Genomic DNA, 144,179 nt, shown 5'->3' on the forward strand with positions numbered 1-144,179 from the left:
TACCTCATTAAGCTGGTTGAGAGAATGCCAAGAGTGAGCTGTCATCAAGGCAAAGGGTGGCTAATTTGAAGAATCTCAAATATAAATGTATGTGTTTTTAACACTTTTTGGGTTACTACATGATTCCATGTGTTATTTCATAGTTTTGATGTATTTACTATTATTTTACAATGTATAAAATATTACAAATAAAGAAAAACACTAGAAATAGTAGGTGTTTCCAAACTATTGACTGGTACTGTATATATACAGTTGAAGTCGGAAGTATACATACACTTAGGTTGGAGTAATTAAAACTCGTTTTTCAACCACTGCACAAATTTATTGTTAACAAACTATAGTTTTGACAAGTCGGCTAGGACATCTACATTGTGCATGACACAAGTAATTTTTCCAACAATTTGCACTTTTTGCACCAAAGTACGTTCATCTCTAGGAGACAGAATGCGTCTCCTTCCTGAGCGGTATGACGGCTGTGTGGTCCCATGGTGTTTATACTCGCGTACTATTGTTTGTACAGATGAATTTTTTTTCTGAGGTCTTGGCTGATTTCTTTTTATTTTCCCATGATGTCAATCAAATAGGCATTGAGTTTGAAGGTAGGCCTTGAAATACATCCACAGGTACACCTCCAATTGACTCAAATGATGTCAATTGACCAATCAGAAGCTTCTAATGCCATGACATCATTTTCTGGAATTTTCAAAGCTGTTTAAAGGCACAGTCAACTTAGTGTATGTAAACTTCTGAGCCACTGGAATTGTGATACAGTGAATTATAAGTGAAATAATCTGTCTGTAAACAATTGTTGGAAAAATTACTTGTGTTATGCACAAAGTAGATGCCCTAACCGACTTGCCAAAACTATAGTTTGTTAACAAGAAATTTGTGGAGTGGTTGAAAAATGAGTTTTAATGACTCCAACCTAAGTGTATGTAAACTACCAACTTCAACTGTATAATAATATATAAATAATAATATATTGGCTAACTGAATAAGCCAACCTTTATTTATATCCTTTATAAATGCTGTCAGTTCTTGTGGTTGTGGCTGAGGGTCAAGTAATAGTGGATATTATTTAATGAAGGCCAAATACAAATTGTAGTAAACATAAATAGGAACATGTAGGCTTATTAAATCATTATGGAGCTCATTATGGAGCTCAATGTCACGATTTCCGCCGAAGTCGGTTCCTCTCCTTGTTCGGGCAGCATTCGGCGGTCGACGTCACCGGTCTTCTAGCCATCGCCGATCCACCTTTCATTTTCCATTTGTTTTGTCTTGTTTTCCCACACACCTGGTTTACATTCTCTCATTACTTGTCGTGTATATAATCCTCTGTTCCCCCCATGTCTGCGTGTGAAATTGTTTGTTGTAAAGTGTTTGTGCACTCTGACTGGTTCGCAACGGGTTATTTTGTACCCATATTTTGTTGTTCTGGGTGCCGTTGGTTTTGCTTACTAAACTGCTCTGGTTTTTACCCAGTTCTGCTCTCCTGCGCCTGACTCCCTGCAGCCAGTCACGCACCTTTTACACTCAAACCGTTACTTTGAACTTGATGCACAGTGCAAGACTTGGCACTTGCCATCACACAGTTCTATGATCAGTGTTGGCAATTGGGGTATATTTATTAGTATATACTAATGTACACTATTCTCTATATTATAATTATAGGCCTATTGTAGGCTACACTAGGCCTACTTCCAATGTCACCATTGATGAATTGAATGTGGCAACTTTCAGAATTAACCAAACCACCTTTTTTTGTGCATAAAGGCTCTATTTTTCCATGAAGATTCATAAGATTCATGATGATTCCCTAAACATAAACAATGTGTGAAACCAGAGTGTTTTTAAATGGAGACAAATATCCATCTGTTTTCATGGCTATCTTCATGGGTAATATCTCCCTGCGAAGAAGAAGGGCGGAGGTGTATGTTTCATGATTAACTACTCATGGTGTGATTGTGATAACATAGAAGAACTCAAGTCCATTTGTTCACCAACCTAGAATACTTCACAATCAAATGCCGACCGTATTACCTCCCAAGAGAATTCTCTTTGGTTATAGTCACAGCCGTGTATATCCCCCCTCAAGCCGATACCATGACGGCCCTCAAAGAACTTCACTGTACTTTATGCAAGCTGGAAACCACATATCCTGAGGCCGCATTTATTGTATCTGGGGATTTTAACAAAGAAAATTTGAGGAAAACACTACCGAAGTTCTATCAACACATTGACTGTAGTACTTGCACTGCTAAAACAATCAACCACTGCTACTACAACTTCAGGGATGCCTACAAGGCCCTCCTCTGCCTTCCCTTCGGCAAATCTGATCACAACTCCATTTTGATCCTCCCTTCCTATAGGCAGAAACTCAAACAGGAAGTATCTGTGCTGAGGACTATTCAATGCTGGTCTGACCAATAAGAATCCACACTTCAATATTGTTTTGATCACAATCTTGAACATATCATGGGATATGTTCCGGGTAGCCTCTATGAATAACATTGGCTGGAGTGTTTAAGGACATATTCAATCTCTCCCTATCCCAGTCTGCTGTCCCCACATGCTTCAAGATGACCACCATTGTTCCTGTACCCAAGAAAGCAAAGGTAACTGTACTAAATGACTATCGCCCCATAGCACTCACTTCTGTCAACATTAATTGCTTTGAGAGACTAGTCAAGGTTCATATCATCTCTACCTTACCTGACACACTAGACCCACTTCAATTTGCTTACCACCCCCAATAGATCGCCAGACGATTCAAACGCCATCGTACTGCACACTTCCCTATCCCTTCTGGACAAGAGGAATACCTATGTAAGAATGCTGTTCATTGACTATAGCTCATTATTCAACAGCATTGTATCCTCCAAGCTCATCATTAAGCTCGGGGCCCTGGGTCTGAACCCCGCACTGTGCAACTGGGTCCTGGACTCCCTGACTGTAGTATGCCTGATTACCAACAATTACGAGACAGAGACAGCCTAGAGGGAGGAAGTGAAGGCCCTGGGAGTGTGGTGCCAGGAAAATAACCTCTCACTCAATGTCAACAAAGCAAAGGAGCTGATCGTGGACTTCAGAAAACAGCAGAGGGAGCACCCCCTATCCATATCGACGGGACCACAGTGGAGAAGGTGGAAAGCTTCAAGTTCCTCAGCGTACAAATCACTGAAACTGACATGGTCCACAGACAGTGCGGTGAAGAAGGCGCAACAGCGCCTCTACAACCTCAGGAGGCTGAAGAAATTTGGCTTGGCACCTAAAACCCTCACAAACTTTTACAGATGCACACTTGAGAGCATCCTGTCGGGCTGTATCACCGCCTGGTACAGCAACTGCACCGCCCACAAATGCAGGGCTCTCCAGAGGGTGCATCACCAGGTGCAAACTACCTGCCCTCCAGGACACCTACAGCACCCAATGTCACAGGAAGGCCAAAAAGATCCTCAAGGACAACAACCACCCGAGCCACTGCCTGTTCACCCCGCTATCATCCAGAAGGTGAGGTCAGTTCAGGTTCATCAAAGCTGGGACCGAGAGACTGAAAAACAGCTTCTATCTCAAGGCCATCAGACTGTTAAATAGCCATCAGTAGCACCTTAGAGGCTGCTGCCCTACATACATAGACTTAAAATCACTGGCCACTTTAATAATGGAACACTAGTCACTTTAATAATGTTTACATATTTTGCTTTACTCATCTCATATGTATATATTGTATTCTATTCTACTGTATCTTAGTCTATGCTGCTCAGACATTGCTCGTCCAAATATTTATGGATTCTTAATTCCATTCCTTTACTTTAGATTTGTGTGTATTGTTGTGAAATTGTTGGATATTACTGCATTGTTGGAGCTAGAAATACAAGCATTTTGCTACACCCGCAATAACATCTGCTAAACACGTGTATGTGACAAATAAAATTTGATTTGATATTCTGAAGCCATTCTCCATAGTCTACATTCAAGTCTTGTGCCGATCAAATTCTAATTAAAAAGAACATCGTATTTAAAGGGATTGCTTTACATAAATGAACAGAAAAATGAATTGAACAAAACATACCCTGATCAAATTGGTAGGCTACCGAGTGGGTGTTTTCTGGGGTTGAATTAAATGTATTCAGTGCCCGCAACAGAACCATACCCGTAAACCTCGTTATGTACCTTCTTCAGATAAGTCTGAATACCAACTACTGAGAAGTGCATAGGAAATGCGTGCTTAGTCTGAATCGGCCCCTAACTACATATGAAGGTTAGCTCCACACAACAGGGCCTTGGTCATAAGTAGTGTAATATACTGTATAGAGAATATGGTGCCATTTGGGACACAGCCTAAGCACTAGAAGGGTCAGCTCAATGGAGATTGGTAGGGGGACTTCACTGAGCTCTGCTAACATGGTACAACCAGGGAGGAACCAGGGGGATGAGCCCCTCTTTACCCCCACACTGCACTGCAGCTCTGAGGAGCTGGATGTTTGCTTTAGTGTGTCAGAAATGTGTAGATTTACTCGTTTCTGAGTACAGACCAGTGTGAGAGTTAAGAGTTAGGATTGTGTGTGTGTGTGTGTGTGTGTGTGTGTGTGTGTGTGTGTGTGTGTGTGTGTGTGTGTGTGTGTGTGTGTGTGTGTGTGTGTGTGTGTGTGTGTGTGTGTGTGTGTGTGTGTGTGTGTGTGTGTGTGTGTGTGTGTGTGTGTGACAGCCCCACCGTTAAACAGACTTTAACAATCTCAGACTCCTCCCTGGAGACCTCTTATCTGCAGGAAGGCATCTTTGAGTTGATAATCCTGCTCGTCACCTCAGCACCACACACACACACACACACACACACACACACACACACACACACACACACACACACACACACACACACACACACACACACACTCCCCTCCTTGTCACTTCAGCACATCACACACCACACAAACACACACACACTCCCATTCAGCATCCCCCATCCCTTCTCACCCCCGCTCCCCTGCCCAGACCCCAAGGGAGAGAGAGGGCTGCTACCTGTCATTGCTTATGCCTCCTGGCGGTTGAACTAAAGAGGAGGAGGGAGGAGAGTGAGAGATTGTCACTGTGCCCGCATGAGAAGTCACATTTCTAAAATTCTTGTCTGTGTGATTAACCAAACTAATTTTGTTTTATTAAGGTTGACATGCTACCTTAAAATGGTCAACTACAGAGAATCACCAACGTGTGACTGTCAAAACCCCTGTACAGCAGCATCATGTTCTAACAGACAGATATAATCACATCAAATTATTCCTCTCCTCTGCTCTTCTCTCCTCCCTCGGCTGCCCATTAACAGTCATTACTCATTCTTTGAAATTCCCTCCTGCAACAAAACATTTGAATGACAATGGCATAATCCTATAACATCCCTACCAACATTTCCCTGACTAGTGCTCCGTACAGCTCCCCTTCCCTTTCCTTCCCTGGGTTCTCCAATCTCAAATCGATCAGAAGGAAAACAAACGACTTGATTTCATATCACCACTGTCTGACACACACTCGCACGTGCGTGCACACACACACACACACACACACACACAACGACACACACACACACACACACACACACACACACACACACACACACACACACACACACACACACACACACACACACACACACACACACACGGTGATGTCTGAAATAGCTCCTCACTACAGAGGGAAATGAGTGTTTCCACGGTACAAAAGGTTCCATTAGTTGTGGCTGACCTGGTGCTATTGTGACGCCTGGCCCCTGAACAGGGCACCCTGGGACGGGCTGGGAAGGGGGGGATTGGTATATGTCCCAAATAGCACCCTATACCCTATTGAATGGCCATAGGGCTCTTGTCAAAAGTAATGCACTATATAAGGAGGGAATAGGGTGTCATTCGGGACAAGTGAGAGGGGAGGACGGGCTCTGTGCTGTAATCCTCTGTGTACCTGGGTGGTTTATACCTGCTCTACTGGAAGGAGGCTAGAAATATTGTCTTTCGCTCTCACTAGGAATCTCTCTCTCTCTCTTTCTCACTCTCAATCTTTCTCCCTCTCTTTCAATCTCTCTCTCTCTCTCTCTGCTTCTCTGTCTCTCTCCTCTCTCCAGATCTTTATCTCCCATGCACACTTTTGCTCTATGTGTGTGTCTTGTACATTACTTCAAATATTGTACTAGGGTAAATGGGATTCTGTAATTCAACTGATGCAACCATTGTTCCCAATGTTGTAGGAGAGAGGCATTGTACCCTGGCTCTGTCTGTCTGTCGTGTGTGTGTGTGTGTGTGTGTGTGTGTGTGTGTGTGTGTGTGTGTGTGTGTGTGTGTGTGTGTGTGTGTGTGTGTGTGTGTGTGTGTGTGTGTGTGTGTGTGTGTGTGTGTGTGTGTGTGTGTGTATGCATGCTTTTGTTGTGTGGGATGTGTAGCTGAGATAGTGTTGATGTAATTAGTGATGTGCCAGGTTGGTATGTCCTGTCTGTGTGATTTACTGCTGCTATCTACCTGCTACTGTTGTTCCTCTCGACTTCACTGGTAGTCTACACAAAAACAAGGCACTCTAAATGCTGGCTGTACTGCCTACTACTCTGGAGTCCACACTGGAGGACCACTCCGGAGTCCACACTGGACGACCACTCTGGAAACAAGTGTTTTGTTGTATATGTTTTTTTACCCAGATAAATTCAATTCACACTGGGAGTCCACACACATACAAGACATCCTGAACACTGTATGTGCCTGTTTCTAAGCAAACACAGTAAGCAGTTAACAGCTAGCACATGGCCCAATAATACAGGATGATGTCATAAAGGCCTATGATAGAGGGTTACTGAAACTTCAAGACAAGTGTTGGAATTGTATTCCCTTTCATTGTTCCCTTTCATCATTCTTGAATAACTATGCCGTTTGGGAGTGGTGACTGAGGATTAAAGGGGGAGGGGCTAAATTATGTGGAGATTATATAGCAAATGGTTCTCATTCTCCCCGAGCATGTTCCTTCATTAGCCCTGACCACGCAGCGCTAAGCAGCGCAGTGTGTCGTGTGGAGCAGAGAGGGACCAGAGTAGAGCAGGAGTGGCTGTACTAAGTGGTACAGAGCACATCAGCAGCTGGGTGAAATTCAACTGCCACTTTCAATGTTGATCACATATTGCAACTCGCAGCAACCCGCAACCCCGCTAGGCCGTAGTATCGCACCGCATCTGGGAAAGAGATGAAATGAAAGAAGAGACATTTGTTTGTAATCCTACAAAGCAACACGACAGAGAGAGAGGGAATAAATAAATGCATTGTTGGATTGCAAATTGAGACTACGAGAAATGAGAAATAGGCCCGTGCCAGGTTTGCAATACATAAATAACTCCAACTGTCATTTGGAATGTAACTTTGAAGTCAAATCAGGGTCGATAGAAAACTGTTTCTGTCACTCTGTCTGTCACTACTACATTTTGAATCTGACTTTAATATTCCAATAGAACTTCTCCATAGATATCTGAAGACAAATCAGGATTGATAGAAGAATTCTGTTATGTAAGACTGCCACTGAAGTGTCTGTCACTGAATTGTCTGTCACTTCATCACATTATCATGGCGAGTGAAGCTGTGAAGACATATTCGGATGATGTGAGTGATATAACCTATTTGAGCAAATGCCTAAATGATGTTAAGTGAAGTTCATCATCTTTTTCCTTCTTGTGCAACAATAGGCCTCTCTACTGACTGGTATCAGTCACATGGTGTACAGTAATCGCCAAGGAGACCTGACACTGCCATCTCACTTCTCTTGTCTTTACTTTTTTTAAATACTGCCAACATTTTAGGTGCTAAAAAGTTCAAACGCTTGTATTTGTTGTTTTTCTCACGGTATTGGAGGGTATGCACTATGCAGCTGTACCATCATCTACGCTATTAACAAATGGCATGTTTCTTTCTTTCACCAGGTGGCAGTAAAGAGCCACATTGTCAGTATGGAGAGATGCACTGGCCTTTCACGCTCCATAGTCAAGCAAGCAACAGATCCAACAAAATACACTTTTGGCCTACAATTTCATAAATGAAATCATTTCTATCACACAGTCTGTCACTCCCCTCTCCATCTAAGAGTTGTTTTCCATGCACCCCTGCTCCTCCCATGCTAGCTCTCTCTGGCCCCCACTGTCTCTGACATGGCACTCTATTCCCTTTCACAGTGCACTGCTTTTGAAAAGTAGTGCACTATGTATGTGGTGCACTACGTATGGAAACGAGTGCCCTTTCGGGACACACCCTCTGAGTTCATCGACATGCTGTGCACTTTGGCCAGAGGTAACCTGGCTGGGTTTGACACATACTGCATCATGCCGTGCCGTGAGGCTGAGCCATGTTTTCCATCACAGTCACTAAAGAACAGTAGCACATAGGGCATAAGTGCTTTACATACACCAAAGACCCTCCGTATCAATATTGTAAAATTAGAAAGTGGCTTCAGGTCTGTAAGGGCCTGTGTGTGTGTGTGTGTGTGTGTGTGTGTGTGTGTGTGTGTGTGTGTGTGTGTGTGTGTGTGTGTGTGTGTGTGTGTGTGTGTGTGTGTGTGTGTGTGTGTGTGTGTGTGTGTGTGTGTGTGTGTGTGTGTGTGTGTGTGTGTGTGTGTGCGCGTGTTAACAGACAGACATGGATGGTAAAACTGCAAACAGCTATAGCTTGGCTGTAGATCTGAGGCCACCATGCCCTATACCCATTGAACATTAATATTTCAAAATTGTTTACAGAGAATGGAGTTTTGAATCATCCTCTCAGGGTGATGTGGAGTTCCTTCCTGTATTTACCACAGCTTTTAAAGCAACACTACCAACTGTAAGCCTAGATACTGCAAATGTTGTGTGGCCTTCTCTATACATTAGTTAATTGCAAACAAAGATAAATAATCAGTGAAATCTGTCCTAAAATTGAACATTTCTTGATATTTGATAGTTTTTTTTTAAAGATTGTGGTGCCAAATTTGCATTTCTAGATGTGTTTATTTTAGTTTTTGGGTTCGATTTTGGGGTTTCATCCCATAACGTGAATTTTTGTCTTACAAGTTAATTGCATTTCAGAAGGGGACAAATTTAGTTAGGCAAAAAACACTTTGTTGTCCCTCTTTTTCATGAGATAACTGCACATGTTCAATAACACTAGAAAGAGAAATTGATAAATAAATAAAAGAAAGAAAGAAAGATAGGGATGGGCTGTTGTGCATAAGACAGCGGGCAAAGGTGATGGTGAACAAGGAAAAAAGGAATAAAGGTTGAAGGGACAAAAGGGAAAGAATATTCTCTCACCTCACATTTTCTACTCAAACTAATGATCTCGTAGTAGCCTAAAGTATAAATGTTTATAGAAATGTTAACATTAGGCCTACTGGCTTGCTTGCTTTATTATTTCCATGTGTAATTGTAAGTGTGTCATTTGATTAAAATCTGAGAGTGGCCTAGTGTCAAGCAGGACTAAGGTCTGAGATACTTAGACTATCGTGGTCTGTTGACTGCAAACATCTAGAAAACGGATGTGCATAGCCTAACAATCATATCGGCCATAACCTCCCATGATGACTAACTAGTGTAAACCGAGATCCTCTTCCAGTATTTGGGGTTGCAATTCAAACAAAATAAATGTGTAAATGATATAACAAAACTTTTGAAAAATTAAAGGACAGCTGCACACTAGGAGCTCAGATGCAATAATTGAATAGCCTAATATCCAACGTTTAAACAGAAATATATGTATATATATATATTAGGTTCAAGTGTTCTACTCCGCTAGCCAGCACTTCGCCTAAATAGGTGTGCGTTTCTTTCGCCTCCAGATTTATGCCAACTTTTACCAACGTTCCGGAAATATATTTTTTTAAAAGCACACATCAGTTCAGTAGGCTATACAAGGCTGGTATTTTGTATTTGCATACAAGTGAGGGAGAAGTAAAAAGGTAGGCTACCTGTCGAGTCGAGAGGTCTGTCTAGAGGCGCGAGGAAATTGGACTGGGCGCGGGCCTTTACATGCAGAGAGAGAGAGGGAGAGAGAGAGAGAGAGAGAGAGAGAGAGAGGAGAGAGAGAGAGAGAGAGACAGAGAGACAGAGAGAGAGAGAGAGAGAGAGAGAGAGGAGAGAGAGAGAGAGAGACAGAGAGCAAACCAACGGCACATTTTCCCAGCAACCTCTCGAGCTTTGAGTGGAACAGAAGATGCTCTCGTGATCTTCACTCTTATAGCCTATACGTTCTCTTCTTGCGAAGGTGACTTTGCCTCTGCGCGCAAACTTCCCGACGTCCGTCAGCATCCATCCTTCTAAACTATGGATATGCATTGCACTAACGAAACGGACCGGAGAAGCTAAGCCTGCAACTAGTTGTTCGTGTCGAAAACACTGTAAAATAGACTGATAAATCCCTTCATCGAAACTTTCTGTGATTTTTTTTGGTTGGTGTGCGCTCCCTGCCTGCTGTTGCTGCTGTGTGTATGTTAACCCAAGGAGGCTCGTAGTGTCAGGGTGGTCCGCAACGGAAGGTGTCTGCGATGAAGGTACTCGGTTGGACCATTGTGATCCTCTCCCAGTGGATTTTACGAAAGGTAAGTGGGTCGGATAACGGCTGGTTAGGCTACTGAACCTTAACGTATTGAATTAACAGAAAGTTGTTGTACCGTTCTTCACTAATTGTCTTGTAACATGTCAAACATGTTGTCTGTAAATTGTGGTAGTCAAAAGTCTTTCATAAGGTAATAGACCCCATCATCACGAGAACATTTTCAAATACATCCATAGACAAGTAACGTTTAGCCTATAGAGATGTTAGGTCGGGCTCATCTCTAAAATCTACCAAATAGGACAAGCTACTATTTGACATTCCACCTGTGTGACCTGCCAGTCCAGCCCAGCTACTATGTGAGAAGTGATGAGATGTCCAGACACAAAAGTGCGCTTTTCAACCCCACTTTGTTTTCAACTTTTTTTTTTTGTATTTTTTTGTTGACAGTTGCTTGTATCTCATGACGAAGCAGCATATGTTTCCGAGGATAGTGTTTTTAACAGTTCGGGAGAATGGTGAGCTTCTATGGAATGGAAGAGCGAGCGCATTACTTTTCCGCACACACCCTGCCACGCGCGGCGGCTCGCTTTGCCGATTTTCAACCGTAAAGCAGCAGGCAGACATACAGCTCCAGAGCCTTACTGGCTCACAGCCCCACGCTTCGCTGACTCAATTATTCCGTCTGAGCGTTTCCCTTCCCCCCACTTAAGCATCCCGCCATTATCTATTTATCTATTTGCGCTGGCAGCAACTTCCTTCAAATTTCTTCAGAAGTTAAAAATGCCTTCGGCGTGTTTTTATCTTCACATCGTTTTACTAAGCAAAGAGTTTGTGTGTTTATTATAGTTGGAATTTACAGTGTGTGCGTGTGTATGTACGTGTGTGTGTGTGCGCGCGCGCGCGTGTGTGTATGTGTGAGAGGCAGTATAGAATGTACTGCGTGAAAATTCTTGGAACTTGGGAGGAGTAGTTGTTTTTATTGTGGACTGAACAAACTTGTTGTTTGCCACTTTGATCCATAAATACTGTTCAATCATAGGTCATAGGAATGGTCTACATGCGATCAACCATCAAACCCACTCATTCATATAGAGGGGCAATGTTTTTGAAGAAGGTACACTGGAAGGTTTGGTTAGAAGTGCTTGTGGATGAGTAGTAGTGGTCAAATCTCGCCAGTTCACCATGTGATCTGCATCATAGGAAGGGTCGTGACTCATGACCTATGCACCAACCTTACTATAAAACCTTTTAGGGAAACATACCCCTCTCAACCAGATACGACATACAGTGCATAACGCAAACAGGCCTGCATTTTTTTGTGTATGCAGGTATGAAAAGATGCATTTCGGTGACCTTGTGAAAATTGAGATGCCACACCTCAAATTCTCTTATTATTCTAACATTATTTGTATTATTGATGTCAGTGTATTTTACATTATATTACCCTAATTCTCATGATTGATTTTGTTTATTATCGCATCAAAACATGAACCAGAGACAAAAGAACAGTCTCACTCAAACGTTAGTAGCTATGGCGACAGCTCAGTAGCTTTTTAGCTATTTTTAAAACGACTTAAAAGCAGCCATGAAGTGTAAAACAAGTCTTGAACCCAACAGAATAAATTGTTTCAAAGTGACAAACCTTAATGTTACTAGGGCTGTGAGAAGAGGCTGAGGCGATCATTTTCAGTAGTTTGTGTGTGTGCGTGTGTGCGCCTGCGCGTCTGTCCGAGTGTCTACGTCCCTGTGTGTATCTGTGTGTGTTTGTTCGTGTGTGTGTGTGGGTATGTGTGTGCTTACAGACAAGTCTACAGTTGACTTTTCAGACATGTTGGGGATGTTAAAAACACTCTGTCATCTGGCAGATTGAGGTTACGCCAACTATTGTGACAGATGACACTTAGTTCTTTTGAGGATTTCAATACAAACTGAAACATTTTACTGGTCATAAATTATACCTGTATTCGGCTCTCACATCAGAGTACAACTCAACTGCAAATGTATTGGTTTCACTTAATGTTGGCGTTACAACCATAATGTAATAATGTGTCTTGAAAAACTATTCCAATACATGTCTTCAGGTCAGTTATAGTGTAGAGAGAACATTAAGTAATTGCTAGGGTGAAATCAAGTTATTATTATAAGCCTATGGGCCTGTAGATTACTACATGAGAGGGTTAACGAGAAAGGAGACGAGAGAGCGAGAGGAAAGAAGAAGAAGAATGGGGGAATAAAAGAGAAAGAGAGAGAGAGAGAGAGAGAGAGAGAGAGAGAGAGACAGAGTGAGGGAAGAATGAGAGAGGAGAGGAAATGGAGAGGGTAAAGGAGGGAGGACCGGAAAGAAGCAGAATGTGTGAAAGAGAAAGAAAGAGAGAGAAAAAGAGATTGTTTAGACTCCAGGCACTACGCAGCGTTGAGCGTGGAAGAGGGATGATCACACATTTTCATGGTGGATGTAAAACGGCCCATCGCCGTTAGCTGATATGGAATTATGTTTTAGTCATATTTTTATGAGTAGTATTAAAATTGGATTATTATTATAACATTTTGATGACCATTTTATGTTACATAGCCTATCTAATATTGTATACATTGACAAAAAAATATAAATTCAACATGTAAAGTGTGTGTCCCATGTTTCATGAGTTGAAATAAAAGATCACAGAAATATTCCATACACACAAAAACCTTATTTCTCTCAAATGTTGTGCACAAATTAGTTTACGTCACTTTTAGTGAACATTTCTTCTTTGCCAAGAAAATCCATCCACCTGACAGGTGTGGCTTATCAAGAAGCTGATTAAATAGCATGAGCATTACATAGGTGCACCTTGTGCTGGGTACAATAACAGGCCACTCTAAAATGGGCAGTCACACAACACAATGCCACAGATGTCTCAAGTTTTGAGGGAGCATGCAATTGGCATGCTGACTGCAGGAATGTCCAATAAAGCTTTTGTCAAAGAAGTGAATGTTTATTTCTCTACCATAAGCCGCTTCCAACGTCGTTTTTAGAGAATTTGGCAGTACGTCCGAACCGACCTCACAACAGCACGCCACGTGAAACCACGCCAGCCCAGAACCTCCACATCCGGCTTCTTCACCTGTGGGATCATCTGAGACCAGCCACCAGCCACAGACAGCTGATGAAACTGAATCAAATCAAATCCAATCAAATGTTATTTGTCACCTTACAGTGAAATGCTTACTTACAAGCCCTTAACCTATAATGCTTTAAGAAGTTTTAAGAATAAATAAGTGTTAAGTAAAAAATAGATAAGTCAAACATTTTAAATAAAAGTAACAAATAATTAAACAGCAGCAGTAAAATAACAATAGCAAGGCTATATACAGGGGGTACCGGTACAGAGTCAATGTGTGGGGACCTGGTTAGTCGAGGTAATTGAGGTAATATGTACATGTAGGTAGAGTTAAAGTGACTATGCATAGATAATAAACAGAGAGTAGCAGCAGCGTAAAAGAGGGGTCTGGATAGCCCTTTGATTAGCTGTTCAGGAGTCTTATGGCTTGGGGGTAGGAGCTGAGTATTTCTGTCTGTAAAAAAGCCCTTTTGTGGAGAAAAACTCATTCTGATTGGCTGTGCCTGGCTCCCCAGTGGGTGGGCCCATGCCCTCACAGGCCCACTCATGGCAGCGCCCCTGCCTAGTCATGTGAAATCCATAGATTGTGGCCTAATTAATTTATTTCAATTGACTGATTTCCTTATATGAACTGTAACTCAGTAAAATTGTTGACATTGTTGCATTTTGCGTTAACATTTTTGTTCAGTGTTTATCTATAAATATATATTGTATATATAATATATATATTTTGTGCATTCCGTCCCCAAGAAAACAGTGGCCTCCAGTTTGTAACCACCAAGTTTGTAACCACCAAGACTCTTCCTAAAGCTGGCCGCCCACCAAACTGAGCAATTGGGAGAGAAGGGCCTTGATCAGAGAGGTGACCAAGAACCCGATGGTCACTCTGACAGAGCTCAAGAGTTCCTCTGTAGAGACGGGAGAACCTTCCTGAAGTACAACCATCTCTGCTGCACTCCACCAATCAGGCATGGTACAGTGGCTTGACGGAAGCCACTCCTCAGTAAAAGGCACATGACAGCCCGCTTGGAGTTTGCCACAACGCACCTAAAGGACTCTCAGACCATCAAAAACAAGATTATCTGGTCTGATGAAACAAGATTAAACTCTTTAGCCTGAATGCCAAGCGTCACGTCTGGAGGAAACCTGGCACAATCCCTACGGTGAAGCATGGTGGTGGCAGTACCATGCTGTGGGGAAGTTTTTCAATGTCAGGGACTGGGAGACTAGTAAGGATCGAGGGAAAGATGAACGGAGAAATGTACAGGAAGATCCTTAATGAAAACCTGATCCAGAGCGCTCAGGACCTCAGCCTGGGGCCAAGGTTTACTTTCCGACAGGACAACAACCCAAAGCACAGAGCCAAGACAACGCAGGAGCGGTTTCGGGAAAAGTCTCTGAAGGTCCTTCAGTGGCCCAGCCAGAGCCCGGACTTGAACTCTGTCGAACATCTCTGGAGAGACCTGAAAATAGCTGTGCAGCAACACTCCCCATCCAACCTGACAGAGCTTGAGATGATCTGCAGAGAAGAATGGGAGAAACTCCCCAATTACAGGTGTGCCAAGCTTGTAGTGTCATACCCAAGAAAACTCGAGGCTGTAATCGCTGACAAAGGTGCTTCAACAAAGTACTGAGTAAAGGGTCTGAATATTTATGTAAATGTGATATTTCAGTTGATTTATTTTTATACAATGTTGCTCTGTCATTATGGGTTATAATGACAGAGCAAAAAAACAATTTAATCCATTTTAGAATAAGGCTATAACATAACAAAATGTGGAAAAGTCAAGGGGGCTGAATATTTTCAGAATGCACTGTATATACTGTATTTAAAAATATATATATTTTCCTTTGTTATTTTCCCCTAACCCTACCACCGGCCCACAAATTGGAATACACTAATGGAAAACAACACTTAGACTACTACTTCCAGCTTATGCATACTTTATATTTATGGACACAGTATATTTAACAAGAGTTCTCCTTTATTTGTTTTTAGTCCCATCCTTCAGCTACCCTCAATTCCTCCCATCTATCTGAAGACCATCCAGTTTTGATTTGTATTTGCCATATATTTTTCAACTGTGCTGTTTCACAAAAGTTCTGAACCTATATACATTTTACGGACACAGTGTATTTTGTAGTCCCACCATTCAACTCCACTCAACCCTTCCCATCTATCTCTGAACACCATCCAGTTTTTATTTCTATTTGCCATATATTTTTCAGCTGTGCTGTGATGTTTCACAAAAGTTCTGAACATTTCTGTTCTCATAGTTTCTACAGATTGTAAATTAAAGATAAACATTTTTGCTAAAAGTATTATTATATTATTGATTGATTGACTATTACTTTTAAAATCACCCAGCAGTGCTATTTGCAGAGTTAGCTCCAGGTAAATGTTGCAGTCCTTTAGCCATTCCTGAACCTGTAACCAAAAACAAGCTACATATGGACAGTACCAAAGCAAATGATCTAATGACTCTCTCATCACAGCAAAATCTTCAGAGCTGGGATGGTTGGTTGTATCCCCCATATATATAACATTCTATTGGTTGCAATACTTCTTTATATTAATTTTAATAGGTTTTGATTAATAGGTTTTGATTCCGGCTTCGTTTTGTGTATTAGTTCCATGTGCCATGGAATCGGTAGATCGAAAATCTCTTCCCAACTATTTTGCGATCTATATGGCACAGCTGTCAATCTTTTGGTCCTTAAATGAAACTGGTCTACTTTTTTATTTCTTTAACCCATTTTGGTCTTTAATACAAGTTCCTTACTTTCTCCCTCTTCCACTTGCCTCTTCCATTTTTGCATTAATGCTGCAATCAGTTGGTTGGAATATTTGGTAGAGCAGACATTTCCATATACAGTTGAAGTCAGAAGTTTACATACAGCTTAGCCAAATACATTTAAACTCAGTTTTTCACAATTCCTGACATTTAATCCAAGTAAAAATTCCCTGTCTTAGGTCAGTTAGGATCACCACTTTATTTTAAGAATGTGAAATGTCAGAATAATAGTAGAGAGAATGATTTATTTCAGCTTTTATTTCTTTCATCACATTCAAAGTGGGTCAGAAGTTTTCATACACTCAATTAGTATTTGGTAGCATTGCCTTTAAATTGTTTAACTTGGGTCAAACGTTTTGGGTAGCCTTCCACAAGCTTCCCACAATACGTTGGGTGAATGTTGGCCCATTCCTCCTGACAGAGCTGGTGTAACTGAGTCAGGTTTGTAGGCCTCCTTGCTCGCACACACTTTTTCATGTTCTATAGGGTTGATCTCAGGGCTTTGTGATGGCCACTCCAATACCTTGACTTTGTTGTCCTTAAGCCATTTTGCCACAACTTTGGAAGTATGCTTGGAGTCATTGTCCATTTGGAAGACCCATTTGCGACCAAGCTTTGTTTCATCAGACCAGAGTTCATTTTTCCAAAAAGTATTATCTTTGTCCCCATGTGCAGTTGCGGTTTTGGAGCAGTGGCTTCTTCCTTGCTGAGCGGCCTTTCAGGTTATGTCGATATAGGAATCGTTTTACTGTGGATATAGATACTTTTGTACCAGTTTCCTCCAGCATCTTCATAAGGTCCTTTGCTGTTGTTCTGGGAAAGATTTGCACTTTTCGCACCAAAGTACGTTCATCTCTAGGAGACAGAACGCATCTCCTTCCTGTGCGGTATGATGGCTGCGTGGTCCCATGGTGTTTATACTTGCGTACTATTGTTTGTACAGATGAACGTGGTACCTTCAGACGTTTGGAAATTGCTCCCAAGGATGAACCAGACTTGTGGAGGTCTACAATTGTTTTTCTGAGGTCTTGGCTGATTTCTTTTGATTTTCCCATGATGTCAAGAAAAGAGGCACTGAGTTTGAAGGTAGGCCTTGAAATAAATCCACAGGTACACCTGCAATTGACTCAAATGATGTCAATTATCCTATCAAAAGCTTCTAAAGCCATGACATAATTTTCTGGAATTTTCCAAGCTGTTTAAAGGCACAGTCAACTTAGTGTATGCAAACTTCTGACCCACTGGAATTGTGATACAGTGAATTATAAGTGAAATAATCTGTCTGTAAACAATTTTTGGAAAAATTACTTGTGTCATGCACGAAGTACATGTCCTAACCCACTTGTCAAAACTATAGTTTGTTAAAAGAGCTTAACAAGAAATTTGTGGAGTGGTTGAAAAACGAGTTTTAATGACTCCAACCTAAGTGTATGTAAACTTCCGACTTCAACTGTGTGTCCACCAGTCCTATTAATTATATCATTTACAAAGATTATACTTTTTTATTTTTTTCTCTTTTTTATTTTTTTAATCAATAATATTTGTTGAAGTCCCGCTTCATTTTGTAATGTAAAAGTTGTACTTTGGTGGATTAAACTGAAAATGCAACCAACTTTCTAATAGCGATATTTTGCAGATAATTTTCTTTTCAAATAACTGAAAGTGAGAGGTTGTAATCTGAATAAAGAGAAAAAGGACATTCTTGAACATGGGGCGAGACATTCTTACTAATCTGCTAGAGAAGCAGTTCGGATTTAAGTATAACTTCTTTATGACTGAAGCTTTTAGTGAGAGGTCTAATGCTTAAATATTGAATAATTTCTGCCCTCTGATTGCATATTCATTATATAAATAGGACTTAAAAAATAAAAATTGGGCTTACCGTTCCAAATAAAATGAAATTTTGTTTGCTAATATAATTTAAAAAACAAGTCGCTAGGTGTAGGCAAGGCCATAAGAAAATAGGTAACAAGGGGTGTGGCTAAAGAGTTAATCAGTGTGATTTTTGCGCAAATAGACAGGTGTTTTCCTTTTCATAGTAGCAAGATTTGATCTATTTTTGCTAACTTTCTATTAAAATGTATTGTAGTGATATAATGTCTTTCTTTTGGGATATGAATTCCGATTATGTCCACTTCACTGTCAGACTTTTTTATTGGTAAACTACACGGTAATGTAAAAGTATAATTTTTTTGGATTTTTTTTGTGATCAATACAAAATAAAGTACACTCATGATTTGGTTGGAATTCAGAGAGGTTAGAAAAATGATCTAGATCTTCTATGAGGCTGTGGAGGGATCCAAAATGTGGATTTAAAAGAACATGAATCATCAGCGTACAGTGACACCTTTATTTTTAAGCCCTGAATTTCTTGCCCCATGATATTATTGTTGGATCTGATTTTAATAGCTAACATTTCTATGGCCATATTAAATAGATATGCCAATAGTACACAACCTTGTTTTACTTCTCTTGACAGTTTAATACTTTCTGAGAAGCAGCCATTATTTACTATTTTACTATACATAACTTTAACCCATTGTATAAGAGATTCTCCAGAATTGAAATATTCCAGGCATTTATATATAAATTCTAGTCGTACTTTATCAAAAGCCTTTTCAAAGTCAGCTACAGTATGAGTCCCGGGCCTGGTTTCCCAGATATTTCATAGTGTTCTATTGTTTCCAGTACTTGTTTTATATTATCTCCAAAGTATCGTCCATGAAAAAAACATGTCTGATTAGGATGAAGTCTGAGGTCTTGAGCAGGTTTTCATCAAGGATCTCTCTGTACTTTGCTCCGTTCATCTTTCCCTCGATCCTGACTAGTCTTCCAGTCCCTGCCACTGAAAAACATCCCCACAGTATGATGTTGCCACCACCATGCTTCACTGTAGGGAGGGTGCCAGGTTTCCTCCAGATGTGACGCTTGGCATTCAGGCCAAAGAGTTTCATCAGACCAGAGAATCTTGTTTCTCATGGTCTTTTGGCAAACTCCAAGCGGGCTATCATGTGCCTTTTACTGAGGACTGGCTTCTGTTTGGCCGCTGTACTATGAAGGCCTGATTGGTGGAGTGCTGCAGAGATGGTTGTCCTTCTGGAAGGTTCTCCCATCTCCACAGATGAACTCTGGAGCTCTGTCAAAGCAACCATCAGGTTCTTGGTCACCTCCCTGACCAAGGCCCTTCTCCCCCGATTGCTCACTTTGGCCCGGGCGACCAGCTCTTGGAAGAGTCTTGGTGGTTCCAAAATTCTTCCATTTAAGAGGGGTCACTGTGTTCTTGGGGACCTTCAATGCTGCTAAAATGTTTTGGTACCCTGCCCCAGATCTGTCCCTCAACACAATCCTGTCTCTGAGCTCCACGGACAATTCCTTCGACCTCATGGCTTGGTTTTTTCTCTGACATGCACTGTCAGCTGTGGGACCTTATATAGACAGGTGTGTGCCTTTCCAAATCATGTCCAATCAATAGAATTTACTACAGGCGGACACCAATCAAGATCATCTCAAGGATGATCAATGGAAACAGGATGCACCTGAGCTCACTTTCAAGTCTCATAGCAAAGGGTCTGAATACTTACGTAAATAAGGTATTTACATTTTTAGTTTTTAATACATTTGCTCACATTTCTAAAAACCTGTTTTTGCTTTGTCACTGTTGGGTATGGTGTGTAGATTGATGAGGGGAAAAAAAACATTTAATCCATTTTAGAATAAGAATAACATAACCTGTTTATTTTGGGATTTACTCCCATTCTTCTCATACTTTACGAATGCATTGAATGTTATGTCGGAAAAAGTAAGTTCTAAATGATTCTGTTGTGGTTAAAAACAAGTAGGTCATCCAATAGACTTTGATACAATTTCCAATATCCTAGCCCACATGGACATTCTGTAAGAGTAATGTATTTGACCATTATTTGATGGTCCGATCCCATTCTGTCCCCTATCAACACTTTTTAAACTTTTGGTGCTATCGAGAATGTAGTCAAGACGATTAGCTTGATTGAGCTTTCGCCATATATATCTCACTAGGTCAGGATATTTAAGCCTCCATATATCCACTTGTTCCAATATATCCATGATATTTGTGATTTCCTTTACGGTCCATTGAGGTATTTAAAACCATATTGTAATCTCCCACCATAGTAACAGAGTCTTGTATTTAATTCCTTCTCGCATCTATCTATGTGCTCTCACCCTTTCCCTTCGCTTGTGGACTTCAGTGCAGTTTAGCAGTTACACCGACTGGCCCCGGTGGCAATACATTTATAAAACCAAAAGCTTACCTTGAAGAGTTCCAGTTTTGTATAGCCATAGCTAGCTAGCTATCGTAACATCCCTCTCTGTTTGAGCCGGGTGTTTGATTAGGCTAAATTAGCTAACTGCAGTCAATGCTAGCTAAGTAAGTGAAAGTGAAAAAATATATACTATGAAATCTCTCTCGCTCTCTCTCTCTCTATTGCGTCTCCTTAATTTTGGAAGAAATGTATTTGTTTAAAACTGTTCAACTATTGTCTTTCTCTCTCTTTGAGTCAACTACTCACCACATTTTATGCACTGCAGTGCTAGCTATCTGTAGTTGATGCTTTCAGTACTAGATTCATTCTCAGATCCTTTGACTGGGTGCATATGTCAGTTCTATGCATGTATACGTCAGGTAGCCTAGTGTTTAAAGTGTTGGACTAGTAACCGAAAGGTCGCAAGATCGAATCCCTGAGCTGACAAGGTAAAAAAATCTGTCGTTCTGCCCTTGAACAAGGCAGTTAACCCACTGTTCCTAGGCTGTCATTGAAAATAAGAATTTGTTCATAACTGACTTGCCTAGTAAAATAAAAACTATAGCTTGCCCACTCCATAGAAAACAGCTATATCTGCACTGATTGGTGAAGTAATGGTGATCTAAATGTAAAACAAGTAATAATAATTCAGAGGTTCAGAAAGGAATGATATAAACCACTACTTTTTGGGGGATTAAATGGTTCAGAACTTTAATTTGCTGGTCAGAACAGTGGAACAGAACGAAGAAAAGAATGCTTCTGTTCAGAACCAAATGATTGGAAAGTCATTTTGGTTCCAACCTCTCCTTCTGAAGCATATGCTCATTCTATTGTCAGTCAGACACCTGAGCCAGCCACTAGAGTAGAACTGTTCCTCTCCCTGCCAGGTCATATGGCTCTCTCTGAGGGGGAGAGAGGGTAGGGTAGAAGGGGAAGGGTGTGTGTGTGTGTGTGTGTGTGTGTGTGTGTGTGTGTGTGTGTGTGTGTGTGTGTGTGTGTGTGTGTGTGTGTGTGTGTGTGTGTGTGTGTGTGTGTGTGTGTGTGTGTGTGTGTGTGTGTGTGTGTGTGTGTGTGTGTGTGTGTGTGTGGTAGGTAGGTAGGTATGAGTGTATGACTGGCAGTCATCCGGCCCATTTTCAAGACCCAGAATCATCCGCAATAGGTCCCCTAATCTGTCAAATTATATTCTATGTTCACTAACCCATAATCTGTTGTGTAATCTGTTGCACGATGAAAAAAGCAATCACATTACTGGTATACCAGACGAGTAAGTATCTACTATCTATGCCTAGTGTATATTTATCATAGCTACTGTATTCCCTCTGAAACAGCATTAATTCCCATTGGCCAGATAAAACTATAGCCAACAGGATATTTTTATTTATTTTTTTAACATTTGGCCTACCTACAATTATTAATTTCTGTCCCAATTAAGTTTTTGACATTTGTACCCACATTTAGGCTATGACAACCTACTGTTTTTATATTACTCATTGCAGACTACCAAAGACCTTTCTTACAACGAGTACAAAATACCTTGGCCATGGTGCTAAATATTTTCTGTGGTTTTCTTTTGGATTGTCTAGAGATACAACCAGGAGGTTATCAATAATTTCAGACATGCCAGTCAGTATGTTCTATTCATTGATCTCAAGGCCTGCTTCAGACCTCTGGCTGGTTGGACACACACAGCCTTAGCATTGTGGATTCATTGTAGTATAGCAAGCAAATACGTGTGTTGTTGTTTGTACATAAAACACATTTTTTTACTTAAACCAATTTCCATTAAGATCAAGAACACTGCAAACATATTTCTCATTCAGCCTGGAATTATCTATGGAGTATTGCAGTAAATGAGATGGACAGCATACCAAAAAATAATCAGCAATAATTAATTTACTGTTCTGCAGGAAATGTCCTATAGAATTGTATCACATCCAACTTTTACCAGTGCTCTGGTTCGACCTCTCCTCTCTTCTCTTCTCCTTTCCTCAAACTCAACTCTTCTCTCCTCCCACTTATTATCTCTCTCCTGTCTTATCCTTCTCTCCTCTCGTTTCTCCCTCTTCTCACCTCTCCTCTCTCTTTTCTTATCCCCTCCCCTCCTACCTTCCTCCCTAACCCTCATATTTCTTCCCTCCCTTCCCCTTCTACCCTGCCCTCTTTCCCCCTCCCCTCCTGCCTCCCCCACCTCCCCTCCCTCTCTGCCAGTGCTCTGGTTCCTCCTGGGGAGGCCTGGTCTACTTCTTCTTCACTTCTTCTAAAAAATGAGCCCCATCTGTTCAGGCTCTCTGCTGGTGGGCCATGGTTGTTAAATTAGATGGCTTCTGATCCATCCATCTATCTGGCCTGATCTGGACACTCCTCACAACTCTCTCCCCTACATCCACAGGGGGGCACACCTCAGGTCATTAACTATCAGACACTATGGTTGGACTACGGATCGGATGGTGAGGGGAAGAGGGGCCGCCATCTTTACTGGTGGTGTTAATGGTTGCTCTCTGTGATCTTATTCGGTATCTCCTCTCCCCACCCTACTACCTTCCTGCCTCCCAGTAGGGTGGGGAGAGGAGAGGCAGAACGAGAGCACTGGGCTCCAGATCAGACCTCAGCCTGTCTGGATTGGCCAGGTCTGGGTGTATGGTGCCCTACAGTACATGGTGCCAGCCCGCTCTGGAGCTGACCATAGCCAGCTGCTGCCCTACTCCTCCAGGACACCCCTCTCTCTCAGCCCAGTCGGAGGCTGGGTCCAGCGGGGAGGGGCCTCCTCTGTACTGGGGCCAGCCTGGTAGTGGTGAAGGTGTGGTGGTGGAGGGGAGCTTCCAGTACTAGTCTCTGCCAGAGAGGCCCACAAATGCTGATGCCAAGGCAACGTAAGGATGCCTGAAACCTGCCGTGTCTAACTAGTCTACTCTGGCCCCATGTGTGGTGTAGCTAGCACATGCCTGGCATTTCAATTCACTCACAAAGCCCACACACAGACACAGAGGCCTGATAACAGTCCAGATCACCAACAACGACGATGAAACAGCTTTTAGGGAGGAGGTCAGAGACCTGGCAGTGTGGTGTCAGGACAACAACTTCTCCCTCAATGTGGGCAAGGCAAACAAGTTTATCGTGGACTACAGGAAACGGAGGGCCGAACACACCCCCATTGAAATCGACGCGGCTGTAGTGGAGCAGGTCGAGAGCTTCAAGTTCCTCGGTGTCCGCATCACTAAGGACCTATCATGGTCCAAACACACCATCACAGTTGTGAAGAGGGCACGACAGCCTCTTGGCTGGCTGCATCACCGCAGGGTATGGCAACTGCACGGCATCTGAACACAAGGCGGTGTCAGAGGATGTCAGAGGAAGGCCCTAGAAATTGTCAAAGACTCCAGCTACCCGGCAAACGGTACTGGAGCACCTAGTCTGGGACCAAAGGCTCCTAAACAGCTTTTACCCCCAAACCATAAGACTGCAGAACAGTTAATCAAATGCTTACCCGGACTTTTTACATTGAACCCCTTTATTATTTACATTTTTATTTGCACTGACTCTCTTGCACCGGCTCTATGCACACTCACTAGACTCTAGCCACACACTCACACATACTACACTGACAATCCAACACACACACGCATACATGTACACACACACACACACACACACACACACACACACACACACACACACACACACACACACACACCACACACACACACACACACACACACACTCTCACACACAGTCACTCTTCGACACTCTTCACACACACTGCTGGTACTCTGTTTATTATATATCCTGATTGCCTAGTCACTTTTACCCCTACCTACATGTACATACTGTATTACCTCAATTACCTTGTACCCCTGCACATTGAATTGACTTCAAATCATCAAATCAAATCAAATTGAATTGGTTACACACATGGTTAGCAGATGTTAATGCGAGTGTAGCGAAATGCTTGTGCTTCTAGTTGCGACTTGGTGCTTGTACTCCTTGTATATAGCCTTGCTATTGTTATTTTATTGTTACTATTTATATATATATATATATTTCTTACTTTTTAAATCTGCATTGTTGGGTAAGTAAGCATTTCACAGTAAAGTCTACAGCTGTTGTATACGGCGAATGTAACCAATGAAATTTGATTTGATTTGACACACACAGTCACACACACACACATTCCTTGCTCAATGGATGGGTGACAGAGCATCACAATGGCATTGTGTTTGTGTAATTACTCAGCATACAACTGCTCCCCGAAAAGAAAAAAAGACAGGAAAAAAAAAATTCAGGATAGATGATAATGTCTAAAAAGGAATCAATTTCAGAATATCCCGGGCAATACACTCATCCCAAGTAAAAATCTATGTGACAGATACAGCTACATATCACCACGCAACCAGCAGAGCACGCTGGAAATGAATAGGCCAAAAGAGAAATATATTACCGACGCTAAGGCATGGAAAGCCATGGAAAATGAGGAAACGCTCGCATATACTGTGCTTCTGTTGTCAGGGTGTGAGGGGGGTAGACAAAGAGTGTATTTATTACACTGCAATTACCATTGAGGTATCACAGGCGTAATGGCAGTGGAGAAAATGAACACTTTGCGGGTACCGATAAAGGGGACATTATAGCAGGGTTTGTCATGCCCTGTGAGCCTCTCCTCCTGGTGGTCCACTATCCATCACAACCACCACACCACATCTGCCTTTAGAATGCACCTGCAGAGAGAGAGAGAGAGGAGGAGAGAGGGAGGGAGGGAGGCAGATGGAGGGAGAGGGGAGAGAGAAATAGATAGGAAGAAAAAGAAAGAGGGAGAGTGTCACCACAATACAGAAGAGAAGAGTGCGGACTATAAGAGTCATCATCATCATCACTTATGTTAACTCTGTGTGTTGAGTCTGCCTTCATCATAGTGGTGTCTCTTTTAAGTGCCTCTTTGCATGTATCAAATAATGCCGAAGGAGGGGAGTTTATTGTCTATAGCAGATGAAGTTGTCCGCCCTACTTTAGATGGCGACTTTGTCTTTAGCAGATGAAGGGGTCAGCCCTACCTTAGATTGGTAGTGTAGTGTGTAGGGTGTTCAGCAGATGAAGTGGTCAGCACTTCTTTAGATTGGGAGTGTAGTGTGTAGGGTGTTCAGCAGATCAAGTGGTCAGCCCTACTTTAGATTGCTCTGATGCTCCAGTTAGAGAGGTCCCCAGTCGTGGCTGAGATGTGAAATGTGAGCAGTGAATAAATGTGTTCCCCTCTATAGCTCTGAGGAAGGCTATGAAATAGATCATATCATCAGGGACTGAAGGACTGGTTGGCACTGATCGCCTTAGCACCACTCTTGTTGGTTTTTATCTTAGTTACTTGTACAGTGCCTTCAGAAAATATTTTCTTGTGTTACAAGGTGGGATTCAAATTGATTTAATTGTAATTTTTTTGTCAACGATTTATAAAAAACACTCCGTAAGGTCAAAGTGGAAGGAAAATTATATATTTTTTTATTGTTTTTTATGGAAAATATAACACGAATATATCTTAATTAATAGATAAGTGTTCATATTCAACCCCCTGAGTCAATATATGTTAGAATCACATTTGGCAGCGATTAGAGCTGTGAGCCTTTTTGGGTAAGTCTCTAAGAGCTTTGCAATACCTGGATTGTACAATATTTGCCCGTTATTCTTTTTTAAACTCTTCAACCTCTGTCAAGTTGCTTGTTGATCAATGCTAGACAGCCATTTTCAAGTTTTGCCCTACATTTTCAAGCTGATTTAAATCAAAAGTGTAACTAGGCCACTCAGGAACATTTCATGTAATCTTGGTAACTCTACTAATTCTTGTAGAGCTGGGCGATATGGCCAAAATATCATTTCACGGTATGTAAAAAAAAAATGATGGTATGACGGTATTTTATGTTTTTGATTGAAGGTCAACATTTGTTTTATGAGTAGTGCATGACTCTAGGGTGGCAGCACATACATTCTAAGTGATTTCATTTTGATTTATTTAATACTGTACAATTCAACTTCAACCCAAAATGTTAGCATTTTCTGCAATCATTTGAGATCATTCTACACTGCCATGTAGATGAATGAAAATGCCAGGGAGGAGTTACTCTGACATGGTAGGAACCAAAGTGTTTCGTAGGGGACCCTTTAATCTTTGGCTAAACTGAATGTTTTCTCTTAGATACTTTATGTTGCTAACATATTCATGCTTTGTGTTTCCTATTTGATTTAGAATATACTGTTGCACAAACAACATGATGATTTAGGTCTACACCATCACTGGTATTATCAAGCCGTATAGCTAATTACATTTGCTCTGACTCAGTACATTCATTAGCTAGCTAGCTAGATAGCCAGCTAACTAGCGATTAGCATTAGATGCGAACACAATTTAGGCCCAACTTGCTAAGAAAAGACAAACTAGCTGTTTGCAGATGTAAGAAACACAAACTAATAGTGTAATAATAGAACATACGTGGATTTATATTAACCCTTGTGTAGTCTTAGCATTCTGTATACTCCCCTTGTCCTAAGGGTAAAACATGACCCCCCTTCACTAAACCCCTAAAATAAAGCAGCTAAATTGAATTTTTGACCCTAAATCTATTTTGCATGAAGAAACAATCCGTCATTCATCACAAACTTTGTGAATATCTGGGTTTTCCCTCTTCACAATGCAGAAAGACTGCATTTAATCAGTGGACACCACTCGTTTTTATTACAACACACCTGTCATAATTGTTTTCTTTACTAAAGTAGAGGTTTATTATTATTATTATTATTATTGCTAAAGGTACTGCATAGGTGTAAACACACTTGTATAGCCTAAGAAGGTAGCAGAAATGTGCAGAAAGTAGTTTTGAATGCATTTTATTGAAGGGACACAATAAGTCTTGAACCTTTTTGGCAACATAGTGATATATTCTTATATACTGTACAATGAGGAATTCAACTACAAAATACTAGTCTTCTCACATTTTGTTAACCATTGCCCCCACCCACAAGGTGAATAAACAACAACAATAAATAAGAATAAAATAAGTTAAATACATACAAAACAAAATGTGAAGAACATAAATCAATCAACTCTAATTAGCACACGTAGAACAGTAAGCAAGTGTGTGTGCATGGACTTTGCAGATGTATTTCTTACGTGCAGCACATAGTATTTGTTTTACAGTCCTTTGGGCGGCAGCATTGGCATCTCCTCCTCTTGCCTGCCCCAGCTGCAGCCTCAGGTGAATCAAAACAAGATCCAGCCCCCTGAACAGCTTTCACAATTTCTGCAGAGGCTGCTGTGCGGGTGTCTTTCCCAGCTGCTCCAGGAACACCCTCCTCTTGTTCCGCTTATCAGGCATCCAGGTAGGGTTGATCTTGTTCCATATCATGAAGGCATTGTTTGAGGACACATCAATGATGTTATGGAAGATGACCAGGGGCCAGCGGGCAGTCATCCTCCTGCAGCTGTAAGTTCCAATCACCTTATCCAGGTTGTCCACGCCTCCTTTGTTGTGGTTATAGTCCAGGATGATGGCTGGCTTCCTGTCCTCACGATCACTGATCTCAGCCGTTTTGTGCGGTGTGCTCAGGAGGACCACATTCTTGTTCCTCTTTGGGAGCTAAGAAACTAGAGTGGTGGTGGGCGTGAAGGCAAACTTTGATGAGAAGGCCTCTCTCCCCCTTTTTGTGAGGAGTGCAGGGGGGAGCTCAGGCTTGTTCTTTCTAACTGTGCCACCCATGATCTTTCTTTCTAACTGTGCCACCCTCTTCAGGAGCTGCTGGCTGAGTTCAATCAGTAGCACACAATCTCAATGTCTCATTGTGTGTGTGTGTGTCTTTGTGTTTTTTTGTGGTGTGTAAATTATTTTATAACTGCCGGGTCAAAAATGACCCTAAGACAATCTTTCTACCCTGGTGGTGTACAGCTTTCATGGAAATATGAACAGAGGTGATGTTTCACTTTTTCTAATGTTGTTGTCACTCTAGGAAAAGTCATACAATTTCAAGTTGAAACAAATATAATTTAGAGGGTTTTGTCTGCCGTTAAACATAGTGGCAGGTCATTTTTTACCCTTAAGGCAACACAAGGGTTAAGAAACAAAGTGAAAACAGCAACGTTGTCATCAACATTGTTGCATGTGCTGCATTGACCATTCAGACTGAAAGCAAGTGTCTCGTGGTCGAGGAACAACAAAATGTGCTCCTTAAGTGATGGGTGGAAAGCAACATGGAGAGAGAGCAGAGAGGGATGACTCAAGTAGCGAAGTAAACTATAAAAATGGACGTTACACATGGCGTATCACATTTAAAACCTCTCTAGGGTAGGGGGCAATATTTTCACATCCGGATAAAAAACGTACCCGATTTAATCTGGTTATTACTACTGCACAGAAACTAGAATATGCATATAATTGTTTGATTTGGATAGAGAACACCCTAAAGTTTCTAAAACTGTTTGAATGGTGTCTGTGAGTATAACAGAACTCATATGGCAGGCAAAAACATGAGAAGATTCTGTACAGGAAGTGCCCTCTCCGACCATTTCTTGGCCTTCTACACTCTCTTTATTGAAAACTGAGGATCTCTGCTGTAACGTGACACTTTGTAAGGCTCCCATAGGCTCTCAGAAGGCGCCAGAACGTTGAATGATGACTCTGCTGTCCCAGGCTGAAAAACAGTAGCGCATTTGGTAAGTGGTTGATCTGAGAACAATGAGACGGGGGCGCGCGTGCACGAGACGACTCCATTTTCAACTTTGAGTCTTTGAACGAAAACAGGGTTTCCCGGTCGGAATATTATCGCTATTTTACGAGAAAAATCGCATAAAAATTGATTTTAAACAGCGTTTGCCATGCTTCGAAGTACGGTAATGGAATATTTTGAATTTTTTTGTCACGATACGCGTCCGCGCATCACCGTTCGGATAGTGTCTTGAACGCAAGAACAAAACAGAGGATATTTGAACATAACTATGGATTATTTTGAACCAAAACAACATTTGTGGATGAAGTAGAAGTCCTGGGAGTGCATTCTGACGAAGAACAGCAAAGGTAATCCAATTTTTCTTATAGTAAATCTGAGTTTGGTGAGTGTCAAAATAGCTAGCCCGTGATGGTGAGCTATCTACTCAGAATATTGCAAAATGTGCTTTTGCGGAAAAGCTATTTTAAAATCGGACACTGCGATTGCATAAAGGAGTTTTGTATCTATAATTCTTAAAATAATTGTTATGTTTTTTGTGAACGTTTATCGTGAGTAATTTAGTAAATTCACCGGAAGTGTTCGGTGGGAATGCTAGTTCTGAATGTCACATGCTAATGTAAAAAGCTGGTTTTTGATATAAATATGAACTTGATTGAACAAAACATGCATGTATTGTATAACATAATGTCCTAGGAGTGTCATCTGATGAAGATCATCAAAGGTTGGTGCTGCATTTAGCTGTCACGTCCTGACCAGCAGAGGGCGTATTGCTTAGTCTTGGTCAGGATGTGGCAGGTGGTTTGTGTTTGTTAAATGTTGTGTTGGTGATTGGGACTTCCAATTGAAGGCAGGTGTGTATAGTTGCCTTTGATTGGAAGTCCTATATAGGTGTGTGTGTTTTTTTGGGGGTTGTGGGGAATTGATTTTGCACTGCGTTTTCTATAGCCTGCAAGACTGTCCATGTCGTGAGTACTGTCTAGTGTTGTTTTTCAAGTGGATGCCTTACATGTTTTGTCAGTAATAAACATGAGTGTCCACAATCCCGCTGCGCCTTGGTCCTTCTCTCTCCCATGCGACATATTTGCCGAAGAGTATGACATTTTCTGTGACATTAGCTGTGGTTTTGGTTTTTGTGACATTATATGCTAGCTTGAAAAATGGGTGTCTGATTATTTCTGGCTGGGTACTCTGCTGACATAATCTAATGTTTTGCTTTCGTTGTAAAGCCTTTTTGAAATCGGACAGTGTGGTTAGATTAACGAGAGTCTTGTCTTTAAAATGGTGTAAAATAGTCATATGTTTGAGAAATTGAAGTAATCGCATTTCTAAGGTATTTGAATATCGCGCCACTCGATTCCACTGGCTGTTGAGTGGGTGGGACGATTTCGTCCCACATACCCTAGAGAGGTTTTAACAAACCAAACATTCAAATACCATTATAGAAGGTAAAGTAAAAACCCAAACCGGTCCGTGCATAAATACCGGTATATCGTAAAATACAGTATACCACCCAGCCCTAAACTCTAGTTTATATTTGGCCTTGTGTTTTAGGTTATTGTCCTGCTGAAAGGTGAATTTGTCTCCCTGTGTATGTTGGAAAGCAGACTGAATCAGGTTGTCCTCTAGGATTATGCCAGTGCTTAGCTATATTCCATTTCTTTTTATCCAAAAAACTCCCCAGTCCTTATTGATGAAAAGCATACCTATAACATGATGCAGCCACCACCATGCTTGAAAATATGAAGAGTGGTACTCAGTAATGTGTTGGATTTGTCCCAAGCATAACACTTTCTATCCAAGACAAAAAGTTAGATTCTTTTTCACAATTTTTGCTGTATTACTTTAATGCCTTAGTTTTACTTTAATGCAAACAGGATGCATTATTCTGTATCGGCTTCCTTCTTCACGCTGTCATTTAGGTTAGTATTGTGGAGTAAATACAATGTTGTTGATCCTTCTTCAGGTTCTTCCTATCACAGCCATTAAACTCAGTAACTGTTAATTAAATCACCATTACTGAAATCCCAGAGTGGTTTCTTTCCTCTCCAGCAACTGAATTAGGAAGGACGCCTGCATCTTTATAGTTACAGGGTCGATTGATATACCATCCAAAGAGTGAATAACTTCACCATGCTCAAAGTGATATTCAGAGTCAGTTTTTTGTTGCTGTTGCCATCTATCAATAGGTGCCAATAGGTGCTGAAGAGTGTGTGTACTCTGTGAGTGTACCAAGGTGGTCTGAGTTATTAGACAGCCTTGGGTTTTTACAATGTTTTTGGTGATTAATAGTGACACACCTGGGAGAGATATATAGAGGACGATTTTGTGCATGTAATGAAATATTAAAGTGTAATCCTAGAGACACCAAATATCATAACTCATACTGCACACGGGAGTGCTCAGGGTCAGGCCGAACCCTGTGTGTGTGTGTGTGTGTGTGTGTGTGTGTGTGTGTGTGTGTGTGTGTGTGTGTGTGTGTGTGTGTGTGTGTGTGTGTGTGTGTGTGTGTGTGTGTGTGTGTGTGTGTGTGTGTGTGTGTGTGTGTGTATGTGTGTGCATGCGAGTGCCCGTGTACGGCTTGCTACAGATGTGACTGGGCTATTAGGATTAGTTTCTATCATTTTTTAATATCTCTACCATCGTGCCTTGTAATGCATTAATTCAGACACACATTGAATTTATTGGAGAGAAAAAAGTCAGTGGTCCACAGCTGAAATGATGACCCTGCTAAGCCAGACGGAAAGCACTGTACCTTTTGAAATACACAGAATAAATACAGAAGAGATTGGACATCATTTCTAAAATCCCTATTAGACAGACATATTTCTGTCTCTAGGTTTTTATTAAGATAGATGCAGTATGTAATAATAATAGATATGGTGTATTGCCTTAAATCAGAGGATAAATAGTAGTGCTGGGAATTGCTAGGGACCTCTCGACACAATATTATCACAATACTAAGGTGCCAATATGATATGTATTGTGAGTTTCACGGTTCTCCTGATTCTATGTCTGTTGCGATTCAATACTGCGATTTGATGTTCCAAACATATTGCTCAGAGGGACAAGAGAGAGCATGACAAAATTAGTTTTGATCTGTCAAGGCTCACTATGTAAAAAAAAGATGAAGAACAAGCTATGAAGGAAAAATACTGTCATTTTGGTGCAGGTACAGCTGACTAGCACAAAAATAGCACTGCAATATTGTCAAAAATACTATCCCGAAATGTAATTGTAAAATTTTTTTTGCACATAACTAATAAATAACTGGAAAATGTTAAAGAAAAGGTGAAGACTTTTTGTTATTTTAGAATTATAATGTCCAGGAAAAGATTTTGTCTATAAAGCCTTTATGTAATTTTTTTGTTGGCAAGCCTGTATGGCAAACATATCATTTACCTGAAGAGAGCACAAGCAGAACTTGAACACCAATATATCTGATTCATCTTCTGCACCTGCCTTTCAATCCTGGCCAACCTGTCACATCCTGCTATCCTTCCTTCTTTCCTCTTGATCTCTCTTTTCTCTTTCTCTTTCTCTTCCTCATTCTCTACCTATTCCTTGTCCTCCACCAATTCTTCGTCCTCCACCTATTCCTAGCCCTCCACCAATTCCTCGTCCTCCACCTATTCCTCGTCCTCCACCTATTCCTCGTCCTCCACCTATTCCTCGTCCTCCACCTATTCCTCGTCCTCCACCATCTTCCTTGTCCCCAACCTATTCCTCGTCCTCGTCCTCTACCTATTCCTCATCCTCCACCTATTCCTATTCCTCGTCCTCCACCTCCTCCACCTATTCCTCGTCCTCCACCTATTCCTCATCCTCCACCTATTCCTCGTCCTCCACCTATTCCTATTCCTCGTCCTCCACCTATTCATATTCCATCATCCTCCACCTATTCCTATTCCTCGTCCTCTACCTATTCCTCGTCCTCCACCTATTCCTATTCCACGTCCTCCACCTGTTCCTTTTCCTGTTCCTCTTTTTTTCTCTTCCTCTTCCTCTGCCTCTTTCACTTTTTCTTTCTCTTCTACTATAACTCCTAGTACTACTGGTCTCTGATTGTAGCCTGGCTAACCTACCCTACTTTGGTGCCATGTGTTTCCTCAGCCTTTTGCAAGTGAAGCTGATGAACATGTAGGCCTTGTAGATATGAAATGTGTTAAGCGAATTCTGTATCTATGGTGCTGTAGTGTGTAGCTTACTGGTGCTATTACTGTGTGCACTGGCTGTTTAGTCTGTACTGTAGTGTACAGTTTTTAGTGGTGTGTGTAGTATTTAGTCTGGTACTCTGTGCTGGTGCTGGAGTTGTGTTGGTTATGTGTACAGTATGTGCTGGTTCTCTGACTCCTATAGTGTTGTGAGCCTCTCAGGGTGTTAGTGGAACAGACAGCAAGGGCAGACACACACACGCACACACACACACACACACACACACACACGCACACACACACACACACACACACACACACACACACACACAGATATGAATCACACTGTATATTCACTGTTGAATAATATAACATCTCAGCTTGGGTTTTAGTTAATTAGTCGTAAAGAGGGGGGATGAAGGGGGGGATTGGATTCTCTCTCCTTTAACTTGGTCCAAGTTTGCCCAAAGGAGGTTATCGGGGATGGGGTCAGAGCTGTGCAAGGAGAGGGAGAGGAACAAACAGAAATTGTGATTTAGCAGGAAGAGAGGAGAGGAAAAGAGAGAAAAGACAAGAGGGCAAGGAAAGGGAAGAAAAGGAGACGAGACGAGATAAGAGGAGAGGAGGAAGACTTGTCTAACATTTTTCACCACCAGGACAGATTTGAAGTGTTCTTCTGCTCATGCTGTACTTGAACTGTCTGAATGAATTAGAATAACTGTGACAGATCTTTTCAGCGTAAATGCTTTTTTCGGGGTTGTTAAATGTTCACACTTCAGACATTTCCTTCTGCGTGGGCCTTGCGTAACTTTGCAGGAGTTTAACTTGACATGTTCTGAAAACAATGTTGAGAAATGGAGAGCTAGACTATTTGGACTACTACCTAAAATGTTGTCACGTCATAACAGAGCCATCCCAGACAGAGGATTTGTCTGAAATGGCACCCTATTCCCTACCTAGTGCACTACTTTTTACCAGAACCCTATCGACTCCTGGTCAAAACTAGTGTACTATATAGGGAATAGGGTTCCATTTCAGACATCCCCAGATTGTGTCTAAAGACAGCTGCCATCTTGTAGTCCAGGGAACTGTGCAGATGGAGCATACAGTAGCTCCCCTGTATTTCTAGATCATTTAACCTACCAGATGTCACCCTTCTGTTGGTTAGCTCCTAGATCACATAGATAGATCCAATAGAGACACAGTCAGTCCTCTGTAGTAACAACAACATGACCACTCAGAGGAGAGGAGAGGACGGGAAGAGAGGAGAGGAGACCACGAAAGGAAGAGAAAAGGCAATACAGTGCAGTTCACCGTAGGAAAGAGTGAACAATGCAACGCTGCATGAACCAAATGATGTACCGTAAGCAGAGTATCTAACCCCCCCCACGGCACCAGCAGGGGAGTGCTGATGTGCTGTTCTCACTCTCAATGACTGGGGAGAAAAACTCCAGTTATCCACAATATTATAGTAACAGTTAAAGGAGGTAAATGTAGCGATGTTGTGTTGTAGTCCAGCTGTGTATTTAGTGAGGTGAAATTCAACATTCAGACAGCTGACTCGCTTCACTATTCTCTATCTGTTCTACACTGAACATTGTTTTGAACGTGGTTTCACCCTCAGCAGGCCCCAGTTGCCAATGACTGTAAAGCTCTTTAGAGAATGCAGCAACAGAAAAGGGACTGAAATCTTTTCTTTTGCGCGTGAATTGAAACAAGTACCCCTGATAGACAGTGTGGAAGAGGCTATAGGCCGTTTTAAACCAACCCCAGTGGAGCCGAGACTAGTCTGGGGGTAACCAGATCTAGAAGGCCAGGTGATTCTAGAAGGCCTGTCTGACAACATCAATCACCAGAGAGATGGACAGAAGGATGAGAGGGGGCAGAAAGATCGAGAGAGATTAAAAAATAGATTAATGGCCCTGTAAACCAGAATTGCTTCCAAAGAAATCCTTGTAGTTGTTGTATCGTCACCCACCAGGACCTTGAAGCAGTAAGCAACTAGTGTATCACAAACGCACACACGCACGCACACACCTACTGTACCATAAGAAATGCTGTTGCACTGCCTGCCTGGGATTTATTGCATTTCTATCCTTGGTTTTAATTTAAGGAAATCATCTACCAAAATTCGGCCTACAAAATGTGTTCCATTTTATTTTTTGACACATTTTGTTTTGTCTGTGATTGTTAGTGTCCTGAAAGCATTATTTTATGACACATTTTATGACGCATTGTAAAATGTAGATGTAGCAGATGGCGAAAGAAATAAGCTAAGAGGTACATGTATGGTACAGTACCTTAGACCTGTATCAGTACTGTAATACTGTACTTTTATGTTCATGAATGGTTTCAACTGTAATTCTCTGGGATTACCTACTAACCCTGGGTCAAGCTGGGTGAACCCCCCCCTCCCCCTCCCCCCCCACCGACATACATGGGTAGTGCACAATCTCCAAGTAATATATAACTTATGAAAACAAAAGCATCACATACATACAGTGAGCTCCAAAAGTATTGGGACAGTGACAAATTTTTTTGGTTGTTTTGGCTCTGTACTCCAGCACTTTGGATTTGAAATTATACAATAGGGTATTTTCATCCATATTGGCTAAACTGTTTAGAAGTTACAACAATTTTTATTCATAGTCCCCCCATTTTAGTGGACCAAAAGTATTGGGACAAATTCACTTATGTGTATTAAAGTAGTCAAAAGTTTAGTATTTCCCATATTCCTAGCAAGCAATGATTACATCAAGAGTCACAAGCTTTATGTAGTAATGGCGTGCTATCAAATGGCACTACTTTTGACCAGAGCCCATAGGGATGCCATTTGGGATCCAGTCATAGTCTGAATCAGGGAAACACACAGCCTGGAGGGCAGACAGGCAATGAAGCACATTGATAGACTCACTGAGGCAGGCAGGCAGTGAGCCAGTCAGAGGTATAGTATAAGCCTATAGACTTTGTACCAGGCAGGCAGGCAGTCAGTCAGGGGTATAGTATAACAGGCAGATTGCTCAAGAGTGACTTCGAAATTGGATGTCTATCCATGTCCTGAGGACGTCGGGAAGTCACTTTAAAACCCGACCACTAGGGGCAACATTGAGCGCTATTACCATCAAGTTGGCTTGGGTTTTTCAAGGGCATTGTGGACAGGGGTGGTGGATAGGTTCTGGGACTCTGGATCAGAAGGTTGTGTGTTCAATACCAGCGGTGAATTTTTTAAACTTTTTTTTAACCTTATTTCAAATCTTAACCTTTTGTATCAAATTGTATTTGTCCCATGCTTCGTAACAACAGGTGTAGACTAACAGTGCTTACTTACAGGTCCTATTCCAACAATGCAAAGTTAAAGGTAAACATTTATAAAAAATAGAAATAGTGACACAAGGAATAAATACACAGTGAATATCAAATATAACATGTGTATATACAGGGAGTACCAGTATCGAGTCAATGGGCAGGGGTACGAGGTAATTGAGGTAGCTACTGCATGTATATACAGTGCCAGTCAAAGGTTTGGACACACCTACTCATTCCAGGGTCTTTCTTTATTTTTACTATTTTGTACATTGTAGAGTAATAGTGAAGACATCAAAACTATAAAATTACACATATGGAATCATGTAGTAACCAAAAAAGTGTTAGTGTACTGTAAGTATGTGTGAGCGTGTGGGTAGAGTCCATTGTGTGTGCATAGAGTTAGTGTAAGAGAGTCAGGTAGTCTTTGTAACCATTTTATTAGCTATTTAGCAGTCTTGTGGCTTGGGGGTAGAAGCTGTTCAGGGTCTTGTTGGTTCCAGACTTGGTGCACAGGTACCACAAGCTGTGCGGTAGCATAGAGAACAGTCTATGGCGTGGATGACTGGAGTCTTTGACAATTTTTGTACTGGGCCATACTCACCACCCTCTGTAGCGTCTTGCGGTCAGTTGCCTTGCAGTTGCCATACCAAGCGGTCATAAAGCCAGTCAAGATGCTCTTAAAACCTGTTATGGCTAGATGTTCCGCTAGTATCCGGTTAGACGTTCGACAACATCCAGTGAAATTGCAGAGTGCGAAATTCAAATTAAATTATTAGAAATATTTAACTTTCATACAATTACAAGTGCAATACACCAAAATAAAGCTTAACTTCTTGATAATCCAGCCGCCGTGAGGACAGCACCCCCACCATACAAACACATGACAATCATATTTCAACCCGCCAGGCGCGACACAAAACTCAGAGATAACAATATAATTCATGCCTTACCTTTGAAGATCTTCTTCTGTTGGCACTCCAAAATGTCCCATAAACATCCCAAATGGTCCTTTTGTTCGATAAATTCCGTCGTTATATCCCCAAAATGTCAATTTATTTGGCGCGTTTGATTCAGAAAAACACCGGTTCCAACTCGCCCAACATAACTTGGGCGAGTTGGAAGTTATCTAATAAGTTACCTGTAAACTTGGTCCAAACATTTCAAACAACTTTCCTAATCCAACTTTCGGTATTTTAAAACGTAAATAATCAATAAAATTTAAGATGAAATATACTGTGTTCAATAGCGGATAAAATGAAAGTGGAGCGAGCTACAGGTCGTGCGCCTCAAACAAAACAGTACACTTGGCTCGACACCCAGAAAGGAAAGGGCTACTTCTTCATTACTCAAAAGAAAAACATCAACCAATTTCTAAAGACTGTTGATATCTAGTGTAAGCCATAGGAACTGCAAGCAGGTGCCTCAGAAATCTAGATTCCCATAGAAAACAATAAAACACAGTGAACTCAAAAAGAAAATTCCTGGATGGTTTGTCCTCGGGGTTTCGCCTGCCAAATAAGTTCTGTTATACTCACAGACATTATTTCAACAGTTTTGGAAACGTTAGAGTGTTTTCTATCCAAATCCACCAATTATAGGCATATCCTAGCTTCTGGGCCTGAGTAGCAGGCAGTTTACTTTGGGCACGCTTTTCATCTGGACGTGAAAATATTGCTCCCTATCCCAAACAGGTTAATCAGGGGCTTAAACTAGCTTTTTTGTCTACCAGTGACTACCAGCCACTGTGGCAGCCACTCAGATATATATTTGTTTAAATCGACCAGCCACTTTTTTGTACATTTCTTAAACAAGGAATGTATTACTAGCAGTGGTGACCCGTCATTCAGGGCAGGTTATTTTGGCATTAATTCATGTTACGTATCGGTTTGCAATGTAATTTTGTAAATAATTAAGTTATTAAAGCCGCATACAAACTGGTCTCTTTCTTGAGTAAGGCAGCTCCAAAATGAAGGTGTTTCAGCCTAGCTCAGTGCTTTCTGTGGTGGAGGGGCAGCCAGCGAAAGCACAGAGTGTAGACATAGGTAATCTTCGCTAGTTGCACCGTGATTGGCTCAGTGTTCTGTCACTCATTGGGACACTACGTCACTGCAGAATCTACAGGGAGAGCTAGACAGTTCAAGCCCCTTTGGGTGCTGCCATAAATTTACATCTACCAAAGCTTTGATTGGACTGATCATGTCAACATCATACTTTCAAAATGTTAGCTAGCAGTCATCATCATGAATCATGTCGACAATCTACTAGAAAATACTTTTCAATCATTAAGCTTGAGACCCTGGGTCTCAACCCCGCCCTGTGCAACTGGGTCCTGAACTTTCTGGTGGGCTGCCCCCATGTGGTGAAGGTAGGAAACAACATCTCCACCCGCTGATCCTCAACACTGGGGCCCCACAAGGGTGCGTTCTCAGTCCTCTCCCGTACTCCCTGACTGCGTGGCCATGCACGCCTCCGACTCAATCATCAAGTAGGCAGACAACACAACAGTGGTAGATTTGATTAGCAACAACAAAGAGACAGCCTACAGGGAGGAGGTGAGGGCCCTCGGAGTGTGGTGTCAGAAAAATAACCTCTCACTCAACGTCAACAAAACAAAGGAGATGATTGTGGACTTCAGGAAACAGCAGAGGGAGCACCCCCCCTATCCACATCGAAGGGACAGTAGTGGAGAAGATAGACATTTTTTAGTTCCTCGGCGTACACATCACGGACAAACTGAAATGGTCCACCCACACAGACAGCGTGATGAAGAAGGCGCAACAGCGCCTCTTCAACCTCAGGAGGCTGAAGAAATTTGGCTTGTCACCTAAAATCCTCACAAACTTCTACAGATGCACAATCGAGAGCATCCTGTCGGGCTGTATCACCACCTGGTACGGCAACTGCACCGCTCTCAACCGCAAGGCTCTCCAGAGAGTAGTGCAGTCTGCACAACGCATCACTGGGGGCAAACTACCTGCCCTCCAGGACACCTACAGTACCTGATGTCACAGGAAGGCCAAAAACATCATCAAGGACAACAACCACCCGAGCCACTGCCTGTTCACCCCGCTATCATCCAGAAGGCGAGGTCAGTACAGGTGCATCAAAGCTAGGACCGAGAGACTGAAAAACAGCTTCTATCGCAAGGCTATCAGACTGTTAAACAGCCATCACTAACATAGAGAGGCTGCTGCAACATACTGGCCTCAAATCACTGGCATTTTAATACATGGATTTAATAACTAGTCAATTTAAATAATGCCACTTTAATAATGTTTACATATCCTACATTACTCATCTCATATGTACAGTATATACTGTATTTTATACCATCTATTGCATCTTGCCTATGCCACATGGCCATCGCGCATCCATATATTTTTATGTACATATTCTTATTCCACTGTGTGTATAAGGTAGTCATTGTGAATTTGTTAGATTACTTGTTAGATATTATTGCACTGTCAGAACTAGAAGCACAAGCATTTCGCTACACTTGCGTTAACATCTGCTAACCATGTGTATGTGACCAATAACATTTGATTTGATTTGATATGAAGAGAAACAATAGACAAAATGTATTGGTGCTCATGGGCCATTGAACATTACACAACAAGTAGGAAATTGCAACTTTAACATTGAGTGGTTTGGAAGAAATCAGTGGCTAATTGCGAACGTTACAAAGCAATCACTATTCTGCTTCCCCTGCCTGCTATTCTGTGGTTAGGGATTTAAAACATCTGTCTGAAAGGGTCTATTTTCCAAGCTTAAACAAATAAACATTGGTTGAATACGTTGGCCATGCTGTCAATCCAGCATGACTTCTGCCGCATTCAAAACAACTGGGAACTTGGAACTCGGAAATCTCCCACTTCCGATTTCAGTGCGTTCAAGACAACTTAGAATTCAGAAAAGAACGAGCTCCGTCTATGAAAATACGCTTTGAACGGTCATCCAACTCGGAATTCCAAGTCGGGAACTTGGGCCTCTTTCTCCGACTGAAGATCACTGACGTCGTGATTCAACCTCGTTTTTTTTTGTTGAGTTCCTAGTTGTCTTGAAAGCACCATAAATCCAGAGACTGACTGACTTTGATGATAAAGTTTGTGCCCAAGAAGGACCGCCATGCCACCTTCTTGTTCAAGCACAGCACAGTACAGTCCAAAAATACAGTTGAAGTCGGAAGTTTACATACACTTAGGTTGGAGTCATTAAAACTCGGTTTTTCAACCACTCCACAAATTTCTTGTTAGCAAACTATAGTTTTGGAAAGTCGGTTAGGACATCTACTTTGTGCAAGACACAAGTCATTTTTCCAACCATTGTTTACAGACAGATTATTTCACTTATAATTCACAGTATCAAATAAAAGCTGAAATAAATCATTCTCTCTACTATTATTCTGACATTTCACATTCTTAAAATAAAGTGGTGATCCTAACTGACCTAAAACAGGGAATTTGTACTAGGATTCATTGTCAGGAATTGTGAAAACTGGGTTTAAATGTATTTGGCTAAGGTGTATGTTATCTTCTGACTTCAACTATGTCTTCCATTCTGCTGCATAAATGAAGTAATATGCCATGGATATATTTATACTGTAGCAAAGAAATTAATACTAAGTGTATGTTGTGTAGTAAGCTGTTAGTACCCCATGTGTCTCACCCTAAAAATGTGGTCCCTCTCCCCCTCAGAACTTAGCCTACTGTTCTGACTTGGTGGTGCACATGTAGCCTATAACCTGTTTTAGAGAATTGTCATCATCAAATATTGTAAGAGCTTTCACTGTCTGCTAATATATGCAGAGAATACTGTAAGAGCGGCCCATTTTCTGAATTCTGTCGCTGTCCATTTCAAAAGTGCTCAACAAATAGGCATATCACCACGTTCGTTTCAGCTCGCGCTCATTAATGTCTTCATCGAAGTTACTGCTTGCCTCTTATCCGCTTGTCATTCCCTTATGCCAAAGTTTGTACATCTCAAGTGTTATATTGCTTATGCTGTAGGTTTATCTCAGTATCTTATTCATCATTTTAGGCAATGTTGGAATGATCAATTTCATTGTTTTGCTTCCTTTGTGTATTATAATTAGCTCATGTGCTTCTCTCCACGATGAGGGGGTACTATATATTGTTGTTGGGTCTGTAACCATTTTTGCCATTATTTTTCAACAACAAGTTCAATAATAGACCGATGTAATTCCAGGTGACATTGCAAGGGTTGTTTTGTTTGCACGCTGCACTGTCTGTACATCAGTATATCGTCTATAAAAGTAGATGTATTTTGTGTATACAATACAAATACAATAATGATTGCATTTTCCTTCCTTTTTAGACCATATTGGCCTAATTAAATACTTCAAATGGTATGCTAAATGAATCTCTCTCATCTCTCTCTCTCCTTCCCTCTTTCTGTGTGTGGTGACTTAAATTTAGAAAGACTTTACTTTTCTTTATCTGAATTAACATCGATCGGAATTTATTTTGGTGTCCATCTTTAAAGTGCTGAACAAAGGCCTACCTCGTTGCAGCTCATTTGCTTGCACTTGCTTATACTTAGAGCTAAGTGTTAATGATATAAGAACGTAATAATATTTGTGTATGGTTCAAAAGTCAAAACTCATGTCGGCATTCGTTATTATTGAAGGAGAATGTGGTTCTTATCGAGTAAAAGTCAGTAGAAACCAGTAGAAGTCAGTAGAAACCATATTTATTTAAGCAAGTCATCAATATCATCTATGGTTTTTAAAAAGCCAGTAAATGAGGCTGAATGAACTGTTTCACTGCCAGACGATGCTCCGCTGATAGCCAGGTGTAGCGGTGGTAAGAATTCACTCCATGGTGCTGAAAAGGAAGCTCTGCTGTTGGGACAGCTTTATGTAGGCCCTAACAGTTTGTAGGCACTGTTTGTCGCCACAAGAGCATTAGTGAGGTCGGGGACTGATGTTGGGCGATTAGGCCTGGCTTGCAGTCGGACTTCCAATTAATCCCAAAGGTGTTTGATGGGATTGAGTTTAGGGCTCTGTGTAGGCCAGTCAAGTTCTTCCACACAGATCTCGACAAACCATTTCTGTATGGACCTCGCTTTGTGCACGGGGGCATTGTCATGCTGAAACAGGAAAGGGCCTTCCCCAAAATGTTGCCACAAAGTTGGAAGCACAGAATCGTCTAAAATGTCATTGTATGCTGTAGCGTTAAGATTTCCCTTCAATGGAACTAAGGGGCCATGCCCGAACCATGAAAAACAGCCCCAAATCATTATTCCTCCTCCACCAAAGTTTACAGTTGGCACTATGCCTTGGGGCAGGTAGCGGTCTCCTGGCATCCGCCAAACCCAGATTTGTCTGCCAGATGGTTAAGCGTGAATCATCATGCCAGAGAACGTATTTTCACTGCAATTAATGTATTGTTTAGTGTTGTGTTTGGTAGTGGCTTTGTTGGCATGCATCTAAAAAAAATGTTGTCTTCGTTTGTCCCACCAAGATTTACATGCTAAAATCATCACTGATTACTAGCAAGAAGTAATGTGGTATATTGTTCCATTTAATTTAATATTTTGTGACGAGTTTTTTAACAAAATATCACAGATGAGACAAAAATGTTCAACTGCCCCTTTAAGGTTAACGTGGTAACGGGCCACTCGAGTCCTCATGTGTGCCACTGGAGTCCTCATGTGTGCCAGTGAGAATCTGACTAGTAGAGGCTGACAACATCTCTTTGCTAGCAGTGGAAGCAAACTCAAACATTGAAAAACAACCTAATTGGTGAACAAAACAATGGAAATATCCAAGAAACACAAGGATAAAGTCTCACTTTAGTAGTTAGACCAACTTTTATGCCTGTGTGCATTGCTTCTAAAAACGTATCTTTGAGCACTTCACTCACAGTGCATACAGCAGCCCCCCAGCCAGGCAGTGTGGCTGCGCGAGGTGGGATAGCTATAACGTTAGGATTCCTATTTCTATGTGCATTACCAGATATGAAACAAAACGGCATAAATACTTAGAAAACAGCTCCTGCAGGATTTATTTAGCTATAAATCACTACTCACACATGTGCCCAGACTTGACTTTTGACTAATTTTAGGAAATGCTCACACGTTAGAGCCCTGAGTGTGACCACCTGCCAATGTGGCTGGTGAATTAGACATTCTTACCTGCCAATGCCAAAATCTTCCGGCATTTGGCAAGTGGCAGGTGTTAATTTTAGGCCCTGCTCTCAGTGGTGCAGCTATATAACTTTTTGAGGATCTGAGGGCCCATCCCAAATCTTTTCAGCCTCCCGAGGGGCTAGCATTCTAAATTTGATGTTTGGAGCAACTTTGAAATTTGATGTAATCCAATGACTGGAGGTTTAATCCAAGTGGTGGGCAGTTTTATTTTTTATTTTTTTTAACCCTATCGAAAACCTTAACTGTTAACCTTCTAAATGTGATGTTTTGAGCAATTTCGGAATTTGAGGCTTGGAGAACGGAACAATACTGAGCAGGATTTTGTACATACTGTATTCTCGTCAAGGCCTTTCCTATTTAACTATTGCTGTACATATACTATTCTTCACATACATTCTATCCATATACTGTCTATATTGTCTATACATCCTATCACCTATATACAGTGCATCCGGAAAGTATTCAAACCCATTGACTTTTTCCACATTTTGTTACTTTACAGCCTTATTCTAAAATGTATGAAATTATTTTTCCCCTCATCAATCTACACACAATACACCAAAATGACAAAGTGAAAACAAGTTTATAATAATGTTTGCAATTGTATTACAAATAAAAAACAGAAATTCCTTATTTACAGAAGTATTCAGACCCTTTTCTATGACACTTGAAATTGAGCTCAGGCGCATCCTGTTTCCATTGATCATCCTTGAGATGTTTCTACCAGTTGATTGGAGTCCTGTTGTGGTACATTCAATAGATTGGACATGATTTGGAAAGACACACACCTGTCTATATAAGGTCCCACAGTTGACTGTACATGTCAGAGCAAAAACCAAGCCATGAGGTCGAATGAATTACAATCAAATCAATTTTTATTAGTCACATGCGCCGAATACAACAGGTGTTACAGTGAAATGCTTACTTAACCAACAAAAAGCCCCTAACCAACAATGCAGTTTAAAAAAAATACAGATAAGAATAAGAAATAAAAGGAACAAGTAATTAAAGAGCAGCAGTAAAATAACAATAGCGAGACTATATAAAGGAGGGTATCGGTACAGAGTCAATGTGCGGGGGCACCGGTTAGTTGAGGTAATATGTACATGTACTGTAGGTAGAGTTATTAAAGTGACTATGCATAGATTATAACAACAGAGAGTAGCAGCAGCGTAACATTGTCCGTAGAGCTCTGAGACAGGATTGTAATTGAGGAACAGATCTGGGGAAGGATACCGACAAATGTCTGTAGAATTGAAGGTCCCCAAGAACACAGTTGCCTCCATCATTCTTAAATGGAAGAAGTTTGGAACCACACCTGACATACCTGTAGGGAGGTGACCAAGAACACGATGGTCACTCTGACAGAGCTCCTTCTAGAAGGACAACCATCTCTGCGGCACTCCACCAATCAGGCCTTTATGGTAGAGTGGCCAGACGGGAGACACTCCTCAGTAAAAGGCACATGACAGCCAGCTTGGAGTTTGCCAAAAGGCACCTAAAGGACTCTCAGATCATGAGAAAAAAGATTCTCTGGTCTGATGAAACCAAGATGGAACTCTTTGCCCTGAATGCCAAGCGTCACGTCTGGAGGAAACTTGGCACCATCCCTATGGTGAAGCATGGTGGTGGCAGCATCATGCTGTGGTTTTTCAGTGGCAGGGACTGGGAGACTAGTCAAGATTGATGCAAAGATGAACGGAGCAAATACAGAGATATCCTTGATGAAACCCTACTCCAGTGGCTCTCAGGACCTCATACTGGGGCCAGGGTTTACCTTCAAACCTAAGTAGACCCAAAGCACACAGCTAAGACAACACAGGAGTGGTTTCGGGACAAGTCTCTGAATGTCCTTTTTTATATATTTTTTTATTGAACCTTTATTTAACTACAGGTGTGTCAGGTGTGTCCTTGAGTAGCCCAGCCAGAGCCTGGGCTTAAACCCAATCAAACATATCTGGAGAGACCTGAAAATAGCTGTGCAGCGACATTGCTCGTCCTAATATTTATATATATTTTAATTCCATTCTTTTGCTTTTTAGATGTGTGTGTATTGTTGTGTATCGTTAGATATTACTGCACTGTTGGAGCTAGGAACACAAGCATTTCGCTACACCCGCAAAACATCTGCTAAATGTGTATGCAACCAATAACAAAAAAACAAATAACTAACACCCTTGTCTTTCGTGAACTAATACTTATTTCAGATAGGATTCACGGTATGTTGCCTGTAAAAAAGATCAGGCAATGTGTTTTAGAACCTGATTCATACAGTCCCATTTTTACCATATTCTTGCCGGGATAAGCCTTTTATACCTATACCGGGCACATGCCGGCAAGTTTAGGAGTGAGACAAGTTGGCACTATGGATTTGGGCAAGTAGCGTTCTCCTAGTGTCCGCCAAACCCAGATTCGTCCGTCAGACTGCCAGATGGTGAAGGGTGATTCATCACTCAAGAGAAGGCGTTTCCACTGCTCCAGAGTCCAATGGCAGCAAGCTTTACACCACTGCAGCCTATGCTGAGCATTGCACATGGTGATCTTAGCCTTGTGTGCAGCTGCTCAGCCATGTAAACTCATTTCATGAAGCTCCCGAGCTTCCAGAGGCAGTTTGGAACTCGGTAGGGAGTGTTGCAACTGAGGAGATACGACTTTTACGCACTACACGCTTCAGCACTTGCCGGTCCCGTTCAGTAAGCTTGTGTGGCCTACCACTTGTGGCTGATCCGTTGTTGCTCCTAGACGTTTCCACTTCACAATAACAGCACTTACAGTTGACCGGGACAGCTCTAGCAGAGCAGAAGTTTTACGAACTGATTTGTTGGAAAGGTGGCATGCTGAGGTGCCTAGGAACCATAAAGAGAAAAGACCTAGTGTGAGCCAATGCCGCCTCAGCATTGGCGTGTACTAAGCCGTATGCAGAACTTTACTGCAATCATGACTAGGTCGGTTGGTGGACATTAAAGTAGAGGCTTTTGCTGTCGGCAATACCTTTCAGATATAAAGAAAAGTCTGCAAAAAGTGGGCAGCAAGCTAAAGCGGGAAAAAAGCTTGGAAGGAGTTTAACACTCACACTTTACTTCTTACTCCTAGCACTGACTTTGAAGTTAGCTACTTTCTTGAGGACAAATGCACTTACTATGACTGAGATACTGTATGTGGTTGTCTCACCTAGCTATCTTAAGATAAACACACTAGCTGTGAGTCACTCTGGATAAGAGCGTCTGCTAAAGGACTGAAATGTAAATGTATAACCATATAGACTTGGCAGCGGGCAGGCAGTCAGTCAGCGGTATATTATAAGCCTAAAGCTTTGGCACCAGGGGACCAGTTATGGTGACCTGCTAATTAGCTAAAGTACAGAGAGCTGTAAATAGAGCTTGGAGACCACAAAAAAAATGTGTAAACAATGAGGCCTGGCCACGGGGGATTGCTATGGAGTTTCCAATATAGCACCAGTGTGTAGCCAATGAATATGTTAATGTAGGCTCTATACTGTTTCCATATAGCTATGGCTGACACTGAGGACTTGTGAAATGCAAATTTAACAACCTCTGCATCATCAAGACAATTCTTTGTGAGGTGAAAGGTGTTAACCTTTTACTGTAGTGGGCTAAATCAGGGTCACACAGAGTGTTTCTTTGTAGTCTTAAATAGATCTACTTTGAAACAAAGTATAAACCTAACACATGGTTATAGGCTTAAAAAAAGAAGATACTTGTACCATGTCAGAGTTGAAATGTATACAATTTTTTGTTTGCATTCCAATATTACACTTCATATACATCACAGGAGACTGAAATATAACAAAATCGTTTGACATAGAAACACCGGATTTTCACAGTTTTTTTTTTAAATAATGTTTTTTCATTGTGAAATTATGAAAAATATGAATAACGTTCCACCCATGAGGCCACTAGAGGGCGATGCTATGTAAGTGCACGCTAAAATGAACCAGTGGACTGGACTTGGCCCCAAGTCAGAGCAGGTCCTCCGGAGCCATGGCCCAGTGAGACATGGGTGCATAGATGGAAACAGAAAAGTCTGAGCCTTTTGGGTAAAACACCAGGGTAAATCCTCAGAGGAAATGCTCCATTAATGTGTGTTTTACCTATAGCTCATGTGTGTGATGTGCGTGTGTGTATGTGTATGTGTGTGTGTGTGTGTTGATGGGCTAAGCCCCCTCCCCAGAGAATGAGAGAGAGACGGGGGAGATAATGAGTGCTCATGATCTTAAAAAGCACCATTGAGTGAAGAAGGGAGGCGCGATAGCAGGATTAAAATAAGAAAATAAAAAATCTAAACAGTATCTCAAAATTTAAAACATTCCAAAATGAAATAAAGATGAGTGCCTGTTTTGAGCCGCCCGTCTTAATCTAAAAGTCAAGTAGATTAAATATATATACAGTGAGGAGCTCCACAGAATGCTAAGCCTAGTCTATACCTTCTCCCTGCAACACAGACTCTGCTCTTCGATTGTTCAATATCACAGAACATAGTATGGGATCAAAGCCATGCTGCTCTCCTGTGTTCCCTCCCTCTCTCTGTCCAAGGAGAAGGGAAATCCTTTCTCTTCTCCTCTACCCCCTCACTCCGTCTCCTCTCTCTCTCTCTCTCTCTATCTCTCTCTCTCTCTCTCTCTCTCTCTCTCTCTCTCTCTCTCTCTCTCTCGCTCTCTCTTACTTTTATCTAATTTTTTCCATTTCTCTCTCCACTTCTTCTTTCTCTTCCTCTCTCTCACTTGTTCTCCTTTCTCTCTTTCTCTCTCATAGGAGGAGAAAGGGGAGCAGATCTCCCATATTTAATACAATTCGGTGTTATTTCCTACTCAACCCCATAATGCTTTTATTATTGCAGATTTGCTTAGTGCCAAGTATTGATCAAGAGCCAGATCCCCAACTGGGTTCAAAGTACAGGAAGAGAGAGGAATAGAGGCAGTGTTTATGAATATGCATACTACCGTGCTCTGATTTTGCAAATTGAAATATGCATCAGTCGGATTATGAGGCCAAATCAAAGTATGCGAAATGGAGCATGGACGGCACTTCGCGGATGCGTACTCCTTTTGTACACATTTTGAAGCATGTATTGATGCAAGTTTCAACGGAATGTATGCACAGAAATATGATGCAAGCGCTTAAAAAACGACGCAACATTTCTTGAAATCAATGGCAGCCATTATTTGGGCTGAAGCGAGAGAAAATAACCTGAAACTTCGGAATGAGATATTGCCCATTCACGTCTCATATGTTGCCTGACCATAATATTTTATCATGATACGTTAATAAGTTCAATTGTGTTTATTTTGGCATGTTTACCTGCCTACAATACCGAGTGTAGTGTGCGTAGATCGCAACCCCATAGTAAGACAATAATAAGTCTAACTAGCTAGCTAGCCACAAAGAATTGGTAGCTAGCTTGCCATGAAGAATTTACAAATAGTATTCTACCTTTCATTACAATAGTTTTAGGTCGTTTTTGTCTTTTAAACTAGCTGGCTAGCTAGATTATTATCATTCACATATAGATAGCTGATAATTATGAAGTTAAGAGTTTGTTTATGTAGTTATTTTGTGTCGTCTTTGTTGCCATTAGCCTGGCAGCAGATTGAGTGAACAGGCAGTAATGTTACAGGGCATAGCAAGTTGCTAGTATTGCTGCTGAGGTGACTGTGAGGCATGCACATCTCTCGTCCCCCATTATCTTACTTCAAAAAGTAATATCTGACAGAGAGGATGGCGTCCAATGTTATATTGGCATGTTTTCCCAGGGCTGACAGAGTACTTGAAGGCTGTGTAGTAGCCCATGTAGCCATGGATCATGATGAGTGATAGCTTAGCTAGCCAGCTAATTGGGCAGCTTGCTAAATAACCATGGATCATGACGAGGGATAACCTATAGCTACTGCGCTAGGAACTTCCCTTTTGCTAGTAGATAAGTAGTGTCATATCAATGCTAATGTTAACGTTATGTTAAAGTATGTTTTAAACTATTGCATATTATGTAAACACGAGTCGTCTCTTGCTAAAGATAGCTAGCTAGGTACTTTCGTTAAACAAATTTCTTTGTAGCTAAATAATACAAAACCCAAACAGATTAACAGTCTCAATTGCTTTACTGACAATAATGCAATACTAAACAACACCCAGTTTGTGTTGTCTGAAGGCAAGGAGAGAGTGAGAGAGAGAGAGAGAGAGAGAGAGAGAGAGAGAGAGAGAGAGTGAGAGAGAGTGAGAGAGAGAGAGAGAGAGAGAGAGAGAGAGAGAGAGAGAGAGTATCTTGACATGCTCTAGAGAGGGCAATGGGTATCTGAAAAGCTAGAGAAAGAAATTGTATTCCAATGCGTTATTGACCACAGGAGTTGTCTCCAGTTTCGCATCTGTAATGGGAAGATCCAAGGAGACAAACCCTCACTGCCATAATGTCCACCACCTACACCAAACTACCTTCTCTAGTTAAGTGTTTAGATATCCATTAGGGTGTCTATCCATCTGTGTATTTTAAGACATTTATAGCCAGGTTTGTTCTAGCTCTTTATCAAATTGAGTTTTCACACTGTTTTTCATGTACCTTTCTTGCAAATAATCTTCCTCAGTGGAAATCAAATAAATAACACTGAATATTGAGAAGCATAATCAGAAAAACAATGTTAAACCGCCTCTCAGGTGTTTATCATTACCCTCAAGATGGTGGAAGCTTGGTTGCATATTTTGAAACATTTTCTTTTACAGAAACAGATGTCTGTCTGTCTGTGTGAGTGAATGGGTCAGGGCCTCAGAAGAACCCAGTTCCTATTCTTGTTCTGTGGCTGAAAACAGACACACACACACACACACACACACGCACGCACGCACGCACGCACGCACGCACGCACGCACACACACACACACACACACACACACACACAGAGAAGGCAGTAGAGTAACAATGCAAGCTAACGACTGTTCCTGAAGGTCACCAATCCCTGGAGAGATGTATTGTGGGAAAGGTGTCTCCACCACATGTGAGGGATGCCAGAGTGGATGGGTTGTCTTCTTTGACTTTGTTGTCCCCAAATTCATCACCGCTCCCTCTTTGTATGTGTTGGCACTCTCGCTCTTCCTCTGTCTTTTTCTCTTTCTGTCTCTCTCTCTCGTTCACATTTTCCTTCTTTCCTCTCTCTCTTACCTGTAACTGAGAACGGGGGTCTCCAACAAAAACTGTATACTCTACAAGACACTCTTCCATCATTTTGTACCACTAAGTACCGGAAGTATGCAGGTTGAGAATAAGACGGAGAGAGTCAGAGATTCAGAGACAGAGAAAGATACAGGGAGAGAGATACACACACACACAAAACAAAGAAAGTGCAAGAAAGAGAGCGAGAGAGAGAGAGAGAGAGAGAGAGAGAGAGAGGGAGCGTGTGTTTCAGCCTCTCCAGTCTATGTTTGCCTTGGATCATCAACTAGTGTTATAATTAGCAGGAATGCCTGGCTGCCACAGTAGGAATACAGGCAGGGAGGTGTCAGGGTGAAGTGTTTGTGTGAGTGTGTTTGTGTGTTCGTCTGTACGTCCTTGCGTGTGTGTGTGTCAAAGTGAAGAGTGTGTGTCCTCCTGTCCTGTGACACTGACCTGGCCCTGCCTGGCTCACAGTCTCACAGCTTGTTAGAAATTACAGATAGAATATACTCCCTCCTCCCCTACTCCCTCCATCCCCCACTAGGCTCCCATCTGCTCTACACCAATACTGGCACCAGTCCACATTCTAAATGGGGGGTGGGTATAAGGGCTGTGTGTGTGGGATGTCTATGTCCACATTTTTACATTTGAAATATCTACCTGTGGTTCCTATCTACGTCTTGGATTATGTTACTTTAGTTACACAAAATGAAATATATTTGAACTACACTGTAAAACTTTTCCTGTTGTTTTTTCAGTAAATCACAGGCATCCAGTTGCCTGTAAATTACCATAAAACAACAGTACAATGCATTACTTGGGGGAAGGTATCGTGGGGGGATATTATACAGGAAATATTACTATGATGGGGGTTTTATCAATAAATGGGGGGGGCAAACACAGAATAAGTTTATACGCTAAATAAAAATAAAACCATGGGAAAGGTGGGTCGAAACTGGCAACCCCAAAGTTACAATCTGATGATGCATTCAAAACAACTTTGAACTGGAAACACGGAAATCACAGACTTCCAACCTAAATGTGTTCATGACAACTGGGAACTCGGAAAAAACGAGCTCCGACTTGGAAAATACTTTTTGAACGGTCATCCAACTCGGAATTCCAACTCGGGAACTTGGGCCTCTAATTTTAAATTGACAAGTTTAAACATAAACTATAGATAATTAGCAGGCAGCATGCCTTGGTTTGAGGGCAGCGCGTGTTAACTCTCCTGCTGTTTAACAATCACATTTTGGATCAGTGAGTGCATTCTGATATCACGCACATAAAAAAAACTACTGCTGGAGCAAGCATTAGAGATATTTGGAACTGACACTTGAAAAGTATTAAAAAAGATGCCTAAATTAGGCATGCCTATACAGTGCCTTCAAAAAGTATTCATACAGCCTGATTTCGAAATTAATGTAAACAATTTTTTTTTCACCTATCTACACACAATACCCCAAAAGTGAAAACATATTTTTAGAAACTTTTAGACATTTAATGAAAATGAAATACAGCAATACAGCCAGAAGTTTACATACACCTTAGCCAAATACATTTAAACTCAGTTTTTCACAATTCCTGAGATTTAATCCTAGTAAAAATTCCCTGTTTTAGGTCAGTTAGGATCACTACTTTATTTTAAAAATGTGAAATGTCAGAATAATAGTAGAGAGAGTTATTTATTTCAGCTTCAATTTCTTTCATCACGTTCTCAGTGGGTCAGAAGTTTACATACATTCAATTAGTATTTGGCAGCATTGCCTTCAAATTGTTTAACTTAGGTCAAACGTTTCGGGTAGCCTTCCACAAGCTTCCCACAATAAGTGGAGTGAATTTTGGCCCATTCTTCCTGACAGAGCTGGTGTAACTGAGTCAGATTTGTAGGTCTCCTTGCTTGCACACGCTTTTTCAGTTCTGCCCACAAATTTTCTATAGGATTGAGGTCAGGGCTTTGTGATGGCCACTCCAATACCTTGACTTTGTTGTCCTTAAGCCATTTTGCGACCAAGCTTTAACTTCCTGACTGATGTCTTGAGATGTTGCTTCAGTAAATCCAAATATATCAAAATGGACAATGACCCCAAACATATTTCTTCGGCTTGCAAGCCTCCCCCTTTTTCCTCCAAACATAATGATGGTCATTATGGCCAAACAGTTCTATTTTTGTTTCATCAGACCAGAGGACATTTCTCCAAAAAGTACGATCTTTGTCCCCATGTGCAGTTGCAAATCGTAGTCTGGCTTTTTTATGGCGGTTTTTGAGCAGTGGCTTCTTCCTTGCTGAGTGGCCTTTCAGGTTATGTCGATATAGGATTCGTTTTACTGTGGATGTAGATACTTTTGTACCTGTTCCTCCAGCATCTTCATAAGGTCCTTTGCTGTTGTTCTGGGATTGATTTGCACTATTCGCACCAAAGTACGTTCATCTCTAGGAGACAGAACGCATCTCTTTCCTGAGCGGTATGATGGCTGCGTGGTCCCATGGTGTTTATACTTGCGTACTATTGTTTGTACAGATGAACGTGGTACCTTCAGGCGTTTGGAAATTGCTCCCAAGGATGAACCAAAGTTGTGGAAGTCTACAATTTTTTTCTGAGGTCTTGGCTGATTTCTTTTGATTTTCCCATAATGTCAAGCAAAGAGCCACTGAGTTTGAAGGTAGGTCTTGAAATACATCCATGGGTTACACCTCCAACTCAAATTACGCCAATTTGCCTATCAGAAGCTTCTAAAGCCATGACATAATTTTCTGGAATTTTCCAAGCTGTTTAAAGGCACAGTCAACTTAGCGTATGTCAACTTCTGACCCACTGGAATTGTGATACAGTGAATTATAAGTGAAATAATCTGTCTGTATACAATTGTTGGAAAAATTACTTTTGTCATGCACAAAGTAGATGTCCTAACCGACTTGCCAAAACTATAGTTTGTTAACAAGACATTTGTGGAGTGGTTGAAAAATGAGTTTTAATGACTCCAACCTAAGTGTATGTAAACTTCTGACTTCAACTGTGTCTTATTTCATACCCTTTAGTCAATACTTTGTAGAAACACTTTTGGCAGCGATTACAGCTGTGAGTCTTTCTGGGTAAGTCTCTAAGAGCTCTCCACACCTGGATTGTGCAACATTTGCCAATATTTTTTTTATTTATTCTTCAAGCTCTGTTAAATTGGTTGTTGATCATTGCTAGACTACCATTTTCAGGTTTTGCCATAGATTTAAGTCAAAACTACAACACGGCCACTCAGGAATATTCACTTTCTTCTTTGTAAGCAACTCCAGTGTAGATTTGGCCTTGTGTTTTAGGTTATTGGTGAAAGGTGAATTCATCTCCCAATGTCTGGTGGAAGCAGACTGAACCAGGTTTTCCTCTAGGATTTTGCCTGCGCTTAGCTCCATTCAATAGATTTTTTCCAGAAAAACTCCCCAGTCCTTAATGATTACAAGCATACCCATAACATGATGCAGCCACCACTGTGCTTGAAAATATGGAGAGTGGTACTCAGTAATGCCTTGTGTTGGATTTGCCACAAATATAACACTTTGTATTCAGGACATGAAGTTCATTTCTTTGCCATATTTTTTGCAGTATTACTTTAGTGCCTGATTGCAAACAGAATGGATGTTTTGGAGTATTTTTATTATGTACAGGCTTCCTTCTTTTCACTCTGTCAAATAGGTTAGTATTGTGGAGAAACTACAATGTTGTTGATCCATCCTCAGTTTTTTCCTGTCACAGCTATTAAACTCTGTAAGTGTTTTAAAGTCACCATTGGCTTCATGGTGTAATCCTTGAGCGGTGTACTTCCTCTCCGGCAACTGAGTTAGGAAGGACGCCTGTATCGTTGTTGTGACTGGGTGTATTGATACATCATCCAAAGTGTAATTAATAACTTCATTATACTCAAAAGGAAATTAAATGTCTGCTTTTTTATTTTTACCAATCTACCCATAGGTGCCCTTCTTTGCGAGGCATTGGAAAACCTCCCTGGTCTTTGTGGTTTAATCTGTGTCTGAAATTCACTGATCAGCTGAGGGAACTTATAGATAATTATATGTGTTGGGTACAGAGATGAAGTAGTCCTTAAAAAACATTAAACATTATTATTGCACACAGAGTGAGTCTATGCAACTAATTATGTTACTTGTTAAGCAATTTATTTTCTCCTCAACTTATTTGTACTTGCCATAACAATGGGGTTGAATACTTGTTGACTCAAGACATTTTAGCATTAAACATTAAATCAATTTAGAGTTGTTAAATGGGAGTGAAGATTGTGTTGACAAGCACCAGAATTTTTAAGAAAATAAAATATTATGCATACCAACGTATTAGCAAAGAATTAAGAGTGATCAATGTGCTTGTGTCAGGCGAAAATTAAATAAAACGTTTTACCATTGCAACATTTGATGTAGAGTCACGTTCATTGGTGGTTGTCTGAAGCTTGCACAAATGTCGATGCCTCATTGCGATTGGTTATTCCCCATCATTGGCAACAATGTCAATGAGCTTCATCACAATTCATCACAATCGTCAGTACATTTACATTTGACATAAGCCTCAGAGTATTCTGAAAACATATTGATTTCACAAATATATACTTTTTACAGATCTTTATTAAAAATGTAGTAATTTGTTACATTTGACTGTACAAAACCTAGCAGTACTACTTTTTTCACTGAGTGTGAGGTTGATGTATAGCATTTTGCACAAAAAAACATGATTATTTGTCTCTCTGAAATGAACCCATCAAGTGATAGATTTTAAACAAATACATGTCTGTCATTGAGCAATGCCATGATTGGATAGTGAAAAAAATAACCAACATCTTACATAATTTCTTTAAACAATAAAAGCTAATTTACCAACAATTCTGAAAATGGATATATAGCATTTTGAAATGAAACGCTTCAAATGTACAAATGTAGCATATAAATCCTTGACTGATATGGCCAGTATCTCAGTATTCCACAAATTGCAGCATTTTCCATCAATGGGGAAATTCTTTCAAAGTCTTTAAATTATTACGTATTGTTATTATTATGTTTATTTCAACAGGGACAATGTACAGTTCAACAAAACAGTCTCAGTATCACGACTCAGGATATGACACAGATGCAGACACTGGAGACGGATAGTACAGTTCTCAGATGATTTATTATAAACACGGGGCAGGCAAAGGGCAGGTCGAGGGCAAGCAGAGGTTCGTGATCAGGTCAGAGTCAGGCAGGTACAGGACAGCAGGCAGGCTCGGGGTCAGGGCAGGCAGAGGTTCATAATCAGGTCAGAGTCAGGCAGGTACAGGACAGCAGGCAGGCTCGGGGTCAGGGCAGGCAGAGGTTCGTAATCAGGTCAGAATCAGGCAGGGACAGGACGGCAGGCAGGCTCGGGGTCAGGGCAGGCAGAATGGTCAGAACCAGGTAAAACTAGGAATCAGAACTAGAGAAACAGGACGGCGGGAAAGAACGCATGTAAGACCTGACCAGACAAGACGAACTGGCAACAGACAAACAGAGAACACAGATATAAATACACAGGGGATAATGGGATGATGGGCGACACCTGGAGGGGGGTGGAGACAAGAAAAAAGACAGGTAAAACAGATCAGGGTGTTATGTGACACTCAGTGCACTTGAGAACAGATGTGTTGGACCAGATTTAGCCAACAGCTAATTTCTATCTGCAGTACCCGGAAAGGTGAACATATAAACAAGAAAAACATTATATATGACCAGATAACATACAAAAATCTGACATAAAAAAACTGAGGTCAGGACATACAGATACGTTTCCACACTGGGTGAAACTGGGTGAAACTGCCACGTCCGTTTGTGATATTACAACAACAAAGAAGTTACTGCAAACAACAAACATACATTTTTTTCTCTCTGACATTATTGCACGCACGATGGAACAGCAGAATATATACTGTAATTTTTTTTGACCACACTGCTCGACGCACCTCACCTCCATTTCGTCCACAAAACAAAAACAATAGCAAAGGTGTTGGGGCAGACAGTGGCGGTGCTTCCCCTAATGCGGATTCCATCATTAACAAATTGTGTTTCTTGAGAATTAAACAGTGGTGATGATCACTCGGTTTTTGATCAAAACGTTTTCATTGCCGTTCAGCAAACTCCAGGCGCTTACATTTGTTGGATGACATGAAAATAGAGCTCTTTGGATTGCAAATACATTCATTCAAAAACATGTTTGCCTACAAAAAGACTAACACAACCATTCTTCTCTCTTGAGTGCAAGCAGACAAAAAAATTGAATTTGTCTGTTCTAAAAGTCAGAATAGATCAATACATTTTCTTTGCAGTCACTAAATCATGATCAAAATTGGAAGTACAACTATCCAAAGGTCTAGAATTCTGGGCAATTGCTCTCTTGGTATGCATATTTTACGAAACAATTTCATACAGCTCAAATCCAAAATGATTCCTGAGGAAAAAAATTAAATAAAATAATAAGCACATTGTGTGCAGGATTTATTCATCAGTATCATCACAATCCAATTCCATGTATTCAATACAAAGGTTGGTTTATGTATAGTTTTGTAGACTTTCAATTGGTGTACAGAAACACAGTCCACAATAGAAATAAGTAAAGGTGAATACAATGGAGGAACACAACTGATATGAATGTACAGGCCCTAAATCCACACCTAAGCAAAGCTCTATAGTGGAAGGCCACAATGATGGAGATGATGACTTAGGAGTAACCCAAAGTTATGTATAAGTAACCTAACTTCGTTTTCTGCATCTCTGCATGCAAAAAAAAAATCATAACAATATGACAGTCCCCGTTGACTAGATCTTTCCATGTTGCATAGTAATACACTGACGGAATGATTTCGCATTTAGTGCATTAGTATTGATTATTATCACAATTGCACAGATTTCTCCTCTAATCAAAACAATGTGTTCATTTTCTGTGAAGAAAATATTTAACAGTAAAGTTTGTATTCAATGACATTTGTATTTAACGTTTTGCAAAAGGTGGTCTAAGATATCCAAGAAAATGAGTTTGGTAAATGTATTTGATCATTTGATCATTGCTGTTCTGCTTTAGATACGTTTCAAAACAGATCCAACAATTGCTTGTACGCGAATGAGAAAAACTGTAAATATGAATATGAATGACAAAGTAATAACTCTGGACATTCTAGCCGTGGAAACCCACATGTTAGAATTAATGAAGCTTGCACTTTTTAGCAGAAAATCTTTGAGGCGTCTGTGAAATGCCATTTATTTTACAACAGTGACCAGTTGGGATCATATGTCATTGTTCATTTCCTGTATCTTTTATTACAAAGGTCAAGGTGGATAATTCTGTCCAGATATCTCTTCTCTTTAAAGACCAGACACCACAGTGAGGAAAACTCCTTAGGGCTGGAAAACATTAATTAGAGATAGTAGTACCAATATCCAATCTCGTAAATATGAAGAGTTTATTTTCAAATTTTTTCACGTTTGCATTTTTTCATCTGAAATTAAGGCTCATGGGTTCCTTTCTATGTGTATGAATTATTGCAAACTTTTAAAACATTTACTTTTGGTGTGCTTTATTATTTTTTTCACTAAATGCAATATCCAAAATGCGCTATGTCCATTGTTTAGATGAATGGAAAACTCCATATGGTTTTTGAATCTGGCGCAAAAGTGAGTCATTTCGCAAATAATTTCCAATTTATTTGTCTATTCAGTTGTAAGTTAGGTTTCTCTAAATATTTTTCTCACACTTAGGAACGTAATCAGAAACTTATCTTAATCATTTAGGCTAACCCCTCACTTAGTCAGCCAGATGTGGTGATAGACAGCTGCCAACGTTAAAAAATATTACAGTTTACGATAGAATACTATAGCGATATACCGTTTATACCGCATACCAGGGTATTTCGAAATACCGATGGTATGATATATCTTTTTTAAATAGTGCCCCTTGTGTGCACATTTAGTAATACTGTAGACCACGGTATGGTACAGAAACAGTATGACAGTATGAAAATCTGGATACTGCCCAACCCTACTACAGTACTTACTATAGAATTGTATTTTATAAGATAATTCATACTTTCTTATCTTTTGGTCGCTAGAGACACGACTCAGTCGTTTGGTCGTTTAGTTCGATTTTCTTGGACGTGACCCAGTTGTTCGTTCTTTATGTTCCGTATACGTAATACGTAGTATACGTAAGGGATAAACACAGACATTCTGTACATTACCTTGGCAATAATGAACACTGAGTCCCTTTGCATAGTTCCTTTTTACAAGGTAATGTACAGAACAAATATGTTTATCCCGCTTATACCACAGTTGCCAAAGAAAACAATACTAAAGCATACTGTGACGATCATCATAAGGAGAAGACCAAGGTGCAGCGTGGTAAGTGTTCATATTTCTATTTTATTTAACTCAGAACACTAAATCAAAATAATAAACAACGAAAAACGAATGTCACGTTCTGCAGGCTTACTGAGCTGTACAAAAACAAGATCCCACACTGAAGGAGGGAAAAAGGGCTGCCTAAGTATGATTCCCAATCAGAGACAACGATTGACAGCTGCCTCTGATTGGAAACCATACCAGGCCAATCAAAGGGAAAAAACAACATAGAAATATAACACATAGAATGCCCACCCCACACCCTGACCTAACAAAATAGAGAAATAAAACGTCTCTCTCAGGTCAGGGCATGACAGTACCCCCCCAAAGGTGCGGACTCCCGGCCGCAAACCTGAACCTATAGGGGAGGGTCCGGGTGGGCATCTACCCATGGTAGCGGCTCCGGTTCGGGGCATAGCCCCCGCTCCGCCCACTGATCCCTCCGCTTTTGTGCCACCGGACCGTAGATCATCGCCGGAGGCTCTGTACTGCAGGCCGCTGCTGGAGGCTCTGGGCTGCAGGCCATCTCAGGAGGTTCCGACCTGGGGACCATTCCTGCAGGCTCCATACTGGGGGACGTTGCAGGAAGCTCTGGACTGGGAACTGTCGCCGGAGGCCTGATGCGTGGGGCTGGCACAGGTGGCACCAGACTGGTAACACACACTTCAGGGCGAGTACGGGGAGCTGACTCAGGTGGCACCAAACTGATAACACGTTCCTATGGGAAAAATCCGTGCATCCTCCACTAACTCAACAACTCTCCCATATCTCTTTTGTCCTGGATGGGCTCTGGTTCCCTCCTCGGCTCCGCCGACTGCTCCATGTGCCCCCCCCCAAATTTTTTATTGTGGTTTCTGTGGCCTTCCTTCTCGACTTCGTAGCTGTCCTCCTTCGCTGCTTCCGCCTGCTTCCCTGGCAGGCTCTTGTCTCCTGCCACTATTCCTTCCAAAGTCCAGGATATACTCCTACTAATCTCCTCAAAAGTCCACTGGTCCATACCACGCTGCTTGGTCATATTGTGGTGGGATCTTCTGTGACGATCATCGTAAGGAGAAGACCAAGGTGCAGCGTGGTAAGTGTTCATATTTCTATTTTATTTAACTCAGAACACTAAATCAAAATAATAAACAACGAAAACCGAACGTCACGTTCTGCAGGCTTACTGAGCTGTACAAAAACAAGATCCCACACTGAAGGAGGGAAAAAGGGCTGCCTAAGTATGATTCCCAATCAGAGACAACGATTGACAGCTGCCTCTGATTGTAAACCATACCAGGCCAATCAAAGGGGAAAAAAACAACATAGAAATATAACACATAGAATGCCCACCCCACACCCTGACCTAACAAAATAGAGAAATAAAACGTCTCTCTCAGGTCAGGGCGTGACACAGACATTTATCGGTAGAAATAAAAGTCTTTGATTAAAAAAAATTATAGTAGAATTCAGATTTTCTCATCTTTTTGTTGCTAGAGACGTGACCAAATCATTTGTTTGATTAGTCAGATAGAGTACAATTGGAAAGTATTCAGACCCCTTGACTTTTTCCACATTGTTACGTTGCAGCATTATTCAAAAATGTATAAAATATTTTTTTACCTCATCAATCTACAGACAATACCCCATAATGATAAAGCGAAAACAGTTTTGGGGACTTTTTTGCAAATGTATTAAACATACAAAACAGAAATACCTTATTACATAAGTATTCAGACCCTTTGCTATTAGACTCGAAGTTGAGCTCAGGTGCATCCTGTTTCCATTGATCATCCTTGAGTTGTTTCAACAACTTGATTGGAGTCCACCTGTGGTAAATTCAATTGAATGGACATGATTTTGAAAGGCACACACCTGTCTATATAAGGTCCCACAGTTGACAGTGCATGTCAGAGCAAAAACCAAGATATGAGGTCGAAGGAATTGTCCCTAGAGCTCCGAGACAGGATTGTGTCAAGGCACAGATATGGGGAAGGGTACCAAAAAATGTATGCAGCATTGAAGGTCCCCTAGAAAACATTGGCCTCCATCAGGTATCCCCCTTTCCCTTTCCTTTCCCTTTCATAAATGGAAGAAGTTTGGAACCACCAAGACTCTTCCTAGAGCTGGCCGCCCTGTAAAAATTAGAATTTTGGGAAAACGGTCTTGGTCACGGACGTGATGGTCACTCTGACAGAGCTCCAGAGTTCCTCTGTGGAGATGGAGAACCTTCCAGAAGTACAACCATCTCTGCAGTACTCCACCAATCAGGCCAGACGGAAGCCACTCCTCAGTAAAAGGCACTTGACAGCCCACTTGGAGTTTGCCAAAAGGTACCTAAAGGACTCTCAGACCATAAGAAACAAGATTCTATGGTCTGATGAAACCTGGCACCATCCCTACGGTGAAGCATGGTGGTGGCAGCAACATGCTGTGTGGATGTTTTTCAGTGGCAGGGACTTGGAGACTGGTCAGGATTGAGGGCAAGATGAACGGAGCAAAGTACAGAGAGTTTGGATAAGAGCGTCTGCTAAATGACTTAAATGTAAATGTAAATGAAAACCTGCTCCAGAGCGCTTAGGACCTGGAGCGAAGGTTCATCTTCCAACAGGACAACGACCCTAAGCACACAGACAAGACAATGCAGGAGTGACTTCAGGACAAGTCTCTGAATGTCCTTGAGTGGCCCAGCCAGTGCCCGGACGTGAACCCAATCGAACATCTCTGGAGAGACCTGAAAATAGCTGTGCAGCGACTCTCCCTATCCAACCTGACAGAGCTTGAGAGGATCTGCAGAGAAGAATGTGAGAAACTCCCCAAATACAGGTGTGCCAAGCTTGTAGCATTATACCCAAGAAGACTTAAGGCTGTAATCACTGCCAAAGGTGCTTCAACAAAGTACTGAGTAAAGGGTCTGAATACTTATGTAAATGTAATATCATTTAATTATTTTTTATACATTTGCAAATATTTCTGAAAACCTGTTTTTGCTTTGCCATTATGGGGTATTGTGTGTAGATTGATGAGCGAAAAAACACATTTCATAAATTTCAGAATAAGGCTGTAATGAAAAATATGTGGAAAAAGTAAAGGGGTCTGTATACCTTCCGAATGCACTGTATGTTCCGTTGCCATGCTTGCTGGCAACATTCTTGTCCGTCGCTTGCTAGCTAGCCAACTAGCTATGGCTAACACAGTCATGACCTCTGCAGTCAAAACAACAGCAAAGTAGCTGCATTTGCATTTATTTAAGCTGTTTTCTATTGACATTCATAACAATGAGCTGATGATGCCCGATTTTGACTGGCGTAGCTAGAAAAGTTTGCCTTCTCGTCAGGACACTCGACACTGTTCATTACGAGGAGATCACATTGCATTTCAAACCCTAGGCAACATAGGGACCGGAGAAATTCATGTTCATCACTCACCACGTTAGGTCATAATATGCTACAAAAAAATAAGTATCTGCAAAAACAAATCAATGCTACCTCGGTAAGTTTTTCCTCGTTGGACATGTGATTACAATGTAACCAATTTCGGTTCGTGTGGTTGTTGGTTTAGCTCTCTGTAACTTTGTAGCAAGTACGGTCTACATGTGTAGGCGCATATTGCGTCATGATTGCAAGGTGTCCCGATATCTTTTCCAACTGTCCCGATGTCTTTTCCAACTCTCCCATTATTCAATGTCCATTCTAGAATGCCCTTCTAGCCAATCAGAAACAAGTAGTCAACAATGCTGTAATATAATGTTGAACACTATACTACACACTGTAGTATCCCTCGATCATGTGTAGGTCTTACTATAGAATGTTGTAGTATAATGTAGACATGCTATAGTAAATACTACATTATTATCCACAAAAACACTGCAGTCTGCAAAAACACTACACTTTTTTACATTGCCTTCAGAAAGTATTCACACCCCTTGACTTTTTCCACATTTTGTTGTGTTACCGTCTGAAATTAACATTTATTAAATTGAGATTTTGTTTCACTGGCCTACCCCATAATGTCAAAGTGGAATTATGTTTTTATCCATTTTTACTAATTCATTAAAATGAAAAGCTAAAATGTATTGAGTCAATAAGTATTCAACCCCTTTGTTATGGCAGGCCTAAATAAGTGCAAGAGTAAAAATGTGCTTAACAAGTAACATAACACATTGCATGGACTCATTCTGTTTGCAATAATAGTGTTTAACATTATTTTTGAATGACTACCTCATTACTTTTCCCCACACATACACATACAGTGGGAAAGTATTCAGACCCCTTGACTTTTTCCACGTCGTTATGTTACAGCCTTATTCTAAATTTGATAAAATTGTTTATCTACACACAATACCCCAATAATAAGCAAAAAACGTCTTTTTTTTTTTAAACCTGACCCCTTGACCTTTTCAACATTTTGTTACATTACAGTCTTATTTTAAAATAGATAAAACAATACCTCATAATGACAAAGCAAAACACTTTTATTTTATTTTTGCAAATTTATTACAAATAAAAAACGGAAATATCACATTTACATAAGTATTCAGACCCTTTATTCAGTACTTTGTTGAAGCACCTTTGGCAGAAATTACAGCCTTGAGTCTTCTTGGGAATGACGCTACAATCTTTCCCTCAATCCTGACGAGTCTCCTAGTCCCTGCCACTGAAAAACATCCCAAAAGCATGATGCTGCCACCATCATGCTTCACCGTAGGGATGGTGCCAGATTTCCTCCAGACGTGAAGCTTGGCATTCAGGCCAAAGAGGTCAATCTTGGTTTCATTAGACCAGAGAATCTTGTTTCTCATGGACTGAGAGTCCTTTAGGTGCCCTTTGACAAATTTCAAGCGGGCTGTCATGTGACTTTTACTGAGGAGTGGCTTCTGTCTGGCCACCCTACAATAAAGACCTGATTGGTGGAGTGCTGCAGAGATGGTTGTCCTTCTGGAAAGTTCTCCCATCTCCACAGAGGAACGCTGAAATGTGTGCCTCGACACAATCCTGACTTAGAGCGCTACGGACAATTCCTTCAAGCTCATGGCTTGGTTTTTGCTCTGACATGCACAGTCAACTGTGGGTCCTTATATAGACAAGTGTGTGCCTTTCCAAGTCATGTCCAATTAATTGAATTTAGCACAGGTGGACTCCAATTAAGTTGTAGAAACATCTCAAGGATGATCAATGAAAACAGGTTGCAACTGAGCTCATAGTCTCATAGCAAATGGTCTGAATACTTATGTAAATAAGGTATTTCTGTTTTTATTTGTATTTTTTTTATTTGCAAAAACCTGTTTTTGCTTTGTCATTATGTGGTATTGTGTGTAGATTGATTAGGCGGGAAAATTATTTAATACATTCTAGAATAACGCTGTAACGTAATATAATGTGGGGTCTGAATACTCTCCGAATGCACTGTATCTGTAAGGTGTCTCAGTCGAGCAATGAATTTCATACACAGATTAAACCACAAAGACCAGGGAGGTTTTCCAATGCCTCGCATAGAAGGGCACCTATTGGTAGATGGATAAAAAAATAAACAGACATTGAATATCCCTTTGAGCATGGTGTAGTTATTAATTACTCAATGGATGGTGTATCAATACGCCCAGTCACTACAACGATACAGGCTTCCTTCCTAACTCAGTTGCCGGAGAAGAAGGAAACCGCTCAGGGATTTCATCATGAGGCCAATGGTGACTTTAAAACAGATACAGAGTTTAATGGCTGTGATAGGAGAAACAGGATGGATTAACCACATTGTAGTTTCTCCACAATGCTAACCTAAATCACAGAGTGAAAAGAAGGAAGCTTGTACAGAAGAAAAATATTCCAAAACATGCATTCTGTTTGCAATAAGCACTAAAGTAAAATGACCCAAAATTTGGCAAAGAAATAACCTTTATGTCCTGAATAGAAAGTGTTATGTTTGGGGTAAATCCAACATAACACATCACTGAGTACCACTTTTCAAGTGCTTTAAGTTCCTCGGCGTACACATCACGGACAAACTGAAATGGTCCACCCACACAGACAGTTTGGTGAAGAAAGCGCAACAGTGCCTCTTCAACTTCAGGACGCTGAATAAATTTGGCTTGTCACCTAAAACCCTCAGAAAATTGTACATATTCACAATTGAGAGCATCCGGTCGGACTGTATCAAAGCCGGATATGGCAACTGCACCACCCACAACCGCAGGGCTCTCCAGACGGTGGTGCGGTCTGCACAACGCATCACCGGGGCACCCAGATGGCGAGGTCAGTACAGGTGCATCAAAGCTGGGACTGAGAGACTGAAAAACAGCTTCTATCTCAAGGCCATCAGACTGTTAAACAGCCATCACTAGCACAGAGAGGCTGCTACCTTTATACAGACTTGAAATCATTGGCCACTTTAATAAATGGAACACTAGTCACTTTAATAATGTTTACATATCTTGCATTACTCATCTCATATGTTTATACTGTATTCTATACTATCTATTGCATCTTAGCCTATGCCGCGGTCATTGCTCATCCATATATTTATATAGTCTTATTCCATTCCTTTACTTAGATTTGTGTGCATTAGTTATTTGTTGTGGAATTGCTAGAAATTACTTGTTAGATATTGCGGCATTGTCGGAACTAGAAGCACAAGCATTTCGCTACACTCGGAAATAACATCTGCTAACCATGTGTATGTGACCAATACAATTTGATTTGATTTGATCATGTTATGGTTATGCTTGTCATTGGCAAGGACTAGGGAGTTTTTTAGGATAAAAAGAAAAGGAAAGAAGCTATGCACAGGCAAAATCCTAGAGGAAAACCTGGTACAGTCCGCTTTCCAACAGGCACTGGGAGACAAATGAACCTTTCAGCAGGACAATAACCTAAAAGACAATGCCAAATATACAGTGGAGTTGCTTACCAAGATAACATTGACTGTTCCTGAGTGGCCTAGTTAGAGTTTTGACCTAAATCGGCTTGAAAATCTATGGCAAGACTTGAAAATGACTGTCTAGCAATTATCAGCAACCAACTTGACAGAGCTTGAAGAATTGAAAAATATTGTGCAAATATTGTACAATCCAGGTTTGCAAAGTTTTTAGAGACGTACCCAGAAAGACTCACAGCTGTAATTGCTGCCAAAGGTGATTCTAACTTGTATTGACTCAGGGGTGTGAATAGTTATGTACATTTGATATTTCTGTTTTTCATTTGAAATACATTTTCAAACATTTAAAAAAATATGTTTTTACTGTCATTATTAGGTATTGTGTGTAGATGGGTGAGAGAAAAAACAGATTTAATCAATTTTTAATTCAGGCTATAACACAACAACATGTGGAATAAGTCAAGTGATGTGAATACTTTCTGAAGGTACTGTAAATATACTACATGTAAATACTACAGTACTTCATTTGCAAATACACTGCACTTTCCCTTCTCGCGTATTGCAGTTTGTGCCACCCATAAGTATCAAACCTACATGCCAAGTATAGACAATGTATTATATTCCCTACAGATTATAGAGAAGAGCAGAAACGCTGAACTATCAGTCTTACCTGCCCACAGGTTATGGAAATTTGTTGTTTTAATATTTCTCCAGTAGGTTTCCTGAAGGAGAAAGCCTCAATTTCTATGTTGACAATAATAAAACCTTAACACTACAGTATACTACAGTCCTTAAAAACGCTACAGTAAATACTATAGTATATACTACAGTTTTATTTTACTATGTTATTTATTCTATAGGTAACTGTAAATACTACAATATACCACAGTAAATACTACAGTGAATACTTTAGTATATGATAATATTTTTTCATGCACGTGTCACTCTCAGCTGTTCGCGTGCAAAATACAGCTGGAAGTTTTTTTTATTAATAATTCAGATAAAACTTGGGCTTAAAAATTATGTTTAGTAATTAATTTAACATTTAAAATTGTAATAACAAGGGCAAATCTGAGGAGGCATGTGCCCTTTGTTCCCCCTATGGCATGACACCTCTAGGTGAGAGTGTGTGCGTGTGTGTGCATGCCTGGATGCATGTGTACGGGCGTGTCTGTGTGTTATTCTAAAGGTGTGTGTGTGTATTTACTAAAGCTATTTGTCACGTTCGTGTGTATAGATGGACCAAGGCGCAGCGTGAGTAGCGTTCCACATCTTTATTAGAAAGTGAAACTTAGCAAAATACAAAACAATAAAGAATAAACGAACCGTGACGATAATGCAGTGCTAACAGGCAACTAAACATAAACAATATCTCATAACCCCCAGGTGGAAAAAATGCTACTTAAGTATGATCCCCAATTAGAGACAACGATAACCAGCTGCCTCTAATTGGGAATCATACAAATCACCAACATAGAAAATAAACCTAGAACCCCACATAGAAAATATAAACTAGAACAACCCCCAGTCACGCCCTGACCTACTCTACCATAGAAAATAAGAGCTCTCTATGGTCAGGACGTGACACTATTAGACCTACCTATCTAGTCAACAGACAGACAAAGGGACACACACTGTAATTGAACCAGCGATACTGCTGCCCTGCAGTATCAAAATGTGAATCGCATTGTAATAAATGTGAATCGCTTCGCTAGCTAACTAGCTCAGCTATGCTGATCTTGAACGACTGTTATCGTGTTAGTATATGTCTTACGTTTGTAAATTCATTCTGGCTATCTACTCCGATTTTAGAGCACTCATCTGAGTGTGCCAGAGAGCAGAATAACTGATTAATTTCCAAAATGCGCAACACCCGCTGAATATGACAGGTGTAAGTAAAAGTCGGCAAAAAAAGTTATTAAATTGTTGTCAGCTGCACAGTTATTAATTAACACTCTAGATAACATGTAAACAGCCTAACCAGCTCTGCTAGGGTGAGTAAAATGGTCAGAGTAAGATGTTCTCTCATTTGTGTCTGGAAGTAGGTAGCAAGCTAGCCAACTTTAGCCAGTTAGCTTGGGTGCCATTGTGAGGAACGCTAGAATCAACCCTACTCCTCGGGCCAGATCTTCCAGTGTAAATAGTGCGGTGTGCGCTCAGAATGCTCGGAGAGTGAAACGCTCTGAATTTACAAAAACACAATCTGACAGGGCTCGCCATTTACGAACCACCCAGAGCACACTCTGACACACTGAAGGCATTTTATGAACCCACACTTAGTTGTCAGCCAAATGTATTTAGCGTCGATCAAATGGGCAGGCAGGTTTCCATTCAGTTGTCAAAACGTGGGTTGGGAAAAGCATGCATTTGGAGGGAAGCTGCAGAAGGATGAGCAGGCTACTATTCCCCATTGTTTATCAGTGCAATTTTGACGGCCAGCTAGCTGAAAAAGTTTGAGAGGGTTTATCTAATGTTCCCTCGTTAGATTTTAGCTCATCTCGCTCTGGCCAGCATTAGTTGTTGGTCTTGTTGTTGTTGACGTGAATAACTGAGGGGGAGCGAGCCTACCTTTTCATGGTTGTTTAATCAATAGGACAGTATATTTCACAAATGTAAGAGGAATCCCATGGTGTTTACATATTTGCCGAAATTCATTCAGGTGTATTTTATGGCTGTTGGTGAATGTGTTCTAATGATCTAAATTTGCGCTGTTGCAACTGCCTGTAAACACACAGTCCATTTCAAAATGAATGGTGGCAGGCCTTTGTGGCCAAAAGCTTATTTGCATAAAGGCCTACTGTAGCTCTGATTGGCTATGGCGCACCGGTCTGCGTAGACTCATAGACCTGGACGAGACAGATGGGTTTTATTTATAGCAGTGTCTATAAATTGTCCAAATGCGCGGTTGCTTTCCCACTCTATATTGCTATAGAATTTTCACAAATGCCTTACTATACGTAATTCCCAAACATTCTATGAATTTATGAAGACGTGAAAATGACCCAATCTAAGTGCTTGCTTGTCAGAAAATGTGAAAAAAAGGTGTCGTATTCTTCCTGTGGGTGTATATGAACAGATTTCAATAAGATTTCATGTTGCTAAAACGCTGTCAGTTCCACTTTAATTCATTAATCCATTCATTCTGATTACCGTATGTTATTACAGTAGGTGTCCTCTGATATCAAATACAACATGTTACTTGCCGCTAGGCAACCTATAAGTAAGTTACTGTCACATTCACGTTTTCTCTGTTCACATCTGTCACATATTGGACTTGTGAGAATGAAACCAAGTGGAATGGTGATGGAAGAAGCGCTCGGTCAGTCTCGAGAGCGGATGGAGGGATCTCCCTCCCTCTATGTCTCGCACTCTCTCCCTCTCTGGCCAGTTCTGGAGGAGTAAAGACACTGACATACATCACATCTCTCCCTCTATACGCCCTCATACACGCCCTCACTCCCAATCCAACTCCTCTGTGGATTTACCACTCTCATCCCATGAGAACTATCTAGCTACACTGGATTGATTAGCCTGTTCTGTAGCTACCCCACATCAGACCTGGGTTCAGACACTATCTCACTTCATTTCATATTTTGTCAGAGCTTTATTTAGATTGCCTGGTTACAATGTAACCAATAGAATAGTCCCAAAATGGCAAACCACAAACTCCCTGCCCATCTGGCACTCCAGGCAGGCTAGAGTAAATGTACTGTTTGAAAGTTGTTGAATAGTATCAAATAGTATTTGAACCCAGGTCTGCTACACATCTCCACATCTAGCAGTTTCTCTCCAGGAGAGAGGAGAGCAGTAGGAGAAGAGATGTGGTCAGCACTACTGCCTTTATGTCCAGATGGTGTGGATTGTACAGAGCCCAGTAAGGGGTCCCTACGCTATGTCCTTGGGCAGACACAGTGATTCATACGGTCAGTACATACAGCCAGACATTCATTGGTAAAGTAAAAGCATCCAAAATGCGTGAGAGGAAGACCTCACTGTGCAGAAAGCACTGCACTGTGTATTCAGCTCAGAGTCCAGACCACAGGAAAGCGTTGGGATAATAACTGAAAGTGGTAGCTACAGTGATTACTGTTATTTGTAAAGGATATTACACTATTTAGATATCTATAGTAACAAATTGTTGACCATTTTCTGGCCCCTTGAAACATGTAATCTGAAACCGAGCCTTTGCCAAAGGAATTGTGCTCCTCTGCTGTAGTTTAGTAGGTGATAGGGTAATGGCTGTGTGTGCCCATAGATAGGCCAGACCAGCACAGAGGGGAATCAGGGACATATTCATAAGCACCATCCATTGCCTCAGCTCCAACTAACCACCATCAGCCATCTCTCCATTCCTGAGCCAGCGAAAAAGAATAAGTCAAAGAGAGAGAGAGAGAGAGAGAGAGAGAGAGGGGAGAGGGAGATGGAGAGAGAGAGGGGCAAGAGAGAGAGGGAGGGAGAGAGAGAAGGAAATGGAGCCAGCTAGCGAGAAAACGAGAGAGAGAGGTCAGAGAGAGGAAAAGAGAAACCCTTCTGAAACACAGAGAGAACAGCTCACAGGAGGAAGAAAGACATGAAACGTTTAGTCTTTTCATCATTTTCTAATCAGCCAATTACATCCCACCTAGCGCTCCAGCCTGCCTTACAAACCACTCCAATTCCTTTGATACCCACTTTGCTCTGTGAGGAATTGGAAGGCAAAGACCAGATCGCACAGCTCTGGCAATGCATTGGGGGAAGGAACGGAGGGAGATGGAGAAAAATGGGAAAGAACAAGAAAAAGAAGGAAGCCTCGACCGACCACCTGACTTACTGGCAATGCAGTAGGGAGAATGAAGGGAGGAAGGGTGACAAAAAGAAAAGTGGGTCTTTATTAGTGCGAGTAACTTTGACACTTTGGGCAGACCGCAGAGCACCCAGCGCCAGTCCATCCGTCATCCAGCTCTCCCACTGATGAGCTGGGGAAACAAATCACAGGCAGACCAGGCTTTGCCTGCAGCCCAAACGGCACCCTATTCCCTGGTCAAAATTAGTGCACTATGTAGGGGATAGAGTGCCATTTGGGACACAGCCTTTATTTTGCCGCCTGGGTGACTTGCTTGTCTGCGTTGTCAGAAGCAAGGACCATGTGTTCCCGGCATCCCAATCCCAATCACGCTGATGTCTCCCCCCAACCTGCTCTGCACCCTCCCCTCATCTTCCCCTCACCCGCTCTTCTTCTCTTCCTTCTCTCTTCTTCTCTTCCATTTCTCCCCCTCCTTTTCTCTCCCTCCCTCTCTCCCCTTCTTCTCCCTTTCCTCCCCCTCTCCTCTATCTTCTCCCCCCTCTCCTCTCCCCCACTCCTGCTTTCCTCTTTCCCCCCTCTACCCCTCTCTCTCTCCCTCTCCCCCTATTTTTCTATTCATTATGTAGATAGGTCTCTCCGTTTTACCCCCATCCCTGGTGTTTATTTTATTCTTTATTCATCGCTGATATACAGTATATTTCTGCTATTTATCTCTAATGGAGTGGTAGCATCGTTGCTTATACTGCTTGATAAGTTGAGAACACAGAGAGCATCAATCACTGTCACTTAGCGCCTCAACGCAACGACGCGTCAACGAGTCCCGTCTCTCATTCTGCCACCATACGCTCCCTCTCTCCTATCTGCCTCTCTTTCTCTCTCTCACTATCACTCTTTCTCTGTCTCTCGCTCTCCTCCCTCCTCTCCTCCTTTAACTGCCATGAACTCAACCAATACATAAATCTGCAAAGGGGGCACGGTTTGGCGTCGGCAATCTGAGTCAAATATATGTTTACACGTTTACAAATGAGAAATTCAGCAGCGCGACGTCGGTTCTTATTCCGCTTTGCCTTTTTCGCCCCCTGGGAGGCTGCCTAGCTCTCCCCCCTCCGCCTAGCGCCCGGCTTCTAGCCTCCAACTCCGAGAGTTTCTCTGTGCAACTTATTTAGATGAATGATTAAACTTAAAGCACAGCCAGGAGTCTTGCTACTCTTATTTAAAGAAGAATGGGAAAGCTGTCATCTTTTGATGCATTGCCTGCCATCCGGCATGCAAAAGAGATGCCCCCCCACCTCTCACTACCTCCCTCTCTCTGCCTCTCTCTCTCTACCTCTCTCTCTTTCTCTCGCTCTGTGCCTCTCTCTCTCTCTACCTCCCTTGCTCTTCCTTTGCTTCTCCTCCTCCCTCTCTCTCTCTCTCCCCCTCTCTCCCTCTCTCTACTCTGAAAACAGTGTGATTGATCAGGGTGGAGCGGCATCAGTGACAACATCGTAGTCCACCCACCCAACAGCCACCCGAGCAGGGCATGCTGATCTGAGAGATAGATAGATCAGCGAGAAGTAAGCAATCTTCTATCAGTCACTGAAGTTACTCCAGAAAGAAAGAAAGAAAGAAAGAAAGAAAGAAAGAAAGAAAGAAAGAAAGAAAGAGAGAAAGAAAGAAAGAAAGAAAGAAAGAAAGAAGAAAGAAAGAAAGAAAGAAAGAAAGAAAGAAAGAAAGAAAGAAAGAAAGAAAGGAAAGAAGGAAAGAAGGAAAGAAAGAAAGAAAGAAAGCTTCTGATGGCTTTGGCTCTTCCACATCATGCATGCATAGTCACACTCACACTGTAGAAGAAAGCATTCTAGCATCATCATCACCCGTCTCTCTGTTAGAGTTCTAATTACGTTGGAAAGAATGCTGAAACCTTGAGAACACACACACAGAGAAATGCTGAATACCCCCAAAACCTCTTATGAAGACCTTATCTCTAGATGGGAGAGTTACTGTGTTGATTGATTAGGTAATAAAGAAATACTAAAAGTTGACTATAGAGTACTTACTATAGAATGCTGTAGTAAACTGTAGTATACTGTGGAATACTATACTACACATTGTAGTATCCCTTGATCATGGGTAGTACTTAGTATAGAATTGTGTAGTATACTGTAGAATACTATAGTAAATACTAAAGTATTATCCACACAAAAAACACTGTAGTAAATACCAAAGTAATGTCAGAAAAAACACTACCGTCCGCTAAAACACCATTTTTTAAACTATTGTAAATACTACAGTATTTAATTTGCAAATACCCTGCCCATTCCCCTATATCCCAATTTGTGCCACCTGTAAGTTAGAAAGCGACATGCCAAGTATAGACCATTTAGTGTGTTTCCTATGGTTATAAAAAAGAGCAGGAGCTCTGAACTCTCTGTTCAGAACCCAGTCCGACCTGCCTACAGGTTATGGAAAATTTGCTCTTTTAATATTTCTCCAGTAGGTTTCCTAAAGGAGAAAGCCCCCCACTTTTTTGTTGAAGTTAATAAAACAAAAACACTTTAACAAATACTACAGTAATGTCCCCAAAAACACGACAGAACAGTGTACCGAACTACAATCTGCAAAATCACTACAGTAAATACGACAGCAGGGGTGCTCAAGTACTATTTGAGAAGGTCCGGTCACACACATTTCCTAGGTGGTAAAGGTCTGGATGGATAATGTAATTTATCGGTGTAATAACAAACCCCCACCTCACAAACCGTGCAACCCCAAACTTTTCACACACCTCGGAGGAGAGAAAATGTTGCATTTTGCACGGGGCAGAGATTTTCCAATTGAGTATGGAGGTACTACACCATAATACAGTCCACAAAAACACTACAGTAAGTACTACAGTATAGTATACACTACCGTTCAAAAGTTTGGGGTCACTTAGAAATGTCCTTGTGGGGGCCTCCCGAGTGGCGCAGTGGTCTAAGGCCACCAGAGCCTGGGTTCGAGTCCAGGCTCTGTCGCAGCTGGCCGCGACCGGGAGGCCCGTGGGGCGGCGCACAATTGGCCCAGCGTCGTCCGGGTTAGGGGAGGGTTTGGCCGGCAGGGATATCCTTGTCTCATCGCGGTCTAGCGACTCCTGTGGCGGGCCAGGCGCAGTGCACGCTGACACGGTTACCAGGTGTACAGTGTTTCCTCCGTACACTGTAACTACTACCAATTGGATACCACGAAATTGGGGAGTAAAAAGGGGTGAAAATATTTTTCTTTTTTTAAGAAAAAAAGAAATGTCCTTGTTTTTGAAAGAAAAGACAAAATATTGTCCATTAAAATAAATAATAAATACATTGTAGACATTGTTAATGTTGTAAATGTTGTAAATGACTATTGTAGATGGAAAAAGTTTATTTTTAATGGAATATCTACATAGGCGTACAAAGGCCCATTATCAGCAACCATCACTCCTGTGTTCCAATGGCACATTGTGTTAGCTAATCCAAGTTTATCATTTTAAAAGGCTAATTGATCATTAGAAAACCCTTTTGCAATTATGTTAGCACAGCTGAAAACTGTTGTCCTGATTAAAGAAGCAATAAAATTGGCCTTCTTTAGACTAGTTGAGTATCTGGAGCATCAGCATTTATGGGTTCGATTACAGGCTCAAAATGGCTAGAAACAAAGACCTTTTTTCTGAAACTCGTCAGTCTATTTTTGTTCTGAGAAATTAAGGCTATTCTATGCGAGAAACTGCCAAGAAACTGAAGCTCTCGTACAACGCTGTGTACTACTCCTTTCACAGAACAGCACAAACTGGCTCTAACCAGAATAGAAAGAGGAGTGGGAGGCCCCAGTGCACAACTGAGCACGATGACAAGTACATTAGAGTGTCTAGTTTGAGAAACAGATGCCTCACATGTCCTCAACTGGCAGCTTCATTAAATACTACCAGCAAAACACCAGTCTCAACGTCAACACCGGCGCCTCCCACTCCTCTTTCTATTCTGGTTAGAGTCAGTTTGCGCTGTTCTGTGAAGGTATAAAGTTTGTTTTAGTTTAGTTTATTAATTCAACCATTTCAAAAAAACAAGCACACATAAAACTTGGTAAAAAGCCATACATGCACATTAATACAATCATGAAGGATAACACACGATAAAGTCTGGGACTTATTTCCATTGTGGTCCTCTTGAGACAAGATGGCTAGACAAGATCGAACACAGTATGGCAGTGAAATAATAAAACAAAAACAGAGAAGAAGAACATCTATCTCGTCATTCCAGTTACATCATAGGGGTTATTCATATGGGCACAGAAGACATCAAACATATTTTTACTTTATTTTTTAAGCTGCCCAGAGAGGACATTGATTTTATGGGCAGAGGCAACTCATTCCATTCTGAGGCTCCAGTATACAAGAAAGTACCTTTCCCAGCATTACTCCTGAACCTGTATAAGCACACATCAGCAACACCTGATCTGGTGCTGTGATTGTGTGCATCCCTAACACGAGGAAAGTAATCACTTAGATATCGGGGTGCAGGACCATAAATGCTCCTGTTAACCAAACCTAGTCTAATCTGGGACACCCTAGCCTCAACAGGCAGCCAGTTTAGTTCCTGAAAGCAGCTCCTGCCTATGTGAGTACGTGAACATACCTTCAATCCTACCCTGATCAGCTTATTCTGGGCTATCTGGAGTTTCCCCTTCATAAATTTAGATAAGCCCCCAAACCAGGAAGTACTAGCATAGTCAAAATGGCATTGAATGAGGGCAGTAGCTAGCACTAAAAGAGGTTTTAGAAGTCAGCACCTCACCCCCTAACTCCACTCTGATTTCAGACAACCTACACAATTTAGGTCTGGATCCAAAAATAATTGCTTCAGTTTTCCCTAAGTGCAGAGATAGCTTATTATCTCCAAGCCATTTGCTAATGTTAGTAAGCTCTGTGCTAAGTATGCTCTCCAACATAGTTTTACTTTTGTGAGACACCAGAAGTCTAGAGTCATCTGCATAAAGAAAATGACGGCAAGAACAAGCATCTTTCATCTTTCGTTAATATACAATAAAAACAGCAGAGGCCCAAGCACGGTCCCCTGCGGAACGCCACAACTCATTGGTTTTGCCTGAGACAGTGAACCATTAACCTCTACCACTTGCTCCCTTCCAAATAAATAGGACTTTACCCAGCCTAGAGGGATAGTGCTTAACCCCAGTGCCTCCAGTTTGGAGATTAGGACACAGTGGTTAACTGTAGGTATAAAGGTATAAAGAGGAGGAGAGCTCTAGGAAATTGTCTACTAACCCTCCAGTCCTATTAGAAAGAGACCTTTAGTCTACACTGTATATCTATCTCCTGACTCACTGCCAAAACACAACACAGGCCAAGTCAGCCACAAGAAATACAGTACAGGAGTTATAGCTTTGTCTTCTCTCTCTGAGTTAGGTGTGTGTGTCTTGGATCCCATTGGCCTTCTAAGGAAGAGAAGACTGGCATCCCAAATGGCTATGTACTAAATGGCACCCTATTCCCCTATGGGCCCTGGTCCAAAGTAGTGCACTAAAGGGAATGGTTCCATTTGGGATGCAGACAATACGATGTATTCATTCATTTTGAAGGAATTGTTATTCTAACAAACCATACTTTTTTACTTTACCGAGCTCAGTTATTGACATCATCTGTCTATCCATAAACTATTTTGAATATTTTATAGCTCATACTCGTACCCTGGGTCATGATTTATTTTTCTCTCTTGTTGAAGCCTCAGTGCAACACTCATATTGTACTATGCAACACATGCTGCATATTACAGTTAAACCAGTCTACTAAGAGTATAGTAGCAATGGAATGGAAGGTTTCAATCTTACTGTACAGGCATGATAACATGCTTTATTGTTCTTATTCATTCATTCATTAATTTACATGATAACATTTATTATTTGTTTCAAATTCATGTTTATACAGTACATAACTGTCTGAAGGCAGGCAAGGAAAGCCATAAACAAACATTCTGGCTCGTCTATACAGATGCAAGCAACAATAAAATATGTAAATAGCAGGCTACTGTTTTTCATTTGTTCCTCATTCTAGTGATGAAAAGTACACGGTGTGTTTCAAATCAACAAGCCATTATACCTAATGATCAAGCAGCTGTCTTTAAAATGATTCTATCATGGTTTCCAGATAAATTATTGTTGACTACGCCTATCAGTCCTCCAGCCAAAATCACAGTCCCAGAACTACCTTAAAATTGCGTTTGAGATATTACTGCTGTAGAAGCTACAGTAAGATTATTCATTATTGGGTGAAGAGATCCTCATTTCTCTGTTATTATGCTCTCATAATCTCTCTTTGTGTCATACATTGTTTTTATTTGGCCTTTCTTTTTCTCTTCTTTCTCGCAATCTCCCTTGATATTCTCTTGTATGTCTTATTAGACCTCTCTCTCTCTCCCTTTCTACTCTTTCTTCCTTACACTCCTCTCTGCCTCTTTCTCTTCCACCTCTCTCTCTCTCTTCCATCTATTTCTCTCTCTCCCACTCTCTCTCTCTCTCTCTCTCTCTCTCTCTCTCATTCCCCACACTCCTCTCATTTGTTCTCGCCGTCCCCCGCCCCCCCCCCCCTTACTGTGGTTATGTGTTATCTGCCACGGCTCCATTTCCCTGCTGACTGATACTCCCTGACTCAGTCGCTTTCATTTTCATGATAATCCAGCAACACCACTAGACTGCCAAATCGCGTTTACTGCCTTTTCTCTTTTTTCCCTATTTTTTTCCAACTGGTTTATCTCTTTTCCTTGGGGCTTTATTTTGCTCTCTGTAATTAAATGTCATTTCCAGCTCTCCCTTCTTCTTCAGCAAATGAAAAAAGTGTATTATTTTATTATGTGATCATTGTCAAAATAGAATGGATGGATACGTCCTTGCCCTGTATCTGTAGTATGCATCCCAAATTCCATCCCATTCCCTTTATTGGTCACTACTTTTGACCAGAGACCCATGGGAATACACACAAAAATAGGAGAATACTTTTGTTCCAGGTAGGACCTTTTTGAGTTTAATGTAGGATTCTACCTGGAACCAAAAGTGTTCTTCAAAGGGTTCTCCTATAGGGTTAACCCTTTTAGGTTCTAGATAGCACCTTTTTTAACCTACGAGTGTAGATTGCCATTTGGGATGCAACCTCTGTGACTTGGCAGTACACTGAAGCCCCACCACAAGCTATCTATGGAGTGAAAACAATATAATTCTATATTTCTGAAAGCCTTTTTATTCATTTGAATGAAAACAGTATCTGTCATCCTGTGTGTGACCCGTAACTTCAGTTTCATATTCTACTCCCTTCAAGTTCATTTCCATGGTAATAAGATTGTTTTATCTCATATCATATATCCAGTAAGCTAGCAACCTGTACTACTACACTAATCAAGACTGACAGAACTATGCTATTTCAATTTGTGAGAATCATTTTAGATACTTCTACTACTCTGTTTATAGCTACGTTTGTAGCTCAAATGTAGTGTAGTGTAACACATGATTATATCAAACACAGCATGTGCAGGTGTTGTTTGTTGGATTCTCTCTTACAAAATCATACCTTACTTGCCAGATAGATGTCTAATCTCCATTCATTGTGAAATTCAGACATCGGGTTTATCAAAAACATTTTTGTTCTGTTTTGCTTGAAAAGGAAATCAAACAATAGAGCGAGCAAAAGGCAGAAATGTTGAGGTATAGCTACCAAATGTAAAAGTATGCTCGCTCAAGCGGACACGAGAAGAGTAATATGTGGAGTACGCAGAAAGTAAAAAATCCAAACTCCACCCGGCCCATTGCTCATCTCTAGTGCATGTGGGGTGGTCAGTGTGGCGGTAGTAGATTCTTAGAAAGAAAAAAAAGAGTTACAAAAGGGTTCTTTGTGGAGGATACGGGTTCTACCAAGAACCGTCTTCATCTGAAGAACCCTTTTTGGAAGATGAGGGTTCTTTGTAAGGCAAAGGATTCTACCTAGAACCTTTAACATCATAAGAACCGTTTTTGTAGAAAATAAATATTTGATGATTCTTTGGAAGGCAAGTAAGATTCTTTGGAAGACAAGAAGGTTCCACATAGAAGCCTTCTGAATCTGAACACAGCAAATTAGCCAGTGAGAGAGTAAAATATTTGCTGATTTTTTATGATTGTCTTTGTTTTTTCCATTTATATTAATTTATTTATTAACTTATGCTACATCATGATAAATAACATACAAAATCAAATCAAATCGAATTGGTCACATACACATGGTTAGCAGATGTTAATGTGAGTGTAGTGAAATGCTTGTGCTTTTAGTTCCAACGGTGCAGTAATATCTAACAAGTAATATCTAACAATTCCCAACAACTACCTACTACACACAAATCTAACAAGTAATCTAACAATTCCTCACCAACTACCTAATGCACACAAATCTAAAGGGGTGAATGAAAATATGTACATATAAATATATGGATGAGCGATGGCCGAGTGGCATAGGCAAGGTGCAGTAGATGGTATAAAATACAGTATTTACATGTGATATGAGTAACGTAAGACATGTAAACATTATTAAAGTGGCATTATTTAAAGTGGCATTGTTTAAAGTGACTAGTGATCCATTTATTAAAGTGTCCAGTGACTGGGTCTCAGTGTAGGCAGCAGCCTCTCTGAGTTAGTGATGGCTGTTTAACAGTCTGATGGCCTTGAGATAGAAGCTGTTTTTCAATCTCTCGGTCCCAGCTTTGATGCACCTGTACTGACCTCGCCTTATGGATGATAGCGGTGTGAACAGGCAGTGGCTCGGGTAGTTGTTGTCCTTGATGATCTTTTTGGCCTTCCTGTGACATCGGGTGTTGTTGGTGTCATGGAGGGCAGGTAGTGTGGCCCCAGTGATGCATTGTGCAGACCGCACCACCCTCTGGAGAGCCTTGCGGTTGAGGGCGGTGCAGTTGCCGTACCAGGCTGTTATACAGCCTGACAGGATGGATGCTCTCGATTGTGCATCTGTAAAAGTTAGTCAGGGTTTTGGGTGACAGGCCACATTTCTTCAGCCTCCTGAGGTTGAAGAGGCGATATTGCGCCTTCTTCACTACACTGTCTGTGAGGGTGGTCCATTTCAGTTTGTCTATGATGTGTACGGCCAGGAACTTAAAACTTTCCACCTTCTCCACTGCTGTCCCTTCGATGTGGATAGTGGGGTGCTCCCTCTGCTGTTTCCTGAAGTCCACGATCATCTCCTTTGTTTTGTTGATGTTGAGTGAGAGGTTGTTTTCCTGACACCACACTCCGAGTACCCTCACCTCCTCCCTGTAGGCTGTTTCGTCCTTGTTGATTATCAAGCCCACTACTGTTGTGTCATCTGCCTACTTGATGATTGAGTTGGAGTACAGGAGAGGGCTGAGCACACACCCATGTGGGGCCCCAGTGTTGAGGGTCAGCAAAGTGGAGATGTTGTTTCCTACCTTCACCACCTGGGGGTGGCCCGACAAAGTCCAGGACCCAGTGACACAGGGAGGGGTTGAGACCCAGGGCCTCCAGCTTGATGATGAGCTTGGAGGGTACTATGGTGTTGAATGCTGAGCTGTAGTCAATGAACAGCATTCTCACATAGGTATTCATTTTGTCCAGATGTGATAGGGCAGTGTGCAGTGTGATGGCAATTGTGTCATCTGTGGACCTGTTGGTGCGGTATGCAAACTGAAGTGGGTCTAGGGTGGCTGGTAAAGTGGAGGTGATATGATCCTTGACTAGTCTCTCAAAGCACTTCATGATGACCGGAGTGAGTGCTCCGGGGCAGTAGTCATTTAGTTCAGTTATCTTTGCCTTCTGGGTTCAGGAACAATGGTAGCCATCTTGAAACATGTGGGGACGATAGACTGGTATAGGGAGTGATTAAATATGTCTGTAAACACACTAGCCAGCTGGTCTGCGCATGCTCTGAGGACACGGCTAGGGATGCCGTCTGGGCCAGCAGCCTGCGAGGGTTAACACGTTTAAATGTTTTACTCACTTCAGCCACTGAGAAGGAGAGGGGGGAGGGGGGGGGGCAGATTTTGTTAGCGAGCCAAGACGGTGGCACTGTATTATCCTCAAAGCGGGCAAAGAAGGTGTTTAGTTTGTCTGGAAGCATGACGTTGGTATCCGTGACGTGGCTGTTTTTGTTTTTGTAGTCTTTGATTTCTTGTAGACCCTTCCACATACGTCTCGTGTCTCAGCCGTTGAACTGATACTCCACCTTGTCCCTGTACCGGCATTTCACTTGTTTGATTGCCTTGCCGAGGGAATAACTACACTGTTTATATTCAGCCATATCTCCAGACCTCTTTCCATGGTTAAATGCGGTGGATCGCGCTTTCAGTTTTACGCGAATGCCGCTATCCATCCACGGTTTCTGGTTAGGGTAGGTTTAATGGTCACAGTGGGTACAACGTCTCCAATGCACTTATTTATAAACGCACTCACTGAGTTAGCGTATAGGTCAATATTGTCCTCTGAGGCTGATCGGACATATTCCAGTCCGCGTGATCAAAACAATTTTGGAGCGTGGCTTCCGATTGGTCAGACCAACGTTGAATGGTTCTCATCACTGGTACATCCTGTTTGAGTTTCTGCCTATAAGCCGGGATGAGCAAGATGGCGTCGTGGTCGGATTTGCTGAAGGGAGGGCGGGGGAGGGCTTTGTATGCATTACAGAAGTTAGAGTAGCAGTGGTCAAGAATATTAGCCCTACGTGTCGAGCAATCAATATGCTGATACATTTTAGGTAGCAATGTTCTCAAATTTGCTTTGTTAAAATCCCCAGCTACAATAAATGCAGCCTCCAGATATATAGTTTCCAGTTTACATAGAGTCCAGTGAAGTTCCTTGAGGGCCGTCTTGGTGTTCGCTTGAGGGGGGATGTTCACAGCTGTAACTATAACTGACGAGAATTCTCTTGGTAGGTAGAATGGCCGACAATTGATTGTAAGATATTCGAGATCGGGTGAACAGAAGGACTTGAGTTCCTGCATGTTGTTATGATTGCGCCAAGAGTTGTTAATCATAAAGCATACACCCTAACCCATCCTCTTTCCAGAGAGGTGTTTATCTCTGTCGGCGCGATGCATGGAGAAGCCCAGTGGCTGAACCGATTCCGACAACATATCCCGAGAGAGCCATGTTTCCGTGAAACAGAGAATGTTACAATCTCTGATGTCTCTCTGGAAGGCAACCCTCGCTCAAATCTCGTCTACCTTGTTTTCGAGAGACTGGACATTGGCGAGTAGTATACTCGGGAGCGGTGAGCGATGTGCCTGTTTACGAAGCCTGACCAGAAGACCGCTCCGTCTGCCCCTTCTCCGTCATAATGTTGGTAAGTTGACGTTGCTCTTATATCCAATAGTTATTCCCGGCTATATGTAATAAGACTTAAGATGACATGTTTAAAAACTAATCCAATCAGTTAAAATTGTATTTATTGCACCTGTTACAGTTCATATGGTATAGGTCAGGAGTACTCAACTCTACCCTACGAGGTCCGGCGCCTGCTGGTTGTCTGTTCTACCTGATAATTCATTGCACACACCTTTTGTCCCAGGTATAAATCAGTCCCTGGTTAGAGGGTAACATTGAAAAATGCAGTGGAACTGGCTCTGAGGTCCAGAGATGAGTTTTAGGGGTTTAGGTAGTCTCCTTTACCAATGCTCCTAACCCTGGCAGTCATTCTGAATGCAGGTTGTGGGTGAATAAAAATTCTAACTGTTGGATATCATAACTCTGGCTGAATCCCAATAGGAATTATACATCACTTTGCAAGCTAGTATAATATTACTTGCAGGCCTGATGTGACCAGGAGTTTTCTAACACCTCTGTGTTAGGGTAAAACTAGCCTATCAAAGTAAGGCCTTGTGATATATATAATTGTCGTAAACAGTTTAATTCTAAAGGCTAATAAGGTTCTAGGAAGAAACCTTCAAAGATAAAAGGATTCTCGGTAGAACCGTTCATATAGGGTTCTAGGTAAAACCATATACAGGTTTTTTTTAATGAAGAACCATACATAGAGGATTCTAAGTACAACCCTCTGCAAAGGGTTTGACCTAGCACCAAAAAGGGTTCCCCTATTGGGAAAAACCGAAGAACCCTACATGGTTCTACTTTGCACATTTTATTTCTGATAGTGGAGTGTGTGTGCAGGGGCAGACTTGGACAACATAGTCCTACTCCTTTTTTAACCAGTTATTTTTAACCTGCTCATGATTAAGACAAATACAACATGTAAAAGCACCACTTGAGATACAACTCAACACTATAACTGTGCCTCTGTTGCCTCCCTGTTGTGCAGGCTGTCTCTGCATCTTCACTGCTGTCGGTTTATCTATGCTTCTCCTTGTGCTCCTCTGATGACACTGTCTGTCTGACTGTCTGTCTGTCACTCTGTCTGTCACGCCTAAGTGTTAATTGCTATAACATATAGAGCCAACATATTAGGGACTTGCAGTACATCTGTGTCTCTCTGTTTTATTCTTACCTCCACTGCACTCACCCCTGAACTGACACTGCTAGCATCCTTTTCCACAGCACTGGTACCAGAAGGCCAAGGGACCACGTTGCCGGTGCTGTGCGCAGCAACATCCTAGGGTAAAACTGTATTTTAAGGGTCCATATTAATAAGCCATTTATAAGGCATTTACAAACCGTTCGCTCACCATTTATTAATCATTACTCCCACATTTGTAAATATTAGTAAGCTAGTTATTATTAGTCACATGTACCTTGTAAAAGTATTCATACCGCTTGGATTTCTTCTATTGTGTTACAAAGTGGGATTCAAATGGATTTAATTGTACTTTTTTTTGTCAACAATCTACACAAAGTACTCTAATGTCAAAGTGGAAGAATTTCTTAATTAAAAAAAAAAGATGTATAGATATTAACCTGTCTGGGCAACGTGGGACGTTTGCGTCCCACCCTAGTCAACAGCCAGTGGAATCGCGTCGCGCGAAATACAAATACCTCATAAATACTTCAATTTCTCAAACATATGACTATTTTACACCATTTTATAGATACACCTCTCCTGAATCGAACCACGTTGTCCGATTTCAAAAAGGCTTTACAGCTAAAGCAAAACATTAGATTATGTTAGGAGAGTACCCTGCCAAAAATAATCACACTGCCATTTTCAAAGCAACTAGCATGCATCACAAATACCCAAAACACAGCTAAATGCAGCACTAACCTTTGACAATCTTCATCAGATGACACTCCTAGGACATCATGTTACACAATACATGCATTTTTTGTTCGATAAAGTTCATATTTATATATAAAAACAGCATTTTACATCGGCGTGTGACGTTCAGAAAATATTTTCCCTCAAATGCTTCCGGTGAATCAGCGCTACAATTTACAAAATTACTATTCGAAAACATTGGTAAAATATAATATTGTCATTCAAAGAATTATAGATTAACATCTCGTGAATGCAACCGCATTGCCAGATTTAAAAATAACTTTACTGGGAAACCACACTTTGCAATAAACGAGGTGCTATTCTCAGAAAAATAGGCTAGGCGATACAGGTTAGCGCCATCTTGGAACCATCTAAAATCAAATATACTATTGTAAATATTCCCTTACATTTGATTATCTTCATCAGAAGGCACTTCCAGGGATCCCAGGTCCACAACAAATGTAGTTTTGTTCGAAAAAGTTAATAATTTATGTCCCAATAGCTCCTTCTTGTTAGCGCGTTCCGAAGGCTACTCATAATGTACGAGGCGCGCGGGACTTGTCGTCACGAATGTGCAAAAAATATATATTTACGTTCGTTCAAACATGTCAAACATTGTATAACATAAATCTTTAGGGCCTTTTTCAATCAGAGCTTCAATAATATTCAAGGCGGACGATTGCATTGTCTTACTAAATGTTTCGGAACGAGAGGGTACCCATGGGCGCGCGTGTCATAGTAGTAATGGCCCTCCCTCTATGACAAACTTTCCAAGCCTCTCGTTCGGTCAGTTTTTACCGGAGAAGACTCAAACCACTTTGTAAAGACTGTTGACATCTAGTGGAAGCCTTAGGAAGTGCTAAATGAATCCTAACTCACGGTGTGTTTCATAGGCAAAGTGTTGAAGGTGATTCCACAAATCAGATTTCCACTTCCTGCATGGAATCCTCTCAGGTTTTGGAAACTTCAGAGTGTTTTCTATCCAAATCTACTAATTATATGCATATTCTAGTTACTGGGCAGGAGTAGTAACCAGATTAAATTGGGTATGTTTTTTTATCCGGCCGTGCAAATACTGCCCCCTAGCCCCATTAAATCACTCAAATACAGTCATTGCATAAGTATTCCGCTCTCTGAGTCAATACATGTTTGAAACACCATTGGCAGTGATTAAATCTGTGGGTCTTCTTGGGTAAGAGCTTTACACACCTGGATTGTGCAATATTTGTCCATTATTCTTTTTATAATTCTTAAAGCGCTGTCAAGATGCAACTCCTGTGTATATTTGGCTTTGATTTTCCAAACATAAGTCTTTGCATCACGGCCAAACAGTGTATTCCTGTATTCATTTGCCATGTTTTTTTGTTGTTGCAGTATTACTTTAGTGCCCTATATATTTGTATTCTTCTTTTCACTCTGTCATTGAAGTCATTATTGTGGAGTCACTACAATGTTGTTGATGCATCCTCAGTTCTCTCCCATCACAGCCATTAAACTCTGTAACTGTTTTTAAATCACCAATGGCCTCATGGTAACATCCCTGAGCAGTTTCATTCCAGTCCTGCAGCTCAGTTCAGAAGGATGACTGTATCTTTGATGTGTCTGGATGGTGTAGTACATCATCTACAGCATAATTATTAACTAGATATTCAATGTCTATTGTCATTGGTTGCACTAATTGCACTGTTTGTCTACATAACCTGGTTCAAGTATTCATGACATTACCCTGAAGAAGGCACAGTGATGCCAAAACGTTGGTAAATACCCAATACATTCCTGGGAGTTTATATATGCAGTGTGCAACTTTCTTTATTTTGATAGTTTGTAGTTTATTCGCCGTTAGTCAGCACCACCACACAAAACACATTTTTCTGGGTGTGCGCCAGGTTATGTTTTTTGATTTGTTATTGTTACCCATCTTTAACATGAAGAAAAGAAGTTGAATCTGTGTTTGAAATTCAATACTTGACTCTTACAGATGTTGTATGTATGGGGGACAAAGGAAGGGTTAGTGTTTTTGCGGCTCGCATTCAACGTTTTGCTACTTGCATTTTGTATTTATATTTTGATGTGTGTATTTTCTGTCATTTATGTAATTCAGGGCTCATCTATAAAAGAGACCTTGGTCTCAGTACGACTCCCTGATATAATAAAAGGTTAAATAAAATTTGAACATTTCAAAAATACAATGTATTGTGAAAGTGAAAAGACAATTTATATATATTTTTTAAAGATTAATAGAAATTTGATAACAAAGATATTATTATATAATACAGTGCATTCAGAAAGTATTCAGACCCCTCCCCTTTTGACATTTTGTTACATTACAGCCTTATTCTACAATTGATTAAATGAAAACCTTTCCTCATAAATCGATACACAAAACCCCATAATGACAAAGTGAAGACAGGTTTTTAGACATTTTGCAAAGCTCGGGTGCATCCTGATTCCATTGATCACCATTGAGATATTTCTAAAACTTTATTGGAGCCCACCTGTGGTAAATTCAATTGATTGGATATGATTTGGAAAGGCTCACACCTGTCTATATAAGGTCCCACAGTTGACAGTGCATGTCAGATCAAAAACCAAGACATGAGGTCGAAGGAATTGTCCGTAGAGCTCCGAGACAGGATTTGGGGAAGGGTACTGTAGTAACCTGGTATATTTATGTTTACCAATAGATGGCAGTATTGACTCAAGACATTTGCTTTCTGCTATCAGTAGCTGTTTCCTATGTCTGCCTATATAACCATGATTTAAGAAAGCTTCAGGTAGCTCTTTGGGCTAGGTGTCCTGCTAGCGAGATAGAAGCCGACAACATCTGGTGAAATTGGAGGACGCTCAATTCATGAACATACAAGTGTCTTATATCATTTAAAAGCTTAATTTCTCGTTAATCCAACTGCGTTGTCAGATTTCAAAAAGGCTTTACGGTGAAAGCATACCATGAGATTATCTGAGGACAGTGCCCCACATCAACATATTTTTCAACCAGCACAGACTTCACAAAATCACAAATAGCAATTAAATAAATCACTTACCTTTGAAGATCTTCCTCTGTTTGCAATCCCAAGGGCTCCAGCTACAACATGAATGGTCGTTTTGTTCAATAAAATCCTTCTTTATATCCCAAATTGTCTGTTTAGTTGGTACCATTGATTTCAGTTATCCACTCGTTCAACAGGCAGGCAAAGGAGTCCAAAAAGCTACCGGTAAACTTCGTCCAAACAAGTCAAACAACATTTCTATTTAATCCTCAGGTAGTCTAATTTGTAAATAAACTATAATATTTCACACAGAAAGTACTATGTTCAATAGGAAAAGAAAATATGTAAGCGCACGCTGAAAGACTGATTTGGTCCAGGTGCTCTCCCAACAGAAACTCCAAATAGTTGTTTGTTTTTCAAAAAAGAAGCCTGAAACCTTGAATAAAGACTGTTGACACTTAGTGGAAGCCATTGGAATTGCAGTGACGGACCTAAATGGGTTTCCAATAGGTTTCCATAATAAGAGCCTGTGAGATTAAATCGTTTTTTTTTCCCTGGTTGGATTTTCTTCAGATTTTTGCCTGCCATATCACTTCTGTCATAGTCTCATACATTGTTTTAACAGTTTTAGAAACGTCAGAGTGTTTTCTATCCAATGCTACCATATATTATATGCATATCCTGGCTTCTGGGCCTGAGTAACAGGCAGTTAACTTTGGGCACATCAGTCAGGCAGAAATTCACAATACTGCCCGCTAGCCCTAAGAAGTTTAAACCAGGTGCATTAGATAATGTTTCAGTAATCCACTCGTTCAACAGGCAGGCAAAGGAGTCCAGAAAGTTACAATTACAATTAAATACTTAACCATACTTACGTGTCATGATTTTTGTGCCACGAATTCAATGGCGTGTTTGGCATATTACACTGGATGTGAGACTCAAGTGAGTGGTGGAAGAAGGTTTGAAGATTTGATTCCCTGAATACGGGTAGGACAAATTATTGACTGTGTGAGGGGAGTGAGAATCGGAAAAGATGGCTTTGGCAACAATAGGCTCGCTACCACCATTTGATCCTAAAAATCAGGAATGGGAGGAGTACTGTGAAATAATGGATTTTTTTTTTGCTGCTAATAAAATAACTGATGCCGCTATACAGAAATCCATACTCATAAGTGTTGTCGATGCACAGACGTACAGCTTAATGAGGAACCTGTTGAGCCCAGATAAACCAGGAGAAAAATCATTCATAGATCTAGTCGATCTATTAAAAAAATCACTTCAACCCCAAACCCAGTGAGATAGTGCAAAGATTCAAGGTGCATTCACATATGAGAAAACCTACCGAATCAGTGGGGGAATATGTGGCTTGAGAACTAGCACTGGACTGTAACTATGGGATTACATTATCGCAAATGCTACGCGATCGGTTGGTGTGTGGGATTAACTTGTATTTTCACGGCCGGATAAAAAACGTACCCGATTTAATATTTTTATTACTCCTGCCCAGAAACTAGAATATGCATATAATTAGTAGCAAAGAAAACACTTCAAAGTTTATAAAACTGTTTGAATGGTGTCTGTGAGTATAACAGAACTCAAATGGCAGGCCAAAACCTGAGAAGATTCTGTACAGGAAGTACCCTGTCTGACCATTTCTTGGCCTTCTTTGTCATCTCTATCCAAAACAAAGGATCTCTGCTGTAACGTGACATTTTCTAAGGCTCCCATAGGCTCTCAGAAGGCGCCAGAACGTTGAATGATGACTTTGCAGTCTCTGGCTGAAAAACAGTAGCGCATTTGGTAAGTGGTCGATCTGAGAACAATGAGACGGGCGCACGCGTGCACGAGACGACTCCATTTTCAACTTTGAGTCTTTGAACGAAAACAGGGTTTCCCGGTCGGAATATTATCGTTATTTTACGAGAAAAATCGCATAAAAATGATTTTAAACAGCGTTTGACATGCTTCGAAGTACGGTAATGGAATATTTTGAATTTTTTTGTCACGATACGCGCCGGGCGCGTCACCCTTCGTTACCCTTCGGATAGTGTCTTGAACGCCTACGAACAAAACGCCGCTATTTGGATATGACTATGGATTATTTGGAACCAAAACAACATTGGGTGATGAAGTAGAAATCCTGGGAGTGCATTCTGACGAAGAACAGCAAAGGTAATCCAATTTTCCTTATAGTAAATCTGAGTTTGGTGAGTACCAAACTTGGTGGGTGTCAAATTAGCTAGCCCGTGATGGCGAGCTATCTACTCAGAATATTGCAAAATGTGCTTTCACCGAAAAGCTATTTTAAAATCAGACACCGAGATTGCATAAAGGAGTTCTGTATCTATAATTCTTAAAATAATTGTTCTGTTTTTTGTGAACGTTTATCGTGAGTAATTTAGTAAATTCACCGGAAGTGTTCGGTGGGAATGCTAGTTCTGAACGTCACATGCTAATGTAAAAAGCTGGTTTTTCATATAAATATGTACTTGATTGAACAAAACATGCATGTATTGTCTAACATAATGTCCTAGGAGTGTCATCTGATGAAGATCAAAGGTTAGTGCTGCATTTAGCTGTGGTTTTGGTTTTTGTGACATTATATGCTAGCTTGAAAAATGGGTGTCTGATTATTTCTGGCTGGGTACTCTGCTGACATAATCTAATGTTTTGCTTTCGTTGTAAAGCCTTTTTGAAATCGGACAGTGTGGTTAGATAAAGGAGAGTCTTGTCTTTAATATGGTGTAAAATAGTCATATGTTTGAAAATGGAAGTTTTCGGATTTTCGAGGAGTTTGTATTTCGCGCCACGCCTTATCATTGGATATTGGAGTGGTGTTCCGCTAGCGGAACGTCTAGACGTAAGAGGTTTTAACCTGTTAGGGCTAGGGGGCAGTATTGACACGGCCGGATAAAAAACGTACCCGATTTAATCTGGTTACTACTCCTGCCCAGTAACTAGAATATGCATATAATTATTGGCTTTGGATAGAAAACACCCTAAAGTTTCTAAAACTGTTTGAATGGTGTCTGTGAGTATAACAGAACTCAAATGGCAGGCCAAAACCTGAGAAGATTCCATGCAGGAAGTGGCCTGTCTGACAAGTTGTGTTTCATCTTGGCTCTTTTTATTGAAGACTGAGGATCTTTGCTCTAACGTGACACTTCCTACGGCTCCCATAGGCTCTCAGAGCCCGGGAAAAAGCTGAACAATATCGAGGCAGCCTCTGGCTGAAACACATTATCGCTTTTGGCAAGTGGCCGATCAGAGTACTATGGGCTTAGGCGCGTGCCCGAGTCGACCCCATGCTTTATTTTCTTTCGTCTGTTTACCTAAACGCAGATTCCCAGTCGGAATATTATCGCTTTTTTATGAGAAAAATGGCATAAAAATTGATTTTAAACAGCGGTTGACATGCTTCGAAGTACGGTAATGGAATATTTAGAATTTTTTTGTCACGAATTGCGCCATGCTCGTCACCCTTATTTACCCTTTCGGATAGTGTCTTGAACGCACGAACAAAACGCCGCTGTTTGGATATAACTATGGATTATTTTGAACCAAACCAACATTTGTTATTGAAGTAGAAGTCCTGGGAGTGCATTCTGACGAAGACAGCAAAGGTAATAACATTTTTCTTATAGTAAATCTGACTTTGGTGAGTGCTAAACTTGCTGGGTGTCTAAATAGCTAGCCCTGTGATGCAGGGCTATCTACTGAGAATATTGCAAAATGTGCTTTCACCGAAAAGCTATTTTAAAATCGGACATATCGAGTGCATAGAGGAGTTCTGTATCTATAATTCTTAAAATAATTGTTATGCTTTTTGTGAACATTTATCGTGAGTAATTTAGTAAATTCACCGGCAGTGTCCGGTGGGAATGCTAGTCACATGCTAGTCACATGCTAATGTAAAAAGCTGGTTTTTGATATATATATGAACTTGATTGAACAAAACATGCATGTATTGTATAACATAATGTCCTAGGGTTGTCATCTGATGAAGATCATCAAAGGTTAGTGCTGCATTTAGCTGTGGTTTGGGTTTATGTGACATTATATGCTAGCTTGAAAAATGGGTGTCTGATTATTTCTGGCTGGGTACTCTGCTGACATAATCTAATGTTTTGCTTTCGTTGTAAAGCCTTTTTGAAATCGGACAGTGTGGTTAGATTAACGAGAGTCTTGTCTTTAAAATGGTGTAAAATAGTCATATTTTAGATTTTTTTTTTGCATTTTTGAGGTTTTTGAATAACGCACCACGGGATTACACTGGCTGTTGAGTAGGTAGAGGTTAATGATGACAGGATACAAATATGCTTGTTATCAGAGCCTAATCTCACGTTTGAGAATGCACTCAAACTGGCCCAGGTCATGGAGTCCGCAAACAGAAATGCACTGGATGTGCAGGCAAAGGGCGCAACTGCGTGCCATACAGTAAAAGAGATCAGCTCTGAGCGCACTGAATTTCAAAGAATGGAAAGCCGTAGAATAGCAGCAAACACACAGTTGCAAAGGCAAACACGCAGCGTTTGACTGTAAATTCAAACATGAAAAGTGTTATGCATGTGGGATAATAGGCCACATTGCGAGGACGTGCCGCAATAAATAAAAAAATACGGGCTGCAGAAAAGAGAACGGACAGAAAACCGAATACCTCCAGAAGATCTAGCTACTGCTCTAATCAAGTGATAGAAAGTGAAAGTGAGTGCGCAGACGCAGAGCAAGCATCCTCATTGTACAGTATACAGGGGGCGAATATGAAAAAGGTGAAGCCTTTCATTGTGGAAATGTGAATAAATGGATTTAAGGTACTGTTTGAAATAGACACAGGATGTAGTGTCACGCTGATGAACAGGTCCCAATTCTATAGGAAGTGGAAAAACTGCCCAAAAAGTGCCTAAACTGAGAGACACCCCCATTAAACTCGAAAACGTACACTGGGGAGAAGATCACTGTGATTGGAGTTGCTGATGTTCAAGTGGAATATAGTGGAAGGTGCTGGCCACAGTTTACTAGGAAGAGGGTGGTTGGAGGAAATAAAATTGACCTGGGATGAAATCAAATATGTCACGACAGAGACATTGACGCTGCAGCAGGTGCTTTCAAAGCATGAGTGTGTGTTTAAAGAAGAGCTAGGGACGTTAAAAGGGGCCCAAGCTACCATTAATGTTGCTGCTGATGCTACTCCCAGATTCTATAGGCCAAGATCAGTTCCATGTGCCGTGAAGCCTAAAGTGGATGTGGAAATTGACAGACTCTTAGCAGTGGATATAATTATACCTGTCAAGTTCTCGGAGTGGCCAGCACCAGTTGTTCCCATATTCTCACCAGATGGTTCCATCAGATTATGTGGTGACTATAAGCTGACTGTAAATAGAGTTTCCTCTCTGGACAGTACCCCATACCCAAAGTGGAGGATTTGCTTTCAACGTTAACCAGAGGGCAACAGTTCACAAAACTGGACATGAGTCACGCATATCAGCAAGTCTAATGATAAAGCTTCACAGAAGTACCTGACCATAAACACCCACAGAGGGATGTTTACCTATAAACTTTTACCTTTCGGGGTGTCTTCTGCACCAGCTATCTTCCAAAGAACCATGGAGGGAGTTCTGCAGGGGATACCCAAGCAGCGGTTTACCTCAACTACATTCTTGTCACGGGAGTCACGAAGGAGGAGCATCTCAGAAACTTGGGTGAAGTTTTGAGGAGGATGGAGTAGGCCGGTCTCCGGCTGAAGAGGAGTACTGCTAGCTGATGTTAGCTGAAGAAGTGCAGTACCTGGGTCACAAGGTGGATGCCAAGGGGTTACACACTGTCAAAGCTAAAGTGAGGGCTGTTGTGGAAGCTCCAGCTCCGACAAACATAACTAGAGCTGAAAGCCTATCTAGGCTTACTGAATTAATATAATGACTTGCCCCCTAACCTCTCAACTCTTCTGCATCAACTGTTAAGGAAGGATGTGGCCTGGAAATGGTCAGAAAGACACTTTTCTATTTTACCTTTATTTAACTAGGCAAGTCAGTTAAGAACAAATTCTTCTTTTCAATGACAGCCTAGGAACAGTGGGTTAACTGCCTTGTTCAGGAGCAGAACAACAGATTGTCAGCTCGGGGATTCGAACTCACAACCTTGCGGGTTCTAGTCCAACGCTCTAACCACTACGGTACACAAAACAGAGATTCCACAAGTAGTTATACAAGAGAAAACTCACTATTGTGACTGGCCTCTGATCTCTCTGTTCCATGAACAAAAACCAGTACCACAAATGGTCTCTCCATGAGGTCAACAATGGGCTGTGTGGCTCAGGGCCTACGAGTACAGAATCATTTACAAACCAGGTAGATACCATGGGAATGCTGATGCTCTGAGTAGGCTGCCCGTTCCAGAAATCATCATTCAGGAAGAAGAAAATGACCAGGTCTTGATGTTCGATGTGTTGGATGATGCATCAGTGAACACGGCACAAATCAGGCAATGGACTTCAAAGGATGTAACATTATCTCAAGTGCATGAATTTATCCTGAAAGGATGGCCTACAGTGACAGAGCCTCAGATCATGCCTTACTACGCTCGCCGCTTGGCCTTGAGTGTTCGAGATGGATGTGTCCTGTATGGTTCAAGAGTAGTTATCCCACCACAAGGGTGGGATATGCTACAGAAGTTGTTGCATCAGTCGCATCCAGGTATGTCGAGAATGAAAGGCCTAGCGAGGTCATACGTCTGGTGGCCAAAGATGGACGAGGATGTTGAAAACTAGGTTAGCCGGTCTGCAGATTGTCAGAGTAACTGGAAGTCACTCCCCACCACGCCATTACATCCATGGGAATGGCCGGAAAAACCATGGACACGACTACATGTGGACCACGCTGTACCTTTCCTAGGAACATTTTTCCTTGTGCTGATTGATTCTCGTTCAAAGTGGATGGATGTTTACCCCATGAACATGTCCACATCATAAGCTACGATTGAGAAGTTGAAACAAAGCTTCAGTGTTATGGGATTGCCTCAAATGTTGGTTAGCAACAATGCTACTTGTTTTACAAGCACTGAATTCACAAGTTTCATGAAACAAAATGGAATTCAGCATGTAAAGTCGGCCCCTTTTCACCATCTTCAAATGAATTAGCAGAACGTACGGTTCAGACCTTGAAGGAGGGGATGAGGAAGATGCAAGGGCCCAGCATTAAAACAAAGGTGTCAAGATTATTGTTTAGCTACAGGATTACTCCTCAAGCTACAATGGGGTTGTCACCTGCAGAAATATTGATGTCAAGGAGGTTAAGGTCAACCTTGGATCTCATCAGTCCAGACTTGAAAGTGAAAATACAACAAAAGCAATGGAATCAAAAATGTAATCATGACAACCTAACCAAACTCAGAAGTTTTTCACCTGGAGATGATGTCTATACAATAAACTATGGGTTTGGTCCTAAATGGATTCCAGCTACCATTGAGGATTGCTCAGGACCAGTACTGTGATCATCGGAAGTGGACAAAGACTAAGGAGACACGTGGATCAGATCCAAGCTCGAATTCCAGTTCCATCTGGGGATCTGAATCAATGCTTAAACAAGTAGGACAGGACACTGGAACGTTCCCCAGAGTTGCAGTTGGACAAACCACCTGAGACCAACAATGCTCAACTTCCTGAGATCACCAGTCCGGGATGACCTCCTCCTGTGAAGTCTCCAAAAAAGGACTTTGTTTCACCATCAAGGGGTGAAGAGCTGGTGGTACCAGCTACACCACCTCTGAGACGCTCTATTAGAGAGAGACGTCCGACAGACTTTTTCAGATTCCAAAGGAGATCATGTTTGAAAAAATGGAAATATGAAAATAGCAAAGCTCAGAAAGGAATTAAGTTGGGTTATTAGCTTTAAAGGGGGGAATGTAGTAACCTGGTATATTTATGTTTACCAATAGATGGCAGTATTGACTCAAGATGGTGGGTTTGCTTTCTGCTATCCATAGCCGTTTCCTATGTCTGCCAATATAACCGTGATTTAATAAAGCTTCAGGTAGCTTAAGCCAGGTGCATTAGAGAATGTTATTCTAAGTTAGAATTAAATACTAAACCGTACTTATGTGTCATGAGTCATCAATCTAAGAAGCCTCTAAGGATACTACAGGTACCAAAACATTTCTGCAGCATTGAAGGTCCCCAAGAACACAGTGGCCTCCATTATTCTTAAATGGAAGAAGTTTGGAACCACCAAAAATACTCTTCCTAGAGCTGGCCGCCCAGACAAATTGAGGGGGAGAAGGGCCTTGGTCAGGGAGGTGACTCTCAGACCATGACAAACAAGATTATCTGGTCTGATGACACCAAGCTTGAACTCGTTGGCCTGAATGTCAAGCGCCACGTCTGGATGAAACCTGGCACCATCCCTACGGTGAAGCATGGTGGTGGCAGCATCATGCTGTGGGGATGTTTTTCAGCAGCAGGGACTGGAAGACTAGTCAGGATCGAGGGGAAGATGAACGAAGCAAAGTACAGAAAGATCCTTGATGGAAACCTTCTATAAGAGCTATTTGACCAAGAAGGACAGTGATGGAGTGCTGCATCAGATAACCTGGACCCCACAATCACCCGACCTCCACCCAGTTTAGATGGTGTAGGATGAGTTGGACCGCAGAGTGAAGGAGAAGCAGCCAACAAGTGCTCAGCATATGTGGGAACTCCTTCAATACTGTTGGAAAAGCATTTCAGGTGAAGCTGGTTGAGAGAATGCCAAGAGTGTACAAAGCTGTCATCAAGGCAAAAGGTGAGTTGTGTGCTTGTTCTTTTACCTGGTACTGCAGGAATGGCATGCCCATCTTTTGTCAGAAATTACACTGATCACTCAAAACATTTTATAAAGTATTTATAAAGAATAAATAGAAATCACTTTAGATTAAGGACTGCAAAACTACTTTAGTAATGATTAATACATGTATTTTAAATGGTTTATTAATGACCCTTAAAATAAAGTGTTACGTTGTGAATTAATAAACAGATATATTAGACAAAAAAGAAAATCATTGAATAAATGCCTTATAGATGACCATTTTGCATCTGTAACTTTCTCACTCATCATTATTCACATTTCATTCAGGATTATCCGTAATCGTGGTAGCATACACATTAATGTAGAAGGGTTTATAAGTATATTATATTCGTATTTACAAAGTGACTCTAAAATTACATAACACATGCTATACCATTCATTTCTATTGGGCACAAAATAATCTGAACACAACCAAAACAAACAGAAAATGCTTCCAACAAATGTGTAGTCAGAAGCTTGATGTAGTCATTGTGTGTAATGAATATGGGACCAAATACTTTCTACTACTTTAATACATATAAGTGAATTTGTCCCAATACTTTTGGTCCCCTAAAATGACTATGTATTAAAGGTGCTGTAATTTCTACACGGTTCACCCGATATGGATGAAAATACCCACAAATTAAAGCTAACAGTGTTCCCTTTAACCTCATAGTTATGGTATCATTTCAAATCAAAAGTGTTGGAGTACAGTGCCAAAACAACAAAAAATGTGTCACTGTCCCAATATACTTTTGGAGCTCACTCTATTTCAAATAAGTGCATGTCATGTGTTCTCCCCTGCCCACGTAGCTAAGTGTTTAAATATTAGGCCACATATAATTACTTTTTCTCGCTGTTTTCTTCTATTGAATCCAGTATACACCTTCTGTGTTTGTCATAGAATGATGCCGGGACAAGTTTATGTGGATGCGGATAGATTTCCAGTGTTGGAATCCGCCCCAAGTGTCCGGTCTGGAACCTGATGTCACTAGCTCTGCTGGTTGGCTACTGCTTAGCAACCTAGCGATGCCAAAAGCATTGGCCTACCCCAGAAAGCTTATGTAAATTACGATCGCAAGAAAGGCCAAACAAAAACATTTTAGATTGCCGTTTTGGCCGTTAAATTGAATTTATTACGATGAAGTTCAATCCCCACGGTGAATTATTTTACATTTAGCTACAAATCAAGATATTTAATTAAATAGTGATCCATTCTGACTACTACATTTATCATCACACAGGACCACATGCTGACACAGACCAATCACAGGCTAGCAGGCTAAGAGGAGGCTCGCGCACTCATGCCATACTCATTAAGGTTGACTCTCTCAGGCAGGATGAAAACTACTACATCGACCATGATCCTTTGCTAGTTACGGTCACTTTCACCGTGATCTCTAGGGATTTATTGGCGCCATTCAGCCCCATTTAGCAACATGGCACGCTTCAAATTCAAATTCTTCCGGCGCCATCTGGAGTTTTCTATATGAATACGTGGATGACGTCAGCACTATGACTATCTACTGGTTTTAATGTCTATGTTTAATAAAAAGCACTGTATAAATGTCTAGTAGATGGCTATTGCCTTACCTATGTGTTATATAGCCAGTCTAATGACATGTTAGACTATATTGCAAGTAGCCTAGGGTCTAAATGTTCCCCCGAATCCCCCCTTCCCTAATTAGCCTACTATAGTTGGTATGAAATATATACTAAACAGAAATATAAGCGCAACTTGCAACAATTTCAAAGATGTTTCTGAGTTACAGTTCATGTAAGGAAATCAGTCAATTAAAATATATACATTTGGCCCTAATCTATGTATTTCACATGACTGGGCAGGGACGCAGCCATGGGTGGGCCTGGGAGAACATATGCCCACCCACTGGGGAGCCAGGCCTAGCCAATCAGAATAAGTTTTTCACTACAAACGGGCTTTATTACATACAGAAATACTCCTCAGTTTTATCAGCTGTCCGGGCGGCTGGTCTCAGACGATCCTGCAGGTGAAGAAGCCTGATGTGGAGGTCCTAGGCTGGCGTGGTTACACGTGGTCTGTGGTTGTGGGGTCGGTTGGACGTACTGCCAAATTCTCTAAAACGACATTGGAGACAGCTTATGGTGGAGCAATTAACATTAATGTGGCATTGTGTTGTGTGACAAAACTGCACATTTTAGAGTGGCCTTTTATTGTCCCCAGCAAAAGGTGCATCTGTGTAATGATCATGCTGTTTAATCAATTTCTTGATATGCCACACATGTCAGGTGGATGGATTATCTTGGCAAATATGATCTGTGTCAGTGTGCGTGAGTGTCTTTCTCTGTTTTCTTCCTACCTCGACTGCACCGAAGCATCTGATCTGTCATTTCTCACAGACATAGACACAGCATTGGACCAGCAGAAGCAGAACTTAATAAGTCGGTTAATTTCACACATTTAGCAGCATTGGCCTCAATCCTTTTTTTGGTCTCTCTGCCTTTCTGTGTTTCTGTTCTGACTGAGTGACTGACAAAGAGTCAGAGCGGGTCTCACTCCCTTTGATGATGCGCGTTTGACTTTGAATGTGAGTTCGCGCCACCTCAGTTCAGCCAGTCATAAATCCGACCAGCCCATCTTGGTAGGTGGACTGGCTATTGTCACTGGTCAGCCAAATGCTTAATATATATTATTCTGCTAAATTATTATGAGAAATTGTCATATTTTCTTTTTTAAATAATAATATAACAGGCGGGGTTTGATCCCAGACTGTGTCACAACCGGCCATGACCGGGAGTCCCATAGGGTGGCGCACAATTGGTCCAGCGTCGTCTGGGTTAGGGGAGGGTTTGGCCGTGGGGCTTTACTTGGCTCATCGCGCTCTAGCAACTCCTTGTGGCGGGCCAGGTGACTACAGGCTGACTTCGATCGTCAGTTGAACGGTGTATCCTCCTACACATTGGTGCGCCTGGCTTCCGAGTTAAGCATGCGAATGTTAACTTAGTGCGCGGATCTTGCTAGCGGAATCAAATTCGATAACATCCGGTGAAATCCGAGCGCGCCAAATTCAAAATACAGAATCGTAATATGAAACATTCGTGAAAATACAAGTGTCATACATGATTCTTTAGCTTAGAATCTTGGTAATTGAACTGCATTGTCCGATTTACAATAGGCTTTATGGCGAAAGCATAGCATTTGATTATCTGAGAACAGCGCCCCACAACAACATATGTTTTCAAACCAGCACAGGCTTCACAAAATAATAAATAACGATAAAATAAATCACTTTTCTTTGAAGATCTTCCTCTGTTTGCAATCCCAAGGGTCCCAGCTACACAATGAATGGTCGTTTTGTTCAATAAAATCCTTCTTTATATCCCAAAAAGTCCATTTAGTAGGTGTCATTGAGTTCAGTAATTCACCCGTTCTACATGCAGACAAAGAAGTCCCTAAAGTTACCAGTAAAGTTCGTCCAAACAAGTCAAACGACGTTTCTAATTAATCTTCAGGTAGTTTAATATCTAAATAAACGATAATATTTCATACAAAGAATGTTCAATAGGGAAGGAAAATAACGAAGAGCACGCCCTCGTTCACGCGTGCAAAGAGACAACTTTTGCCTTAGTGCTCCATATGGATAAACTACTATTCCTCGTTGGTTTTTCAAAAAACAAGCCTGAAACCATGTATAAAGACTGTTGACATCTAGTGGAAGCCATAGGAACTGCAATCTGGGAGGCGGAAGTCATAGTTTCAATAGCTTCACATTTGAAGTGGATGGGAGCTCAACAACAAAAAAATTCTGGATGGATTTTCCTCGGGTTTTCGCCTGCCATATGAGTTCTGTTATACTCACAGACTTTATTTTTAACCGTTTTAGAAACTTCAGAGTGTTTTCTATCCAAGTCTACCAATTATATGCATATCCTAGCTTCTGGGCCTGAGTAACAGGCAGTTTACTTTGTGCACGTCAGTCATCCAAAATTCCGAACAAAAACCAGTCCCCAAAACAGGTTAAGAAGTACGGCTTGGCGGTAGATGTTTCGGAGGACACATGACTCGACCTTCACCTCTCCTGTTGGGGAGTTGCAGCGCTGAGACAAGATCGTAATCACAAAATTGGGGAAAAAAATAAAATAATAATAAATATATTTTTTATATATAAATAAAAACAGGCCCATGGGCCGCCGGCCATGTTATAATTAAATATTTTAGATAATTTATATTTGGTACACAATGTGTGTGTGTTTACTTTATTTTTTTAATTATTTTTACCCCTTATTCTCCTTAAATTTGTGGTATCCAATTGGTAGTTACAGTCTTGTCTCATCGCTGCAACTCTCATACGGACTCGGGAGAAAGTCGGACTTGTGCTTCTTGACACAATGCCCACTTATCCCGGAAGCCAGCCACACTAATGTGTCAGAGGAAACGCAGTACACCTGGCGACCGTGTCAGCGTGCATGCGCCCGGCCCGCCACAGGAGTCGCTAGAGCGCGATGGGACAATGACATCCCTGCCGGCTAAACCCTCCCCTAAACCGGATGACGCTGGGCCAATTGTGCACCGCACAATGAGTCTCCCGGTCGCGGCCGGTCGCGACAGAGCCTGGACTCGAAACAGGATCTCTAGTGGCACAACTAGTGCCTTGGACCACTGTGCCACTCGGGAGGCAGTGTGTGTGTGTGTGTGTGTGTGTGTGTGTGTGTGTGTGTGTGTGTGTGTGTGTGTGTGTGTGAGAGAGAGAGAGAGAGGATGGGGGGTCAATTTGACTCTTCTCAGTGACAGCAGATCAATGGAAGATGAGAGGGCAGAGGGAGAGATAGAAATGAATTGATCGTCACAAATAAAACTCCAATTAAGCAAACGAACAGCCTGGAGGGTCAAATGCTCCAAGATGGGCTGCACTCATCCTCCTACTATCACTCCTTTGGGGGACGGGGGACGGGACAGAGAGAGAGTCATGTATCCTCATATTACTCTTCTGGGAGAGAGAGCAATGTCAGCCATGGGATGGTGGGCAAGCAGGGCAGGCCACATCCTCTGGCCACTCACTCACTCACTCACTTACTCACTCACTCACTCAATCAATCTTTCTCTCTCTAGGGGGAGGACAGGTTTTAAAGGATAAATGTGAGTATGAGTGAACTGTAGATCAAGGATCAGACCATTGCAGCTGCCAGCTCATTGATCCAAAGCTTCCTAATGATGAAAATAGATCTTAATTGTAACAGTCATTGACAGATCAGAAGTCAATTTCACCTGACACCCTAACCCTCTAGCATTTGATAAGTGAGTATGAACCTACTCTCGTCCTGCTGCATCGAACATGCTCTGGCTTTCCAATCACTGCAAGTGCATCCCAAATGGCACCCTCTTCCACATATAGTGCATTGCTCATGACCAGAGCTCGATAGGCCCTGGTCAAAAGACCCTGGAATAGTAGTGCAATTCACAGGGAGTAGGGTACCATTTGGGACAGAGCCTGCTTCTCTCTGTATGCACTTACAGTTGATCGGCTAGCTCTTCGCTCCTCTTTCCTTAACAGTGTATTAAGATGCTTTTTGCTCGTAGACCCACCAAATGAAGTTAAAGTGTTATTAATGTTTCAACATCCCCTAGAGAAAGTGCATGTTCTTGCTCTTCTCTCTCATCTCACCTCTTCAGTAATAACATTTTCCTTAGCTTATTCTCTCTCCTGTAATGTCTCGTAATCCAATTCTCTTCCTGGTAAATTGCTTGCCTGTATCATACATATGTATTTTACCAGAAAAAAAAACACTCCATCTTTATCCGTTCCCCTCCCAAACCATAAGCTTGACAAATAAATGGGGGGGGGGACTGAGAGAGAATCTTGTGTAAAATCATCTTAGCTGTGGAACGTTGCTGACATATATCATGCTGGCATGCCAAATAACACAGATGCATTACTTCAATTGACCACCTGTCCCTTAGAGGTGAACTGAGTTTGGTGAATGAGATTATTGGGTTGATTTGAAGTTCTTGTACGGTGTGAAGAAATCTATTTCTGTCAGAGAAGAGGGAAAGATTGCTTCACTCCGTTTTATGATTATTATCTGAGGGGGTCAGAGGGACGGCTATATTTGTCAGCTTTTCAGGTGTAGACCTACAGTACTTAAGTCTTTTTTAATGGTAGTGCGGAATTACTTTGTGTATTTAAGTATTCATACCCCTTGATGTATTCCATATTTTGTTGTGTTACAGCCTGAATTCAAAAGTGATTAAATATTGTTTCTCACCTATCTACACACAATACCCCATAATGACATAAGTATTCACACCCCTGAGTCAATACTTTGTAGAAGCACCATTGGCAGCAATTACAGCTGTGAGTCTTTCTGGTTAAGTATCTAAGATCTTTCCAAACCTGGACTGTGCAACATTTGCGCATTATTCTTTTCAAAATTCGAATTGGTTGTTGATCATTGCGAGACAACCATTTTCAAGTCTTGCCATAGATTTTCAACTAGATTTAAGACAAAACTGTAACTCGGCCACTCCGGAACATTCACTGTCTACTTGGTAAGCAACTCCAGTGTAGATCTGGCCTTGTGTTCCTCTAGGCTTTTGACTGTGCTTAGCTCCATTCAAATCAAATCAAATGTATTTATATAGCCCTTCTTACATTAGCAGATATCTCAAAGTGCTGTACAGAAACCCAGCCTAAAACCCCAAACAGCAAGCAATGCAGGTGTAGAAGCATGGTGGCTAGGAAAAACTCCCTAGAAAGGCCAAAACCTAGGAAGAAACCTAGAGAGGAACCAGGCTATGAGGGGTGGCCAGTCCTCTTCTGGCTGTGCCGGGTGGAGATTATAACAGAACATGGCCAAGATGTTCAAATGTTCATAAATGACCAGCATGGTCAAATAATAATAATCACAGTTGTCGAGGGTGCAACAAGTCAGCACCTCAAAAGTAAATGTCAGTTGGCTTTTCATAGCCGATCATTGAGAGTATCTCTACCGCTCCTGCTGTCTCTAGTGAGTTGAAAACAGCAGGTCTGGGACAGGTAGCACGTCCGGTGAATAGGTCAGGGTTCCATAGCCGCAGGCAGAACAGTTGAAACTGGAGCAGCAGCACGGCCAGGTGGACTGGGGACAGCAAGGAGTCATCATGTCAGGTAGTCCTGAGGCATGGTCCTAGGGCTCAGGTCCTCCGAGAGAGAGAAAGAAAGAAAGAAAGAAAGAAAGAAAGAAAGAAAGAAAGAAAGAAAGAAAGAAAGAAAGAAAGAAAGAAAGAAAGAAAGAAAGAGAGAAAGAGAGAATTAGAGAGAGCATACTTAAATTCACACAGGACACCGGATAAGACAGGAGAAATACTCCTGTATTGTATCAATTTAATACATTTTTAAATTCATGCTGTAACTCAACAACATTTGGAAAAGGTCAAGAGGTTTGAATACTTTCCGAAGGCTCTGCATGTAGCTAATGCAGCTTTATGTACCTCCACTGGTCTGGATTTTCCAGTCTGTGATAAGTGAAATATACTGTGTATGTGTTTTAATTTAGATTTCTACAAATAGCTGTAGGCCTACAGTATATACATTTCTGGACATATGAATTATTTATTTATTGTATTTATTCCGCAACAACCAGCATTGATTTTAAAGGAATCCTATAGCTATACCCTCCCTTTCCTGCCGTGTTTGAAGCAACATTACTGACTCCATACTTTCAACCCTAATCTTTGACCTCACTGTGTGATCTCCTGGCGTGTGGCTAATTTGCTAAAACATTATCTGCTCCCCATGTGAGAGGAGCCATTTCACCCTTTACCAACCTCTACCCAGTGTGTCTGATTTAAAATATGAACCATATCTTTAGCTTACCAACCTCGGGGCCGTGTCCTTACTAGGGCTGTGGCGGTCATGAAATTTCATCAGCCGGTGATTGTCAAGCAAATAACTGCCCGTCTCACGGTAATTGATCGTTAATTAACATAAACACATTTAGCATCTCCTGACTTCTACACATAGCCTACAATCAACTGATGCAGACCTTTGGAGCACCTACATTTTAAAATGTCTAATAAATCCATGTAATATATCCTACACCTTCACAATAAATCCATTATTTATTTTAGACAGGTCTAAAGAAACATGATATGAAGAAAATGTAGTCTATTTCAGAAGAACAGAATAGTGTTGTCCTTATGTTAGGTCCTGATCTGGCTATGTGATATGGCTGTGGGCTACACTCATTTAGCAGACAGGATTTGCTTAGAATTCGGTGGCATTATTTTAGATTATTTTATAGTATCAAGAATACAATTTAACAAAGCTGAATAAAATAGAAAGGATATTTTCTCCAAACAATTTGAGAGAGTGCGCACATGCGGCTATTCTGTGTCGAGCGGTTAACAAAGAAACAGGCACTTCTATGCTTCATTTAGAGTTACTAATGTAACTTTAGTTGTGATACAAACGTTGGGCTATATGTTTAGATGTTTTATACATTCTAAGGCTGCATGATGCGACTTTAATGATGATTTGAAAAAAAGTTGCATGAAAGGCATGAGCTCTGCTTTGTTTTTTTGTGCAGGCTGTACACACTTCATCAGTCTCTTATTCACAATTTGACAAGCACTTGATCATTTCCCGGCTACATCGCCTTTGTGTGGCCGTGATGCCCCCTAAAAAAATCCATGCCATTTTGCTATTGGGCTGAATATAATAATTTGTATTCCCTCCTCCCTGTGTGCTGCATGCTCTGAAGCACCTCTCACTCACATGGCTCTCTGATTGAGTCTTTCTCACAGGCTACAAGTGAAGACAGACACATCGGGGACGCAACTGCACACATCCTTATCCAATTCCGAGGCGCATATTGAAGATATTGGAAGAACTGTCCACATTTACTTTTCGTCAGCCAACAAGATGAGTAGGCCTAACGAACACCAAAAGCACTAGCCTATGTCAATCTACTATCCCCCGTAGTACAAAAGTTGACGTATTCTGTGCGAGAAATAAATATTCCAACAAACATAGTCTGGGACAGTTGTGGGATGCGATAGATCCCAAAATAATACAACCACTAGCATCAAAGACACTTTTTATTACTCAATGAGGCTGACACAACAGATCAGAACATTTAGCTTAAAATGTTGATAAACTATTAGGCTATTTCTTCACATTATAAGCGCAGCAGTGCGCACACGGCAGTAGGCTATAAGCGCAAATGTTCCATTAGCGGGAAAACACCATTATCAAAAGGGACCGCAAATGTGATTATGTATGTAATGCTTTTATTATAAAGGTGCGTTTTTATGGTGAAAATGATCTTCCCCAAACTTGAAACTCATGCGCTGCTTATGTATGCCAGTTAGGCTCTACACCCATTATAAAGCGGATTAATGTGCTTAATTTTAAGAAGTTATTTGGTCACTTTAGTTGTAATACAAACCTTATCAAAACATATAGGCCTATGGGCTAGGCTACATGAGGTGTGAGACTATGATTTGAAAAAGTCGCAAAAGAAAGGTATGCATTGTTTCTTGCCTTATGCTGGGCATCATTCGCAAGTGATAAGGCTAAGTGCAAGGCTAATAATGTCACCTATCAGACTATTCTTGATTCAATCTTGTCTTTACATATACTAAATCATGTGTGAAATGTGTTTTAATTAAGAATGGGCCATTATCATGCATCTGTCTCACAGGGGCAGGGGGAAAAGAATACATGCCATTTATGCACTTAAATAGCAAATGGAGAACGCTTTTCCCGTGGTTCATTTTCATGCCAGCCAGGTAGGCTATACTCCTGTTGTAAAGACATGCAATGTGCTTAATACTAGGAAAGTTGAGGTACAAATATAGTAGGCCTAGCCTATAGAAAGCTGATGGGATCCCCCTCTTTTTAATAAAGGTCATCACTCTGTTTTCTCACGCAATTGCATAGACTATAGAAATGTTGCGCAACATGAGCTCATGGGCTCTCATTAAGTGTTTGATTAGATTTTCAATCACATTTGCATTGATGTCAGAGTGATTAGAGGGACAATAGCGTGCTGAGTACCAGGCAGTTAGCAAGTTTGGTAGACTACTAATGACCATCAGCAGCATCAGAGCTTGGAGAAGCCTAATTACTGTGATTAAACGGTTATATGGAATTTGACTTTCTTCATGACTCGTGACCGCCGGTGTAGTTGTAATATGGTCACCGTAACAGCCCTAGTCCTTACCAACCTCTATCTAGTGTGTGTCTTTGATTCAAGATAGTCACTTTTGATGGACAGATGTAGCTTAAATCTCTCTGTAAGGATGAATATCCTGGACTGACTCCACATATAAAATAGGAGTATTTAGGACTCCTCCTCACTGATGCATTCAAAGGGGGTACTCTGTCTGTTTTATACGTCAACCTTTTTCTGTTTGGGGATCCAGCTTCGGCTGCTGAAATGAGAATGACAAGTCCAGGTTATCACATGGATATTGTATCTGCTGTGAGGTGTATGCAGGGGTGAAAGTAAGGCGATACGGTCCGGTACGACATCCCAGCAAAATAAATATTTACCATACCGGTAAAATATGAGCCTATAGCAATAATTGAAACAAAATGTCAAGAAAGCTTCAGGCTATTTCATCACTATTTATCATTACCGCAAAGGGTTGGGGAGTAACGGATTACATGTAATCCGTTACATGTAAGGGATTACAAATAAAACTGTAACTGTAATCCGTTACGTTACCAGCTAAAATATTGTAATCAGATTACAGATACTTTTGAAAAACTAGATGATTACTTCATGGATTACTTTTAAATTCAGAAAGGATGTTTGTGAAAAAAAATCTTTGACACTTCTCTGTTTTCTCAATGACATTCAAATCGTAATTGAAAAAGGCGCAAGTTTAAGTTCGTTCCACCTGAGCGAGTCTGACCACAAGTCAGAGACCACTATGATGACACACCAAATGTGTTTGATGGATCGCGGGAAAAGAGCAGGAATAGGTTTTTGTAGGCTACAGTCGAAGCTATGTCTTCCAATGGTGCGACTGCTGTCGGCATCCAAAGATTATCCAACTTAAATAAACTCTTGGAGGTAAGGATGACAGCAGTGGTGTAGTCTACGGCGATATGGATATCACTTATTGATATCTACATAGCGCAATGATGTGATTCACACTGCTTGAGTCTCATTTAGCTATTTGCGCCTTACTATTGTGGTTGTTGTGGATGGCTATTCACAAATCTAAATGTGTATTTGAACCCAATAATAGTTGAATTCAAGAAGTTTGGCTGCCTATCAATCATTGTTTTTGAAACCAATGGACAGCCAGTGAAAATGTGCTCATGTAACAGCTGCATAGTGCGGATCCCAGCCTATGGAATAAAAGTAGGGCTTTTATTACTCAATCTAATTCATTCTGACGAAAACAAAACAAATCCATAGACCTAATGGACACATGCTCAAAATCGCACACTTTTAATAGACTTAAAGGGGCAATCTGTAGTTGCTACATCCATTTTTGGACGTATAAATTATCTATATTAATGTAAAGATATCATTTAATCGTATTATTATATGTAGTAGAAAGCGATGGGTTAGAATAAGTCTGCATAACCAACCCATGAAGTAAAATTTTACATCGATATGGCCAGCTATGTAAACTTTAACATTGATTTATCCTGGAATGGATGTCGTTCAATTGGTAACATACATTTTTGTCTTCTTCAAATTCCTCTTAAGGGGAAAGTAATCTAAAAGTAACTGAATGTACTCAGATTAAGTTTGGGTAATCCAAAAATTACGTTACTGATGACATTTTTGGGCAGGTAACTAGTAACTGTAACGGATTACATTTAGAAATTAACCTACCCAACCCTGTAACCGCATGTCAGAAGCATAAAAAATGAGTGAATGGACTCCAAAATGTGGTTTGATGAGATCACTAAGCTTACCCTAAAGTAAAGTAAATTGAATTAAATTGCCAAAATGATGTAACCTAATTAGCCTACACCTGTCTATACATACATTAATATAAATCATTCAAAATAGGCAACTACACCAAAAAGCATGATTCGGCCACAGAGGATCATTAGCTTATTTTTATTTTTTTAATAACTGTGGATTGTTTTTAATCGTATTGTTTTATTCATGAAATAATTCAGAAATATTGTGCTATAAACATAAATACAGTGAGCATACATCATTGAAGTAATTGGATATTTTGATTGAAATGCAGTGAATCAAAAACTATTCATACCCGACCACATGTTGTTGTGTTACAAAGTGGGATTTTGCTTCCGAGCGGCGCAGCGGTTTAAGGCACTGCATCTCAGTGCTAGAGGCATCACTACAGACCCTGGTTTGATCCCGGGCTGTATCACAACTGGCCGTGATCGGGAGTCCCATAGGGCGGCGCACAATTGGCCCAGCGTTGTCCGGGTTAAGGGAGGGTTTGGCCGGGGTAGGCCGTCATTGTAAAATAAGAATTTGTTCTTAACTGACTTAATTGTATTTTTTGTCAGTGATCTACACAGCATACCGTGTAATGTCAAAGTGGAAGAAAAATGTATCAACACAAAAGTATTGATTGAAAATAAAACACAAATATATTTTGATTGGATAAGTACTCAACCCCCTGAGTCAATTCATGTTAGAATCACCTTTGCAGCAATTAAAGCTGTGAGTCTTTTTGGGTAAGTCTTTAAGAATGCTGCAAACCTGGATTGCACAATATTTGCCCATTATTCTTTTTAAAATGTTTCAAGTGTTGCAATAGATTTACAAAGCAATTTTAGTCAAAACTGTAACTACGCCACTCAGGAACATTCAATATTGTCTTGGTAAGTAACGTTATTGTCCTACTGAAAGGTAGATTTGTCTCCCCGTGTCTGTTGGAAAGCCTGTGCTTAGCTCCTCCTTTTCTTTTTATCCTAAAAAACTCCCCAGTCCTTGCCGATGACAAGCATACCCATAACATGATGCAGCCACCACCATGCTTGAAAATATGAAGAGTGGTACTGAGTGATGTGTTGGATATGCCCCAAACACAATGCTTTGTATTTAGGACAAAAAGTTTCTTTGATATATTTTTTGCAGTATTATTTTAGTGCCTTATTGCAAACAGGATGCATGTTTTGAAACATTTTTATTCTATACAGGCTTCCTTCTTTTCACTCCATCATTTAGGTCAGTATTGTGGAGTAGCTACAATGTTGTTGATCCATCCTCAGTTTTCTGTCCTATCACAGATAGTTGTATGTTTGGGGAAAAAAGATGGGGTAGTCATTCAGAAATCATGTTAAACACCATTATTGCAGAAAGAGTTAATCCATGCAATTTAATATCTGACTTGTTAAGCAAATTCTTCAGCTTTTTTCAGGTTGACATGTTTTATTAATTTGTAAACATTTCTAAAAACATAATTCCACTTTGACATTATGGGGTATTGTGTGTAGATCAGTGACACAACATTTAAATGTAATACATTTTAAATTCAGGCTGTAACACAACAACATTTGGAAAAAGTCCAGGGGTCTGAATACTTTCTGAAGGCACCGCACATCATATGTAGCCTGGATATTGTAGTGAGGAGTATCAGTTAGTTGACCTCTAAAGCTCCCACCACACACACACACACACACACACACACACACACACACACACACACACACACACACACACACACACACACACACACACACACACACACACACACACACACACACACACACACACACACACACACACACACACACACACACACACACACACACACACACACACACACACCAAGACCATGGAGCCTCTGCATAACACCATGCTGACAGAGCTGTGATGATTAGGTCTAATAATGCTGTGTAATTCAGTGTTAGTTTGAGAGATTGCCACACATGGCGCTACCTGACAGCACTGCTGACATGGCTGTCAGAGAAGGTTAACCACTGCATGCATGTGTTACATGTACATTCATACATGTATAATGTATTATTGTAATTATGCTAAAACCTACATGACATGTAACAAAATACACTGGAATTACACTACACCTACGTACAGTTGAAGTCGGAAGTTTACATACACCTTAGCCAAATACATTTAAAGTCAGTTTTTCTCAATTCCTGACATTTAATCCAAATAAAAATGTCCTGTTTTAGGTCAGTTAGGATCACCACTTTATTTTAAGAATGTGAAATGTCAGAATAAGAGTAGAGAGAACTATTTATTTCAGCTTTTATTTATTTCATCACATTCCCAGTGCGTCAGAAGTTTACATACACTCAATTATTATTTGGTAGATCGTTTAACTTGGGTCAAACATTTCAGGAAACCTTCCACAAACTTCCCACAATAAGTTGGGTGAATCTTGGCCCATTCCTCCTGACAGAGCTGATGTAACTGAGTCAGGTTTGTAGGCCTCCTTGCTCGCACACACTTTTTCAGTTCTGCCCACAAATTTTCAATAGGAATGAGGTCAGGGCTTTGTGATGGCCACTCCAATACATTGACTTTGTTGTCCTTAAGCCATTTTGCCACAACTTGGGGTCATTGAAGTATGTTTGGGGTCATTGTCCATTTGGAAGACCATTTGCGACCAAGCTTTAACTTCCTGACTGATGTCTTGAGATGTTGCTTCAATATATCCACATCATTTTCCTACCTCATGATGCCATCTATTTTGTGAAGTGCACCAGTCTCTCCTGCAGCAAAGCACCCCCACAACATGATACTGCCACCCCCGTGCTTCACGGTTGGGATGGTGTTCTTCGGCTTGCAAGTCTCCCCCTTTTTCCTCCAAACATAACAATGGTCATTATGGCCAAACAGTACTATTTTTGTTTCATCAGACATGAGGACATTTCTCCAAAAAGTACGATCTTTGTTATGGCGGTTTTGAAGCAGTGACTTCTTCCTTGATGAGCGGCCTTTCAGGTTATGTTGATATAGGACTTGTTTTACTGTGGATATAGATACATTTGTACCTGTTTCCTCCAGCATCTTCACAAGGTCCTTTGCTGTTGTTCTGGGATTGATTTGCACTTTTCGCACCAAAGTATGTTCATCTCTAGGAGACAGAACGCGTCTCCTTCCTGAGCTGTATGACGGCTGCCTAGTCCCATGGTGCTGATACTTGCGTACTATTGTTTGTACAGATGAACGTGGTACCTTCAGGCGTTTGGAAATTGCTCCCAAGGATGAACCAGAGTTGTGGAGGTCTACACATTTATTTTCTGCGGTCTTGACTGATTTCTTTTGATTCTCCTATGATGTCAAGCAAAGAGGCATTGAGTTTGAGATACATCCACAGATACACCTCCAATTGACTCAAATTATGTCAATTAGCCTATCAGAAGCTTCTAAAGCCATGACATAATTTTCTGGAATTTTCCAAGCTGTTTAAAGGCACAGTCAACTTAGCGTACGTAAACTTCTGACCCACTGGAATTGTGACACAGTGAATTAAGTGAAATAATCTGTCTGTAAACAATTGTTGGAAAATTAATTGTGTCATGCGCAAAGTTCAGACTTCAACTTTTACTGTCCTTTCTATGTAAATTATGTTTAAATAGGTTTTTAGACACTTACTGACTTTCTCGGTCATCTCGCAGTCAAGTCCATGTTACCTATCTTTGATTTAGATTCTGTGAGTTCACTGCCCTCTTCCTCAGACACACACACATAGCAACCCACCCAGGGGACTCCAGCGACTGTTAAAAATCCACCAGCAACTCGTTATCAGATCAATAGCCATTCATCAACATCTGTCTTTTAATTAATTCAGCCAGCGCTCAATATACTTCCAGTCATTTCACCCCGATCAATTCACCTTAAAACCAGACTGCTGAGGCCCGCTTGGCCCCATGTTAATGAATGAGCAGGAGAAATGCATACATTCATTGAATGAGTAGCTGCGTCCCACATGGTACCCGATATCCCCTATATAGTGCAGTACTTTTGACCAGAGCCCTATGGCCAAACCCTATGGGCCCTGGTCAAAAGTAATGCACCATATAGTGCCATTTGGAATGCAGACATAGATCCATTAATGTGTGTATTGAGTACTGTATTAGGAGTCTGAGACAAATGGCAACATGAGGTTATTATTGGGATTAATGATTGATAGCAAATGAGCAGAGTTTTGGCACAAACCTGTCTGTTCTACGTCGCTGGTTTGTTCAGACAGAATTAGAGACAAAAATCATTCTTGCATGACTATTTACGCCGACGTCTGACTGTGGGGGGTGTTGCTCTCATTTTTGAGTTTTGGTTTTGCTTGTTTGCTGGTTTGCTTATCTATTAGGAGAATTGTTTCTACTGTAGCTGGATTGCGATGTGTCTCTGTTGTGGGGAGCTTGTGTTGGTGTTATAACCCTTTAAGAAAAGCTGGAGTTTTAAACATCAAACCGTCATCTTCTGGGGTGTGTGGCAGAGTGTGTGTATGTGACAGTGCTTCACAGTCTATGTGTTTGGCAGTGACATGATTGATGAGACATGAAGGGAGAACAAGGGAAGATGTCTAGTCAATCACCTCTGTGAATAACCACTTACTAGACTGTGGATTAAAGCTGTGTCGCCTGTCTGAACAAACATGTCCATTATCTTCACATGTAAAATCTGCTTCACTGTGTAAAACAGCATCCACAACAAATTCTGTCGTTATAAAAATAGACTCTTTGTGTGTGGTTGGAATCGGGGGATGAAGAAAACCCATCCAAGTCATCTAACAACCTGCATAGTGTATGAGATGAATGATAATCAATATTCCTTGACACTAACTCTCTCCCCCCCTCTCTCTTTCTCTCTCACTCTCTCCCTCTCTCTCTCCTCAGGTGCAGGGACTGGAGAAGCAGGTGGCCAAGGGCTACCCTGGACTAGACCTGGGTCCAGCAGGCTCAGTGATGAAGACCCTACCGTATGGCATGGGAGAGGGAGCCGTCGGCACCGGCGGAGGGGCCACAGGGGGAGTCAAACCCCCCTACCAAACCACCTCCCGCATCTTCTCCACCGGCATGGACGGGGTCGGCAACCCGCCCATAAAGCCTCCTCTGAAAACCCCCACCTACAGCTTCTTTAACCCCTACGACTGGGCTCGTAATCAGTCGCTCCTACTCGACCAGACAGGCTACCGCAACAAACGCAAACCCTCACTTAAGACGGCCCAGAAGACCAAGAAGATCTTCGGCTGGGGGGATTTCTACTTCAACGTGAAGACCATGAAGTTCAGCCTCTTGGTCACGGGGAAGATCGTGGACCACATCAACGGCACGTTCACCGTCTACTTCCGCCACAACTCGTCCAGTCTCGGTAACGTCTCCGTCAGTATTGTCCCTCCCACCAAGGTGGTGGAGTTCGAGGTGTTGCAGCACCACCAACCAAGCCTACACGCTCAGCTCCACCCAGAGCTCACCCAGATCACCCAACAACAGACCCCGCACCAGTCCACCATCGACCCCAAAGAGATAAAGACCTTCAACTGCCGGGTGGAGTACGAGAAGACCAACCGCTCCAAGAAGCCCAAGCCCTGCCTCTACGACCCCTCCCAGACCTGCTTCTCAGAGCACACTCAGTCCCATGCCGCCTGGCTCTGCGCCAAACCATTTAAAGTCATCTGCATCTTCATCTCCTTCTTCAGTATCGATTATAAGCTCGTGCAGAAAGTGTGTCCAGACTACAACTTCCAGAGTGATCATCCTTACCTTGGATAAGAGAGGAGGAATGAGGAGAGGAGAGGGGAGGGGAGAGAATCTTAAGCACGTTTGAGGGGATCCGTTTGGGAAAGGGTCCAGATGCAGAATCGCTAATATTGATCAGAGAATGTGTAGTTATTTGGGATGCAAGGTGATTTGTAGATCAGTGATCCCATGAAGTCCGACTCCAATGTATTGTAGTCGATCTCAAACACTCACAATGACAGGACTGATGACCACAGGGATAGTATTTTTCTGCTCTCAACCTCCTGTTGGATTGTGGATATTATAAATGAGAAGTACGGCTAGTTGGCATCATGGATGAAATACATTATATGGCAGATTTTTCAAAATGACCTAAAAACCCTTGTATTAGTTTACTTTAATTTCTATGTAAATAATGTTTAAAAAAATCTATACAGCTCTGCTCTTTAGACATTGGTTATCAATTTTAAATAATTTCTGTCTGTTCGATTTAAACTTTCAAAACAAGCTGGGAAGTATGGACGTTTGATTTTGATGATGTCATATTCTATCTGATGATCTGAATGTGTCATGCTGTCCCTATTATACTATCATGCAGTATAATCTCGGAACCCAGAGTCTTGGAACCCGGAACCAAATCTTGCGTGCGCGCAACAGTCTGCCACAAGAGACTAGACCTTGTATGACATTATAGGTTCTAGAAGACTGTTATGTTTTCATTCAACATTTTTAAATCCTGGATTCAAGAGAATATATAGTCCTGGAGTTATATGTATGAGAAATGATACGCTGGATATGCATACAATATATGAGCAAAGCACATTAAAATGATCTGTTTCAGGTCATTGAATAATGGTAAACGTACTGGGATTTATTTTCACATCATATTATATTTTACGTTCACTGAACAAATTTATTAGGCATTGTATGAGTCAAGAGCATTGTATGAGGCATTATATAAAAAATAAAGGAATCTTAAATTAATCTTCAGTTTGACATCATGATTTGTATTTATTTGCTTGAAAAAAATAACCGTGCAAAATAATCTTCATTCAGATGTTTGTGTCTTTCTTAATCACCTTCCCTATACCGGTCTTCTTATACTATGCATCACTGTCAGCTCTCTCTCTGTCTTGCTACACTTTCAGGGATAGACCAGGGTTTCCCAAACTCGGTCCTGGGGCCCCCCCTGGGTGCACTTTTTGTTTTTTTGCCCTAGCACTACACAGCTGATTCAAATAACCAACTCATCATCAAGATCAATGACGTTCAGATGGAATGGAAGACCCCGGAGCTCTACTACCCATGTATCTTCTGGATCTGCTCAGGACACACACACACACGCACACGCACACACACAAAATGGACTGTTTCTTCTGGAGCTGTTTAGGACACACAGGACACAGAGATTTATGTAGTTCTTCGTCCCAGGAGAGCACCTCTTTATCACGTCTCACTGTTGTGGTTGGGAAGGGTCTCCGTGTTATGTTCCATCTCCTTGACACTGACTGTGACACTCTCCCAGAAGAGTAATATGAGGATGTGTGAATGTCTCTAGCTTTTTGTGTCTCGATCTCTCGCTCTCTCTCTCTCTGTGTGCGTGTGCATGCACGTGTATGTGCATCTGTGTGTGTGTGTGTGTTTAATCAATAATAAATCGGCCATGTAAAAAGTAACTACACAGGTCATGCAACAATATGTTCTGCAGCGAGGACATTGCTTTGATATTGCATTCTCTTAAGCCTACTTGTCCACTTTGACAGTGAGCAGCCTGTGTCAAGGCCCTGAGGACTGGGGGTGAACCCGACCAGACAGACTGCATAGCCAGCCCTGTAGTCTATATTGCCAATTGTTGTATTTACAGAGCACATTTATTTTGAAGAATCTTTAGAGATGCAAGATAAGTAAACATATAGTCTACGATGAATGAAGGAGCCCTGCATGTTGAATGATTATGATATATAGAAAGTAAGTATACTTTAAATATTTTACAGCTTCAAAATGTAAAGTAAGTGTCCATCAGTCTGGTTTCAGACCAAGTCATAGCACTATTTCTGCTGCTTCTTTGGTTCTAAATTACACTGTAAATTGCATGGACAAAAGGCAGCATTGTTCTGCCCGTTTTTATAGACCTGTCAAAGCTTTCAACTCTATTGACCATTCATTATTAATTCGTAGACTGTTTGCAATTGGCCTGCATTTGGTTTGAAAACAACCTGAAAGACAGGACACTGGCTGTGTTTAAAAATGTGTACTTGTGTTCTATCTAGGGTGTGTAGCAAGTACAGAAGACAACTGTCATTTTTCAAATTCAATTCCAACATAGAGATAGAGGACTCATCTTTGTATCTGTGCCATTATACCGTCCATGATGAGTCCTCTATTTATCACTATGGATTCCAAACATATGAACGTGAAAAGGCAAGTATGTACTAAGCTTACTAGAAGTTTTATACCCTTACTTGGGAGGTCTGGAAAACAGCACGCAGGGGTGCATACTTATACTGTCTTTGCTTTTTCATTCCCTTCGCCGGGGAGGCTATCCCATAACACTTTGGGTCGCTGTGAAAATTCCCAAAACTTCTGAATTAATGGAGGACTGAAGTCCCCGCTTGGGAGAAAATGTTCTAGAGGAATAAGGAATACCTTTCTAAAATGTAAGTATTACGTTTATTTATTAACCAAATTATGTTAAAATGCTCAACAAATTACTTCCACATTAATTTTTCATACAAATGTTGAGTCACTGCTGTTTATAAGCCCGCTAGCCAAGCTAAGTTAGCTCGTCAGACACGATAGCGAGCAAGCTAGCAGGCTAGCCCAAGATGGAGTCTTAAAGGAAGCAGTGTGGTCAAAGACTTAGTAACTTAGCTGTATTCACAATCTGGTTACCTATAACTACAAAGATAGTTGTGTTTTTTATGCAGTGGTGTAAAAATACTTTAAGATATTTTAAGATATTTTTTGGGTATCTGTACTCAACTATTTATATTTTTGACAACTTTAACTTTACTACATTCCAAAGGAAATTATGTACTTTTTACCCCATACATTTTCCCTGACACCCAAAGTAAAACGTTACATTTTGAATGCTTAGCCGAACAGAAATGGTCCAATTTACACACTTATCAAGAGAACATGGTCATCTCAACTACCTCTGGTCTGGCGGACTCAATAAACACAAATGCTTCGTTTCTGAATGTCTGAGGGTTTGAGTGTGACCCTGGCTATCTGCAAATGTAAAAAAAAAATAAACAATTGTGCCATCTGGTTTGCTTAATATTTGAATTTGAAATGATTTATACTTTTACTTTTGATACATAAAGTACCGTTTTGCAATTACATTTACTTTTGATACTTAAGTATATTTAAAACCAAATACTTTTAGACTTTTACTCAAGTAGTATTTTACTATGTAACTTTTACTTGAGTCATTTCCTATTAAGGTATCTTTACTTTTACTCAAGTATGTCAATTTGGTATTTTTTTCACCACAATATCTCTACATTACCAGTCAAAAGTTTGGGCATCAAGGGTTTTTCTTTATTTTTACTATTTTCTATATTGTAGAATAATAGTGGAGACATCAAAAATGTGAAATAACACACATGGCATCATGTAGTAACCAAAAAAGTGTTAAACAAATCTAAATATATTCTATATTTGAGATTCTTCAAAGTAGCCACCCTTTGCCTTGATGATAGCTTTGCACATTCTTGGCATTCTCTCAACCAGCTTCATGAGGAATGCTTTTCCAACAGTCTTGAAGGAGTTCAGACATAAGCTGAGCACTTGTTGGCTGCTTTTACGTCGCTCTGCGGTCCAACTCATCCCAAACCATCTCAACTGGGTTGAGGTTGGGGGATTGTGGAGACCAGGTCATCTGATGCAGCACTCCATCACTTTCCTTCTTGGTCCAAAGCCCTTACACAGCCTTGAGGTGTGTTGGGTTATTGTCCTGTTGAAAAACAAATTATAGTCCCACTAAGCGCAAACCAGATGGGATGGCATATTGCTGCAGAATGCTGTGGTAGCCCTGCTGGTTAAGTTTGCCTCGAATCCTAAATAAATCACCAACAGCATAACTAGCAAAGCACCCCCACACCACCTCCTCCATACTTCACGGTGGGAACCACACGAGGAGATCATCCGTTCTCCTACTCTGTGTCTCACAAAGACACGGCGGTTGGAATCGAAAATCTCAAATCAGACCAAAGGACACATTTCTACCGGTCTAATGTCCATTGCTCGTGTTTCTTGGCCCAAGCAAGTCTCTTCTTCTTATTGGTGTCCTTTAGTAGTGGTGTCCTTTTGCAGCAATTTGACCATGAAGGCCTGATTCACGCAGTCATCTCCGAACAGTTGATGGTGAGATGTGTCTTTTACTTGAACTCTGTGAAGCATTTATTTGGGCTGAAATTTCTGAGGCTGGTAACTCTAATGAACTTATCCTCTGCAGCAGAGGTAATGCTGGGTCTTCCATTCCTGTGTCTTAAAGTAATGATGGACTGTTGTTTCTCTTTGCTTATTTGAGCTGTTCTTGCCATAATATGGACTTGGTCTTTTACCAAATAGGGCTATCTTCTGTACACCACCCCTACCTTGTCACAACACAACTGATTGGCTCAAACGCAATAAGAAGGAAATACTTTTAACAAATTAACATTTAACAACGCACACCTGTTAAATGAAATGCATTCCAGGTATATACAGTACCAGTGAAAAGTTTGGACACTACTACTCTTTATTTTTACTATTTTCTAATTGTAGAATAATAGTGAAGACATCAAAACTATGAAATAACACATATGAAATCATGTAGTAACCAAAAAAGTGGTTCTTCCTTTAAAAGTTGCATCATACTGCAGCACACCTTGCGGGCTGCCGCGGAATTCTATGGCACGTTATTTAATTGTCAGCCATTGTTACCATTAATGCTAATTAATGCTAGTTTGACTATCTGAGGGCATCTTTGAGAAGCATTTGATAGACTTCAATATTGGCTGTACTAGAGAATTTAAAACCTTTTTGGTAAGAACATAGAATATATGGAATTGATTTCAAGAAATGTAGCTTAATTCATTTGATTAATATTATGGTGTTTCTATTCCAAGGAAAATGAAAAACGAAACCTTCAGGGTTTCCATTAGGATGGAACGGAAAATATGGTGCTGTACAATGTGACGGTCGGGAGTAGGCTACAGTACTATGAGAAACCACGGGTTTGGAGCGAGTAGTCGTGCTGCACTTCGCTCCGCAGGTAATATTACATTTCATTACATTACAAAGGTTTGATTTGTTTGATCTGAGCAATTTCTTAGCTAGCTACATAGCTGTCTTTGTATCAAAGATAATTGTGTAGTTTAGAGTAATTATCGAGGTTAGCTAGCCAGCTATTTTCGTCCGCTGCACTGACGCCATTCACCTAACTTAGTCAACACTGCTAGCTAGCCAACTTCTACCGACTAGCAGCACTGTAGAAACTAATACATTACAACGGAACGATTTGATTAGTGTAGTGTTAGCTAGCTACCTAGTTGTCTTTGCTGTCTTTGTATCAAAGATAATTGTGTAGTTTAGAGTAATTATCGAGGTTAGCTAGCCAGCTATTTTCGTCCGCCGCGCTGACGCCGTTCACCTAACTTAGTCAACACTGCTAGCTAGCCAACCTTTACCGACTAGCAGCACTGTAGAAACTAATACATTACAACGGAACGATTTGAGTAGGGTAGTGTTAGCTAGCTACATAGTTGTCTTTGTCATAGTTTGATAATTGTGTAGTTTAGAGTAATTATCGAGGTTAGCTAGCCAGCTATTTTCGTCCCCCGCGACGCCATTTTTCCAAACCTAGCCAACTATTACCGACGAGCAGCATTGTAGAAACTAAATACATTACAAAGGAACGTCTTGATTAGGGCTATGTTAGCTAGCTACATAGTTGCCTTTGTATCATGATAAGGTGTAGTACTGAAACTATCGAGGTTACCTAGCCAGCTACACTTTCAAACTAAGTCAACAACGCAGCCACTGCTAGCTAGCCTACTTTACCAGCCAGCAGTACTGTATCATTTTAGTCATTTTAGTCAATAAGATTTTTGCAACGTAAGCTTAACTTTCTGAACATTCGAGACGTGTAGTCCACTTGTCATTCCAATCTCCTTTGCATTAGCGTAGCCTCTTCTGTAGCCTGTCAACTATGTGTCTGTCTATCCCTGTTCTCTCCCCTCTGCACAGGCCATACAAACGCTTCACACCGCGTGGCCGCTGCCACTCTAACCTGGTGGTCGCAGCGCGCACGACCCACATGGAGTTCCAGGTCTCCGGCAGCCTCTGGAACTGCCGGTCTGCGGCCAACAAGGCAGAGTTCATCTCAGCCTATGCTACCCTCCAGTCCCTCAACTTCTTGGCGCTGACGGAAACAAGGATTACCACAGATATCACTGCCTCTCCTACTGCTCTCTCCTCGTCTGCCCACGTGTTCTTGCATACCCCGAGAGCATCTGGCCAGCGGGGTGATGGCACTGGAATCCTCATCTCTCCCAAGTGGACATTCTCTCTTTCTCCCCTGACCCATCTGTCTATCGCCTCCTTTGAATTCCATGCTGTCACAGTTACCAGCCCTTTCAAGCTTAACATCCTTATCATTTATCGCCCTCCAGGTTCCCTTGGAGAGTTCATCAATGAGCTTGATAAGTTCCTTTCCTGAGGATGGCTCACCTCTCACAGTTCTGGGTGATTTTAACCTCCCCACGTCTACCTTTGACTCATTCCTCTCTGCCTCCTTCTTTCCACTCCTCTCCTCTTTTGACCTCACCCTCTCACCTTCCCCCCCTACTCACAAGGCAGGCAATACGCTTGACCTCATCTTTACTAGATGCTGTTCTTCCACTAATCTCATTGCAACTCCCCTTCAAGTCTCCGACCACTACCTTGTATCCTTTTCCCTCTCGCTCTCATCCAACACTTCTCACTCTGCCCCTACTCGGATGGTATTGCGCCGTCGCAACCTTTGCTCTCTCTCTCCCGCTACTCTCTCCTCTTCCATCCTATCATCTCTTCCCTCTGCTCAAACCTTCTCCAACCTATCTCCTGATTCTGCCTCCTCAACCCTCCTCTCCTCCCTTTCTGCATCCTTTGACTCTCTATGTCCCCTATCCTCCAGGCCGGCTCGGTCCTCCCCTCCTGCTCTGTGGCTCGACGACTCATTGTGAGCTCACAGAACAGGGCTCCGGGCAGCCGAGCGGAAATGGAGGAAAACTCGCCTCCCTGCGGACCTGGCATCCTTTCACTCCCTCCTCTCTACATTTTCCTCTTCTGTCTCTGCTGCTAAAGCCACTTTCTACCACTCTAAATTCCAAGCATCTGCCTCTAACCCTAGGAAGCTCTTTGCCACCTTCTCCTCCCTCCTGAATCCTCCCCCCCCCCTCTCTGCGGATGACTTCGTCAACCATTTTGAAAAGAATGTCGACGACATCCGATCCTCGTTTGCTAAGTCGAACGACACCGCTGGTCCTACTCACACTGCCCTACCCTGTGCTTTGACCTCTTTCTCCCCTCTCTCTCCAGATTAAATCTCGTGTCTTGTGACGGCCGGCCGCCCAACAACCTGCCCGCTTGACCCTATCCCCTCCTCTCTTCTCCAGACCATTTCCGGAGACCTTCTCCCTTACCTCACCTCGCTCATCAACTCATCCTTGACCGCTTGCTACGTCCCTTCCGTCTTCAAGAGAGCGAGAGTTGCACCCCTTCTGAAAAAACCTACACTCGATCCCTCCGATGTCAACAACTACAGACCAGTATCCCTTCTTTCTTTTCTCTGACTTAAATGTAATAACATTTCCACACGCTAATTGTAGTCTAACCAATACCCAAACAGAGATTCAGTGAAAAAAAAATCTCATTGATTTATCAGTCCCCATGCTTGTCTCAGAGCAACGCAGAACAGTGCTGAAATAGTTGACCACAGCAGGTAGACTATTGCTTCAAATCCTATTGCTTCTAACTTCAATATGCTTTTTAAATATATAAGACCTACACCACTTTTAACAGCATATTACTCTACGGTATGCCCACAGTATATTGAAAAATATTTTTTCAATGACTTGACTCTCAGCCAATTATTAGATTTAGAGGATTGGAGGATTCTAAATTAATATCTAAGGGGCATTTTTCATTAGGGCAAATCTGATCTGTGAGAATATCTAAGGGGCTTTTATGTCATTGTAAATGAATTCGTAATAATCGCTTTGTTTAAAAAATACAAATATTTTAGAGATGATTTTGTTTTCAAATAATGTAGAGTGAGCGACAAAAAGGCCATTCTTGAAAATAGGGTGAGACATTGTTACTAATTTGTAAATATAGCCAGTTTGTTATTTAGAATTATTTATTTCTGTTTTTGGAGGGAGAGAAACCAAAAGCCTACTGTCGCCTCATGGGTCTCCCGGTCACAGCCGGCACAGGTATTGAACCAGCATCTGTAGCAACGCCAGTGTCTTGGGCCGCTGCACCACTCAGGCACTGTACAACATGACTGGTTGGGAGTAGGCTACTCTACTACAGTAAGGGCAAAATAATCCTAACATTTCCACACCCTAATTAGAGTCTAAGTTTCTCTTAGAATAAAAAAACTTAGTGTAAAAACAGTTTTAGTATGTAATACTGATGAGTAGTAACAAAAAAATAAGTGTATTTTTCTGGGTGTGCGAGTGCAGGACAGAGGAATAGCAATTCTTACACTATTGTTCTAAACTCAATCACCTTCTTCATCCTCATCATTCAGTTCATTGAAATTCAATTTTGAAGTCGCTCACAATTATCAGTTTGTATTTGGTTTATGACGCCCATTCATTGTCAGTTAGTGACACAGTAGCGCATTGGGACACAAAAACATAATAAGTGCTCTAACTCCCTTTGCGCTGGTCTGGAGCAATGAAGTAGTGACGCAGGGTACCATACTAAACCACAAATTTCCTCTAAATCCCGCAGCATAATCACAAAACTTTTAGTTGAGCAACCACTGTAGTCAGCTAGAATGCATTTCAATTAACAGGTGTGCCTTGTTAAAAGTTAATATGTGGAATTTCTTCCCATCTCAATGAGTTTGAGCCTATCAGTTGTGTTGTGACAAGGTAGGGGTGGTATACAGAAGATAGCCCTATTTGGTAAAAGACCAAGTCCATATTATGGCAAGAACAGCTCAAATAAACAAAGAGAAACGGCAGCCATTACTTTAAGACATGAAGGTCAGTCAATCCGGAAAATGTCAAGCTTTGTTAGGTTCCAATCGCTAACCGTTAGCTAGCTAGCTAACTAACTATCGCATAGGCTAATGTGACTATGTTCTACTTTGAGTCTGATCCCATCAACTTCTGCAGATGCATCAACATCAAGCTCAGCACCAGGAAGTAGTGCAAGTCACCTTCTAAAACCTTACTAAAATCAACTCAATATTTCCATGATGAGCAAATAAATATACTGGAGCTAGGCATGAACATGGTTCGTGTCTTGTTGTCATAGTTGGTGTGTTTACAAGTAGGCTACAACTTCTACTGTAGTTTTTTCTGTATTATGCAGGCTCAGTTGACTGTTCAAGTAGGTATTAGTAAGGAAGGCATTGTGTGGGTGACTGACTGGTGTCTGTTGTGGGTGGGTATTGTGTGTAAAACTTAGTCTGCAAAATGTATTGACATTAAGGGGGTGGGTGGATGTAGTACCTTGTTTGAGTGTGTATTGATGGGGGCAAAGTAGTAAAATGTTGGCTAGTCACTGACTACTGTGTGTCCTACAGACTCATCCTGCTGCTGATGACGACGATGACCTTGACACCAGCGTTAGTAGTACAGAGCCTGTAGACCCATTGGATGAATGCTTTCAGACTGGAATAAGCTCAAGCTCAACATCATCTGACTTTGAAACAAGCCAGGACAGCCAAAGGTATTTATGAAAGCACAACACCCTCTTGAGAAAGAAAAATCACCAATACACTAAACTGTCTAGTGCTCCTCAAACTTTTCACACCTTTGCAGTCAGTGTTTTGGCATGGGGGAGAGGGACTGTTAGTATGCTCTTCTAGCCAGTTCACTCTATTGTTGGCAGTATTTGTCTATTCAACAGCACAACTGTAGGTGCTTATACACAACAACACACGACTAGACTGTCTACAAATCAAGCCCCCCTCAAAATTTGCTAACAGCCTATCTCAATGCCCCATTATTGACTGAGTGTAACAAAACACACACCAGTCTACTGCACCCTTTTTTGTTTACAGATGAACATGAATTATTGTATGGTTACACATCTTCATGATCAGCCTTCATGTCTTTACAGGAGACTTGCAGTACAAATCAAAGCATTGGGAAGTGAAGAAAGTGTACGAGAGGCTTGTCCACCTGGCTGTGGAGTGCAGAAAGGACCAGACGGTTGTCTACAAGGAGCCTGAGTCACAGCTCCCCAAACCCAACATCCCTTCCAACATCGCCACAGCACCAAAGCCTGCGAAAACAGCTTCCATTACGCAGCACAAGAAGAGGTTCACCAGTTGAAGAACATTCTGGAACCTGCTTGGAACATTCAACCAACACAACACCTTATTCAGTTAAACTCTTGTTGTAGTATAATATTGTATGTTCATTACTGCATTGTGCTATATATATATAGCTGTTGTACATATGTATATAATGGTGTCGTATGTGATATTTTGTACAAGTGTACTGACAAGTGACTAAATGGAATTCCAGCTGTATCAGAAACCAATAAAGTGTTGGATCAATTCATTGTGATCCCTTACGAAAAAAGATTGCAGTCAGAATGCAGTATAACTGTGGTACACTGCAGTATAACTGTAGTTAGAGTGCAGTATAACTGCAGTATGCTTCAAATACTGGGTTCAAGATACTTTTTTTACTGTAGTAATTTTGAAGTGTTACTGCATTACACTGCAGTTACAGTATTCTGCTAATACTGCATCCAAAATACTACCGTCGACTGCAGTTACTGAACTTTTACTGCAGTATCTTTTTATAAGGGATATTCCTGAAATGTATTTGGATAAACTAGCTTCAGTCTTACTGCTAAAACAAATGATGCAGGAAGTGAGTGTATCTTTTAAACTTAAATTTGGCAAGTTGGCAAGTATTTTACTGCTGCTCTTTAATTATTTGTTACCTTTATTTCTTATTTTTCTTTAGTTTATTGTTGGTTAAGGGCTTGTAAGTAAGCATTTCACTGTAAGGACTAAACCTGTTGTATTCGGCACATGTGACAAATACAATTTGATTTGAAGTCAACATGTTTCAATAAAACAGTATATTAGTCTGTCAATTATAGATAAAGCAAAGCAGTGCGACAAAAACAACAACACAGAGTTACACATAAACAAATGTCCAGTCAATAACACAAAATAAAATAAAAATAGAAAGATCTATGTACAGTGTGTGCAAATGTAGAAGAGTAGGGATGTAGGCAATAAATAGGCCATAGGGGCGAATATAATTACAATTTAGCATTAATACTGGAATGATAGATATGCAGATGATGATGTGCAAGTAGAGATACTGGGGTGAAAAAAGAGCAAGAAGGTAAGTAATAATATGGGGATGAGGTAGTCGGGTGTGGTATTTACTGATTGGCTGTTTACAGGTACAGTGATTGGTAAGCTGCTCTGACAGCTTAAAGTTAGAGAGGGCGATATAAGACTCCAGTTTCAGAGATTTTTGAAATTCGTTCCAGTCATTGGCAGCAGAGAACTGGAAGGAAAGGCAGCCAATGGAAGTGTTGGCTTTGGGGATGACCAGTGCAATATACCTGCTGGAGCGCGTGCTACGGGTGGGTGTTGCTATGGTGACCAGTGAGCTGAGATAAGGCGTGGCTTTACCTAGCAAAGACTTATAGATGACCTGGGGCCAGTGGATTTGGCGACGGATATGTAGTGAGGGCCAGCCAATGAGAGCATACAGGTCGCAGTATATGGGGCTTTGGTGACGAAACGGATGACATTGTGATAGACTACATCTAGTTTGCTGAGTAGAGTGTTGGGGGCTATTTTGTAAATGATATCGCTGAAGTCAATGACAGGTAGGATAGTCAGTTTTACGAGGGTATGTTTGGCGGCATGAGTGAAGGAGGCTTTGTTGCGAAATAGGAAGCCGATTCTAGATTTAATTTGGGATTGGAGATGCTTAATGTGAGTCTGGAAGGAGAGTTTACAGTCTAACCAGACACCTAGGTATTTGTAGTTGTCCACATATTTTAAGTCAGAACCATCCAGAGTAGTGATGCTAGTCGGGCGGGCTGGGGGCGGGCAGCAATCGGTTGGAGAGTATGCATTTAGTTTTACTAGCATTTAAAAGCAGTTGGAGGCCACGGAAGGAGTGTTGTATGGCATTGAGGCTCATTTGGAGGTTTGTTAACTTTTGGAGGTTTGTGCTTCTTTCACATGCTTTACTTGCTGTTTGGGGTTTTAGGCTGGGTTTCTGTACAGCACTTTGAGATATCAGCTGATGTACGAAGGGCTATATAAAAATACATTTGATTTGATTTGATTTGATTTGTTAACACAGTGACCAAAGAAGGGCCAGATGTATACAGAATGGTGTCGTCTGCGTAGAGGTGGATCGGAGAATCACCAGCAGCAAGAGCGACATCATTGTTATATACAGAGAAAAGAGTCGGCCCGAGAATTGAACCCTGTGGCACCCCCATAGAGACTGCCAGAGGTCCAGACAACAGGCCCTCCAATTTGACACACTGAACTCTATCTGAGAAGTAGTTGGTGAACCAGGCGAGGCAGTCATTTGAGAAACCAAGGCTATTGAGTCTGCCAATAAGAATGCAGTGATTGACAGAGTCGAAAGGCTTGGCCAGGTCGATGAAGACGGCTGCACAGTACTGTCTTTTATCGATGGCGGTTATGATATCATTTAGGACCTTGAGCGTGGCTGAGGTGCACTCATGACCAGCTTGGAAAACAGATTGCATAGCGGAGAAGGTACGGTGGGATTTGAAATGGTCGGTGATCTGTTTATTAACTTGGCTTTCGAAGATATAAAAAGGCAGGGCAGGATGGATATAGGTCTATAACAGTTTGGGTCTAGAGTGTCTCCCCCTTTGAAGAGGGGGATGACCGTGGCAGCTTTACAATCTTTGGGGATCTCAGACGATATCAAAGAGAGGTTGAATAGGCTAGTAATAGGGGTTGCAACAATTTCGGCAGATAATTTTAGAAAGAGAGGGTCCAGATTGTCTAGCCTGTTGCTGGGGGTTTCACTAGCGGAACGTTTCGACAACATCCGGTGAAATTGCAGAGCGCAAAATATTTAACTTTCATACAATCACAAGTGCAATACACCAAATTAAAGCTTAACTTCTTGTTAATCCAGCCACCATGTCAGATTTCAAAAAGGCTTCATGGCAAAAGCAAAACATGCGATTACCTGAGGACAGCCCCATCAAACAAACACATGACAATCATATTTCAACCCGCTAGGCGCAACACAAAACTCAGAAATAACAATATAATTCATGCCTTACCTTTGAAGAGCATCTTCTGTTGGCACTCCAATATGTCCCATAAACATCACAAATGGTCCTTTTGTTCGATTAATTCCGTTGTTATATCTCCAAAATGTCCATTTATTTGGCGCGTTTGACTCAGAAAATCACCCGTTCCAACTCGCCCAACATGACTACAAAATATCTAATAAGTTACCTGTAAACTTTGTCCAAACATTTCAAACAACTTTCCTAATCCAACTTTAGGTATTTTAAAACGTATATAATCTAAAAAATTTAAGATGGAATAAACTGTGTTCAATAGCGGATAAAATTAACGTGGAGCAAGCTTCAGGTCACGCCCCCAAACAAAACAGTCCACTTGGCTATACACCCAGAAAGGAAAGGGCTACCTCTTCATTTCTCAAAGGAAAAACATCAACCAGTTTCTAAAGACTGTTGACATCTAGTGGAAGCCATATGAACTGCAACCAGATGCCTCAGAAATCTAGATTCACATAGAAACCTAATTGAAAACACAGTCACCTCAAAGAAAAATCCTGGATGGTTTATCCTCGGGGTTTTGCCTGCCAAATAAGTTCAGTTATACTCACAGACATAATTGTAACAGTTTTAGAAACTTTAGAGTGTTTTCTATCCAAATTATATAATATATATTTATATCCATATCCTAGCTTCTGGACCTGAGTAGCAGGCAGTTTACTTTGGGCACATTTTTCATCCGGACGTGAAAATACCGCCCCCTAGCCCGAAGAGGCTAGCCCAGCTGATTTGTAGGGATACAGATTTTGCAGCTCTTTCAGAACATCAGCTGTCTGGATTTGGGTGAAGGAGAAGCAGAGGGGGGGGGCGGGGGAGTTGCTGCAGGGGGTGCTGAGATGCCGCAATGCCATCTCCTCCCAGGGAGCCACCATTGGAAGACACAAGGAGTTACTTCAAGGTCATATGGAAGAATTCTAGACCTTGGCGGAATGCTAGGACCATGCCTTCAACACATTGCTGGAGCAATTACGCGGATTATCTGTGAGGCAGCCCGCCACTACAGTAATCCCCCAGACTGTCAATTAACCCGCTACCAGTGGAATTTCTCCCCAATCTACCCGGCTTCCCAAGAACCCTGCTTACCTCCTCCGTAGCACTATGCTGGAGATTCCGGATCCTGCTGGGTGTTTCTCTCCCAGTGTTCTCTCATCTTTGAGCTGCAGCCCTCTTCATTTCCATTGTCTCGCTCGAGGATAGCGTTCGTGATAACGTTGATGTCCGGGAGGGCTCTTGCCTGGGCTACGGTGGTGTGGGAGCAACAATCTACTATTTGCTTCAGATTGGAAGAGTTTGTGGCAGAGGTACGGAAAGTGTTCGATTCTTCGTTATCTGGGAGAGAGACAGCTCGTAAGCTGCTCCAACTACATCAGGATTTCCTTAGTGTTGCAGACTACGCAGTGGATTTTCACACGTTGGTGGCTGAGGGTGCCTGGAACTCGGAAGCCCTGTTTGACGCGTTCCTTTACGGGTTGTCGGAGGGGATTAAAGATCAGCTGGCAGCCCGCGAGCTGCCCCTGGACCTCGACTCCCTCATAGCCTTGACCATACAGATCGATTGGTGACTACGGGAATGTAGGCGGGAGAGGGAGTCTGTTTACTGTCGCCGACGCTCATCCTTGATTTCGAATAACCGGATATTTGTCCCAGACTCTGTCTGTTCCTCGGTTCTGGAATGGGCTCATTCCTCTCAACTGGCCTGCATCCTGGATCCCGTCGGACCCTGGCCTTTGTACAACAACGTTTTTGGTGGCCCACCTTGGTTCCTGACGTGTCCGCGTTCGTCGCCCACAATAAGACTACTCTGCAAGCTCTGGCTGGCCTCCTTCAACCACTTCCTGTCCCTCACTGTCCCTGGTCACATACATCGCTGGACTTTGTCACTGTCTCCCCCTATCTGATGGCAACACGGTTATCCTTACCATAGTGGACCTGTTTTCCAAAGCTGCCCACTTCATCCCTCTCCACAAGCTACCCTCAGCCAAGGAGACAGCCCAGCTCATGGTGCAGCACGTCATCCGGATCCATGGAATTCAGGTGGACATGGTCTCCGACTGTGGTGCTCAGTTCTCGTCCCAGTTCTGGAAGGCTTTCTGCACGGTCATTATGTCGTCGGCCAGTCTGTCCTCCTGGTTCCACCCCCAATCTAACAGCCATTCGGAGCGAGCCAATCAGGACCTGGAGACCTTTCTCTAGTTCTGTTTTATAGTTTTTCCCGGTTCTGACCATTCTGCCTGCCCTGACCCCGAGCCTGCCTGCCGTCCTGTACCTGCCGGACTCTGACCTGATCATGAACCTCTGCCTGCCCTCGACCTGCCCTTTGCCTGTACTATGTTTCTAATAAGTCATTTGAGAACTGTACTATCCGCCTCCCGTGTCTGCATCTGGGTCATATCCTGAGTCGTGATACATATGGTGTGTTTGGGAGGTGCAGTGAGGGGTTTGGAGTCACTTTGATACAAGGGGAGATTTGTGATGGGACTTTTCACATCTCCTCTTGAGAGACATCAAGTGATTTGTATCTAAGCAGTATTATCTGTGAGAGAAAGACATAAACGCTATTACACATTCTAGCTAACACTGAACCTATTTAGTTAACTTTAGCTAGCTATGACAATCGGTTTGTATTGCTAGTACTGTATTGATTGGGATTAGGGATCCCGAGTGGCGCAGCAGTCTAAGGCATTGTATCTCAGTGCTTTTCGGCGTCACTACAGACATCCAGGCTGTATCACAACCGGCCGTGATTGGGAGTCCCATAGGGCGGTGCACATTTGGCCCAGCGTCGTCCGGGTTTGGCCGGTGTAGGCCGTCATTGTAAATAAGAATTTGCTCTTAACTGGCTTGCCTAGTTAAATAAAAAAATGGTTAATTGTTTAGCTAGCTAACTACATGTCTAAACAAAATACCCCAAGCTAAAGCTTTCTGTTAGCTAGCTAGCTGACGTTAGATGGCTGGCTTGCTAGCTAACATTACGTGTATGAACTGTGTGTAGTGATGTTATCTCCCATAAATATATATATATATGGGAGGCAAGCAAATACTTTTCACTGAGATGTGTAAAGACAGACTAGAAGGGGTGAGACAATTAATTGTAATTTATCTTAATGTTCTTTTGTTTGCAGATGCACTATTCTTCTGACTCTATACAGCCAGGTCCCATCTACTTTTTAACTCCTTACAAGTGTGGCTTGTTTGGTGTCTGCTGTGAAGGAATACAACAACAAGTCAACTACTTGATTGATGAAGGCATGTCATCCAGCAAAGGCAGCAGCGCAGTCATCAACTACATGCATCATTTCTTCACCAACTACGGAGTTGGGGAAACACGTGTGGACCTGAATTGTGATAACTGCAGTGGCCAAAACAAGAACAAGCTTGTGCTCTGGTATTGTGCCTGGCGGACCATGCACAAGCTCCACCAGTCTGGACCTTCACTTCCTGATCACAGTCGACACCAAGTTTGCCCCCACTGGTGTGTCGGCCTCAAAAAAGCAGCGATTCAGAAAGACCAGAGTGAACACTGTCTGACATTATTTGTGTTGTGAAGGACAGCACTGACAGGGGTCAACATCCCACAGCTGGTTGGACTTGGAGGATGGTACGGTGCTGGTGGAAAGCTATGGGTGGCAACAACACCTGACTCAGTACTTAAGGCCGGTGCCACAGATCAAGCAGTACCAGCACTTCAGGCGAATATAATTTTCATTGCATGAGGTTATTCTTCTTATCTAAACTTGGGAGGTGACTTGATGTTGTGCAAAGTGGTAATGTCTTTTTGTAATTTCTTGTTTTACAGCGTTGATGCTCTGGAGCCTGGTGTTATCGCCAAGGAGCGTTCGGACTCAGTCGGGACCAGGTGTCAGCTGGTGCGAAACGCTGCCATCCTTCCTCCCATAGATGGTCTGCCTGTACAAGCACCACCTGGACTGGACACAGCTAGACAAATGTATCTTTTTGAGAAGACCTCTTGTCGCAAAGGACATCACATGCCCTGCACCAACGTCAAGGGCAGGACAAAAACAGGCTCTCCGAATATACAGTTGAAGTCGGAAGTTTACATACACCTTAGCCAAATACATTTAAACTCAGTTTTTCACAGTTCCTGACATTTAATCCAAGTAAAGATTCACTGCTTTAGGTCAGTTAGGATCACCACTTTATTTTAAGAATGTGAAATGTCAGAATAATAGTTGACAGAATGATATATTTCAGCTTTTATTTCTATCATCACATTCCTAGTGGGTCAGAAGTTTATATACACTCAATTAGTATTTGGTAGCATTGCCTTTAAATTGTTAAACTTGGGTCAAACATTTCGGGTAGCCTTCTACAAGCGTCCCACAATAAGTTGGGTGAATTTTGGCTCATTCCTCCTGACAGAGCTGGTGTAATTGAGTCAGGATTGTAGGCCCATGTTCACACATGCTTTTTCAGTTCTGCCCACAAATATCTATAGGATTGAGGTCAAGGCTTTGTGATGGCCACTCCAATACCTTGACTTTGTTGTCCTGAAGCCATTTTGCCACAACTTTGGAAGTATGCTTGGGGTCATTGTCCATTTGGAAGACCCATTTGCGACCAAGCTTTAACTTCCTGACTGACGTCTTGAGATGTTGCTTCAATATTTCCACATAATTGTCCTTCCTCATGGTGCCATCTATTTTGTGAAGTGCACCAGTCCCTCCTGCAGCAAAGCACCCCCACAACATGATGCTGCCACCCCCGTGCATCACGGTTGGGATGGTGTTCTTCGGCTTGCAAGCCTCCCCCTTTTTCTCCAAACATAATGATGGTCATTATGGCCAAACAGTTCTATTTTTGTTTCATCAGACCAGAGGACATTTCTCCAAAAAGTACGATATTTGACCCCATGTGCAGTTGCAAACCGTAGTCTGGCTTTTTCATGGTGGTTTTGGAGCAGTGGCTTCTACCTTGCTGAGCGGCCTTTCAGGTGATGTTGATATAGGACTTGTTTTACTGTGGATATAGATACTTTTGTACCTGTTTCCTCCAGCATCTTCACAAGGTCCTTTGCTGTTGTTCTGGGATTGATTTGCACTTTTCGCACCAAAGTACGTTAATCTCTAGGAGACAGAACGCGTCTCTTTACAGAGCGGTATGACGACTGCATGGTCCCATGATGTTTATACTTGCGTACTATTGTTTGTACAGATGAACGTGGTACCTTCAGGCGTTTGAAAATTGCTCGGAGGTCTTGGCTGATTTCTTTTGATTTTCCCATGATGTCAAGCAAAGAGGCACAGAGTTTGAAGGTAGGCCTTGAAATACATCCACAGGTACACCTCCAATTGACTCAAATGATGTCAATTAGCCTATCCGAAACTTATAAAGCCATGACATCATTTTCTGGAATTTTCCAAGCTGTTTATAGGCACAGTCAACTTAGTGTATGTAAACTTCTGACCCACTGGAATTGTGATACAGTGAATTATAAGTGAGATAATCTGTATAAAAAATTGTTGGAAAAATTACTTGTGTCATGCACAAAGTAGATGTCCTAACCAACTTGCCAAAACTATAGTTTGTTAACAAGAAATTTGTGGAGTGGTTGAAAAAAACGAGTTACACCTAACTTTTCAATTTGTTCAATTACTACATAAAGCCGATCAGAATTCCGAAGTCGACGAAGTCATGTTTTTTCATGGTGTGATGTAATATGGAGGACTTGCTAAGCCAGCCTATTACCTATATTGTAAACTCAAAAAAAAAATCAGTTCAAAATGTGTAACTTCAAATTAAACCATATCGTTTGCGCTCATGACTACTGCTTTCAATTTAAATGTCAAATTACAAGCAAATACTCTATGAATTTATTGTTACTAATCAACTTGCAAGGTTTCTAGCCAACAAGCCTGCTAACGTTAGCCATACTTGCCTGCGAACATTAGCCCTACTAGTCTGCTAACATTAAATAAGTACTGAATGAGTCAGCCAGTTGATATCAAGACCTAGCTTACAGCTACATTAAAGGGAATGGAAATGGGGATACCTAGTTAGCTCTACAACTGAAATGTGTCTTCCGCATTTAACACAATCCCTCTGAGTCGGCGCCCCGGGGAACAGTGGGTTAACTGCCTTGCTCAGTGGCACAAACAGACTTTTAACCTTGATTAAAGTAAACCAAAGTTTTGGAAATACATAATGCCATCTAACCAAATATCAAAGAACGCGAGCTATATTAATAGCTCAAATAAGCAAAAAGAAACGACAAGCCATCATTCTTGAAAGACATGAAGGTCAGTTAATCCGGAAAATTTCAAGAACTTTTAAAGTTTCTTCAAGTTCAGTCGCAAAAACCATCAAGCACTATGATGAAACTGGCTCTCATGAGGACCGCCACAGGAAAGGAAGACCCAGAGTTACCTCTGCTGCAGAGGATGTTCATTCGAGTTACCAGCCTCAGAAAATGCAGCCCAAATAAATGCTTCGAAGTTCAAGTAACAGACACATCTCAACATCAACTGTTCAGAGGAGACTGCGTGAATCAGGCCTTGATGGTCAAATTGCTGCAAAGAAACCACTACTAAAGGACACCAATAAAAGTGGTAATTTATAAACAATGACAAGTTTGAAGTCTCCACACGGTTCTGGTTTTGAGGCTTGGGCATCTGGGGGCTGCAGTTCATCTGTCTAATCCCCTGCAAGGAGAGAGAAAGCCATTAATAATATTACAATGGTATATTCATTTAATGTAATATATTCCTGTTTGATATGCATGCATATAATTAAATTGGACATGTCCTCCTTTATAATATGCCAGTGTTTGTTTTGTATCCAAATACATTTAGCTTAAGATGAAGTAGCCTAGGCCTTCTAATCTAGTTACATTGCATATCGCCTATGAATATTATTTACCTATGCATAAGGTGAATATGAAATCAAGCCATCTTGAACATCAGGTTAATTTAATAATATGCATGGGTGTTATCGTTGTATGAATTTATCACAATGCAAGCCTGTTCATTGGAAATACATCACCAGCAGTCGTAATGCAATGCAATATTAGCGTCACAGTGAAACAACACTATTCTGGCTCTATCATTCATTAAACAGCAAGCAAAATAGCTTATATAGCTATTACATTTTGTTTTATGCCTGGTTCAATCCTGGGCTGTATCACAACCAGCCGTCAACGGGAGTCCCATAGGGCGGAGGAAAATTGGCCCAGCATCGTCTGGGTTAAGGGATGGTTTGGTCGGGGTAGGCTGTCATTGTAAAATAAGAATGTTCTTAAATGACTTGCCTAGTTCAATAGAGGTATGTGTTTTCTTCCAAAAAGCTTTAAGATTTGTCTGATCATTTATTCACGTGTACATTGGATTGACCGTGTCCCTGCTTATAAATATCTGGGTATCTGGATTGACGAAAGGCTGTGTTTCAAAAAGCATAATGTTGTTAGTTAGTTACAGTGCCTTCAGAAAGTATTCATACCCCTTGACTTATTCCACATTTTGTTTTGCTACAGCCTGAATTCAAAATTGATTTTTTTTTTAAACACACAATACCCCATAACGGCAAAGTGAAAACATATTTTTTGAAATGTTTGCTAATGTATTGGAAATGAAATAGAGAAATCTCATTTACATAAGTATTCACACCCCTGGGTCAATAAATGTTGACATAGCATAATACAGAAATAATCTGTTCTACAAAATATATTCCCAAATATTTGATGTTCTCTGTTACTCTGTGTGCACAGAACTGACATGCATCAAGGGAATTAAATAGTATATTATCCACAGCAGCTTTCAACCCAGAAAGCAATACCTACTGTAGCCTACAGCTGTACATGCTGGCAAAGTAATTCAAAGCCTATACTTTATCACTCAGGATGTAACTTTCCAGTGCTACTATTTTTGCCATGTAACGTTGTTAAGAAAACCAAATCAGACAACCCCATAGTAGAATAGTTTACCCATTTACCTGGTCGGCTTGTTGTGTGTACTATGTGAGATAGACATCCCTCTCGAGGCGCATTCAAATTACGAGAGCCATAGGAAGCAGTCAATGCACATCCACCTCTCTGGGGTCGGTGGAACAAAATCGTCCCACCTACGTAACAGCCAGTGGAATCCTGTGGCGCGTTCTTCAAATACCTTAGAAATGCTATTACTTCAATTTCTCAAACATATGACTATTTTACACCATTTTAAAGACAAGACTCTCATTAATCTAACCACACTGTCCGATTTCAAAAAGGCTTTACAACGAAAGCAAAACATTAGATTATGTCAGCAGAGTACCCAGCCAGAAATAATCAGACACCCATTTTTCAAGCTGGCATATAATGTCACATAAACCCAAACCACAGCTAAATGCAGAACTAACCTTTGATGATCTTCATCAGATGACAATCTTAGGACATTATGTTATCCTGTTAGGGCTAGGGGGCAGTATTGACACGGCCGGATAAAAAACGTACCCGATTTAATCTGGTTTCTACTGCTGCCCAGTACCTAGAATATGCATATAATTATTGGCTTTGGATAGAAAAGACCCTAAAGTTTCTAAAACTGTTTGAATGGTGTCTGTGAGTATAACAGAACTCAAATGGCAGGCCAAAACCTGAGAAGATTCCATGCAGGAAGTGGCCTGTCTGACAAGTTGTGTTTCATCTTGGCTCTTTTTATTGAAGACTGAGGATCTTTGCTCTAACGTGACACTTCCTACGGCTCCCATAGGCTCTCAGAGCCCGGGAAAAAGCTGAACGATATCGAGGCAGCCTCTGGCTGAAACACATTATCGCTTTTGGCAAGTGGCCGATCAGAGTACTATGCACTTAGGCGCGTGCCCGAGTCGACCGAATGCTTTATTTTCTTTCGTCTGTTTTCCTAAACGCAGATTCCCGGTGGGAATATTATCACTTTTTTATGAGAAAAATGGCATAAAAATTGATTTTAAACAGCGGTTGACATGCTTCGAAGTACGGTAATGGAATATTTAGATTTTTTTGTCACGAAATGCGCCATGCTCGTCACCCTTATTTACCCTTTCGGATAGTGTCTTGAACGCACGAACAAAACGCCGCTGTTTGGATATAACTATGGATTATTTTGAACAAAACCAACATTTGTTATTGAAGTAGAAGTCCTGGGAGTGCATTCTGACGAAGACAGCAAAGGTAATAACATTTTTCTTATAGTAAATCTGACTTTAGTGAGTGCTAAACTTGCTGGGTGTCTAAATAGCTAGCCCTGTGATGCCGGGCTATCTACTAAGAATATTGCAAAATGTGCTTTCACCGAAAAGCTATTTTAAAATCGGACACATCGAGTGCATAGAGGAGTTCTGTATCTATAATTCTTAAAATAATTGTTATGCTTTTTGTGAACGTTTATCGTGAGTAATTTAGTAAATTCACCGGCAGTGTTCGGTGGGAATGCTAGTCACATGCTAGTCACATGCTAATGTAAAAAGCTGGTTTTTGATATAAATATGAACTTGATTGAACAAAACATGCATGTATTGTATAACATAATGTCCTAGGGTTGTCATCTGATGAAGATCAAAGGTTAGTGCTGCATTTAGCTGTGGTTTGGGTTTATGTGACATTATATGCTAGCTTGAAAAATGGGTGTCTGATTATTTCTGGCTGGGTACTCTGCTGACATAATCTAATGTTTTGCTTTCGTTGTAAAGCCTTTTTGAAATCGGACAGTGTGGTTAGATTAACGAGAGTCTTGTCTTTAAAATGGTGTAAAATAGTCATATGTTTGAAAAATTGAAGTTTTTGCATTTGAGGTTTTTGAATAACGCGCCACGGGATTACACTGGCTGTTACGTAGGTGGGACGATTTGGTGCCACCTACCCTTGAGAGGTTAAACAATACATGCATGTTTTGTTCAATCAAGTTCATATTTATATCAAAAAACAGCTTTTTACATTAGCATGTGACGTTCAGAACTAGCATACCCCCCGCAAACTTCCGGTGAATTTACTAAATTACTCACGATAAACGTTCACAAAAAAAACATAACAATTATTTTAAGAATTATAGATACAGAACTCCTCTATGCACTCGCTATGTCCGATTTTAAAATAGCTTTTCGGTGAAAGCACATTTTGCAATATTCTAAGTAGATAGCCCGGCATCACAGGGCTAGCTATTTAGACACCCACCAAGTTTAGGCCTCACCAAAGTCAGATTTACTATAAGAAAAATGTTATTACCTTTGCTGTTCTTCGTCAGAATGCACTCCCAGGACTTCTACTTCAATAACAAATGTTGGTTTGGTTCAAAATAATCCATAGTTATGTTCAAATATCCTCTGTTTTGTTCGTGTGTTCAAGACACTATCCGAAGTGTAAAGAAGGGTGAAGCGCACGACGCGTTTCGTGACAAAAAAATTCGAAATATTCCATTACCGTACTTCGAAGCATGTCAACCGCTGTTTAAAATCAAATTTTATGCCATTTTTTCCCGTAAAAAAGCGATAATATTCCGACCGGGAATCTGTGTTTCAGTACAAAGAGAGAGAAAATAAAAACATGGGGTCGTCTCGTGCACGCGCCTCAGTCTCATAGTACTCTGACCGACCACTATCCAAACGCGCTAATGTTTTTCAGCCAGGGGCTGCCTCGACATCATTCAGCTTTTTCCCGGGTTCTGAGAGCCTATGGGAGCCGTAGGAAGTGTCATGTTACAGCAAAGATCCTAAGTTTTCAATAAAAAGAGTCAAGAAGCTCAAGGAATGGTCAGAGAGGGCACTTCCTGTACAGAATCTTCTCAGGTTTTTGCCTGCCATATGAGTTCTGTTATACTCACAGACACCATTCAAACAGTTTTAGAAACTGTAGGGTGTTTCCTATCCAAAGCCAATAATTATATGCATATTCTAGTTTCTGGGCAGTAGTAATAACCAGATTAAATCGGGTACGTTTTTTATCCGGCCGTGTAAATACTGCCCCCTAGCCCTAACAGGTTAACGCAATCGAAGGGGATCCCAGTTTTATTGCTACCATGTTTATGCCTCTACTCCTTCAAGTGTTAGTCACTAGATCTGCATTTAGTTTTTTTGCACCTTGTGGAATGATCTTCAGAACTCTAAAGTTGGATGAATTTTACTGAGAAGTATTTATTTTTCATGTTCATGTTTTGTGCATTTTTATCAAATGTGTATTGCATGTTTTTATTGCATTAGAAATGTTAAATATTGTCAATTTGTATGACTGTGTGCAGAGCTCCCTTGTAAAATAGGCCTATTGCCGCATTCACATGCTAGTCGTAACCAGGAAACTCGGAATTGTCAGTACTGGCTGTCGTTATACACGTGCTGTGTTCAACCAGTTAGCAAGTTGGAAATGTCAGAGTTTGCTAGTTCCGACTAGCATGTGAACGCGGCATTGGTCTCAATGGGATTTCACTTTTTAAATACATTTTAAAAAAATAAGGTCTGCTATATGTATTCATATTTCAAGTGAAAATGTTTTACACAGGGATCATAATCATGTAATATAATGTTTGCATTGTCTTGACAAAATCGACAAATAAAACAAAACACCCTCCAAAAGAAGGAAAGCTGCACTTATGATAGATTATTGAACCGATCATTTATGACAAAAAAAAGTATAATATAATGATCACAGCTGATAACGTGAAAATATTACATGACTCTTGCATAATCCTTACAAAACTACAACTCCTGAACACCCTTTTGGCAACGTAGGGAGGGAGGAGTCATAACAGCTTCTGGAGTGGAGGACTATGGGAAGTGTTTTGATCTACGGAGTAGGGCACCTGTCAAGGGAGTTATTTCTGGAGTCTCGGAAGAAGTCAACATTAGAATAAATATACAGTAAGATCTAACCAGCTTTGCCATTCCTTAACACTTTAACTTCTTCCCTCAGGGCACTGTTTTCCTGCTGGAGTCTTTTCATTTCTGCCCTGTCTTCTTTCAGCGATTTGTTTTCCTGCTGGTGTCTTTCGATTTCTACCCCGAAAAATATTTTTTTTTAAAAAAGGTTCAAAGTTACCCTCGTGGAAAATTACAGGTTACTTTTGTTAGGTTCTAATTCTCAGAGTAAATAACTCAACGGACAGTATGAAAGCTATAATTCTTCCCAGAGGGTCAATACAGCTGCATTCAGACAAAACATGTTTCCACCACCACAAGTATATATACTCCAATTTAGGCAATCCTTCTCTCCAATCCTTACATATATTATGGTTAGACAGGAAGACAAAGTAATAGGGTAATTAACCATAATTTCTCCCTTAAGGGGATCTGACCTGACCTGACCTCAACCCCTCATTTGCCTAATCCACAGATGTCCATCTGTGTCCCCTATAGCAATCCTGCGACTTCCTCCTGTCCACCCAACACATTCCAAAGCCATCTGGCTCCTACAGATAACCATTAACTTCTGATGTAAAAACCAGTCTCTATCACTCCTCAGATACTAAACTTCTGAGTATAACAATGTTCCAAATTTAACCCAGAATCTAACACTTTTTAATACAATTACATAGGCAAACTCTCATGTACTACATACCTCCATGGCTGTCCTCCACATGCAGCTGTGGTGAATATGATGCTGGAGAATATGACACATGTCCTAATTAAAAGACAGATTACATTAATAAAGTGGCTTGTTTCTCCTCTGAAATTCCATTAGATTAAAGCTTCACTTACTTTGGACTCGTCCCCTTGAAGTGGCGTCCATTTCATAGAGGAGACAAATAATTCTATGTAGAAAAAAGACTTACAGTTGAAGTCGGAAGTTGACATACACCTTAGCCAAATACATTTCCATTTTTCACAATTCCTGACAATTAATCCTAGTAAAAATTCCCTGTGTTAGATCAGTTAGGATTATCACTTTATTTTAAGAATGTGAAATGTCAAAATAATAATAGAGAGAATTATTTATTTAAGCTTTTATTTCTTTCATCACATTCCCAGTGGGTAAGAAGTTTACATACACTGAATTCGTATTTGGTAGCATTTCCGTTAAATTGTTTAACTTGGGTCAAACATTTTGAGTAGCTTTCCACAAGCTGCCCACAATAAGTTGGGTGAATTTTGGCCCATTCCTCCTGACAGAGCTGGTGTAACTGAGTCAGGTTTGTAGGCCTCCTTGCTCGCACATGCTTTTTCAGTTCTGCCCACAAATTTCCTATAGGATTGAGGTCAGGGCTTTGTGATGGCCACTCTAATACCTTGATGTTGTTGTCCTGAAGCCATTTTGCCACAACTTTGGAAGTATGCTTGGGGTCATTGTCCATTTGGAAGACCAATTTGCGACCAAGCTTTTACTTCCTGACTGATGTCTTGAGATGTTGCTTCAATATTTCCACATAATTGTCCTTCCTCATGGTGCCATCTATTTTGTGATGTGCACCAGTCCCTCCTGCAGCAAAGCACGGGGATGCTGCCATCCCCGTGCTTCACAGTTGGGATGGTGTTCTTCGGCTTGCAAGCCTCCCCCTTTTTCCTCCAAATATAACGAGTGTCATTACGGCCAAACAGTTCTATTTTTGTTTCATCAGACCAGAGGACATTTCTCCAAAAAGTATGATCTTTGTCCCCATGTGCAGTTGCAAACCGTAGCCTGGCTTTTTCATGGTGGTTTTGGAGCAGTGGCTTCTTCCTTGCTGAGCGGCCTTTCAGGTGATGTCGCGTCTCCTTCCTGAGCGGTATGACGACTGCATGGTCCCATGGTGTTTATACTTGCGTACTATTGTTTGTACTGATGAACGTGGTACCTTCAGGCGTTTGGAAATTTCTCCCAAGGATGAACCAGACTTTTGGAGGTCTACAATTTTTTACCTTCAGGCGTTTGAAAATTGCTCGGAGGTCTTGGCTGATTTCTTTTGATTTTCCCATGATGTCAAGCAAAGAGGCACTGAATTTGAAGGTAGGCCTTGAAATACATCCACAGGTACACCTCCAATTGACTCAAATGATGTCAATTAGCCTATCAGAAGCTTCTAAAGCCATGACATCATTTTCTGGACTTTTCCAAGCTGTTTAAAGGCACAGTCAACTTAGTGTATGTACATTTCTGACCCACTGGAATTGTGATACAGTGAATTATAAGTGAAATAATCTGTCTGTAAACAATTGTTGGGAAAATTATTTGTGTCATGCACAAAGTAGATGTCCTAAGCGACTTGACAAAAGTATAGTTTAGCAACTTCTTTCCTGCTAGCCAACTTAAACACAAAACTGTTTAGCAACTAATGTTAGCTAGCTAATATTAGGCTAGCAATGTCATACAAGCTGCTAGCTAGCAAGCTAACATACCGCCACACTAACGTTAGCAACTTTCGTTAATGTTGTTCTAAAAATAATGCAGTGAAAAACGCCAGCTAAGTTAGCATGTACTTCAACGTCAAGTTGAGTTTACTTTGCTAGCTTAACATGTTAAGGTTATTGTTTAAGCAAACATTACAGACAGACAATCGTAAGTTATAAAAGTTTGTATTATATATGACAATAGTCGGAATGGTAACATGTAACAACAGAAGGAAAGATGTAATGTTACTTGATGTGTCGCAGTAAAAAACAATCTGCTGTAGAGAAGGTTTTTTCCTCCAGAAAATCGACGTTTGGAATCCAACAACAATGAAAATTGATGGATTGGAATTGGCGACAAGCCCACGAGCCAATCCCAGTAGACCTTTTCCTTTCTGTGAGATAACATGGGTCGGGGTTTTGCTCAAGGACCAATAGAATTGCTCTACATGATTCAAAATCCAGGTCAGTGAATTGGTGCTCCATCTATTGACTAACAGTGTGCCACTAGCATATATTCGGTATTTCAAAACGTTTGGTGGTGATAAATACAAACAATTAAACTGTTATTTTGTTCCAAAAGCCTACCATCACCATTTTTCTATAGCTACTACCACATTCGAGGGAGGATACTGACTTCTTGTTGATGACATTGGTCTTTCCGGCTTCTTCTGTGAGGGTTTAAGAGGTGTCGCCAACTACTGTACGTAGTGTGTAAGGTTGTAGGAGAGTATATATTATAGACTGTATCAGCCTATGTATCTCTAATGCAAATAACATTACTTGGCAAAGGAGGGTAGAAAGGGGGGTAGTTCGAGTTTACTCTCCACTATTTGTGGTCACAGGCTGACATCCCAATGCAATGGCTATGGGTTCCTAAAGTTTAACAATGGAAGGACATCCCGGCCGGCCAATTGTGCACCGCCTAATAGCTTGATTTTGATAGGATTTTTTATTGGGCAAATAAATCAAATTCAAAGCTCTGTCATAACACTTTTAAAGGGATACTGTGAGATTGTTCTACTTACCCAGAGTCAGATGAACTCATGGCTACCATTTTTTTTGTCTCTGTGTGCAGTTTGGAGATGATTGAAGTTAGCATATAGTTAGCTTAGCATAATTGCTGGAAGTTTCCAGGTACTGTAGTTGGCTCCTCTCAAAAGCAGTGAAATAGATCTAACTACTTCAAAGCTGGGTGGTTATGCATATAATTGAAGATGAAAAATAGCCTCTGGGCATTCCATGTAAAAGGCCCCATGAGCATAAACATGTGAAGTTCATAGGAGCACATCAAATTTGGTGTCAAATGAAAGTGAAAAGTCCATTTGTTTTTTCAATTAAGGCACTTACATTTCAACCATTTTCCATCCTAAAAATTTGGAATAAGCAAAGGCTTTGATTTCTGGTCAAACAGATGGAAAAGGGGTCTTAGAAAACATCTAGAAGAAAAAGTCTTAAAAGGTATTAGAAATACATGAAAATACTATGGTTCAAGTAAAAATGCTTGCCAACTAATATCAACATTTACATTTAGTTTTGCAGAAATTATTTTCCTTCTGTAAGTTTAAGAAATATTGCCTCATGTCATTCTGTTACCAAACCCCACATCTTTAAGATATTTTCAAATTTCTCTCACAGAAGTAACAAGGTAGACCTAACAATTAGTTAGTGTTTTTACTGATACATTTTATTTATGATTTATTAAGTGATTAAAGCAGATAATTCTGTTACCAAATCGGTAACAGAAGGACCAGAAAATCGGTGACAGAATGACTGCAACTGAATTGGCTACAATGGGAATTCATAGTAGTTACACAAACCACAGTTGGGTCATCTGCTTCTGTCCTCTCTTCCAGTGGCATACTTGTGTTCAGCTCTTTCTGTCAACTAGTGGTCAAAGCAAATGTGTGAAAACAGTCTCTCTCTCCAGTTAATGTCACCTCTCCTGGCTCTTACTGACACCTTCCCACGAGCCCCCTCTTTCCATTTATTGTAACCAGTCCTCTCACCCACTGAGCACTGACCGCCACCGGATGTCCATGGATGTTGACAAGTAGTTGAAATTTGGCAAGTTCAAATCTGAACCAATTCTAGATGTCTGTTTCACAAGTATGGACAGTACAGAACAGCAGAGCACAGTAAAGAAAAGTAGAGTAGTACTGTACAGTAGAGTTTAGTACAGTGCAGAATAGCACACTAGAGTACAGGATAATTTACTGTATTCTGTTGGCTAATTTACTGTACTGCAATTAACTATACTGTACTATACTGTGCTGTACTTTGAAACATAGATGTCTATGATTGGTACATATTCGGTGTGGACCAACCAAATTTGGTATTGTTTGGGGCAGAGATCATTCAAATAAATAGCCAGTGTGAAGAATAATAATACCCAAACATGCAAAGGAGGATATTACATTTTTCTACCTTTATCTATCTATTCAGGATAGATCACCATGAAGAGAATGACATTCATAATTATGCATTTCTGTATAGTACATATCAGGGACCCGTGATGTCA

General features: G+C 41.2%; 1 protein-coding gene and 1 non-coding gene across 2 annotated transcripts; both read left to right on the forward strand.

Moving 5' to 3' along the window:
* Window positions 1-10,161: 10,161 nt before the first annotated feature.
* LOC106582673 (neurexophilin-2) lies at window positions 10,162-114,266 on the forward strand. The gene is made up of 2 exons (XM_014165967.3): window positions 10,162-10,581; window positions 113,003-114,266. The coding sequence occupies exons 1-2, from the start codon at window positions 10,528-10,530 to the stop codon at window positions 113,876-113,878; spliced, it is 930 nt and encodes a 309-aa protein (XP_014021442.1). The 5' UTR covers window positions 10,162-10,527; the 3' UTR covers window positions 113,879-114,266.
* LOC123729730 (U7 small nuclear RNA) lies at window positions 73,671-73,725 on the forward strand. Its single transcript, XR_006761438.1, has one exon. It is a non-coding gene; the product is annotated as a U7 small nuclear RNA (small nuclear RNA).
* Window positions 114,267-144,179: the final 29,913 nt, after the last annotated feature.

The sequence above is a fragment of the Salmo salar genome, chromosome 22 (assembly GCF_965601325.2).
Source record: "Salmo salar chromosome 22, fSalSal1, whole genome shotgun sequence".
In the NCBI taxonomy this organism is placed as follows: Eukaryota; Metazoa; Chordata; class Actinopteri; order Salmoniformes; family Salmonidae; genus Salmo; species Salmo salar.

Coding starts and splice junctions, on each gene's coding strand:
- LOC106582673 (XM_014165967.3), top strand. CDS start 10,528: ATGAAGGTACTCGGTTGGACCATTGTGATCCTCTCCCAGTGGATTTTA. Junction 10,582..113,002: donor CCCAGTGGATTTTACGAAAG/GTAAGTGGGTCG, acceptor CTCTCTCCTCAG/GTGCAGGGACTGGAGAAGCA.